At 40.8% G+C, this 123807-nt stretch overlaps 3 protein-coding genes across 3 annotated transcripts; 1 reads left to right on the forward strand and 2 right to left on the reverse strand.

Moving 5' to 3' along the window:
* Nucleotides 1-7000: 7000 nt before the first annotated feature.
* Nucleotides 7001-47898, forward strand: LOC139475853 (uncharacterized). The gene is made up of 6 exons (XM_071259056.1): nt 7001-7385; nt 21988-22067; nt 43777-43833; nt 44022-44122; nt 46050-46179; nt 47158-47898. Exons 1-6 carry the CDS (start codon nt 7001-7003, stop codon nt 47383-47385), a joined length of 981 nt encoding a protein of 326 aa, XP_071115157.1. The 3' UTR covers nt 47386-47898.
* Nucleotides 47899-54817: 6919 nt separating this feature from the next.
* On the reverse strand, nt 54818-82218 carry LOC139473557 (uncharacterized). Its single transcript, XM_071256208.1, is given in 5 exon segments — nt 54818-54842; nt 65338-75983; nt 76669-76749; nt 80437-80605; nt 82136-82218. Coding segments are annotated over 3 exon segments (8934 nt in total). The 5' UTR covers nt 80543-80605; nt 82136-82218; the 3' UTR covers nt 54818-54842; nt 65338-67236.
* A 10411-nt stretch (nt 82219-92629) lies between these two features.
* On the reverse strand, nt 92630-115213 carry LOC139474981 (5'-nucleotidase domain-containing protein 1-like). The gene is made up of 12 exons (XM_071258185.1): nt 114859-115213; nt 112496-112587; nt 110692-110763; nt 109656-109768; nt 107703-107785; nt 104494-104593; nt 103584-103758; nt 101658-101746; nt 100964-101082; nt 95105-95278; nt 93008-93179; nt 92630-92789 (listed from the first exon to the last, which is right to left on the reverse strand). Exons 1-12 carry the CDS (start codon nt 115132-115134, stop codon nt 92698-92700), a joined length of 1557 nt encoding a protein of 518 aa, XP_071114286.1. The 5' UTR covers nt 115135-115213; the 3' UTR covers nt 92630-92697.
* Nucleotides 115214-123807: the final 8594 nt, after the last annotated feature.

Raw genomic sequence — 123807 nt, forward strand, 5'->3', positions numbered from 1 at the left:
ACCCTGTTAAGTGGTATTCCGGATGCCACGGTGCATTACGCCGCATGCAGAACCCTGTTAAGTGGTATTTCGGATGCCGCAGTGCATTACGCCGCATGCAGAACCCTGTTAAGTGGTATTCCGGTTGCCACGGTGCATTACGCTTGATGCAGAACCCCGTTAAGTGGTAGTCCGGATGCCGTAGTGCAGTACGCCGGATGCAGAAAGTGTTAAGTGGTTAAATTTGGGTACCAGGACAAATTCAGTGGCATGCGAGATGCCTAGAGGAGTGGGTTGGCACCCTCATAATACGAGGATACTCGGACACCAAGAACGTTGACTGGACTTTGCTGATTGTGGAGACGTTGACCCCAGATGTTCGTTGTGACGAGCCATTATTCCACTTAACGCCATGGGCAATTTCGACAGTTTGCCCGACGGACTGATCATTGGCCGATGACGGCAGTCAGAGGATTACTCGTTCCGTCAGCATTAAGGCTGCTACTACTTCACTACCTGTTAATCCTTTGTGTTGGGATTGGCGGAGAAACCGGTTTGGGAATGCTTGATGTCCCCATGCGTTAGGAAATAAGTTCCAAATATTTGCTGTATGTCATCCTGAATATAATAATCATGGAAAATGTCTCAACCACGCACCTTCCTTGATATTGTTGTCCAGTTCATAAAGATCCATGTTAACACCGGTAGCTTCTCGACGCCGTTTCAGCATAAAAGACACAAGGGATGTCTTCGTGACAGTTTAATGTGAGGGAGTTGGGTTTAACGCCGCTTTTAACAGTATTCCAGTTATATCGCGGCGCGTCAGCTTAATGTGGGAGGAAAGCCCGAAGTGATGCAGGTATCAGACGTTTATCATTTCGGTGAAACCCACGAGCACGGGTATCGTGCTGACAAACCTAGAAACATAATCGTGGCGAACCGGGATTCGAATCCAAATTTATAGGTTTCAGGCGTGCCAAGGGATGCAACTCTGCACAGCGAATCGCGGCGCCTTAGACGACTGAGCCACCCGTGCCATCCTGATAGTTTATAACAACGAGGGGTGATTGGTATGTTCTGAACCTAACATTAAAGGACGAGACCGAAGACACTGATATAGACAGATTTTTCAACATAAGCCACTTCCACATTACACTTTCGCCACATTTTATCCCAGATTCGTAGGGTTCTTTCTCATGGCTGTTCAGAAAGTTGTCCACTGCCCAGACGGGTCCCAGTTAGAGTTATTTTCATGTTTGGGAACACGTGGAAGACTGGCGGAGCCAGGGCAGGATAATAAGATGGGTGCTGAAGGAGTTCATACCCCCACACGTAGATTTTAACCATGGCAATGACTGATTTCTAACAGAGCTAGAATGTCACGAGACATGTGCCAGATGTTAGAAGCTTTGGACTCAATTAGGTGATACTTTCACCATTGCCAAAGTTTTTGTGATAATGTGGAAACTGTTTTAACCGACTACGTCCAATTGCACCCAATATGCATACTTAGGGTTGTTATCAAATACCCAATGAGACACAAAGTCCATCCTTTAGCCTGGAACAATGGCTCAGTAATCATGTATTTTCACAAAAGTTTAAAATCAAATGAACGAGCCCCCGTCTGTGCATACATCAGTCCGATTTGGGAGTCTTAAAGTGACATAAAGAGGAAAATCAGATTTTATTGGAGTGACGTATGTCACCTTTTACCGATTCCCACTCAGGATTCGTGAAGATCCGGGGTAGAATAGGTCTTCAGCAACCCATGCTTGCCGTGAAGATCCGGGGTAGAATAGGTCTTCAGCTACCCATGCTTGCCGTGAAGATCCGGGATAGAATAGTTCTTCAGCAACCCATGCTTGCCGTGAAGATCCGGGGTAGAATAGGTCTTCAGCAACCCATGCTTGCCGTGAAGATCCGGGGTAGAGTAGTTCTTCAGCAACACATGCTTGCCGTAAAGATCCGGGGTAGAATGGTTCTTCAGCAACCCATGCTTGCCGTAAAAGGCGACTAACGGGATCGGGTGGTCAGACTCGCGGACTTGGTTGATGCATGTCATCGTATCCCCATTTCGTGGATCGAAGCTCATGATGTCAATCACTGGATTGTCTGGTCCAGACTCGATTATTTACAGACCGCCGTCATATAGCAGGAATATTGCTGAGTGCGGCGTTAAACAACCAACCCACTTGTCAGGGAAAATGTTACGATGTGTGACCTCACTTCCTCTAAGGGAAAGGGTCATGTGATGACATATCTATTAATAACAGTTTTACAAGGTGACCTAGTGTGCTCCGGTCTGACTCTCCTACCCAGAGTTCCATGCGACCAGCATAGTACCTCTGCCACAGGCCAGCGTCATGTGACATTCGTTACATCTTACACAGTCCTTTCAAGATATTGCATGGTTTTTTTATCTGTTTCATTTTTTACGAGTCTACATATGTCATAGAATGATGAACTTTCATTGAGAAAATATCCTAAATCGTGAAAAACTATTTCCATTTGCGTAGTTATCCTATGTTTACATTGGTTGACCGCTCCACGTGCTGTCATCGAAGCCCAACGATACGCTAGCGATACGATCACTTTGATGTGTAAATATATATTCTCATGCACCTCACTGTCGCAGTTGTAGTAGCATATCTATATAATTATGCAAAACAATATGTAAAGCGTGCCCAAATATTTGTATTAGTCCGTTCTGTTATGATTTCTGAAAAAGAGCCTTTGTTTACAAACAAGAGAAAAGTCCGGTCACGTGATATGCAAATTAGCCTATGGCAGTCACCTGTGCGCCGGACTGTGCCCCGGTTTCGCATATTGGTAAATACATTTCATATTCAGAAAGAAGCATGTAACGAAAAAGGCCAAAATAACCGTTAAATAAACTCGGAAACAAGACTACTGAAACGGAGTTAAACCACAGGACCATGTAACTAATAATAATAATAAACAAACTCGCAAAAGACTTCGGCCTCGTCTGCAAGTTTGTTTGTTGTTATTATTAGTTGCATGGTCCTGTGGTTAAACGGACAGATTACTTTTGCCTTCATCGCTCGTGTAGGTTTTATTATGCTAGTCTTCCATGCAAAACAAATAACAATTATACACAATAGGCTATAATAGTATACATTTCAAATTGAATCACGCCAAACAGTTATATCCATATGTGTTTCCCCATGTGCTAACATGTATTGTGAGGGTTGTGGGTGTTTCACAGGATCCTCTATTCGTTTACTATTATAGGCTACGCAAAGACATGATCGTATTGTGTTAAACACGGAGAACGTCAAGCTCCTCACAGCGATAGAACGTTCCCGGAGCTCTCTATACTATGTTACAGAGAGTGTAACGAAGGTGTCACGCGCTGGGATGGAGCTTGGGAGAACGTTGTACAAGGGGGCGTAACTCTGATAATGCAACTAGAGTTAATTCCCTTCCATAATACTCAAGCTCCTTCCCAGCGCGTGACACCTTCGTTACACTCTCAATAACTTCGCTGCCACCAGTGTGGGCGCGGCCATTTCAAGAATCTTGAAAGTTGCCCTCCAACTGCATATGTAGTATCGTTTATACTTTTGTTTATGTCTTTGGGAATGCCATCATATTTTTCAATTTGAAAAGGTTTACGACTGACCATGTTTTCCAGATGAATTTACTTTGTTGTTTTAATAATCAGATTGGTTCGAGATTGCAGACTAACGGAAAATCAACCAACTTCTCCCTAACATTCTTACTATATCAATAACATGATAGTTTTAATGAAACAGAAATTCAAATTGACAAACGAAGAAAGTAATTTAGCAGCGATAAGTGTATTCGGCGTCACGACAGTCGTCCCTTGTTTGTAAACATAACGGTCATTCGGTTGCGAGTTCAACTCCAAACATGGTTGTGGCCACCTATTCACAGTGGGGAGTTCTGACTGGTGGCAGCGATAGTATTAGAGAGCTCCGGGAAAGTACTATCGCTGTGAGGAGCTTGATATATTCTTAGACGTATCTTAATATGTTTCAATGTATCTTTGGAAGTTTTCTTGTAAAATTCAAACGTATACTGCGATTTTGTAAAGATTATGAAGCTTATTTTGACTGCTCTGTTGAAAGATAGTCAACTTCATAACAGTAGACATTCGAATGTGTTTAGTTGTGAGTTTTCTGGGGAAAACGTTATTTTCACGGAAAGCAGGTGACAGACATTGTGTTTGGATAATCTTGTCAAATACCAGTAATATGATGCAGTGGTAAAGCATATACATACATCTGACTAAAAATGAAAAATGTATGTTAAAATTTTGGCGATTAGGGCAACGAAAAAAGCATTCTCGCCCTCAAATATCGCCAAAATGAAAAAATAAATTAATCATATAAATTTATTCATAACTGACAATTAATGATAACAGACGGATTTTATGAATTGATCAGTCTAACTATTTACACAAGAAGAAACTACCCGTGAAGATTCGGGGTAGAAAAGGTCTTCAGCAACCCTTGCTTGCCGTAAAAGGTGACTATGCTTGTCGTAAGAGGCGACTAACGGGAATACTCCTGAGTGCTGCATTAAACAACAAACAAACAAACAAACAAAGAAGAAACTTGTTAAGACAGGCCAGGGTAGCTTGCTGCCGTTAACTTGTAATGGACTAAAACAAAACACAAAGTTACACTTATTCTGTACGACATTCAAAAACTGAAGGAAAGAACACAATAAATCCAAGCAGAAACTGAACGTGAATTTTGGAATACCATATGAGATTCATCTTCTCATCTTACACCAGGGCACTTCGAGGTTTCCAACTGAAACACCACAATATCATAAATAACGACATGATCACAGATGTTACTCTACCTCCGTGAAATCAGAAATCAGCCATTTAAAATTTACTTATCAGTAAATTCCTTTTCTGTGTCGTACTGTTATATTTGTTATCAGAAAAGCAATATTATAGTTCACTTACGCAAGGCAGTCGGGCTACTTACAGTTTAGATTCACTCGCCAAAAAGTAACCACGGGCTACCGGACACAATATTAAGAACGCTATTACAGTTAATATTTAGGTCTGGTTAATATAGAAGTCAACATGTGGCATAGATATTGCCGATGCGACGTTAAGTATATACTCATTCAATAAATGTTATATTTGGGATAACGCTTTCTCGGTAAAGTACAATTTCTAGTATTTTTTTTGCGGGGTTGAGCCCCATCCAGGTTACGCGAGCTGTTTCTTTTACAGAAATAAAGAGTTGACAAGTTTAAAGACGAGTATGAAAATATGAATCGTTTTTGGTCAACATACGACTGCCGATAAACGGTAAAAGAAACCCGAAACAGAACGCTTAATCATATGAGTCGTACATTGCGTCAAATACATAGCGCTGATACACCTCAGATAGGTAAATTTATGAATATTACGCCTGCCTAGGACAATAGCTCCGTGATATAAGGTCATCATTGTGTCGCCTGTAGCCGGCAGTCATGTACTGTATTCGAACCTTGCGTAATGTTGGTAGTAGCAGGTATAGGTCACTTATGTAACTGTGTCCGTGAGAGCGTCTGAACGCTGAACAGAGCTGGACAGGGGTCAGTCATGTCATCGATATCCCCATACGGTGTCCCCTCTATCACTGGGATCACCCATCAAGATTACCTTTAAGTATTTTCACCTGCCATAAATATCGGCACCAGTAGAACAGTTTTGAGCGACTATAGTCTGTTTCAGTTTTAATGAATGCGAGTACAGAGCCCGAGGATTAGTCTGTCTTACAGACCCTGATACAAATATATATCAAATACAGTCCATGCAAGTCTATAATGTTTGGCAAGTCTAGATCTTATTAAGATAACTGAACAACTGTTTTTTATGTAAGATGTGTTCATTTCAGAGACTAGTTGTTAGTCTACCCGAGGGGATGTGTGTGTGTGTGTGTGTGCGTGTGTGCGCGCGAGCGTGCGTTCGTGTGTGTGTGTGTGTGTGTGTGTCTGTGTGCGTGCGTGCGTGTGGTGTGTGTGCGTGCGTGCGTGCGTGCGTGTGTATAGTGTGTGTGTTAATGTGTAAAAAATATGTTACTATTACTAGTTGAAACACATTTCTTCTGCTACTACCACTACAACTACTACAAGTTATGATGATGATGATGATGATGATGGTGATGATGATGATGATGGTGATGATGAGAAAAGGAAGAGTGGTTGAGACATACAGAAGCAATGGGTTACAGCTGTACAACGTACATGTAATGATACGCAGTTTAAAAACATTTCCTTTCAACGTCCGTAGTACCTCATAAAATATTGAGATGCGGCTGGCTACCAAGCGTGTATACCTTGGTGAGTGTATTTCAGCCGGTGTGATTACCACCAAAGACAATAAATAGATCTTAATTGCGCACGCACACACACACACACACACACACACACACACACACACACACACACACACCTTTTCAAAAAAGCTGTATTCGCCCATGTATATATACTACTCAGAAGAAGTTAAAGAACACCCGGTGTATTCATGTGAATATAGTTCATCTGTCATGTCATTCTTTAACTTCCCTTGAGTGGTATAGCTGCAATGTTGCTGTAGGGCATGAACCACATACAATCTGCCACTTATTTCTCAAACATCACTATCCTGTATTTTGATTTAAGCATAAGGTCATCAGAAAGTTTCGATGCCGTTTGTAAGGTAGATTTTTCATCTGTAAGTATGAAGTGGAGATATAGGGTTTTTCACCAAATCGTCTTTCACATCAACCTGTTATGCTCTTATCTCATTTAATTGAATATACAGTTGTTTACACTAAACAAACACATACAGTATCCCGTACAGTCTTCACCGCTATGAAACCGGCACTCAAGAAGTTCTAACCTATATTTATTTCTACAGAAACACGACAATCGATTTCCTAGTGAAACGCTTCACAAGGGCTCCGTACCACCAGGGACAAGTGACGGACGAGAGAAATCCGATTATATTTGGGATAAACGAAAAACAATCAATTACGGCGACCACAAAATGTCAGGGGGAACGTTTGCGATGTGGGGAAAGTCTGGCACAGTGCAAGAACAGAACGTTTGGCGCGTGAAGTACAGCAAACTCGCCGAAAGTGAGACTTGGGAAAGTGAAACGAACCATAGCGAGGCTCTCGGCGAAAACCGGATCTCGGCCGAACGCTGGGCTAGATATAAACCGAGCGAGCTTGAGTTTGGCAGTGAGTGTTGTGCGCGGGACAAGCCAAAGACAGTGACCCTAAACTATACCAAGATGGATTCGCAGAAGAGCAAGAAACAGAACGATGAAGAGATCCGAAACCAGGTGCTTGCCGACGACGCTACGAAGGATATTGGGGTGTACTTAAGCGTGACCATTGCAACTGTAGCTACTATTACGGCCCTTCTTGGTAAGACATTTTTTATATGATTAATGATGAGTTTTTTAAAGGATTTTTTTCAAGCAATATTTAGATAGATCTCGGCACGATTCGTTATTCTGAAATTGTTAAAACGCGATTTATGTTGAAGCTCAATTGTATAGGTTTTAGGATTTCTGTAAAATATCATTATGACCGAAAACGACAATTCTTGTAAAAGGTCTTTTTCGCGATGAAGTATTTTGAATAGAAAATGAAGAGTTAGAAAACGTAGACTTTCACATGATATTAACAATCATACTGCTTGGATTTAACAATGTTCTCAACTTTTCGTAATGAATCCAAGGCATGTATCTCTGATAATAGAAAATTGCAAATATTAATAAATCAACACTTGTACACATTAGCCCAGACAGAATGATGTTAGACGAGAGTGGGGAATTTCACCAAGTGTTACCACGCCCTACACCTGTCAGAAGCCGGCGTGTGTCGCTTCAGTTACCCCTGTGCTCCTAGTTGCTGAGGCACTGTGTACCATACAGTTACATCTCTGACATGAGATATTTTGGTATTTTATGGACTTATTTTTAGCCCTTTATAACTCAAAACGAGCTATTTTAGTACACTAATGACAACTCCCATGAGACCTGTTTTTAATGTCAAAATAAACGCTGACAAGACAAAGATATTTGCATTTCATAAAACATTGTTTATGTGATTTTTCTATTATAATTATACGTACGATATCCTTAAGTTAACATTCAACAAATACCTTTTACCTTTTTACCTGAGCGATATCATTGAAAACACCACTGTACTTCGCGCATTTTGTGTTAGAGATTCACCAATAAAACGAAATATCATATAAAACTAGAGAAAAACAGTTTTACAATCGAAACAATTTGATAGAGAGCAATGTGTTGGATATTGTTCAATTTTTTAAACATAGCTATTTTTGCATTTATCAAAAAAAGAAATTATATTGGGAGTGGTCAGCTCTTCCCGCCAATATGGTGGACTGATTTAGTCCTGCCTGACGGACTATTATGTAAACATGGCATAGAGTGAAATCCTGCACTCCTCATCAAATATATGTGATGAACTTGGCACGCCCCTCGGCTGTCGGAACACGTGAAGTTACGTCTTCACGCGCCCCATGTCACGTGATGCTCCTTGTTCTTGACAACAAATGTCTTGCACCAGAATGTCTTTGTCATTGGTGTATGTCCTCTTAGCATAGTGCGAATTGCAGTCTGCTTTCGAGCTTTCACTGTGAACTTGATATTCTAGTTTGTTGTCTTATTTGATAAACTGACAAAAAACATGCCATGAACAATTCAAATGTGTTTCCCCATCGCGAACCATCGTCTTTTAGGACATGCTGCGAGAGCGATGTTTCTTCGGAGATCAGTAATTCTTGTATCTATTGTGTGTATTTGCTCTGTAACACTCAGATCCACTCGGTATATTCCGCTAACCACATATTACCTACTTAGTCGAACCGAGTGAGCTACATGACCTTAGGGTTGTCCAGAATGTAACGGAAGTTATCTCCCCTTGTTCAAACTCCTCAACCATGCGTTCTATTGAAAATTTTCTTTTTGACCCGATTATTTTGAAAACTAGGTTGTCAGTGCCATATTCATGCAAAAGCCAAAGGACATCTTCCCCATGCCGGCGCATTTGAAATATGACCTCTACGAAAGTCAGCCGTCAGACAGTGATTGACATTTATTATCCTCGTTGTTGTCATTATCACATATAGACAATACATCACCTCACCTGGTGGACTCAAGATCTCAAACTGACACCTCGTCGTACAATTAGTCAATCTCTCATGTTAAGTGTTAGGCATGACACAGGACATACATTCATAGTGATCACGCTCGATCGGGGCCTTGTTACGATGTACGTGGGCCCTTGTCGTGAAACAGGTTATGGAAGTCGGTCAAACTGTACTTTTGATGTAAAGGTGATATTTGTGAGCTGTCCGATGATGCTCCGAGCCAAATGTATTAGTCCATGATACTCCAGTCTCTGTCCTGAGCAAAGTGTTCCCTGTAATCACGCCCCGCACAGCAATACGCCATGGCTCTCACTTAAAAACACGAACCTCATTATTGTGTCGTAATGTTAATTCCCCTAAAAGGTGAGGGGTATTGTTAAAATATTATGCATCATGTGATACCAACATGCCATTTGGTAGAATAAGTGTGCAATCTATTAGGGCTGAGACGAGTCCAAATTTACTACCCGGGTACCCGACCCCCTATTACCCGACCCTACCCGGGTACCCACTGCAAGTCTCAAGAGTAGGGGACAAAATGTCTTTTTGGTAATTGTTTTACCGCAGCCCTGGCTAAAACTATTTAGATACATGTATCAAACAATCAGATCATGCGTTCACTGAAGTTGACTGAAGCTTTATCTTTACTCAAACATTTACAAGTCAAAAGGAATGTGCGCATCGTCATAAAGAAATGTGGACATTAGCGACTTGTAGTGTAACCACTGAGCTATAGTGAGTTTTTGTCATACATCACGTGACTAACCAAGAGTCCGCGTAGTCCTGTGGGTACCCGGGTCCTACTCAGGACCCTCCCGACCCGAGTACCCGAGTTTCCCGTCCCAGCCCTACAATCTATAAGAAGGATATATCTTTATACCTACCAAAACTAAATGGCCCCGGTGGTCACGTGACCTACAAATACAATATGGCCGCCATCGCTTACACAATATGTTTGTTTTGCTTGACGATAGCTCAGACATTTATTTTAAAGCTTTGGTTTACGGATCCAAATTCACGAATCTTAAATTTATTGGTTGGTAACGTTTTTTAGTAATTAAATAATACTTCTTCAAAATAGGTCAGTACGGGAGTCAGTGAGGCTGATTTTACCCCGTTTTTAGCAATACATGTATTCCAGCAATATCACGGCAGGTGACACCAGACATGGCTTCACACAATTTACTCATAAAATCCCATAAAGAAGTTATTTCAGGAACACTGAACAAAATTTATATTTGACTCTCGTTAATAAGCAATTCAGGAGACCGACCGTTACTTATGTACTCAGCCAACAAAGGACGTACAAGTATTGACATTTTTTGAAAATGTCGATATTTCGGCATCACCAATGGTCTTGGTTGATATTTTCTGTAAATACTAGGTAAGTATTATTTTTAGTCAGTCTGCAGTATTCAAGTCATATCACGACGAGCTGTAAACAATTGATTCTTGATCCGACAGACCAGTAGTTGAAATGAGCAAATTTCCACACGGTTAATAGGGGTAGGAGACAGGCAATCATCCAAGTCGCACACTGTAACCATCCGAGCCCAATCAGCCAGGTCGTGTGCTACGGGGGACCTGTTCTACCCAGAATGCCCAGGGGCGGAACATGTTAGAGATCAGCTGACTTTTATGACAGAAGCATATTCCAGTTGAAATAATTGTTACGAAATTAAATGGGATTTCAATCCCCAAGCCCACTGAAGAGAAATTTAGTTTTTTTCCGCTTTATCGATCTTTTAACAGGGTCCCAACAGACGCTGCTTATTAAGAGTCAATTTGAGTAAGTGGGAGGGATGCGGGGAGGTACAGCTGCGACTCAGTGTTAGGTGCTTGCAATGAGTCCAGCATTACCGACCGTTCCACCTTATCAAGGTGTGAGTGAGTGAGTGAGTATGGTTTTACGATATGTTCAGCAATATCCGCTTGGGGCACCAGAAAATGTGGGGGTGGGGGTCATTATAACGTAATGTTGTTAGTTGTAAAATGCCGCACTCAACAATATTCCGGCCATATGACGGCGGTCTGTTTATAATCGAGTCTGGACCAGACAATCCAGTTATTGATATCATGAGTGTCGATCCAGGCAATTGGGGTCGGTGTCTCTATTAACTGAGTCAGCGAGCCTGACCACCCGATCCCGTTAGTCTCCTCTTACGACAAGCATAGTCGCCTGTGACGGCAAGCATGGGTTGCTGAAGACCTATTCTACCCCGGATCGTCACGGGTAGTTCTGTATGATGATGTTAGTAATGATGATTATCAAGAAGATGATAATGATGGTTACATTCTGCTGTCTATAAATACATCAATGTTCTTTAATGGAACGCTATATTTTCACCTTCACGTGTGATTCTGTAAATCAGAGTTGCAGTTAATAGCCGAACCATACAAACCTCGTGACCTTCATTTGACTTTGAATATATTGTGCATTATCGCGATACATATAGGTTAATTAATGCCAGTGCTATAAAAATCAACTGTTTTACTCTGTTTATGTGGTGTTAAAAGCTACCTTATTAAAAACAGCATAACTTTAACTTGATTATTTCTCGATTTAGTTTTGACCTTATTAATGTTGCCGGTTTGATCGATAATAGGAGTGCTTGTGTTAGACGGTGATTTTACAGGTCATTGACCCAGTATGTTAAATATTTCTACAAAACATCGTGCGTCTGTAAGTAATTCAATGACAGCTTAACATGTTTAAACCTTATTCACCTTTCTGTTTATTTCTGGGGTACTCAAAAAAATGTTTATGACACAATAACACTTATATATACGAGTTGCCTAGAGGGTTGCAGGCACGTGACGTTCTGAGGGGGGATCATAAGTGAAGGGTTGATATAGGAGGACGCGGTGCTGGGCTGTTGTCTATCGCGTCATACAGTGTGCGAGTGAGTGAGTTTGTTTAAACGGCGCTTTGAACAGTATATTCTTTATATCACGACGTCTCCGCTTACTGTAGGTAGGGGCGGTGGGGTAGCCTAGTGGTTAAAGTGTGCGCCCGTCACGCCCAAGGCACGGGTTCGATTTCCCACATGGTGTCATCCGCCATGATATTGTTGGAATATTTTTCAAAACGGCGTAAAACTATACCCCCTCTCTTACTACTGTTGGAGGAAAGCCCGGAACGATGCACGTCTCAGACGTTTACCACTTTAGCGAAACCCACGAGCACAGGTATGGTGCTGACTGACCTAGAAACAAAATCGGGGCGAACCGGGATTCGATCCCACGATCATAGGTTTCTGGCGTGCTCAAGGGACGTAACTGTGCACAACTAATTGCGGCGCCTTTGGCGACTGTCCCCGAATGAGGGGGTATTGTTTTATGCTACCTTTGGCAATATTAGCAATATCATGACTAGGGACACCGGGAATGGGTTTAAGACCACTGGGGTCGGATGAATCACTTGGCTTCCCAACCATTCCTTGTCTTGTTTCCCGGCACCAAAGTAACAATATGGGGAACCAAGTAACATTATGGGGCACCAAGTAACATTATTGGGAACCAAGTATCATTATTGGGAACCAAGTAACATTATTGGGAACCAAGTAACATTATTGGGAACCAAGTAACATTCTGGGGCTGCAAGTAACATTATTGGGAACCAAGTAACATTATTGGGAACCAAGTAACATTATCGGGAACCAAGTAACATTATGGGGAACCAAGTAACATTATGGGGCACAAAGTAACATTATGGGGAACCAAGTAACATTATGGGGAACCAAGTAACATTATGGGGCACCAAGTAACATTATGGGGCACCAAGTAACATTCTGGGGCACCAAGTAACATTATGGGGCACCAAGTAACATTATGGGGCACCAAGTAACATTATGGGGCACCAAGTAGCATTATTGGGCACCAAGTAACATTATTGGGAACCAAGTAACATTATGGGGAACCAAGTAACATTATTGGGAACCAAGTAACATTTTGGGGAACCAAGTAACATTTTGGGGCACCAAGTAACATTATGGGGAACCAAGTAACATTATGGGGCACCAAGTAACATTATGGGGCACCAAGTAACATTATTGGGAACCAAGTAACATGATGGGGAACCAAGTAACATTATTGGGCACCAAGTAACATTATGGGGCACCAAGTAACATTATTGGGAACCAAGTAACATTATGGGGAACCAAGTAACATTATGGGGAACCAAGTAACATTATGGGGCACCAAGTAACATTATGGGGCACCAAGTAACATTATTGGGCACCAAGTAACATTATTGGGAACCAAGTAACATAATTGGGCACCAAGTAACATTATGGGGCACCAAGTAACATTATTGGGCACCAAGTAACATTATGGGGAACCAAGTAACATTATGGGGAACCAAGTAACATTATTGGGCACCAAGTAACATTATGGGGAACCAAGTAACATTATGGGGAACCAAGTAACATTATTGGGAACCAAGTAACATTTTGGGGCACCAAGTAACATTATGGGGCTCCAAGTAACATTATTGGGCACCGAGTATCATTATGGGGCACCAAGTAACATTATGGGGAACCAAGTAACATTATTGGGCACCAAGTAACATTATGGGGAACCAAGTAACATTATTGGGCACCAAGTAACATTATGGGGAACCAAGTAACATTATTGGGAACCAAGTAACATTTTGGGGCACCAAGTAACATTATGGAGCTCCAAGTAACATTATTGGGCACCAAGTATCATTATGGGGCACCAAGTAACATTATGGGGAACCAAGTAACATTATTGGGCACCAAGTAACATTATAGGGAACCAAGTAACATTATTGGGCACCAAGTAACATTATGGGGCACCAAGTAACATTATGGGGAACCAAGTAACATTTTGGGGCACCAAGTAACATTATGGAGCTCCAAGTAACATTATTGGGCACCAAGTATCATTATGGGGCACCAAGTAACATTATGGGGAACCATGTAACATTATTGGGCACCAAGTAACATTATAGGGAACCAAGTAACATTATTGGGCACCAAGTAACATTATGGGGCACCAAGTAACATTATGGGGAACCAAGTAACATTATGGGGAACCAAGTATCATTATGGGGCTCCAAGTAACATTATGGGGAACCAAGTAACACGATGGGGCACCAAGTAACATTATGGGGCACCAAGTAACATTATTGGGCACCAAGTAACATTATGGGGCACCAAGTAACATTATTGGGCACCAAGTAACATTATGGGGCACCAAGTAACACGATGGGGCACCAAGTAACATTATTGGGCACAAGGTAACATGTTGGGGCACCAAGTAACATTATGGGGCTCCAAGTAACATTCTGGGGCTGCAAGTAACATTATGGGGAACCAAGTAACATTATGGGGAACCAAGTAACATTATGGGGCACCTTCGTACCTTTTGGGGAAATGAACCCGTGGCAAACCAACGCGATAACTACTAGGCTATTTTGCAACCAGCTGGCGGGTAAATCAATAGTGAGTGAGTATGGTTTTACGCCGCTTTTAGCAATATGCCGGCCAAGCCGGGTCTTCGGCGAGACGGCGAGACGAGCGAACGCTTTAGTTTAACCACTATGTTAACGTAACGCGCCCAGTAAATCAACATGTTGAACGTGTTAGCATGTCCCACCGTCGGGGTATAACGGCACACCACGACAGCTAGGCTTTGGCTGGGATATTAATTGAATGATTTTCGAGACTTTTAGGAAAATAAGGTCCGCTTGCATGTTCGCCAGTTGGTTTTGGGGAAGAATGTAGAATAATGTGTCACTTTGTGGCATCATTAGAATATGAACGTTTGTAGAGAAATATAAGATAGCTGTACGATAAATCACAAGGAACAATGAAGTACGAGGTGTGGTTTATTTCACGATGAAATATTGCTCTATCACTGCAGTGTTTTATTGTACGATAAACAACCCCCACCCGTCCTTTATTTCGTAATTAAGTAGCATATATGAATCTTAGACTGGTTTACCAGCCCTAGAGCGCTTGCTAGCTGAGCGGGCCGTAGGGAAGTGAGACAGTCTAATATGACTCTAAACGTCCTCACGTCGTCATAATATATCCCTTCGCTCAGATGCACCTAAACACACTTTTTGATAAGTTTCAAAACCATTTACAAGTAAAGCATACAGATTCCCATCTACACCGGGTTTGACAAGCATGTTACATATAGACCCTCCCGGCCACCAGAGGGCGCTACTGCAGCGTTAGATGTGACTGGTTTATGGCAGCGGTGTACGCAACACATGACGGACTGTCGTGTGGGTTGTGTCACTACAAGGACCCCTATTGTTATAGAACTCAAAAAGCAAAGAATATGAGAAACGTTTTAAAAAGTTGGTCATTAATTTTCAGCTAGACAGGTGCGTAGCAGTCATTCAATGGGGAATTTAAACTGTGTCGTATTCTTTCAACCCGCTTCTTACATCCCTGCATTAGGTTGCCTGTATATAACGGGCGGCGCGGGTTCCTTTGATTAAAAATGTAAATTTGTTTATTTCTTTTTGCTTATCAATTAGATCTCTGATAATAACAAAACCAATTTATTTTGAAATCGGATCTTGAAGCCTTAACGTCCATGTGTTGGTATTTTCGAAAATGAATACACATTTCACGGTAAAATTAAATGGACGCAATTGAAATCTCGGTGAATGTTGAACACTCATTGAAACCAATTAACATTCGCCAACGCATATACGCTTTAAACAAAAAAAAAGGTTGCGCATGTTTGCGCATAATCCATGCTTGCTGTGCATAGATGTCAAATATATTCACCTCGGAGTGGACTTAGAGCTTATCTTGAAAAAGATTAAAGAGTTATAGAATTAAAATATAGTCCGATTGGCGCCATAGACGTTACTATAACGTACATTTTGCCCGCAGGTGTACTTATATTAATTCATCCTCACAAATCACATACAACGTAAATCTGCAAAACTTTGCAGTGGAAACGACCTTGAGATTTCCTTGACACATGTGTTTGTGGTTGGATTTATTGGACGAATTCTCGGCTTCGCCTTACGCAACAGCGAAGAACAAAGCCATTGTAAGATGGCGTCGATGGGAGATCTCCATGACACAATAAGACCTTAAGGCGTTACTGTCCATCTTCCTTTGCCTGGCAATTTCCCTTTGGATGTAGACAGATATTTATGTGATAACATTCCGATTAGGGGTTTGTTTGCTTGTTTTTTCAAGTTGATTGACATTTATTTGTAGTTTTGTAAGCTGTTTTGATAAGATATAGATCCTGCAAGCTGTGGATCATGTCCCAACATGGCCGCCCTAGGCCGCCCTGTAATGATACATCAATTAGGAACGCTGTCGTTCAAGAGTTCATTTTTTTGTAAGTCACGTTTTTACCGTATGTTGTTCTTTCAATAAATTGCTCTTCTTGTCAAGATCGAAAAAACAACACTTCGTTATTGAACTTGTTTCGATCTATCACCTTTCTTTAACGATTATTTTGTGAAAAACATAGTTTGTTTTGAGTTCGTAAAGGTAAATAAGTAAAATATTAAAGTCATTAACAAAATAGGCCTATAACTCCCTTTCCTTCTAAATATGATAGATGCGCGGGTAACCTTTTTATAATTTCTTTTGGACCAGTGTCGTTTGGTGTGTTCCGATCTAGGCCATCATTGAGAACGCCCTAAAGCCCCGTGGACGAGGTTCTCTCGATCTCTGTCTTGACATTTTCTGTCAAGATATTGATATTGTGGGCCCGTTCCACAGAGGGATCTTGTCGCTGTGATCGTCGTAAGTGTATCTTAGAGTATGGGAGTTACGACCGTCTTAGCCCAAAGATCGCTTTGAGGAACAGAAGCCCTGGATTTATAGTAAATAGAGTTCCATCCACTCTGATACTATCCTATCGACACGACTTCTTGCCCTGTAGGCTAAACGATAAGGACAGGCATAGACGCAATTGTTGTAACCATACTATCTCTTTTTTTACGTCACACTAGTTTGCACTGGCGCAAGAATTTATATGGTGAGATCATTGGGTATGGACTTGTATCTGGGTCACGCAATCTATTCTGATCAAGTCATATTGATGGTCAACCGATAAATTTGATAACGCTAAGCATCATGGTCGTGTTTCGTTATTGAGCTGCAATGTCGCAGATGATGGACTCTGAGCAATGATGGATGGCAACTGAGTGATGTGATGGACTCTTCATGTTGGCCAGACTAGTTCCTCATGTCGGCGCATGATATCCGCGTTGATGAAGGCAATGGCTACAGCGTATCAGGAACTTCAATAGATATAGAAAAGAAACCTATCTAAATTGTCGGGCAAAAGAAGGTATACACTTGAAAATTAGATTTGAGAAAAAATTACAAACATTACTTACAACGTTACTTGTCTGAAAACAGTCGCCGAACCACTTTAAACTTGTGTGATATCCGTATGACATCGCCATCAAATAATAATTTCTTGCTACTTTTTTAATTTGTTTTATTTTTCATGGATGTATGCCTACTTTCATTTGCCGGGCAGTTTATGTAGGAAGAGTCTATGTGTTTTCTGACCCAAGACATAAGTAGAGGAAATTTGTATTTTCCTAGTCAAATAACATTTTTACCTCACCCCGTGATGTTATTTGACCAGAAAAGACGAATGTTCCAGTTAGAATGTTTTTCTCACCTCAAACATTAAACTGACAGGCCGTGATATACTGTTCAAAGCCTATGTTTGTATTCAATAACAGAAAACAATATCGGAGCGATTTTTTTATCATTTAGTTAGAGACTATGGCCAATAAAAGCCTTCGGGGTACCTCTCAAACTACCACCATCAATAAATGTACCTACACCTGTGATATACTGTCTGTGTGGAGGCGTCCAATATCACGTGACCACGTGTTTTACATACATGTAATAAATCTTTCCCCGAACAATGACCCGCTAGGAAGGTCATTATGTCAGGCAAGGTCAAACAGGACATGTCGCCATTGTGCTCCTCACAGCGATATGTACTGATACGTTTCATGCCTCGGGGTTCGGCCATGCTCCAGAGCTTTAGCAATGACATTGTGGGCGTCTGGAAACGCCCTGATCGAGTGTAGAAATGCGCTGCTGTTTTACTCCAGGATTGATGGTTGTTGTTTTTGACTGTTTGAAATGAAAAGTATATTCTCAGACTGAAACAGAAATTATTAGGTCAGTTTAAATACACTTGTTGTTTGACATGGAGTCTGTAAGTTCGAGGGAAGAGAGGATTGTATTTATCACACAAGTACAAGTATGTCGATTGTACTAACAGTCCAATACCTGCAGGTGTATCTTTTGACAATTCCCGTATGTCATTGGTCAGTGAATCCTATATGACGTCACATTGCTGCATTGTTTTCGAATACGATGACGTCATCCATTGATGAAGTCACATATTTAAACTAGGTTACTTATAATAACCTTCTCGGGATTGCTGATAATCTGCTGGTGTGTTGACCATTCATACATTCGAGGCAGATACTCCGCACTTTACAGAAGCGTGTTGGTTATTTTCTAATTTGTGCTCAAACAGATGATTTATAACAATATATAATTTATCGAAGGATTGAGATTTTGAAAAAAAATATATCGTGCTGTTACAGAACGATATCCCTTCAACGATACTCGCCGATGTATCTTTGTTCGCCTGTAAACTTGATACATTGTACAAAGTTTACCATTCATGTCATATATCACAAAGAAAATTAAACAATTTGAAAAAAATGAAATCTGATCCTACTATCCCTATATTCGTACAAAACAAAAACAAAAACAAACAAATAATTGAAGAGATACATTTCAGGGTTTTTTCGACCACCGACCAAAAAGACCAAACCTTTTGAGAGAGAAAACCTTAAATCTAATACAAAAAAGGCCTAAGAGTACAATTTAAACAGTGTTGCTTTCGACAGAACGTTGTGTATGTGCAGAACACGTGTACGGCGAGACTTACGTCCACATCCAATGGGGCTACCTCGGTTCCCCAACACATGGTGTTTATCTTCATCTCAGGATGCTGGGCCCCCATTGTACCCACCTGATTCCAGGACAGACAATTGGTAGATGAAGACAGATAGGTGGAAAGAAAACACTGATCTGTTTTGTGTTTGAGCGTGTCGAAGGCGGGGACTAAATAGTTCCTGTCTGGAGAAGACTGCACGCTCGGAGCAGTGGTGATGGTGCTGGATAAGTACGTATCGGCATGTGAAGTGTATTTGGTTGACTTTTACCTGGCTTGTGATGGCTTGGGGGAGTACAACATTCAGATAATGCTGTTTACAGACAGACAGATAGATACTTATTTCGTATGGTAGGCCAATAGTACAATGGCATTTTGATGTAGGAAAATTCGTCGTGGAGCACCACTTGTATACTAAATAGATTGTAGCTGAATAGATGTACATGTATTCAATGTATTATCCTAGTTTCAAATAGCTTATAAACAAAAACTGCAAGAAGAATGTGGCTATTTTGGTGTTCATTAACTGTACAAATTTAATTTGTGGTTGATACGTATAATAGTTAGGCAATATTTGAGTCTTATATCTAAATATACTTGACATATTAATAAAACAAACAAAATTCATTTATTCAAAAAAGAATTGTCTAAAGGCAATCAATAGGATTGAAAAAAAGGGTTGCTTGATCCTTTTCTTTATGAAAGTAGAATCAGGCGGATAGCTCACGACATGCAATTGTTTATTTAGAACAAACAGAATTGAAAACAAACCATGAACATGTTGAATTTTTTAAGCAACAGAATATATTTATGTTCAACTTTAAGAAGGAATTCATTGACACTGTCATTTGAGTTTGGGTAGGCTTATAAAATAAGAGATAACCTTTGATAATAATTTAGGCTTTTAATCGTCTACGGCTACCAATTATCAGCAGCCGTAAAGATCCGGGTTAGAATAAAAGCTGTAAAAGGCGATTATGCTTGCCGTGAGAAGTGACTAACGGGATCGGGTGGTCAGGCTCGCTGACGTGGTTGATGCCTGTCATCGTATCCCAATTGCGTGGATCGATTCTCATGATGTCAATCACTGGATAATCTGGTCTCGATTATTTACAGACCGCCGTCATATAGCTGGAATATTGCTGAGTTAACGTTTAACAACAAACAAACAAACACACACATTGACATACATCATCTGAGCTTGAGGCCAGGTGAGGTGAAATGGGGTTTAACGTCGCGTCCAAGATTATTGCACTTATATAGTGACGTGCATGTACGTGTGTGTTGCTGCTTGTTCTCGTCCGGACTGATGCCGATTTATAGTGCTAGACACAGTATACTGACTCCGAGTCGACCAGTCCTTGATTTAGGCCCTTAGTGCCGAGCGCCAGACAGGGTAACAACAAGTACCATCTTTTAACGTCTTTTGGTATGACGTGACCGGGGATCGAACCCCGGACCTTCCGCTCTCCGGGCGGACGCTCTACCACTAGACCACGGAGGCGGTCTCATCTGAGTTTGGGTCGCGTCATAGACCAAGAGATAACGGTTGATGAGGATATACGTTTATAATCTCCATGGGTACCAGTTGTCGGTCAGGGTTGGTTTAACATATTTGAAAACAACATATGCATATCTGAAGTTGACACGTGACATTTTCACCATCTTGTGTGAGGGAAAGCCGTGAAATACAATAATGGATTTAAATATTTAGACTGATAAACAAAAATAGGTAATAAAAATAACAGACAATAGCACGGACGGCAAAACGATACCTGACACATAAAGTTGTAAAAATGTGTGTGGAGAAGAACTCAATATGCTACATGTGCGGATAAGACAAAGAAAACAAAAAAGTATCTCGGCAATGTTTTACATGAATAATTGGGCATGCACCGAGAAGTATTTTTTGTGTTATTGTAGTAGACATGTTGCTGAGTGTGCACTACTCCGCATGTTGCACAGTTTCCATTCATCATCTGATGATGCCAGTCAGCAGGGATGGTTACCATTACCTAGGCAACGTTCCTGATACGGTTATATTCAACACTGTGCCCGCGCTCCTATACCCCAGGGGTTGGGTTTGGGGAGAGCGTTTGACGATGTTCCTCAATGATATATTGGTTATGAGGTTTAGATTAAATTATTGTTTTTATTTATTGATTCTTCTATTGTTTGGAGGGGGATTGAATTACGGCATGTAGTGAGTGTAGCACTCGGTGGCTGGTGTGTGGCTGTGTTTTAGTAGGCTTCACCGAGCTGGTGCATGTTACACTCTGGACATCTCCGGGGGATTGGTTGGTGGTGGTTGGCGTAGGAATACTGACTTTTTGTAGACGTTGTATCAGTGTATATATATGATATGATATAATTAATACTTTTGGTCAGATGTATAACAAACGTATAAATACGTCTTATATAGCTCGTCATTAAGAAACTATCAGTGTAAATTGAACATTCACTGTGCTGGTGTTATAACGAGGTTGTATACGAAAAGGGGTTCAGGACAGGTGGTTCGGGTGATGAGATTATTTTGAGATATATTATTCACGGATAATACATCATCATCATCATCATCATCATCATCATCATCAATCAGAAGCAGCAGCAGCACCATCATATGAGATTGCAGAAATTGTCCACGAATATGACTGATTGGCGTCCTGTAAATTATAGAGCTTGAGCCAAGCAACCCTTGTGGTGAATCGAACCAGGGTCTACGTCGTGGCGAGCAAGCACTTTAAAAACTAAACTACCCCACCACCCTACATAACTAAAGAAACAAATATTAAGCCAATAGATTTTCATTAATATTCTCATATACTTGTGATACCACCACCAGTGTGTTTCGGATATACTGTAGTTTTGAGGTTTGGTTAACCCTTGTTTCAGGTACGGGGTCGGTGATTGTCCTTCGCTCGCTACTTCGATTCCGCCCGGAGATCGGAGGTTACTGGATGTCATGTATACCGGTGAGTACCTCGCTATAACACATAAACCTCGGTATAACGTAACATGTCTACCCGATGATGAGAATAACATTAAGTCTTTTAATTTCGGACCTATATCGTTGTTAATCTGAAAGAACACGAACACAATAATTTGGCGTCTGTTTCACGTCTGTACACAACGAGTGAGTATTTCATCGATACCATGGTGTGTCGGCATAACATGGCAGCCAGATGTGACGAAGTTCCCAGAATTGAACACTTTCGTAAAAGTACAACCAGGAGCTGATAGACCAATGATCATAAGCCGGGTAAATCTGAAACTTTAACCTACGATCAGCCAATCCTGGTACGGTTGTGATGACAAACAAAGATCCATAATCGGGGCGAATCTTGGATTCGAACCCAAGGCAGCTAGTGAATGAGTTTGTTTTAATATACACTCCAGCAATATCACGGCGGGTGTCACCAGAAATGGGCTTCACACATTGTACCAATGTAGGGAACGAACCCGGTCCTTCGGCGTGACGAGCGAACGCTTTAACCAAAGAGCTAACCAACACCCTAGTCTGTCTTACAGACCCTGATACAAATATATATCAAATACAGCCCATGCAAGTCAATAATGTATGGCAAGTCTAGATCACTGCAGTAACAGTATCTGAAAATGAAGAGAGTCACTTGACTCCTTTTTATTATATATTTTATTAACTAAACAACTGGTTTTTTTCTGTACGATATGTTCATTTCGGAGACTAGATGTTAGTCTACCACCACCCCTCCATGTTACAAGACAACACAGTGACCACTGTGGCCGCGTTGACCAGGAGCCACCTGTGCCTCATTAGGGACTACCTAGTATAAAATTAATAAAGCTTTTACGACTTTGCTGCTTCCAGACACACATAGACACAGTTGCAGACCTGTTTAAAACACTCGTATTCACGTTGTGTACATGTATATTGATTACAGTAAATCAGTATTCCCGGGTTGTACATGAGTATTAGGTATGTCCATCCAAGCATCTTTCGACCTGTCATCTGATATTTGTTTTAATCGTCTTTGATGACAGCATGCATGCTGGGTCCGTTTTCCTCATGGTGCCAGGCGAGTCGAAGGGCCATGCATATCTACATACAATTGTGATTAAATTCACCGGACGGCCTTACGTGGGTTGGGCATTATCAACTACTGATTGTGTGAGACTCGAGGGCTACACACGGGGGTGAACTCACTCGTGGAGAAAGTGTAGCATGCCCACAGTGCACTGACGAGTTACAAATGAGATGAAACTTCATTGATTTATCTTTATTCGGTCTTACGAGGGCTGGCTGAAAAGTTCCAAGCCTAAGTGGGATATCTCAATCGGATTGAAACAAACTTTTGCCACCAACAAGTACAATCATTTAATGAAACATAGACATAAGAACTGAAACTGTAGTGTTATCATTGTCTTTGTACCAGACCATCTTGTGAACATACCCATTGAAATCACCAGAAATGGACAAAACTGGGTATAGGGCAGTGATCAAGTACCTGCAACTGAAAGGGCTAACTCCAACACAGATACATGCTGACATGGTCTCCACTTTAGGGGATGATGCCCCTTCCTTTTCCACTGTAAAGAAGTGGGATGCGAAATTCAAACGTGGCAGAGAGAGGCTTGACGATGACCCGCGTCCAGGAAGGCCTTCAACAGCAACCACTCCGGAAAACATTACCCGGGTGCATGACATGGTGATGGCTGATCGACGATTGACCACTCGACATATTGTCAGTGCTGTGGGCATCTCCCATGAGAGGGTTGAGCACATTATCACCAACTAGTTGGGAATGACAAAATGTTTCTGCAAGATGGGTGCCAAAGCTCTTGACAGCGGATCAGAAAGGTGACTCTTCAGCCAGCCCTCGTAGATGAAAAGTTTGCCTCTACCATATAATAATAATCTCATTAATTTTCAAATACTGGGAGGACGACTAGTCCGGTCTTATGCAGATTTTATGGTGCTAGCCCACTGAGATACCATGCCTCGGTTTAACGTGGATACGCATCTCTATGGTGGCCTAGAAGGGACATCGCTTTCTCGCCTTCAATTACGGCCGCGATAACACGAGATGAGAAAGCGATAGCACGAGACGAGAAAGCGATAACACGAGACGAGAAAGCGATATTCATAAATTATACCTCATATCGCTTTTTCGTCTCGCATTATCGCTTTCTCGTTTCGGGTTATCGCTTTCTCGTCTCACGATATCCCTTTCTCGTCTCGCGATATCGCTTTCTCGTCTCGTGTTATCGCTTTCTCGTCTCGCGAGAAAGCGATGTCCCCTCTCGGCCACAATACATCTCAAACACAGTGCACTGCCTCCGAGCTGACCAGTCCTTGTTTTGTACCCTCAATGCCGAGCGCCGGGCAGGGTATGACGCGAGACCAAACCACCTACCTTCCGCTCTCCGGGCAGATGCTCTATCAGTTACACCACGGAGGCGGTCTTATTGTCCATACCTCATACTGCACCTGTCGCGAACACGTTGTGTGTGTGTTGAAAATCGTGCCACTATTCTGACAGGACTAACACGAGGAGAAGCATTTAGTCAGGTGCTGCCTGTTTTCTAATCCATATAATGTACAACTGTACATATATATGGGGATAAATGTTTATAAAAGCACGACGTCAACAATGATACGCTGTGACGTCATTAGCATTACGTCAATCTGTCTGTTACGTCAACAATGGTCTTTGCCTCTATAAACCACAATATAGAAAAGAAAATATATATAAATAAAAAAATAAAAATATATACCTATATGTAACAGGTAATTAAATAATTTGTTTTAAAACAGGCGATAAGTTAATCACTTTGGTACATTGTTAATCTCATTGTATACCATCAAAATGGATATTACACTGAATGTAGTTTTGGAAAGCCAAGTCATGGCTCAAATGAAAGAATGTCACAGTCAAGGGAGCCGTTAACTCAATGTAAACAAACGCACGTGTGCACTGGAATCTATCAACCAACATGGCCCTACAAGTAACAGCATCAATTGATATAACACAATTCTGTTCTCCGCATACACTGCTGTGTGGAACCGAAATCTACATTTTATAAACAAAAGCGTATTCCCAAAATTGTTCAAAAACTCGGGATTATATTGATCGAAGCACCCATATCCTGAAGCGCTTTCTGATTAGCTTGCGCCGTTTGGGCGCATTGCGGCCTTCAAGAGGGGAACGAGCCTTGTAGGTTACGGAAACATGCGAGTGGTGACGAATGCACCCATCACGTCACAGGTGACTGGAGGCAGTTAGCCCGGGGCACGCTCTGCTCCTAAGTCCGGGCTTTGTCATATTCCCGTTTTGCATACAATTGTGCACTTTGGACAGCCCGCTTTGCGGATCAGAAACTATGGTTAACAGTGCTAAAGGTTTAGAAGCGTCATTTCAATATATTTTTTTTCAATTTCCTGTATCGGGTGAAATGGGATAGACATTAGACAATGGACATTTAAAAGCATAGCAAGTCACAACTCTGGTAGATATCAGAGGAATCTCTATTATACCAACGCAAATGCCGATGTGTGACGAGACCTGTTGTCTGTGTGCTTGTCACGTCAGACAACCAGGAAGTGTCACAGCGCACATGACAGCGTGACGAGGGACAACTTGTACAGCCATGTAAGCAGTGTCCATCTGTCATGTTAGCTGCTGTAGAAAGCACCGTTGTCCATAAGCCCCAGTTCCTCATGCCGTCGTTGTTTAATAGCAGGGCATTACCCCACACGTCACCCCAACCACCCATCTGTCCACCTGTCAGATGTGACAGCGAGCACTGACCGTTGACCAGGCGGCAGAGAAAACTCTCCAGTCCGTATTGTCTTATATTAGTCGGGCATTAACCCTATCTCCGCTATGACCAGAGTGAGTGAGTGAGTGGTTTTATCATGGTTTTACGCCGCTTTTAGCAATATTCCAGCAATATCACGGCGGGGGACACCGGAAATGGGCTTCACACATTGTACTCGCTATGACCAGAGGCTGGGTTCTCTGACTCGGAAGTCAATTACCCACATGTCTTATGGCAATATTTTTAGGGTGCCCCAGTGTTAAAATCGGGATATGCGCGTGCATCGTTGAACCTTTGTTCATCTGAAAATCAACAGAGCGTTATGAATTTATCGAGTAAAAAATAATTATTAAGCCATTTGATGGACAGGTTACGACTTGCATGCAATCACTGCCATCTTGAGGGCTTACGGGACCCGCTCCAACGACACTGGTCCTACCCAGGCTCGTTAACAGCCATGTTCATTATCCCCTCTGAGATAATGGCAGAAAGCTGATTAGTTGAACTGTTGTAGTTCCCCTCTTGAAAACATCCGACTTCCTTAGGTTGTGGCTGAGCTTGAGGCCATCCCCGCTGCTACAAGTAGGCTTAGGCCGAGGCGGGTATTGTCTTTTGTGGCTGCTCTACGGAATCCAGTAAACGCTACCTAAAGGCTGGAAGACCTAAAGTTGCACGTGACCTAAATACGTCACAATGGAGTTGCCTTTCTTGCCGTAACATCTAGTCTCTGAAAAGAACATATTTAACAGAATGGTTTTTTTAAAGATCTTGATAAGATATGATAAAGACGGACCCCAAAGACTCACTTCATTTTAAGACATTAAACAAATATACAGAGTTTTAATTGCTGAAACTGCAGTAATCTAGGTGTACTGAATATATTTGGTTCAGGGTATTTGTTGACAAATTATTATTTCCATGGCACCAGCGTTACAACTACCATTCATCTGTACACGTGTAGAAAAAAAACGTGCGGGAAACTATAAGCCTCGTTCTGGAAGTAAGCATTACTTCGAATTAGCGTTCGATGACTATCTTTATTAGTAGATAATAAGTAAGAAGTATCCATCCTCAAATCCTCATTTGATGACGTCACAAGTGCACCTAGTAACCCCACGTGACTGATGACGTCACATAACCTTGACCTTGAGGATGGGGGTGGGGGGTTGGGTGTTGTCAACGTCATTGCCTCATTAATATGCAGAATAACTCATTAATATGCAAATATATGCATGACGTCACAGGTCAGTTAGGTTAATAAAGGGTCAACTGACCAGATGCAATCATGCAATTAATGACTTGACCATTCGTTAACCGTATAACACGGGATAGTAATGAATGTCCCTATGTGGACATATTACTACGACCAGGGGTTGGGTTGGGTCTTGACTCACGCGGAATGGAATGTCATTGTGAGACCATTTTGGCGCGAGAACATGTGGTGAACATTTGAACCTTTTGCTTTGAAGACATTTCTCTGTGCACATTCGGTGGCGGGCTGGATTGTGTAGTAGGATTTTAAAAAAATGCCCAGGAACAGGTGCATGTAGAAAGATCTCCCGATATTCAATTACATTCATTAAGGGTCAACTGACCGGATGCAATCATGCAATTAATTACTTGACCATTCGTTAAACGTAGAACAACACGTGTCTAAAAACAAGATGGCGGACGTTGCCATGAACGCTCACGGGCTGTCACGTGTCCTCGGTTTGAATCTCGCGCCTGACCTACAAGTCAGTTCTATGAGGCACCATTCCATATCTCAGGCTACGTTGATCCATAAGTGCAATAACTCATTCATTGTGAAATATAATCATGACGTCACAGGTCAGAAAGAGTAATGAGAGGTCTGTTGTTCCAATGCAAGAAGGAAATGTGTTAATGAGTCCTTCATTAAGTGAGAACAAAGCATAGTAATGAGTGTCTCTATATGGAAGTGGCTACTACGAGGTTCAAATGTGATTCACGGGGAAAGGAATGTCATTGTTAGACATATTCCATTGATGCATGTATTTCGTGTAGTTATGACTGTCACATGTGGCAAAGAGGGGTGTGAGTTGAATTTCCATAGAAACCACATGTCCAGTTCTTAACTCTTCTAGTGTTACCTCTTATAAGTTCCTTTTAACATTCAGTTGCCATGACAACTAAATAAAAAAATAAGGGTTAACAGTCTTGACTCCAAGAGGTCAGCTCGGAGAAATATAGAGTCGGTATCGCGAAACCTGTGTGTTGAAGACTGCAAAGTATGCCAGTCTGGTCTGAGACGTTTTAATACTGTAAAATTACATTCTTTTTCTAAAAGATGTTTGGAGTTCAAAATGTCGATTCAGTTTCCTTTTTTCAATGGAAAAATACTCGTTTAACCCATACCCAGAATCATTTTCATGAGAAAAAATAGAGTGAAATAACGTAGTTTAGTGGATAACTTCTAAGAGATAAGATTACTTGAGCATTCATTAACAATGAACAATGGATAGTAATGAATATCCTTATATGGAAACTTAGGTCACCAATCCCTCATTAATATGCAAGATAACTCATTAATGTGTAAATGTATAAGTGATGTATCAGGTGAATTAGATGAATACAGGGTCAACTGACCAGATGCAATTTACTTACATTAACAAAGAACACTCGATAGTAAAGAATATCATCATATGGAAAACTTGACATCGCACGGGAAATGGAATGTTATTGCGACTGAATTTTGCCGCCTTTTTGCACCTTTTCTCCATGCTCATTCTGGGGGCTGCGCCTGCTGAGATTATCAGCCCAGGAATAAGAGTGTGATCTATGTCCATATGTGTTATAAAACTCAACGGTCGTGTTGAGTGACTGACATTTACACTCTAACCTTGCTGACAGATAAGACGTCCGTTTTCAAAATGAAGAGAGTTTCAGAGGATATATTTGGACCTACAGTCATTTTCACAAAGCATAGCAAACCCAAGTCGAGAAAAACATGTCGGAGAAAATCAATGGCATCAAAGGGGTCGCCGAAGAGACTGGTTGCATCTAAAAAGAAAAAGATGACAACCAAGAAAGCGAAAATGACTATACTGAAAATGCAACCCGTGTCGAAAGTAAAGGCTGTTGTGAAACGAATCCGACCTGCCTTGAAGCGTCGCATTGCTGAAGGAAATAAAAGAATGCTTCAGACCCTCTCATCTGGCACTTGTATTTGATCACTATGGAGGTTACCACCTGTCCAGACTGAGACAAGAGTTCTATGCAAAAAGATAATCTACAGAGACATCAGAAGCAGGTGCACAGGTCAACTCAAGACTCGCCTTCTCTTCTTCCTCCTCTGGATAAACACCCTCCTCCTCCTCCTCTGGATAAACACCCTCCTCCTCCTCCTCCTCCTCTGGATAAACACCCTCCTCCTCCTCCCCCTCCTCTGGATAAACACCCTCCTCCTCCTCCTCCTCCTCTGGATAAACACCTTCCTTCCCTCCTCCTCTGGATAAACACCCTCCTCCTCCTTCTCCTCCTCCTCCTCCTCCTCTGGATAAACACCCTCCTCCTCCTCCTCCTCCTCTGGATAAACACCTTCCTTCCCTCCTCCTCTGGATAAACACCCTCCTCCTCCTTCTCCTCCTCCTCCTCTGGATAAACACCCTCCTCCTCTGGATAAACACCCTCCTCCTCCTCTTCCTCTGGATAAACACCCTCCTCCTCCTCCTCCTCCTCTGGATAAACACCCTCCTCCTCCTCCTCTGGATAAACACCCTCCTCCTCCTCCTCCTCCTCTGGATAAACACCCTCCTCCTCCTCCTCCTCTGGATAAACACCCTCCTCCTCCTCCTCCTCCTCTGGATAAACACCCTCCTCCTCTGGATAAACACCCTCCTCCTCCTCCTCCTCCTCTGGATAAACACCCTCCTCCTCCTCCTCTGGATAAACACCCTCCTCCTCCTCCTCTGAATAAACACCCTCCTCCTCCTCCTCCTCTGGATAAACACCCTCCTCCTCCTCCTCCTCCTCTGGATAAACACCCTCCTCCTCCTCCTCCTCCTCCTCTGGATAAACACCCTCCTCCTCCTCCTCCTCCTCCTCCTCTGGAAAAACACCCTCCTCCTCCTCCTCCTCCTCCTCTGGATAAACACCCTCCTCCTCCTCCTCCTCCTCCTCTGGATAAACACCCTCCTCCTCCTCCTCCTCCTCCTCCTCTGGATAAACACCCTCCTCCTCCTCTGGATAAACACCCTCCACCACAACCAACACCTCCTCTTCCTCCTCCTCCTCCTCCTCCTCCTACTCCTCAGGAAACCTGTGTCGAAAATAAAAAGCTGCTGTGAAATGAACCCAAGCTGTCTTTAAGCATTGCATGGGTGAAGGGTATTAAAGAATGGTTCAGACCCTCTTATCGCGCACTTGTATTTGTTCACTATGGAGGTTACCAACTGTCCAGACTGTGGCAAGAGTTTTGCGCGAAAAGATAATCTACAGAGACATCAGAAGCAGGTGCATAGATCAACTCAAGACTCGTCTTCTCTTCTTCCTCCTCTAGATAAACACCTTACTCTTCCTACTCCTCCTCTTCCCGATAAACACCCTCCTCCTCCTCATCAGGAAATATCTCCACGTTTGCTTTCATCTCGGGAACACCAGCGACACGGACGATTCAAGTTCCTTATACCCTCCAATAGCATCGTTGTTGGACCCAGTGGATGCGGAAAGTCGGTGTTTGTCTTCAACCTATTACGTCGTGAATTCGTTCAACCCCTGCCCGACTGTATTGTCTGGTGTTATACTGTGTGGCAACCGCTTTACGATAGCATTCTTCAAACTTTACCTCAAGTACGGTTTGTGAAAGGAATACCTTACAATCTCGAAGATGAAAACTTCTTCGATGCCCGTAATCAGAACATGATGGTGTTGGATGACTTTTTGTCTGAAGCAAAGAATGACAATCGGATTTCCCGTCTGTTTACCCAAACCTCCCACCACAAAAATGTCATTATATTTTTGCTATTGCAAAACCTCTTCCCGAGAGGTAAGGAATCTAGGGACATTGCTCTAAATTCTCATTATGTCACACTTTTCAATTCGCCAGTGGACAGACAGCAGGTGAAGTTATTCGCCAGAAGAATATTTCCTGAAGACATTGGTAAATTTATGACTCTTTATGAAAGGGCTGTTGAAACCCCTTATGGACACCTTACAGTGGATCTCAAACCCGGTACAAGTGAGAAGAATAGATTACATGTCAACGTATTGACAACCAGCGACAATCAACCTGATCACAGTGCTTCACAACAACAACAACAACAACGGGTAAAAGATGTCTCTCTAGCATTAGACGTGCAGACAGCTCCTGACATTCGTGCTGATCACACTTCGAAAGAAAGGTCTCTAAGCTCTGACGACGACGACGTTGAAACAGCATCCATCTCGAGTGACGACACAGGACCTTTTACCATGGCCACTGCGTGTACTGACTGCGGCGTATTGATAGACAATATGCACGATCTACAGCGACATATTAGATCATGGTGTCCAGCAAACAACAACTTGAAATGCAAAAGAAAATGTCTCAGATACGAGAGTGACGACAACGGTGACGACGATGAGGAACGACTTCCTGAACAGAAAGGTGGAGGTCTCGCTGTCAAACGTCGTCGCTGGAAGCCGCCAAACACCGACGTGGATGCGGAGGAGTGGCAAAATGTTGGTTTACAACACATCTGGAATCGTGTGTACAACATCAAGCACGACGCAATGAAACTCAAGAGGAAAAAGTACAGACAACAGGGTCGAACAGAAGAATGGATTGACAGAAAAATGAAACAGATGTGGGAAAGCGAATTGACCGACAGTCTCAAAAGTGTCATAGAGTTCTCCCAATATTTTAGACAGGCGCCTCTATTTCAACCCATCCTAGACAGCCTGAGCGATATGGATCCTGGCACTGATCAATCTATTATCAAAAACAAGATCGCTCGTTTCACGAAAACTGTGATGAAAGACATTCTGACTCGTGTAGACATACCTGAAGCAGATAGTGACACTGAATCTATCTCAGCCGCCGATGATGGCGATGACGAGCAGAGCGAGCAAGAATAAAAACCTTGTTCTCGTGTTACAACCCTTCAGTTGGGATTTTGTGTTACCCAAAGCAATGACACGGAAGAATCGGTCACCGAGTCGAGGTAAAGGAAGAAGATTTGGACTTATCCATGTTTTGAAAACAGGACCTGTCATTAAGTCAAAACAGATTTCTCTAAATGACAGCTCCCTGGCATCAAAGAAACGCCTGGTCGTATACATCAGGAGACCGGTCAAGTTGGGACCTCCGGGACGCAAACATCTATAAATGTCACAAAGATGGTCGTCTCCATCAGGTGCATCTGAGTGGTGTATTTCATGTCGAGATTAAACACTTAAAACTTTTCTAAAATCATTGAACCGTCAAGGTTTTTAATCATTTTGTAAATCGTTGAAATCACTCGAACTCTACACTTGTAAAGTCAACACCATGTGCTGTTAATAAAAGCTTCATTACAGTTTACATTTTGTTGTTGTTTTAATTCATATTTCTATGATGTCATACATATGGTCAATATGCCTCTGGAAAGCAATTATCTCTACAAGCCAATCACACGACAGTTCGCTTGTGGTTTTTTTTGGTTATTTTTTTTTTAGTGTCATACAGTTACTAACACGAACTTGTTCATAGTAAAACCACACTGTTAACACTTCAATTCAACGAGAACTGTGAACCTATAGTGAGTGAGTGAGTATGGTTTTAAGCCGCTTTTAGCAATATTCCATCAATATCATGGCAGGGGACACCAGAAATGGGCTTCACACATTGTACCCATGTCGGGAATCGAACCCGGGTCTTCGGCGTGACGAGCGAACGCTTCAACCAATCAGCTATCCGACCGCCCCTTCGTACAGATTCACATCATAGATCTATCCAACTTCATTCGAGGTGCTCTGACGTCAGCACTTACATAAAAGCTCCTTTCAACAAATTGTCACAGGATAGGTTTTCAATAGCCTATTTAGGCTGAAATTTGATTGTTAAAACGAACAAATGTCCAGTTTGGCACTCAAGGGGTTAAACTTTTGGAACTATATTTAAATGAGAATCTTGCGTGCCCAGAGACGTTAGAAAATTGGAATCTTTGTAAAACAGTTTAGTGTTAAATATTATTGTTTAATCACGTTTGTATACACGCAACGAATAAATATTATTGATGTGAGTGTATTGTCATTTTGTTTGTTTTTAACATATACCCAACCTGATACAAAACAGTCAATTAACCTTGTGATATTCGCTGCAAGAGGTTTTGAGTTAAAGGTAATGAACGCTGTGATGTGACATGGTGAAATAATAGAAAAAAATATACAATAATTGGTAACAATAAACTTAAGAAATTTTGATTTGGTAAAATACAATGTATAACACTTAGCATGGATTTTTAAAATTGTCCGACTCGCAGACGAACTCGCATTAGTCTTTTCGTTCAAAATCGAAATGGATATATTTATTAAATCCAAAAAGTATGTACGGATGTACAAGTGCTATTCGATAACTAAACTAGGGAAAGATGCACATGAAAATCATGCACATGTTGCTGAGATGATCTCCTGACTTCTACATACTCTTTGGAAGATATTAGACATAAACACAATTAACGAAAATTATTCTTATCACTGCAAGTTAACATGAATATACACTCATACTGTAAGTAGGTCAAGGGTCAGATGCATTCGGGCAGTGTTTGAAGTAAAATGCTCGAATTTCAACTCGTGAAATAGTCGTTCGTTGGTTTCTCCTGTAATTACAAATACTCTGAATCAGGCATAATAGACACATTCTTTGGAAGACATCCTCTCTCCGACTTTAATTTCTCGTGCTAAACACAGTATTCTCCCACCGAATATCATGTTTCCCACTTGATTTTGTTATAACACACAGAGGTGAAGTTTCCAGCTAACACCCCATGCTCTCAATTAATTTCCAATAATTATCAAATTGACTTCCAAGTTATCAGGCAACGACCATTCCGTTGGCTAGCTATCGCGGTATTACAATAATGTATCTAGCAAACAATGGTTACATGGTCAGTTTGAAGTTAAAACTATCATGAAATATTTCACACAGGCGAATTGGTGTTTTTTCATATGATTAGTGTTGTTCTTTTACAAAATTAGATCTTGATATTCTCAGTATTCATCATGCCTTTATTGAATAGCATGTGTATAGTAACTCATACCATATCTGAACTTTCTACAACGGAGTGGAGCTGTGGTTAACCAACCCCCTCCATTCATAAGCAGGCTCACGATAAATGGCATGTGGTGACCTCAATTTCAGGAGGCACTCTAGTCAGTATTTCACGAAACAGCGACACGGACAAAACGAGGTGTTATGTGTATAACATATACCAACTCATTCGGAGTGTTGTAAAATAAACCTCACTTGTTACCATAGAAGCAATATGATCTACTGTTAGATGCGTCGTCAACTGTGTACATAGTACACTAACTAAATATGGAAATAGTACTATGCCCATTGAGTGCTGTAAAGAAGGTGATCACGTGACTCCCCAGCGAATATGTACTTGGTGAAGCTTGCGTTGAATTGATCATCGGGTTATCTTCCTGACCACTGACAGAGGACTCAATACACCAAACGATTAATCTTAAGGTTTTAAAAAACTAAACATGCTAAATTCAGAATATTCTAACTTTATCTCAAGTCATAGAAATGTATCATGACAAGGGTTAACTAACACGATGCTAAGATCACCTTTTTAAAACCTTAAGATTAATCGTAACTGTTTTGTAAAAAGAGATAAAAAACAAACAATATAAGAATACATTGATCGATGTCTGACTTTATTAAGCAGCACATAGGTAAAGGTAACTACATCACTATGTCTCTTCATTACGATGGTTCTTCAATGGGACGCCATTTGTGGTGCACACATCCTAGAACAAAGGGAACATTGAATTTGTACATGTACTTTTTTTTCCCTAAAGATAATAAACTCAATCATGGTGTTTTTTTCATACAAATGCATACATCATGCAGAAACAGACTATAACATCTACAGCCAAGAATCACAATGCTAGTACCCAAAAGTTGTGCGCCGCTCGCACAACAAAGTATAGTCTGTATTAGAAATCACTTTGTTACATTTCATAAAAAGTGAATTTTCATAAAATCACTATGAGTATTCTATTTCTTGCTTTGTAAAATGTTTAACGAGTGATTTTTTATCAACAACAACAACAACAACAAAAACAACAAAAAGAAGAAGAATTATATCTGATTTCTGTTGGGTATCAAACTCTACAAATGGATTCGTTAAATAAGAATCTGTTTTAAGTTTAAGTGTTAAATAATCTGAATTATTTTGCCAAAAGCATGGTGTACAAATGCATACATAACATTACAAAAATGCTTTACACAAATATGCATTAGAGGTAGACAGATGAGAAAGAAAGAAAACAGATTTCAATGTAACTAATTACATATCGGTAAATAATTTGTAAAAATATTTTGATTAAAATTATTACTCACCTAAGACGACTCTGACACAGCAGCACGTGACCTCCATTCTCCTCATTCGTTCCGTCTTCAATACTGTCAGCAAGGTTAAAGTGTAAATGTCAGTCACTCAACACGACCGTTGAGTTTTATAACACATATGGACATAGATCACACTCTTATTCCTGGGCTGATAATCTCAGCAGGCGCAGCCCCCAGAATGAGCATGGAGAAAAGGTACAAAAAGGCGGCAAAATTCAGTCGCAATAACATTCCATTTCCCGTGCGATGTCAAGTTTTCCATATGATGATATTCTTTACTATCGAGTGTTCTTTGTTAATGTAAGTAAATTGCATCTGGTCAGTTGACCCTGTATTCATCTAATTCACCTGATACATCACTTATACATTTACACATTAATGAGTTATCTTGCATATTAATGAGGGATTGGTGACCTAAGTTTCCATATAAGGATATTCATTACTATCCATTGTTCATTGTTAATGAATGCTCAAGTAATCTTATCTCTTAGAAGTTATCCACTAAACTACGTTATTTCACTCTATTTTTTCTCATGAAAATGATTCTGGGTATGGGTTAAACGAGTATTTTTCCATTGAAAAAAGGAAACTGAATCGACATTTTGAACTCCAAACATCTTTTAGAAAAAGAATGTAATTTTACAGTATTAAAACGTCTCAGACCAGACTGGCAAACTTTGCAGTCTTCAACACACGGGTTTCGCGATACCGACTCTATATTTCTCCGAGCTGACCTCTTGGAGTCAAGACTGTTAACCCTTATTTTTTTATTTAGTTGTCATGGCAACTGAATGTTAAAAAGAACTTATAAGAGGTAACACTAGAAGAGTTAAGAACTGGACATGTGGTTTCTATGGAAATTCAACTCACACCCCTCTTTGCCACATGTGACAGTCATAACTACACGAAATACATGCATCAATGGAATATGTCTAACAATGACATTCCTTTCCCCGTGAATCACATTTGAACCTCGTAGTAGCCACTTCCAAATAGGGACACTCATTACTATGCTTTGTTCTCACTTAATGAAGGACTCATTAACACATTTCCTTCTTGCATTGGAACAACAGACCTCTCATTACTCTTTCTGACCTGTGACGTCATGATTATATTTCACAATGAATGAGTTATTGCACTTATGGATCAACGTAGCCTGAGATATGGAATGGTGCCTCATAGAACTGACTTGTAGGTCAGGCGCGAGATTCAAACCGAGGACACGTGACAGCCCGTGAGCGTTCATGGCAACGTCCGCCATCTTGTTTTTAGACACGTGTTGTTCTACGTTTAACGAATGGTCAAGTAATTAATTGCATGATTGCATCCGGTCAGTTGACCCTTAATGAATGTAATTGAATATCGGGAGATCTTTCTACATGCACCTGTTCCTGGGCATTTTTTTTAATCCTACCACACATAGCCCGCCACCGAATGTGCACAGAGAAATGTCTTCAAAGCAAAAGGTTCAAATGTTCACCACATGTTCTCGCGCCAAAATGGTCTCACAATGACATTCCATTCCGCGTGAGTCAAGACCCAACCCAACCCCTGGTCGTAGTAATATGTCCACATAGGGACATTCATTACTATCCCGTGTTATACGGTTAACGAATGGTCAAGTCATTAATTGCATGATTGCATCTGGTCAGTTGACCCTTTATTAACCTAACTGACCTGTGACGTCATGCATATATTTGCATATTAATGAGTTATTCTGCATATTAATGAGGCAATGACGTTGACAACACCCAACCCCCCACCCCCATCCTCAAGGTCAAGGTTATGTGACGTCATCAGTCACGTGGGGTTACTAGGTGCACTTGTGACGTCATCAAATGAGGATTTGAGGATGGATACTTCTTACTTATTATCTACTTTTATTAGCTCGGTGAGCAGGACTGACGTTTCTTTTTGATTTCATAAATGTTAACCTGGCATCTGTGGAAAGATTTCCACATTGAATGTATCCCTCGGTTGAACCTCCTTCTTCAGGCCGGTATCGTTACCATGTCATATCCCTTTGTACGTGTTCACCAAAGCCCATCGTTTCCCTTCCGTTATCATCACTGCCACGAGTGTACAAGCAGTCACTACAAGCATTGTGTTTGCACCCTACATGTAGTGACATATATATTTTTGGCCCTTTTGGAATGCCATCACAGTGCAGTTTTGTGAACCTGAGGAGGATTGTGTTTCTGTTTTTTTATTTCTTTTGTAGGTTACAAACCTGTAGAAGCAACCATGATTCATATGTAGCACGTGACCTCTTTTAGCCACGCCCCATGCATTTCGAGGTGCAAAAAGTAGGATCCCTGTGCAAAACTGAAATCAAACTTTATTAAATTATGTCATGACAGTGCTTGCTAATTTGAACATAAGGGCGGGATAATTTTAGGGTTTGGAGGGTCGTGAGAAACAAGAAGTTCTTTATTTATTTGAGGGAGCGTGTTTTTACGCCTTTTTCAGCAATGTCCTGGCAACAGTTAGAAGGTGTTTCTTACATTGTTCCCACGTGTCCGGCCTACTGGCCGTCCTGTCCACGCCATGGAATCTATCTATCACTTTCCAATTCCCTCTCTCCTGCTAACGCACTGCAGTCGGGCGAAACCTCCGATTCACGTCACCGACCTGCGATTGCGGACTGACGCTTAATATGTCAAAGTCGACTGTATGGTAGCGCGGCGACCTCTGATAGTACACTGGTATTGCCGGGGGGCACCGTCAGACTGTCAACCCCCATCACAGGTGTAACGCTATTACTCATCCCAACATCACATGGTAACCCAAGGTGACACTAAGGAGGACGGCACATAATAGTAATATCTCTCTATATATATATATCATATAAACTTATCTATAATATATATTAAGTCAATTTTTAACAATGAGTGCAAATTAGATCAACAGTACAGTCGCCGACCAACTCGTGTTTTAACGGGAAAGGCCGAAAGGGATTTTTTTGTTACGGAAAGTATTTGTGACCAGCTCGTGTTATTCCGGGACAAGTCGAATAGCGACTCGTGCTTCTTTCGTGGCCTTTTTGCGACTGGGTTCCGTCTAAGCGCAAACGGGCATCGCTAAAAGAATTGTCAACTCGTTGGGTAATGATTCACGAATATTTCCCCCATATATCATATATATTCCTGATGCTACTGAAAACACATTGGGACTTACATTATTATACAATATAGTTGAACACATTTTGATGTATCTTGGGTATATTTATAAATACAAGACATATGTAAAATCAAAAAATATTTCTGAGGGATTCTTTGGCCGAAGTAATTGAACCGAATAGATGCGAATGGTGACAAATGCCATTAGGGAGCATCCATTTTATTAATGTTGGGGAGAGATGATTTAATGAAAGGTTTGCTCAGAAAAATGAATAGTTTGTTAGCAGTGGTGTAGTAAATTATTTCTTTTCTTGTTTGTGGAAAATCCCTTAACGTCAAAATTGTTGTGTTAATTAATGGAAATGAATATGTTGTTTGATGGTGCTCAATAAATAAACAGCTAGTCAAAAAACAGGATTGTTCTCGAAAAACACCCCCTCCTGACAAATCAAATGGATGCTCCCTTAGATCTGTTTAGAGTTATCCGCCCTTGTCCTCCGCCTGTTAAATTACATTAATGGGCGTAAAAGAGAAAGAAAATACCTAATGTCTTTACTTTACGACTTTACGAGTTATTCTATATAGGCGTGTGTTCTCATAATATTCACAGAGGTATTCTTTGCAGGGTACTTACTATCCCTTGCGAAACTCTCCCTGAGTGCGTGCCCCGATACCCCATCAGATGCCCTTGCCAAGTGGCAATGTCCAATGCAAGACAGGGATACTTTACAGGGCATGCGGGAGAAAATTAGCTTGCACAAAAGCCAACAGAACTGGCCAAATGGAGGCCCACCAGAGCTGTTCATTTTTTTTCCAAACATCAAATATAACAGGTTAAAAACACACATTTAATGTATATATATAGGCATCAATAACCAATATTAAGAGACACTCGTGTGGATGACGCTGAAGCCTAAACAATACATTTGATATTGCTTTGCCTTTTAGTTGTATTGATTGCTGATTAAACATGACGCAAGGTCAAGGTCACGTCTCCGCAATGGTTGTGTCACATTCCAGAGTTATATTGCTACAGATTTTATAAAGGGATTCCAAGATATATGTATTGGTTGAATACTTGAGAAAGTGCAACACTTTGCCGAGGACAGTATAAGATCTATGTTGGGAGACTTTAAGTCTACAGGAAAGCCAGATTGTTTTGCAAGGCTTAAGTTTTCATAAACGATACATGTTAAATCGACACAGAGTGTTTGCTTTATTGACATTTCTTTGATTTATATGCGTCCTACGTGAATATGGATATGCGGTATATGGTCGTCCTTGTCGTAAAATGACCACGTTAGTTGGGCCGGGCTGTAACTTCATAAACTGACATGTGAGCGGGGTGTACATTTTTACAGCCATACGACAAGATATACGACCAGTTTGAACATTCTTGCTGTGTCTTGCTTCCAGTAACACCCCCAAAGTCCCCAATCCCAACCCCTCACCCCAAACATACTAGTTGTGCAAAAATATAATGCAGTGATATCTGAAATTTTAAGGTATGATTCGTAACTTGTGAGTTTGATTGGACTTAAGTGTGTACAGACAATAACCGGTGACATGAAACGAGTGAGTGAGTGAGTATGATTTTACGCCGCTTTCAGCAATATTCCAGCAATATCACGGCCGGAGACACCAGAAATGGACTTCACACATTGTACCTATGTGGGGAATCGAACCGGGCCTTCGGCGTGACGAGTGAACGCTTTAACCACTAGACTACCCCACTGCACCGAAACGGAATTGAATAATGGACATGATGAATGATTATTCTGTTTCGCCACAGTCAGCAATAATCCAGTTAAATAATTGTGGCCTGTAAGAATTCGAATCTGGACCAGATAAACCAGTGGTTGTTATTATGAGCAGCCCTCTAGGAGGTTGTCCCACACACACATACATGCGTGCACCCGCATCTGTGTCTATGAGTATGATCCAACACACGGTCGTGATGCGTGCAAAGGAATGAGTAAATAAACGTACAGAATATATCATGACGGCATATAAAAACACCGAGGCTTGAAAACCAGTGGTCGATAGCATGAGCACCACCGTGGAATGATTGTGACCGGCATCTCACGCAGTCAAACATCGCACTTATCTTATAGCTTGAATAGTTGGTTTGTTGTTTAACGCCGCACTCAGCAATACTAGTACTCCAGCTATATGATATGATATGACTTAGCAATATTTCAGCTATATTATGGCGGTCTGTAAATAATCGAGTCTGGACCAGACAATCCAGTGATTGACATCATGAGCATCGATCCACGCAATTGGGATACGATGACATGCATCAACCAAGTCAGCGAGCCTGACCACCCGATCCCGTTAGTCGCCTTTAATGACAAGCATAGTCGCATTTTACGGCAAGCATGGGTTGCTGAAGACCAATTCTACTCCGGATCTTCACGGGTCTATAGCTTGAATAGGGGCGATAGGGTAGCCTTGTGGGTTACGCGTTAGCTCGTCATGCCGAAGGCCCGAGTTCAGTTCCCCACATGATACGACATGGGTACAATGTGTAAAGCCCCGTCGTGATTTCTGGATAATTGCTAAAAGCGGCATACGCGCTCGCTCACTCTATCATTCACTCACCCACTCACTTTACCTTGACAAACTTTACTCACAAAACGAAAAACTTGAAACTGGTTTGATATATTATCTAGCCAGTCTGTACAAAGTCCGATCCCTTTGGTGTCGCATTATGACAGTCACGGTGACGGCGGCGTCAGGTTATGCCGCTGCGTGATGAATGCTTTATATCGTCCTATGTACGTGACCGGGCCGATACAGTTATCAACATCACACAGGGAGGAATTAGGCTGTCCGGGAAAGATGACGAGTCCCATGACTCGCTGAAGACAAAACGTGACGGTACTACAGAGTTAAATCCCGTGGTTTTTTTCCGAGCCAGACATAAATTAAGGAGTGCGTTGTACACTGCGAAGCATACTTATTTCTCATTATATACTTTGGTGTGTATGTGCTATATTCGCATGCAATTCATATCACCCACCACACGTGGAACACAGTGACCCAAGTAGTCTCTCTAACAGTCCCTAAACCGTATTGTTTTCCCTTCTGCGTATTTTCCGTAGCAACTGTAATGCTGCAGCCCTAAATGGAGCAAGTCTAGACTGGCCACACGTTCCGGCCCCATCTCACTGGGGCTCCATTTCAATTTAAATGTATGAACACACAATGCCATTTAGAAAGTTGTCAAATGTAACAAATGTCATATTTGAGATTACCATTTCTTTGTAAAATACAGGTTCTCGTAACTTTTGGTTGAGTTGAAATGTGCGAGAATCTGCACTTTACAAAGAAAGTGTTATCCCAAATATAACATTTGTTAAATTTAAATGTAGTTGATTGTTTCTATCCAAAATATATTTTTTCAGAGACGAAGCGTAAGTCTAAGCCGTGCGTTATATTCCGCTCACTCACTCTTTGATAAGAGTTGTTTAAGAATTGACATCAATATGTTTTAGCTTTTATGGAGGTATAAATATTAAAACTGGTATGCGCACTGCGCAGCTGATTTACGCACTTGCCTCCTTATCTGCACATTTGAAGTTTATGCCTCCATTAACACATATTAATTGTTATGACTAAAAACTTTCACAATAACAACTTCATAGATTGGTTATTCAATCCTTAACACAAAAACACGGTAGACAACAGTAGGAAGTCAGAAACATTGTTCAGCAGAATAGTGCAACATAGGCCCCGCTCAACCTGTTATCAGGCAGTCACGAAACAGTGGTCAGTTTGTGTACGTGGCTATATTTCTTTCCGTTTTGTGGAGAGTTTGTTTTGGTTTTGCTTGTTGTTTAACGCAATAACTCAGCAATATTTTAGCTATATGACGGCTTTCTGTAAATAATCGAGTCTGGACCAGACAATCCAGTCAATGACATCATGAGCATTGATCCACGCAATTGGGATCGATGACATGTATCAACCAAGTCAGCAAGCCTGACCACCCGATCCCGTTAGTCGCCTTTTACGACAAGCATAGTCGCCTTTTACAGCAAGTATGGGTTGCTGAAGAGCTATTCTACCCCGGAATCTTCACGGGTCCTGGTGGTGAAATGAGTGACCAAGACTACCAATAGGAGAAAAACATTTCTTTAATTGTTGGACGTTGTTAGTCTTTATTAGTTGTGACTGACACACTGTTCGCTCAAACTTTTGTGACAACACATGCCATCAACCAACTTTAAAACATATTAGTTTTAAAACATCAACAAAGTCTGCGAGCCTGGCCACCCGATCCCGTTGGTCGCCTTTTACGGCTAGCATGGGTTACTGAAGACCTATTCTACCCCGGATCTTCACGGGTTTTGTGGATAGATAACAAATAAACTGATTGGTTAGTCAATAAAATGCCACGATGTTTACAAATTATTAATAGTTTTGTAAATTGACATGGGGCAGAACAGCCGATTGAAGAATAGGTGTCAATTAGCTGCATTATATTTCTTGGTGAAAAATTACTGAAAGAAACTCCTATCCCCTTTGAATAATAGTTACTAATATCAACGAAAGGATATTGCCTTATTACGACAGCATAACGAAACACGACCTTGTGTGTTGGGTATTTTATATATACATTGGTCTCCAGTGAGACCCATGCTGTTCTCAGTGTCTCCAGTGAGACCCTATGCTATTCTCAGATGTCTCCAGTGAGATCCATGCTATTCTCAGTGTCTCCAGTGAGACCCATGCTATTCTCAGGTGTCTCCACTGTCACAAGGGGCGGTCGGGTAGCCTAGTGGTTAAAGCGTTCTCTCGTCACGCCGAAGACCCGGGTTCGATTCCCAACATGGGTACAATGTGTGAAGCCCATTTCTGGTGTCCCCCGCCGTGATATTGCTGGGATATTGCTAAAAGCGGCGTAAAACCATACTCACTCACTCACTCCACTGGCACCCCTGCTGTGGTCAATGGTCTCTATTCGATTCTGGAGTCTACACGTCAAGGGATGCTTACCTAATGATCTCTGCTCATATATAGCAGTGCGGATGTTTGCTAAAGGGTCTAATCTGCAATACGAGTATACCTCTAAAGGAACTCTTAACTACCACTTTGGACATATGTGCAGAGAAAACCGAAGACGCTGAAAATAGGACGATAAGCGCTCGATGTCTGCCTTTAAATCTACTTTTAGCGTGTAATCCTTTGTCATTTCAGTTCATATTCCCAGGCATTTCGGGGACGGCAGTTGCGTTCAAGCGCCACAGAACATCAGTGAGTTGATAAAAACGTGTTTGAGCCAATGCGGCGTGAAAATGTCTTCAAGGGGTAGAAAATGTTCAGACAAAAGTAAAACTAGGGAAGGGGAGGGTGTAGGTGGTTGATGGATACATATCTTGGATATCCCCAGTACCCACCGAACCTTAACAATCAACCCTCACGTATTTGTCACGTGTTTTCAGGTCTCTGTCCACGTCGGCATCATGTTCGCGGCGTTGCTGGCGGGAGGCAGTTGCTATGGTTACTCTATTGAACCGGTGTATTTCAATAACTCAAACTGCACGTAAGTATCAGTAAATATTCGGACGGCTTTACTACCAAAACCACAGGATGATGAATCACTGATTCTGACAATCTCTTATGATCTTATGGCAAGGGGCACATGTGTGACATGCCCGGCTTCACGCATAGCACATGTAAAAGGAATGGGTGCATAGTCGTACACTTATTTCTAAATGCTGGAACAGTTTTGATTGTTGATGTTACACTTTTAATATTTGTTGGAACATTTGAAAAATGGTTGTCGGGACAATAGTAGTTGGTACAGTTTTAATAGTGTTAGCAGCACAGTTTTATTAGTTGGTAGTTTTAGTAGCGTTATTGGTACAGTTTTAATAGTTGTTGGTACAGTTTTGAAAGTTGTTGATAAAGTTTTAATAGTTGTTGGTACACTTTAATAGTTGTTGGTACACTTTTAATAGTTGTTGGTGGTACAAATTTAATAGTTGTTCACGCAGGTTTAATAGTGATTGGAACAGTTTTAATAGTTGTTGGTACAGTTTTGAAAGTTGTTGATAAAGTTTTAATAGTTGTTGGTACAATTTTAATAGTTGTTGGTGGTACAAATTTAATAGTTGTTTATGCATGTTTAATAGTTGTTTATACAGTTTTAATAGTTGTTGGTGGTACAAATTTAATAGTTGTTCATGCAAGTTTAATAGTGGTTGGAACAGTTTTAATAGTTATTGGTACAGTTTTGAAAGTTGTTGATAAAGTTTTAATAGTTGTTGGTACAATTTTAATAGTTGTTGGTGGTACAAATTTAATAGTTGTTTATGCATGTTTAATAGTTGTTTATACAGTTTTAATAGTTGTTGGTGGTACAATTTTAATAGTTGTTCATGCAGGTTTAATAGTGGTTGGAACAGTTTTAATAGTTATTGGTACAGTTTTGAAAGTTGTTGATAAAGTTTTAATAGTTGTTGGTACACTTTTAATAGTTGTTGGTGGTACAAATTTAATAGTTGTTCATGCAGGTTCAATAGTGGTTGGAACAGTTTTAATAGTTATTGGCGCAGTTTTGATAGTTGTTGGTACAGTTTTGAAAGTTGTTGATAAAGTTTTAATAGTTGTTGGTACAATTTTAATAGTTGTTGGCGGTACAAATTTAATAGTTGTTTATGCATGTTTAATAGTTGTTTATACAGTTTTAATAGTTGTTTATACAGTTTTAATAGTTGTTGGTACAGTTTTAATAGTTGTTGGTACACTTTAAAAGTTGTTGGTACACTTTTAATAGTTGTAGGTGGTACAAATTTAATAGTTGTTTATGCAGATTTAATAGTGGTTGGAACAGTTTTAATGGTTACTAGTACAGTTTTAATAGTTGATACGGTTTTAATGGTGCTCTTGGTACAGTTTTAATATTTGTTGGTACAATTTTAATTGTTGTTTATACAACTTAATAGTTGTTGATACAGTTTTAATAATGGCTGTTGGTAGTTTTAATAGTAGTTGGTACAGTTCTAACAGTGTTGTTGGAACAGTTTAAATAGTTGTTTGTACAGTATAAATTGTTGTCAGTACAGTCTTAATAGTTGTGCGTACAGTTTTAACCCACCTGGTGATAGTGAATAGCAGAATGTAATGATTTTGGGGTTGTTGATACATGTTCAGTAAACTACGGTTATAACGAACACGCTTATAACGAACTTACGGATATAACGAACTTACTTTTTTGGTCCCGACTATTTGCTGTAGTTATGCTGTATATATGCTTATAACGAACTAAAACTAGTAGTCCCTTTGAGTTCGTTATAACCGTACTTTACTGTATATAATGGCGCATATTTGTTGTTGCTGACATTATCATAATATACTTATACACGACATGAGAGTTAAGTAGCCAACATTTACAAACAATGTATACCAAGACGATGTATAGTTAACATGTATTTTGTATTTCATCTCTTATCTTTGCGTCGTTGCAGCGACATATACCGCATTGGTACATGTGACCGCCCCGCCCTGCTCATGATGCATCTGGCGTCGGGAGGGGCGGCCACCGCCTTCTGCCTCCTCGGGCTTCTGCTGTCCTTCTGTGCCTGTAGCAGCGTCAGCGTAAGTCAGATGCAACACACTTTAACACAAGGGGACGGGCCATTTGATATTCCGTGAAGGGGGGCGGGGGGGGGGGGGGGGGGATGAGAGAATGAATATGTTTTCAGTCGCGTATACTATGATCGATATGTTTTGTTTGTTTGGTGTTTAACGCCGCACGGCGGTCTGTAAATAATCAGGGCCAGACAATTCAGTGATTGATATCATGGACATCGACCTACAATTCGGATATGATGACATGCCTCAACGAAAACAGCGAGCCTGACCACCCGATCCCGTTAGTCGCCTCTTACAACAACCATGAGAAGCTGAAAATCAATTCTAACCCGGATCTTCACGGGTCCATGATGGGTGTTATTTAACTTCTTTAAAAAAGTGTACTTTCGTTATTACTTAATACAACAATCGTTTTTGAACTGGGTTTTAGGTTAAACCTTTTGGGAACATTCGGAAAGGTATAAATATCAATAGTCAATTTTTCAACAGTTGTGACTGACACTGAAGGTGAGGTGAAATGGGGTTTAACGTCGCGTCGAAGATTATTGCACTTATATAGCGACGTGCATGCACGTGTGTGGCTGCTTGTACTAGTCCGGACTGATGGCGATTTATAGTGCTAGCTCACTGAGATACCATGCCGCAGTTTAACATGAATACCCCACTCAAACACAGTATACTGACTCCGAGCCAACTTGTCCTTGTTTTAGCCCCTTAATGCCGAGCGTCAGACAGGGTAACAAGTACCATCTTTTAACGTCTTTTGGTATGACGCGATCGGGGATCGAACCCAGGACCTTCCGCTCTCCGGGCGGACGCTCTACCACTGGACCACGGAGGCGGTCGACTGACACTGCAACACATGTAGTTGACCTGAACTGTGGATACAACACAGCGTGTGCTATTTAAATACTCATGGTCACGTACATGCTGATTATGCAATTCATCCGACACTGATGTAAATATATCTACTTTTTTCAGAAAACCTACGCCCAAAGGGCGCATGACCGTGAATTAGAATCATACGAAGAGGCTGAGAAACAACGTCAGGCGAAAATTAACGCTAAAAAACAAGCGTTCACTTATCAACCTGCTATCACAACTATCTCGGAGAAAACCCCAATCGGAAATGACGTCATTACGCCTGCATCCAATGGCGTGAGCGTAGTAGAAACCAAACAACCAGTGGACGATGTCACGAGGCTCTGAACACCAAGTGTGATCGCTGATAAAGTAGAGATGTGTATATTGAGCCTGGAAAGTCCAGCAAGCCCAGTCTTCATGGGCGTCTCCTATGAACACATATTTAGTCCAGATTTGACATTTTAATTCTAATGGTAATCGACATAATTGTTTCAGAAAGTGCAAGCGTGGAAGTCCTGGTGGCTTAGAATCCTGTTTTTCAAACGACAATGTCTGTAAACATTTTAATTATTTAGATCATTCTCGCAGTAACTGATTACCGCGATGTCTGACACTGTAAAACAGGCCACTTCTAAATTTCACCCAGATCAAGATTATGGAGATATTAAAATTCACCAAACCGTGGAATGTTGACGACTTTACGGATACTTGGTTCGAGGTAGTGGCCAGTCCATCCATACAAGATTATTCAGATCATTCAAACTCCATGTTGTTGCCCTGCTCAAACCTATCACACCGATCAAATCATTCCAAAGCTAATGATGACCATTTTTACATCATCATCTACGCCGTCTTCAAATTAGCACCACCTACGTTATGCAACTCATTACAGAAAGTTCAAAGATAAAACGACCCGGGTACTTAACTGGCAAAAAGCTGTAGACTTACCTAAAGGAAGCCATTGAGAGATTATCAGTGCCTTGAAGTTCTAAAGTAACACGTGACCTGACACGTCACAATGGAATGCCCTTCTGCACACGACACCAGCCTTATACAACCAATAAGAAATACATTATAACCAATTGTTGTGACGCTAAAAATAGAACGATAATGTAAGCCTCTTTTTGGATTAAAAAGCGCTCTAAATGTCTTGATGTCTACCCTTAACATTTTTTATTTCACAGTCACCATATCATTAAGTTCAGCGAGTGCATTTGACTGGCTACCTCGGATATGATCACGACCAGTTTACCCTATAACCTTGAGAACAACGGGTAAAACACATACCACACTAGCAACAGTGCAGCTGAGTATGTATATACCAGCGATATGACTATCAACGTGCAAGTCCATCACCCCAGATAAAATATAAAGTGTATGTAATAAAGTATTTTTTTTCCACATAGAAAATACATAAATAAATAATAAGTTTGGATTGAGAAAATAGTTGTATGAGAATGTTCTTAAATGCTCTCCCAAAACCGGCTTTTGACAAGTTTAAGTTGATCCATTGGTCATTCTTGACGAAAATAGTTGTATTAGAATGTTCTTAAATGCTCTCCCAGAACCGGCTTTTGACAAGTTTAAGTTGATCAATTGGTCACTCTTGACACGATGTTGTTATTCCAAAACTCAAACGTATTATTTCGTTTTAAAAAGAATACCATTCAGCGATTGTCAGAACATATTTATTAAATGCCCCAAATTAAACAAGTATTACTTCTTGTAGGCGAACATATCCCTTTTTATATATTGTACTTATATATCATCGATATTTGTTATTAATAATGCAGTTTATAAACCATGTCTTTGTTTGTTTCTAGTTACAGATTTTTAAATGTTTTAATGACGATTATTCTCATTGATAACCATTCTCGTTGCATTTCCTTATTGGATATTGCAACCCAGAACCACAGACCCCAGACAATAAAGACGGAACAAACAAAATAGATTGAACTTATTGCCTATATTAGTAGAAAAGGAAATCTATACTTAAACTATAGAACATGACTCCGATACATCATTCAATGGAATATATATATAAATGAATTCCAAAAATATAACCAGACGTTACTAAATAAATATTGTTAGATACTGTCATTTTCTCTTTTATGTCATTTATCGTAATGTACATATCACTTGAGGCTACAAGAGTTTGTTTTACGAAATCAGGGCCTTAGCATTATCCCTTTCTGGCCCCGAATCGGGACTTTACTTCACTAAGATCTGATTGCATGTCAGTCTCAAGCTGTTTTTGTTATTAATATATATAATACCATACACAAGAGTAGTTTTTTTAAATGTTCACGTGACGAATCCGACCTCAACCGGATGTTGCCGATGATCTGCCGAATGACCAGCATCGTCAAACATTCGGAACGTCTCGAGCTTTTCATGACGCCGCCCTATTGATCTGTACATGCATTTTCATTTAAACTGTGAGCCACATTGATCTTGCTTCCAAATGAATCTTCGTGGTGTAAAGACAATATAAGCACATTTCCTTATCTATTTTGTGTGAATGCAGGGTCGAGGAGTTAATGATGACGAGTATACAAGAATAGATATCGGACTTTCAGAACACACCATGTTGGTCTTTATGGCTCTCGGTTTTCAACATACCTATAGTCTAGTTCAGGAATGTAGATATTGGTAGAAGTATTCGCATGGGTGAAAATGCGTTACATCTAGCGATGTTTATTTTCGATCTTTCATATTGAAAATGTTTAAGCATTGTACTGTTTTGGTAATAAATTTGTAAATACAATCCACAGTGTAGCATTGTCCATGGCATAATAGGCTGCCGAGTGTCAACTGTACATTTTTCTCAACATGGAAATGTGTGCACATCCGGATTAAAATCTTATCTGTATAGTGCACCTAAGATGGTACTTATGACAATGGGCACGGGTGACCTGAGGTCTAAGGCGCCGCAATTCGCTGTGCAGAGTGGCGTCCCTTAGACACGTCACAAACGTTTTGATTGTGGGTTCGAATCCCCGTTCGTACCGATTTGTTTCTAGGTTTGGCATCACCATGCCTGTGCTCCTGGGTTTCACCAAAGGGTTGAGCGTCTGAGACCTGCATCACTTCGGGCTTTCCTCACACAGTAAGCTGACAAGCCGTGATATAACTGGAAAACTGTTTAAGGCGGCGTTAAACCCAACTTACTCACTCATTTATCAAGAAGGAAGGTCGCGATACAATACACAACTTGGTTAACGTTCACCAGCGATTAAAAGGCGCAATCTCTGTGTAGTCTCTGTGTAGAATTACGTCCCTTGAGAGTGTCAGTATCCGCTGATCGTGGGCTTGGAATACCAGATTCCACACCAAGTTGACCACTGTTCAAAGCAGCGTAAAACCAAACACACTCACTGAGCAACTGTACACCTAAGCCAAGGAATAAGACACATTGAAGTGTAACACTTATTTAACAGGTCAAAGCGTTCTAATCACCAATTGTTCGAGATTGAACACATATCTTCGCTCGTCTGCGCATAATTTAAACGCCTAGGGTTCAACTGTTAGAAGGGGGCACGCGTGGCCCAGTCGTCTAAGGCGCCGCGATTCGCTGTGCAGAGTTGCGTCCCTTGGGCACACCAGAAACCTATGATTGTGGGTTCGAATCCCGGTTCGCCCCGATTATGTTTCTCGGTTTGTCAGCACCATACCCGTGCTCGTGGGTTTCACCGAAGTGGTAAACGTCTGAGACCTGCATCACTTCGGGCTTTCCTCCCACATTAAGCTGACGCGCCGTGATATAACTGGAATAATGTTAAAAGCGGCGTTAAACCCAACTCACTCACTCACTCCGCTGTTAAAAGAGTGAGTAAAACGATTTGCAAAATTACACCTATATTTAGGAAGAGCCCGATATTATGTAAAAATGAGATCTTTAAAAGAAAAGAAGAATTTTATTTCCAAGTTATATTCCAATTAGTCCGTTATTATGGAGGAAGAGCCCGATTTTATGTAAAAATGAGATCTTCAAAAGAAAAGAAGAATTTTATTTCCAAGTCATATTCCAATTAGTCCGTTATTATGGACGTTTAGCAAGTCTAGCAGATCAATCCTTGCACTTCAACACGACACTGAAGATCAATCATATTAAGTGATCCGGGTCTGTATTAGGCTATGGCGGGAAACGTGCCTTACTCAAATGTGTCTTGTCCGTTTCAGAGTGTGTGTTTGTGTGCGAGTCATAGAGCTCGTTGACATGGGGATTACGAGCCATGGAGCCCGTTAACACGGGGATGCTTGCACAGCGATGCAGGAACACTTACGGTGATTTGAAAAGCATCTTTCGTGGACCAGGGGATCACGGAGGTGATCGGTAGGGCTTGTTTAACACGTTTATCTGTATGTTTTGTAGAATGAAGATATCATGTCAGAAGCAGGAATACAGAAATGTAGAACATGTTCTCAAATATACACTTAGAAAAAGGCTTCACGTCCTCTTTATTTTTACATATTTCGATCTTGCATGTAACTTTTAAAAAATCTCTGTGATGTCTTCTTTTCATTTTTTAAATATTTTTTTTAAATGTGAGCAGGGGATGTGGGGTAGATTAGTGGTTAAAGTATTCGCTGACACGCCGAAGAACAGGATTCTATTCCCCACATTGGTACAATGGGTGAAGCCAATTTCTGGGGTCCACCGCCGTGAAATTGCTGGAAAATTGCAAAAGCAATTAAAACCATCCTCACTCACACACTCACTTACTCTCTCACTAACGGACGCAAGGCAAATTCATCCCCGGAGTTCATCGGCGTAACGAGACAAGGCTTAAACAACTAGGCTACTCCGCCGCCTGTAAAACATATTATCATATTTGACCGCGATAAATCGTGGCTGGCTCGACAGATTGATGCATACTCAATAAATCTTGTATATTGCCTTCAGCACCACGTTCAGCAAGTGAATGTTGTTTAACGCCGCAGTCAGCAATGTTGGTGTCTGAGTGCGACAAGCCAATGTTTGATACACAGGAATTCGTTATTGGTCAGTAAATAAAAATCTATATAAATGTATATTTATTGACCAATAACGAGTTCCTGTGGTTTGATATGTTGAGCAACAATCCACACCGTGGAATCCAGATGACACGTAGGCTCTCGCAAGCATGGCGTACCCGGGATCTTGAATGATCCGGAATCCTCGTATGACATGGGAACATGACACAAGGAATAGAGGATATTAACGTATTAACGTGGGAGGTGATCTTTGTAAGACTGGCGTCCCGGGTATTCTTCCAAGGGAGGTAACTTCAGTGTTCTGCAGTGTTTCCTATGCCTAGAAGTTTCATATATTTAAGATTCCTAATGACATTATTCTTACAAAGGTATTATCTTTCCATATGCTATGTTTCAATCAAGTCACCGATTCTAAACATCCGATCCATTTAGTCTCGTCTTACGGCTAACATAGGATGCTGGGGACATTATCGACTTTTGAAACATAAATCTTTATATAGTGAGTATAGTATTTACATGTGGGAGTTCAGTCTACCTAAAGCTTATCGCAGTGAGAATTTTCTTTCTTCTTCACCACACTCAACAGTGATTATTAAAGCAGCTCTTTTTTCATTAAAATTTATTGCATTGAAACAAAAGAGTTACGAATAGAAACAATTTAACGTACAACTGATGAAAAACATATAAAAAACCAATAACGACAAATCAAAATCAAATTCACAACGGTAACAGAAGTTTGTTTTTCCACTTTTGTTTGTCATGACACCTGAATCAGTTGAGTGAACGGATATCACCCGCATCCTCATCAGGACTTGCTTGATGTCTGTGTTACATCTGTATTCAACAGTCCCCGTAGGCGGGACCACTTTGTGTCTCTCCTTTTGGGCCTTCGGCGTGGCAGTTACTCGTATCCCAGCAGGCTGTCAATGTTCAATCTGTGCTCCATTAAAATCTCGTTAACAAGTAAGCCTGTTCTCCATCAACTCGTGTGCCTGTTCCTCCCTTTAGGAGAAATGCTGGTTGTAGCCTTCAGGCTGTAAGTGTCTCTTAGCAGACCGTGCATGCTGTTACTACCACACGTGTCCAGTCTGTGTTCAAAGAGACAGCATCAAGTGCTGGCCTTGCATGCTGTCACTACTACAACAGTGTGCATATCGTGCTCAATCATTCATAATCAAGCCATGTTCTTCCCTTGCTCTGAAGGAGGACAAATGCACCTCAATGTAGCCACCAGAGATCGTGTCCTTTTTCATTCTCACACAGGGACAGATGCACCTCAAGGTGGCGGTCAAACCGAACGCTGGGGAGGGTACTACCAGGGAGGTTACCCCCCTTCTGACATCGGCTCGACCTTGAACCCTGTCAGTGAATACTGAGTGGGTCTTACCGCCATGCAACTGTAATAAGCCACCACTTGACTCAGGGAAGGAAACCTCAGAAGGCTCGACTTCCCATCAACGTCAGTGGCACCTAAAACATCCTTGGCATGGCTGTCGACAACCATCCAGCCACCAGCAGGGTTCTGCAGCAAGGCCGAGCTTCTGCCATTAAAGGTTATAATGGCTCCCTGGCAGTCCTGGGCCTTAAACACCCTCCCCACAGCATCCCCAAACTCCCTGAGGGGCTGGCCTGGCATCCAATCCCAGGTCAACTGACTTGTTAGGGAGTTCGAGTCCATGCTGCCAGGGTACAGAAGTCCCTGCATCTCGCAGACTCGGCCGCACCGGACAGGCCATCTCGACTGGGAGTCCTCAGGCTCCTCCATCATCTCGTCTGCTGCCAGATGTTTGCTGGGAGGAGCCCAGCTTCCCATGGTGTCGAGGATGGCGTCATGAAGACGGTCCCCCATGACGAGGACCCCGTCCAGTGTAGCTGGAGTCCACAGACCAGCAGGAACAACTGCACTGGCAACAATGGCGGCGAATGCCACCGAGGTGCACTGGGTTCCTGGATGTCGAGATCTGAAAGAAAAGAAACAAGAACTTTTACTCACAGAAGTAACTTTTAAAAAGTGGAATTTCGAAGTTGTTCTCAAATACAAAAAGTATTGTTTAAATTCCTTCATCAAAATATGCCTAAAGGGTTGACTGCAATGTTTGAGTAGTACATAATTCTCCAAAATTACAAATATTTAGTTTATACACTTCACTTACGGGCTCCACACTTCTGGAATGTGGCCTTGGTGGAAGTGCCCGAGGATGGAGTGTCTGCATTCAGGCTGACCGGACACTTCCACCGTGTCCTTGACCTCTGTAGCTGACTGGCTGGACGTGGGTGGGAGTTCCCTGGCGGTCTGGGCGGTGTGCGCAGATCTTGATGGGAGGAGAGGGTGTTCCCCGGCCGGGGTACCACACCCACAAACAATAGCCGGGTGTGAGCTGTAATCCCCTGGGGTAGGGGTGAGGAAGCTCCTTAAGTCCAGTATAGGCTTCTGGGACCTTCAATGTGAAGAGAGAGACATTTAGTTTAAGTGATGGAGTATCGTATCATTATGACGTATGAAACTACATTGTTACGAGAATACTGTATCGATTTAAAAAAAACAAAAGTTTATATTACTGTTTTAGTTCTGACGGCTAAAATAAACATCCGAATGCGGGGGGGTGGGGGGTGGGGGGGTGGGGGGTGGGGGGGGGGGGGGGGATGGAAATGGGCACCATAGCGCTATTGTAAAACATATACGATGCCCTAACCTTCATCTCTCGAGAAAAGACAGCAGTTTATAATTGGGTCAGTTTCGTATAAGGGAGTGCGACTTACCCATTCAGGGAGTTTGTAGGAAGTTCTTTGATCTGTGTCTCTTTGTAATAATCGTCCCCGTCATCCTTCAAGACAATTATCATAGTATCAGATATCTGTTACTGCTACTTTACTGCATGCTCGGCTAATATCAGAAATGGTGTAAAGACTTCGTTCTTATTGTTGAATGGTTCTTTGCTGTTCCAACAGCGACCTTTGAGCGTTATCGCAGTATTGTTTATGTTATCATTATAAAGTATTAGTTAGTTTCAGTTGTCAAGACTGACGACTACAACATATTATACCACTACACGACAACTACAAATAACAACTGGTAAAGCATCGAATCCTTCAAACAAATCGGTTCCCGCTCTTAAAACGGTATTTGACGACGATTAGGCCTAATAATGTTGTAGGTTTGGGTTTGGTTTGTTATTTAACGCCGCACTCAGCAATATTCCAGCTATATGACGGCGGTCTGTAAATAATCGAGTCTGGACCAGACAATCCAGTGATTGACAACAACATCGATCCACGCAATTGGGATCGATGACATGCATCAACCAAGTCAGCGAGTCTGACCACCCGATCCCGTTAGTCGCCGCTTACGGCAAGCATGGGTTTTTGAAGACCTATATTCTACCCCGGAATCTTCACGAAATGATATTGTTGAACACGGAATGAACAGTTTCTTCAGGACCTGGACAAGTTGACACCTTCACCTGTGACTGTGCCACGAGGACACATTTCAGCTTTAACTTGTAAAGTGGATACAAATAAATATATTTCAGCGTGTTACTGAGGGCATCGGGCGTTCGGTCGACGTGGATGTTGAGAGACAAGGTTACGAAAAAGATCATATGAGACATGAAAACGTTATGGTTCGAACACGAAAAAAATTGAAATACTTTCACTCACTAAAATCGACAGCGTCGATAGTGAAAAGTTAATAAAAGGCGTCACACTAACACGTATTGCAACTATAGTCAACAATTACGACACTTTGCCACCTCGTGACTAACGAAAATCACAAATTTGTGCTGTGACCGACCACGTCAGTCTTACCATCACTCAAAGCACATGGCGCACTGCCGCTCGATCGCACTGCGCAATCTCATGGGAACCGGAAGCATTAGTGACGTAGCAGAATCGTGTGTGCAAATACTGTTACATAACGACTATAGAGAATACTACACTCATTCTCGTTAGATACCATTTTTACGAAACGAGTGGACTTTCTATGGTATCTGACCGAGCGAAAGCGAGGTCAGATACCATAGAAAGTTCACGAGTTTCGTAAAAATGGTATCTAACGAGAATGAGTGTGGTATTTTATTTATTACCCACGTTAAATATATATTTAAGTGTAAATACATAACAACTTTCGTTCGTTGACACACCAAACTGAAACCGGTTGCAAAATGTGGTTGCGCATGAATATTGATATATGACCAAATATGGGCATTGTTGACATGTTTATGCATACGCATTAATTAACAACATGCGCCTGCTGTTCTGTTTGCAAACAAACCAGCACCGACGCTCAAGATCCTTTTGGAAGAAAGTCTTCAACTTATGGTAATTCAAGCGCCATGTTGTTAGTACGCAGGACACCGATAAGAAAATTTGAAATGTCACACTAGCGCCGCGCTTTGAATATCGGACCAACAGTCGGTCACACTGCCGGGGTCCTGTCTGTGCAATCAAAATGGTTCGGTTTCCTTGATCTATCAGCTGAATTTATATCATGTCCGTACCATTTTGGAAGAGGGAAATCAGACTGTTCGCCAAAGACATTCATGTTAACTGTACCACCCTTTACTGAAGACGTGAAAATCAACAAACTCAAGTCTGCTTGCATGTCAGTGACAGCTTCGAACGATCGAAGGGCAAGGTCGCCACCGGAATAAGAAAAGACAACCACGATCCACTCACAGCGTTTTACGCTAGAGATAGGGAATGTTACTGTTCACATTTGGGATGTTTGGGGCCACAAAATCAGAAGTCAGGCACACTTCCACGGAGTTTTCGAATGATTTTTATCGGAACTGTGAACTTTAAGTATCTGGTCGTGCTGTCGTGTTCGTTCATTCATGAACAACAACACCTACCGAAACAGCGCCACAAAATACGCTTCAAAGGGGACACCGATGGCACAACCGGATCATCCCAAGTAAGTCTAGATATCTGTCCAGATAGTTTAAACAGGCTTCATTTCACCACGCTTATCCGTTTACGTTAAATCAAATTGAAAGTTGCGAAAATGGTCGGGTGCGTCACGCTCAAGGGACGCGCTCGATCGGCAGTCGTACATTGTAAATCGATTTATAGATCTAGCTCGATTATACGTCTGTAGGAGCTCTATGCATAACTTATATTGAATGCAAACCGAATTTGATGCGTGTTACTTTCTTGTTTGGTTTAATAAAGTGTTTGTAAATATCTCTCGTTCTCATGAATTTCTTCAGTTCTGCCTTGTAATCGCAAAATGAATGACGTCTCGCGATTTTTTATGAATGAAAAAAGTAGTCCCGGTGTGACAGAGGTCACGGTTATCCAATCAAAACGAATAAAACAAGGTCAACCTTGTACGACACACGTGTGACGTACGGATTTAGTATCTTACCACCTGTATCTTCACCACGTGGGTAATAAACACTGCGATGACACGGAAAAACATTATGAAACCTACCGCTACTCGAGATGTGCAGCGGAATCTCCGGACCTGTCGAGAACACCACTTCCTGAGTCTTCGAAAGTACGACTGGGGAATGTGTATCTTACTCGCCATTGTGTCCAGGACAGATGTACCAGTGTTTCAGAGACGTGAGGAATTCATAAAAGATAGCATTTCACGTACAAATATGCCAGTGTCACGGCGAATCAAGAGTTGATGTGAAGTCAAACGCTCCTCCCTTGCAACTCAGGCGACAATCGTGTGACGTCATGAGAAACAACCAATCACAGTGCGTCACTAAGTGGCTCCATACAGCGACATTTCAAAACACCATTTGGAGGAGCTGGTAAGTGACTCAAAGTCCAAAATCAATAATCTACATTCGGTATTTGAATTAACTGTGTGTCCTTTTTATCACGTCTTTAATCTTCCACAAGGTTAATACGGTTTAGAATCTAATTATGAAAAAACGATCATGAAAATACGTGTAAGAGAACAAAACAATTACCCTTGAAACATGCATTTAATATTATATCATGCACATACAGTATTACACACTACGTGACGTTCTCCACTGCAAATACACAGAAACTATAGGGGACTAGAAATGGGCAAGTTGCAACCTATTCATTGACTCAAAATCCACTTGTTTGATAAATTAAAACTGATCACGTACATCAATCTAACAACAAATGATGACGACAAATTCCCTATCTCAGTTTCACAAGCGCTTATTACAACGTCCAGATCTGAAGTTAAAAATTAAAATTAAAAATTAATGACAACCAGCTGGGGCTAGCCTGATAGTGTTAATTTGCATCCGTGAAAAGACAACTTATGGCGGTCAACATTTATCCCGTGTGCCCCGTGTGTGTGCATTTTGCTCAACTCCAGGTCTATCTGTCATTCACTTACTTATTCACTCAAATTTTCACAGACAGATTAGTATATTTTTTAATAAACAGTGTAATCAACAACGTCGATAATAGAGGGGATCGGTTTCAGTTTTGTTTTTTTCTATAAGATACAATAATTTCATGACAGAGTTGCCTCCCATTATCCGGCAGTCCTCATAGTTATGGTTTGCAAAACATAGCGTACCGGCATCCGAAGAAAATCGAGTTTGTCAGTATCTCATAGCTGGTCGTGATCGTGAGGGCAAGTTAGTGCAAAGTGATGTGCGCCCTATCGCATAAATTGCAGTGTCGATCTAAGTTTTGACAACGGGAGATCACCGGCCAGCGAGCGACCACATGATTATCTATTATCTAAAAAACACTGACAGCGATATTTGTAACTGATCATTAACCTCGCGTATGTTTATTAAAAATGAAAAGCTAACTTAAGTGAAAAAGTCAACTTCGCCTCTGACAACGGGCAAAATGAAAAACTTTGTGCGAACTGAATTCAAAACGAGGCTTACTGAAACTTTAAGCATTCCGTGTACATGATGTATCAATAGCATGCAGACTCCTACTGATCGATGTACTGCTTTCGGCAACATAGCGAGTTCAGTTTTCAATCACCAAACAGTGGACTCAGGATTGAGCATAAAGCTTATTTGTTTATTATGTTTAGCAATTATTAACCATAGCGGGGAGTTACTGTTCATTCTAAATCTATGTATCAATTAAATTGGGCACGAATTGGTCATGAAATCATGTCCGGTTGTGAATAAACATTTACAGAGCTGTTTCGACTTTGTTTTATTTTATCTAAGAAATATATTGCATTATGTTAATTTTCCTAGCATTAATATCAGTTGTTAGAATATCCTGACGTATTATTGTAAAAAATATCAATATTATTTTGTTTAAATATTAAACAAGCAGAGATTCTTATCAGCCCCCATCCCACCCCCCACCCCTTACACACACACACACACACACACACACAAAATACCCCCCCCCCCCCCCCCCCCACACACACACAAAAAAAAAAACAACCAAAAAAAACAACAACAAAAACAACAACAACAAAAAACAAGAATTTATCACTTTTATTCGTAGGTCAGTTTATAATTCATATTCAACATCCATGCTTCCTCTTGATAACGGCGTAAGAATCTACACTGAAACGTCACTGAATGCAATATACCAGAAGTTGTTATCCATAAACTATTAAAGTTGTAAGGAAGATAATTTATGGATGTCAACTTCTTTATTATGAGGAACACATCGTTTCGGGGTATATGCTTACTCCTTCATCAGGTGAATTTCACAATAAAGAAGTTGACATCCATAAATTCTCTACCTTATGTGTATTGCTTCTAAAAGCCTTTCAAAGACTTATTAAAGTTGTTTTCTTATGTAAAGTTAATGCTTTAGAATAATTAGAGTTGAAATCCTTTGCTGTGATAAAACTATTTGCCAATAATGACACCTGTGACATCATACTGTCAGTAAATGGGATTTATTTGTTTTGGTTTATTTGAGAATGTAATACTTTGTGGTTTCTGTGTTTCTTGCAGGTGATTTCTTTCAGTTTTGTGGTAGTATTTACTTGAAGTTCAGCACTGGCAGGAGTGGATGTCCAAGCATAGAAGAAAGGTATGCATGGTGCATTAACAATACAAACATCTTCAAGAATAAAAATATAGAAATATATTCTGTTTTAATTCAGTTCAATGTTTTTCTCTCCTATAAGCCAGTGGTATTATGGTATTATTGTCAGTCCCTCCTTCCAAATTTTAGCTGTTTGACCATTTAATATTGAGGGGGAGGGGTGCTAAGATTTTAGTTAAAGACATACAAAAAATGCGGACATCAAATTATATCTTTCCCAAAGAAGAAGGCAACCACTTTATGCTTACATCAAAAATAAGTCCCTTATCCCAAGTTATCAGATTATATGTGTGTCGTAGTTTTATTCAGTGGCTAAGGCACAAGGTTATGGATACAGTGGAAGGTCATCCAGTGATAAGTTCTGACTCTTCATTTGAGGACTGGAAGGGCTGACTGAAAGTTCTGACTTGTCACTGAACAAAGAAATAAAGGTCACCTCAACCAGAATTATCTATTGTCATTATGTTGCTATCATAATCATATTTTTCATGGATATCAAGGAAATGGATTATGAGGTATCAGATGCATAGCCTTTTTCGCTGGAATCATGCTAGCCCTCATTGCTGAATGTATTGGATAAGACCAAGAAAAATTCAAATGTTTGACATCATCAAGAGGGCTTTGTGCAGGGCTTATTGTCTGGTGTTTTTTAATTTGCAAGTACTTTTGAAAATCAAATAGCTTTTAATAGTATTGAAAGATTTGTGAACAATTTGCACACAGACATATATATAACCTAATTAAAAAAGTAATAAAAACATTTTAATTGTTTTTCTTTGCCCTACATCAAATAACCCAGAGGTACGCTGCAAAGAGAGAGTGCATTTGGCTGACTTGTTGTTTAAAGGAAAGAGTTCAAAGTGAATTCAACAACATTTCAGTTGGGCAAACGTTTGTAACACAAGAAACGTTGGCCCTACGATATTTAGCCAACGTTCGCCCAACCTTGGGCCGACGGTCACAATAACGCTGGCCCAACGTCAGACTGCTATCTGGGTAGCTACTCTACGCTCGATGAGATTGGCCTAAGGGCTGTGTCATATTTTGCTGACCCCCATCCTCACCCCTCGCCTTTATATAACACTATTTCACAGAAACCATGACCATCCCTTCCCCCCACTCCCCACCAAAAACACACTCTATAATAAATGTTCAAATTTTCAATAATTGTTTCAGTGATAACAAGACCAATATAGACGAAGAGGTTTAAATGCTTAATTTTATATTATTGCATTGAATGCTATCTCAAAAGTTAATAGATAAAATAATCTGAAAAAAATGAGAAATTATATAAATCCCAATTTTGAACAAAATAAGGACGTTTTTCCCAATTTTCCTGGAGCACTTTTAAAGTTTACATTCCAAGGTAAATCCCAGGGATATCTTTTGCGTTGTGATCGGACTGGGGGCTAGTCTAAGGGGGGTAACTCTGGTCTGTTTAGCTCGGAAAACGAAGTACTCATTTGTCATATACATTTCGGCGCTGTGATTACCGGCGCATATGATACCACTGTCACAGGCTCTTTAAATTTGCGTATCACGTGAACAGTCTCTTCTCCAGTAAACAAACGCGCTTATTCTGAAATCATGGTCGCGTTCCACAAAGCGGTCGTAACTACAATCAATCTTAACTTAAGTCGGATTCTTAAGTCATGAAGATACGAAACATTCCTTTAGAGTGGCAGATGACGCTTTATCGGAAAATGGCCAAATCGCAGACCTCTGTCGGCGTCAAACGCGTTCGTTGCACCAACTTCACAGCAAGCGAGATCGCTGTCCTGGTTCATGGGATGGCTGTTCACCACACGACGTTGCATTTATGGGACGGGCGTAAACTTGAGCTAAGACGATTGTAAAATCTGAGTCACTGAGATTGATTGTAGTTACGATCGCTTTGTGAAACTGGACACTAATTTTAATATATATTGAGGACGTTGTACAATGTTTGTTTGTTGTTTAACGCCACACTCAGCAATATTCCAGCTATATGACGGCGGTCTGTATATAAGTATTCGAGTCTGGACCAGACAATCCAGTGATTGACAACAACATCGATCCACGCAATTGGGATCGATGACATGCATCAACCAAGTCAGCGAGCCTGACCACCCGATCCCGTTAGTCGCCTCTTACGACAAGCATAGTCGCCTTTTACGGCAAGCATGTGTTGCTGAAGACCAATTCTACCCCGGATCTTCACGGGCCGGAACGTTGTACAAAGTCGATCATCATGGAACCCGTCAACAGAAAGCACCTCTAATAAGGGTGGATAAACCGACTTCGAATTCACATTCATATTCAATAATATTATGGCTGAGCGTGAGAAATTGTGTTTTGTTGATTGTTGTATCGGTTTCATTACATACATAGTTTAAGCTATAAAAAATCCATAGCTGGATTGAATGAATATTATTTTACGCCGTAATTGCAACTCTGCAACTTTTCACGGCCACACTAAGGGGGGACCAGAGAGATCATGACGCTTTGTTGGAACTGAAATAATTCACAAACGGTTGAGTATATTTGAACAGAGGCTTTATTCCATATGAACTGGTCTTACCATTTAAGGCACAGGTTAGCCATTTTGGGCGGGTACGAATCTTAATAAGTACTATTGAATTCATAACCTGCACATCAAAGCCTATCAAGCAAGTTCAACATAACAAATTACAAGTCAGAAAAACTCAAAACTGACTATATTTGATGTAAAAGTAAGATTATATATTTCTCTCATTCGTTACAGTGACCAGCAGTGATAAACTTATAATTGATCGCGGCACAACATTTGTCGTAAATATGCAACAGCTCTCATTTTTATCATTGACAAAATATTCTGTCGTCCTCATGTCCTCGCATTGAAATAGTTTAGCGAGTCTGGCCGTTCTGTCGACGTGATACAAAGTGTGCATGGCCACCCGATAGCGATAGCTCACCTTACGGTAGTAGGTGGACACTGACTAAAGAGTAATGCACACGAGTAACATTCAATACAATATTAAACCTCCACTAGTTCTAATGAGATTATGTTATTTTTCAGTCTTGACAGATTAAATACAATGAGGTGTATTTTGTAGCTTTATTGAATTATTACTTAGAGATTGTGGACAATTTTCGAAACAATAATTTACCAAAAAGATATTTACTTTTCTGTACCAAAAAAAGTAATGTCATGAAATGAACACAACCCCAACTAAGTAATAGCCAATAAATGTTCAGTCTAAATGTGAATCCACATTATCAATATATTTCAAATTAAAAAAAAACAGACATGAGACATGTGAGACTGAGATCACGGTTTAATGCGACGGACAAATGTGCGTGATGTACATGCAGAGAATGGACGCACAGTATTCATTGTCTCTACATGGGTGTCTGTTATTTCATCCATCAATCATAACCACAGTCCACACGATCCATGATTCATTCCAGGATCAATATGTACAGTATACTACAACGAAGTTGGCGGGGGATTTATAAATGGGCCCCGTCCGTCCGTCCGTCCGTCCGTGCGTGCGTGCGTGCGCGTCCCGAAATCGTTTCCGGAGCATAACTCGGAAACCGTTAAATATTTTTCTACGAAACTTTGCATGTCTATCATACTCATGCTTAACTGGTGCCTTTTGCTATTTAGGAATTTTAGAAATTTGTATTTTTTACGTTTCGTTGGCAACAAGTTGAACTTGGGTTCTATAGGGTAGAGTTCGTTTCCGGAGCGTAACTCAAAAACCGTTAAATACTTTCTTACAAAACTTTGCATGCTTACCAGGCACATAGTGAACCGGTGCCTTTTGCTATTTAGCACTTTAAGAAATTTTTATTTTTTACGTTTCCATGGCAACAAGTAGGGTAGGGTTTTTAATTCCGGATGAAAGTTTCCAAATCTATCAACCAAATGCTGAATTGTTGCCTTTTGCTATTTATGAATTTCATGCAATTGCACACGTCATCGCTTGGGTGGTTACGGTGCTATTCGGGAAGAACTAAATGTGTGATTGACAGTGAAGAGGACGTCTGTCGAAAATCATAAAATTTTAGTTAGTGTGACTGAAACCAAAATACAGGATTGATGGCAAAGATGTAATAGGGGTAGAAGATTCGCAAGAATTATACGCTACAGCGGTCATGCGTCCGTCAAACCAGCCGTTTCAATCAGAAGGGGTTTACTGTGATTAAATAGCCTCTGATTAACCAATCAGAATCGAGCAATTTCCAAATTCATGGTAGAATGTGTGATACAATTCTGAATATTTCTGTTTATGATTTTGCATACACATCTGGCATCTGCTTGATTGGTGCCTTTTGCGAGACAGTTTTTTTTATAAATCTTTCAAGGTAACAAGTTGGACCTCGGTTCAAAGGGCGTGTAGGGTTCAGACATATATCAGGCATACATCGTACAACCCTGTGGGGATACCAGGTTAGAACTGGTTCTCAGCAACCATTGGTTTTTATGCCATTATACGAATATAAAATCATTACTTGTTCCAGAAAAATATGTATCTGTACTTCAGGATAGAACTTTGAGAAGATCTTTGTGTAAATTACGTATATCATTACCTAATTTTAATGTTAATAATCTGTTGCTAATGCTAATGAACAACTGATTTGTTGAACTCCCGCAATTCTCATACAATATCATCTCTGTCAACATTCCTGAAGAAGATTTTTGAAATTAGGCGTTAATATTTTATGTAAACTTATCATTACCCACACGTGACTGTACAATGTTGATACAAAAAAAAACACTTCTGTATTATAGGTCAGTATGGCTGGATCGTTTGCAGGCAGAGGTGACGTTGATGAGATTATTTGCATATTCATACAAGCACGACACTGTCAATTAGCTGGAATATTGCTGAGTGCGGCGTCAAACAACACACTAACAAAACATGCAAGAGGTCGGTGTATGGTTCTTAGTAAGAAGTGATAACAAGGAGTAGATGGCTTGCAGTATAAACAAGTTTGCTTTATACAGGTAGATTTATATAAGAAGTATTGTGGGGGCAGCACCTAGTTGTAGTGGTTGTTGTATTGGTGACCCAGAGCACCTACCTGTCCCTCTTGGGACTCATGCGTGTGAGTGGGGTACACATATCTATTATGAGTTTTAGTATTGAAAAAAAATCTGTTTTTGTATTGATATGATTTTATGTTACATTTTTAGTAATTGGTAGAATTTTCTTTGCTGTGCTGTTTATATACGTTCGAGGAGCTGAGCATATCGTTGCTTTAGGAGATCTACGACAGATAGACTGCATTTCTTGTTTTAACCGAGCTCAGACTGGGGCATGGTCTCGACATTCCAGTAACAAATGAGTGATGTATTCAAGATGGGCATACCGTATCATAATGCTTTTTGTGACCGAGTCTCAGGAGTGGCTACTTTCCTTTCATTGGAGTATGAGTATGGGTTTTTGTCGTCTTGGGACCATGTCTTAGCCAAGGTCATCTGAAACGGATTAAGATATAAACAGCACTCATAATAAGTGAGTGAGTGAGTGAGTATGGTTTTATGCCGCTTTTAGCAATATTCCAGCAATATCACGGCGGGGGGCACCAGAAATAGGCTTCACACATTGTACCCATGTCGGGAATCGAACCCGGGTCTTCGGCGAACGCTTTTAACCACAAGGCTACCCGACCGCCCCACAAATAATGAGAAGTGACCTAGCTGCACATCTCGTTCTTGATGGCTGTCAGTCAATGTACATTGCAATGGAAATTGAAAATTGGGATGCGCATCTTACAAGTAATGGCAATTAAGTGATTGTAGACACATACATGTCATGGCTACAGGGTAATTAGCTTTTGTAATTAGATGTTCATTCAGACAAAGGATGTCCCAAATTGGTCGCTATGAGACCTCAATAAACCGAAACAAAAATACACAGTCAATCCTTATAATATAATTTGACAATGAAAACATGTGTTATCAAAAAAAAGTTATATACATCAAAGCAGACAAATATGACGAGATTGATTAACATTCCAGGCGTAGAAATACATAATGTGGCATGACATGAATCAGGTGATTGTTTAATTTATGCACAGAGCTTAACACGTCCACAAAGTCAGAAGCCAATTAACATCGATATCAAACACAGTTCACAGGACCTTTCAATCAAGGCAAGAAGAACTGCAGCTATTATGATTGGAGAATTTAAGGCGGCTGACCTAATCAATGGCCGTCAGATCAACACATTTATTCCCTGAGAACTGGAAGACACAGTTGGAAAAAAATTGAGTAAGAAATGAAATGAAACTTGAAGACAGGAAATTTGTTGAACTGAGATTGTGCGATGTCTGACTTTGTGCAGTGAGTGTGAAAGATGGCGGTATTGGTGGTATGTTTGATAATGAAAAACCGCACTGAACGGTTACTAGGTCTGATAACTTCATGATAATACATGTGAGCAGATAGGGAATTCCCCCGATAATCCGTAGTGAGGTAAGTAGTCCGCTTTTACATTCATTGGGAAATGAATTCAATTAACATGTGCCCAATTTACCTATAGAGAATGTAGGAATTACAATGCAGACAGCGGAAATTCAATTAGTAAGTATTGATGGAATACAATGTACAGGTATAAACCTAGACTAATATCGAGTCTCTGAAATGAACATATCGTACAGAAAAACAACAGGTAAGTTATCTTGATAAAAATATAATAAAAAGGATCCAAGTGATTCTCTTCATTTCCTCATACTGCTGTAATCTAGAATTTTAGAAACATTATAGACTTGCATGGGCTGTATTTGATAAATTTGTATCTGGGTCTGTAAGACAGACTAGTATGAACCATATTTTCTTGAGACTTGTTTGTTCTATAAGGTAAAAATGTTTAACAAATAGATATGTGTCTAGGTAACTGATATATGTGCAACAAACTGTTATGGGCCATTTGTATCTGAGGCTGGTGCAGACATCTGATAATGTCAGTAGCGTGTTCCGGAGATTCCAAGGTCAAGGTCAATGTGACAAACTAAATATTTTGACTTGACCATCAACCAACGAATATGGGGGAGGTAATCCTGAATTGACCCTAAAACTCTAAAAGCACATTTTAAAGATTTTCAGCTTTCTAAATGAGTTCAGAGATGTGAGAGGTATCTTGAACAATTCATGTTCAAAATGTTTGCCAGACAAGTTGAAAGGAAACATACACAGTATAACAACTTTTTCTCTGTGGGCTGTAACTTCCAGGTTTAACACTGTTAGCAGGTGACACAGTTAATGTACTAAAGTCGTAGCAACCGAATGACAGGCAAAACTATGAAAACTATTACGATGGCAATCCAATGTATCAGGTCAGCATTTTTCGATAAGAGGAGGTCAAACACACTTTGGTGTCCATTGGCAGCTGCTATCATTATGGGTGTCCATCCATCCGATCCTCTAATGTTGATATTAGAAGGTGACACAAGATGCTGTACTATAGCTATGTCACCACCCTCACAGGCAAGATGAAGTAAACTATCACCATTGTTGTTCACCAGTGACAGGTCAGCTTGCTTTGCTACCAGGAGGTCAAACACACTTTGGTGTCCATTGGCAGCTGCTATCATTATGGGTGTACATCCATTCGGGCCACTAGTGTTGATATTAGAAGGTGACACAAGATGTTGTACTATAGCTTTGTCACCACTCTCACAGGCAAGATGAAGTAAACTATTACCATTGTTGTTCACCAATAACAGGTCAGCTTGCTTTGCTACTAGGAGGTCAAACACACTTTGGTGTCCTTTGACAGCTGCTATCATTATGGGTGTACATCCATTCGGTCCTCTAGTGTTGATATTAGAAGGTGACACAAGATGTTGTACTATAGCTTTGTTACCACCCCAACAGGCATGATGAAGTAAACTATTACCATTGTTGTCCACCAGCGACAGGTCAGCTTGCTTTGCTACAAGGAGGTCAAACACACTTTGGTGTCCATTGGCAGCTGCTATCATTATGGGTGTCCATCCATTCGGTCCTCTAATGTTGATATTAGAAGGTGAAACAAGATGAGATACTATAGCCTTGTTACCACCATGGCAGGCAAGATAAAGTAAACTATCACCATTGTTGTCCACCAGTGACAGGTCAGCTTGCTTTGATACTAGGAGGTCAAACACACTATGGCGTCCTTTGACAGCTGCCATCATTATGGGTGTACATCCCTTCTGTCCTCTAGTGTTGATATTAGAAGGTGACACAAGATGCTGTACTATAGCTTTGTTACCACCCTGACAGGCATAATGAAGTAAACTATCACCATTGTTGTTCACCAGGGACAGGTCAGCTTGCTTTGCTACCAGGAGGTCAAACACACTTTGGTGTCCATTGGCAGCTGCTATCATTATGGGTGTCCATCCATTCGGTCCTCTAATGTTGATATTAGAAGGTGAAACAAGATGAGATACTATAGCCTTGTTACCACCATGGCAGGCAAGATGAAGTAAACTATTACAATTGTTGTTCACCAGGGACAGGTCAGCTTGCTTTGCTACTAGGAGGTCAAACACACTTTGGTGTCCATTGGCAGCTGCTGTCATTATGGGTGTCCATCCAATCTGTCCTCTAGTATTGATATTAGAAGGTGACACAACATGTTGTACTATAGCTTTGTCACCACCCTCACAGGCATAATGAAGTAAACTATCACCATTGTTGCTCACCAGTGACAGATCAGCTTGCTTTGCTACCAGGTGGTCAAACACACTTTGGTGTCCACTAGCAGCTGCTATCATTATTGGTGTCAATCCAATCTGTCCTCTAGTGTTGATATTAGAAGGTAACACAAGCTGTTGTACTATAGCTTTGTTACCACCATGGCAGGCAAGATGAAGTAAACCATTACCATTATTGTTCACCAGTGACAGGTCAGCTTGCTTTGATACTAGGATGTCAAACACACTTTGGTGTCCTTTGACAGCTGCTATCATTATGGGTGTACATCCATTCAGTCCTCTAATGTTGATATTAGAAGATGACACAAGATGAGATACTATAGACTTGTTACCACCCTCACAGGCAAGATGAAGTAAACTATCACCATTGTTGTTCACCAGTGACAGGTCAGCTTGCTTTGCTACCAGGAGGTCAAACACACTTCGGTGTCCACTGGCAGCTGCTATCATTATGGGTGTCCATCCATCCCGTCCTCTAGTGTTGATATTAGAAGGTGACACAAGATGTTGTACTACAGCCTTGTTACCACCATGGCAGGCAAGATGAAGTAAACTATAACCATTGTTGTTCACCAGCGACAGGTCAACTTGCTTTGCTACCAGGAGGTCAAACACACTTTGGTGTCCTTTGTCAGCTGCTATCATTATGGGTGTCCATCCATCCCGTCCTCTAGTGTTAATGTTAGAAGGTGAAACAAGATGTTGTACTATAGACTTGTTACCACCCTCACAGGCAAGATGAAGTAAACTATCACCATTGTTGTTCACCAGTGACAGGTCAGCTTGCTTTGCTACTAGGAGGTCAAACACACTTTGGTGTCCACTGGCAGCTGCTATCATTATTGGTGTCCATCCAATCTGTCCTCTAGTGTTGATATTAGAAGGTGACACAAGATGTTGTACTATAGCCTTGTTACCACCATGGCAGGCAAGATGAAGTAAACTATAACCATTGTTGTCCACCAGTGACAGATCAGCTTGCTTTGCTACCAGGAGGTCAAACACACTTTGGTGTCCTTTGACAGCTGCTATCATTATGGGTGTACATCTATCCCGTCCTCTTGTGTTGATATTAGAAGGTGACACAAGATGTTGTACTATAGCTTTGTTACCACTCTCACATGCAGCATGAAGTAAACTATCACCATTGTTGTCCACCAGCGACAGGTCAGCTTGCTTTGATACTAGGAGGTCAAACACACTTTGGTGTCCTTTGACAGCTGCTATCATTATGGGTGTCCATCCATCCCGTCCTCTAATGTTGATATTAGAAGGTGACACAAGATGAGATACCATAGCCTTGTTACCACCATGGCAGGCAAGATGAAGTAAACTATCACCATTGTTGTTCACCAGTGACAGGTCAGCTTGCTTTGCTACTAGGAGGTCAAACACACTTTGGCGTCCTTTGACAGCTGCTATCATTATGGGTGTCCATCCATCCCGTCCTCTAATGTTGATATTAGAAGGTGACACAAGATGAGATACTATAGCCTTGTTACCACCATGGCAGGCAAGATGAAGTAAACTATCACCATTGTTGTTCACCAGTAACAGGTCAGCTTGCTTTGCTACTAGGAGGTCAAACACACTTTGGTGTCCTTTGACGGCTGCTATCATTATGGGTGTACATCCATCCTGTCCTCTAGTGTTGATATTAGAAGGTGACACAAGATGTTGTACTATAGCTTTGTTACCACCATGGCAGGCAAGATGAAGTAAACTATCACCATTGTTGTTCACCAGCGACAGGTCAGCTTGCTTTGCTACCAGGAGGTCAAACACACTTTGGTGTCCATTGGCAGCTGCTATCATTATGGGTGTCCATCCATCCCGTCCTCTAGTGTTGATATTAGAAGGTGAAACAAGATGCTGTACTATAGCTTTGTCACCACCCTCACAGGCAAGATGAAGTAAACTATCACCATTGTTGTCCACCAGTGACAGGTCAGCTTGCTTTGCTACCAGGAGGTCAAACACACTTCGGTGTCCATTGACGGCTGCTATCAATATGGGTGTACATCCCTTCTGTCCTCTAGTGTTGATATTAGAAGGTGACACAAGATGTTGTACTATAGCTTTGTCACCACCCTCACAGGCAAGATGAAGTAAACTATCACCATTGATGTCCACCAGTGACAGGTCAGCTTGCTTTGCTACTAGGAGGTCAAACACACTTTGGCGTCCATTGTCAGCTGCTATCATTATGGGTGTACATCCTTTTGGTCCTCTAGTGTTAATATTAGAAGGTGAAACAAGATGAGATACTATAGCTTTGTTACCACCCTCACAGGCAAGATGAAGTAAACTATCACCATTGTTGTCCACCAGTGACAGGTCAGCTTGCTTTGCTACCAGGAAGTCAAACACACTTCGGTGTCCATTGGCAGCTGCTATCATTATGGGTGTCCATCCATCCCGTCCTCTAGTGTTGATATTAGAAGGTGAAACAAGATGCTGTACTATAGCTTTGTCACCACCCTCACAGGCAAGATGAAGTAAACTATCACCATTGATGTCCACCAGCGACAGGTCAGCTTGCTTTGATACTAGGAGGTCAAACACACTTTGGTGTCCATTGGCAGCTGCTATCATTATGGGTGTACATCCATTCGGTCCTCTAGTGTTAATATTAGAAGGTGAAACAAGATGAGATACTATAGCTTTGTTACCACCCTCAGATGCAAGATGAAGTAAACTATCACCATTGTTGTCCACCAGTGACAGGTCAGCTTGCTTTGCTACCAGGAGGTCAAACACACTTCGGTGTCCATTGACGGCTGCTATTAATATGGGTGTACATCCCTTCTGTCCTCTAGTGTTGATATTAGAAGGTGACACAAGATGTTGTACTATAGCTTTGTCACCACCCTCACAGGCAAGATGAAGTAAACTATCACCATTGTTGTCCACCAGTGACAGGTCAGCTTGCTTTGCTACTAGGAGGTCAAACACACTTTGGCGTCCATTGTCAGCTGCTATCATTATGGGTGTACATCCTTTTGGTCCTCTAGTGTTAATATTAGAAGGTGAAACAAGATGAGATACTATAGCTTTGTTACCACCCTCACAGGCAAGATGAAGTAAACTATCACCATTGTTGTCCACCAGTGACAGGTCAGCTTGCTTTGCTACCAGGACGTCAAACACACATAGGTATCCTTTGACTGCTGCTATCATTATGGGTGTCCATCCATCCCGTCCTCTAGTGTTGATATTAGAAGGTGACACAAGATGAAATACTATAGCTTTGTTACCACCCCTACAGGCAAGATGAAGTAAACTATCACCATTGTTTTTCACCTGTGACAGGTCAGCTTGCTTTGCTACCAGGAGGTCAAACACACTTTGGTGTCCTTTGACGGCTGCTATCAATATGGGTGTACATCCCTTCTGTCCTCTAGTGTTGATATTAGAAGGTGACACAAGATATTGTACTATAGCTTTGTCACCACTCTCTCAGGCAAGATGAAGTAAACTATCACCATTGTTGTCCACCAGTGACAGGTCAGCTTGCTTTGATACTAGGAGGTCAAACACACTTTGATGTCCTTTGACGGCTGCTATCATTATGGGTGTACATCCATTCTGTCCTCTAGTGTTGATATTAGAAGGTGACACAAGATGTTGTACTATAGCTTTGTCACCACCCTCACAGGCAAGATGAAGTAAACTATCACCATTGTTGTCCACCAGTGACAGGTCAGCTTGCTTTGCTACTAGGAGGTCAAACACACTTTGGCGTCCATTGGCAGCTGCTATCATTATGGGTGTACATCCTTTTGGTCCTCTAGTGTTAATATTAGAAGGTGAAACAAGATGAGATACTATAGCTTTGTTACCACCCTCACAGGCAAGATGAAGTAAACTATCACCATTGTTGTCCACCAGTGACAGGTCAGCTTGCTTTGCTACCAGGAAGTCAAACACACTTCGGCGTCCATTGGCAGCTGCTATCATTATGGGTGTCCATCCATCCCGTCCTCTAGTGTTGATATTAGAAGGTGAAACAAGATGCTGTACTATAGCTTTGTCACCACCCTCACAGGCAAGATGAAGTAAACTATCACCATTGATGTCCACCAGCGACAGGTCAGCTTGCTTTGATACTAGGAGGTCAAACACACTTTGGTGTCCATTGGCAGCTGCTATCATTATGGGTGTACATCCATTCGGTCCTCTAGTGTTAATATTAGAAGGTGAAACAAGATGAGATACTATAGCTTTGTTACCACCCTCAAAGGCAAGATGAAGTAAACTATCACCATTGTTGTCCACCAGTGACAGGTCAGCTTGCTTTGCTACAAGGAGGTCAAACACACTTCGGTGTCCATTGACGGCTGCTATTAATATGGGTGTACATCCCTTCTGTCCTCTAGTGTTGATATTAGAAGGTGACACAAGATGTTGTACTATAGCTTTGTCACCACCCTCACAGGCAAGATGAAGTAAACTATCACCATTGTTGTCCACCAGTGACAGGTCAGCTTGCTTTGCTACCAGGACGTCAAACACACATAGGTATCCTTTGACTGCTGCTATCATTATGGGTGTCCATCCATCCCGTCCTCTAGTGTTGATATTAGAAGGTGACACAAGATGAGATACTATAGCTTTGTTACCACCCCTACAGGCAAGATGAAGTAAACTATCACCATTGTTTTTCACCTGTGACAGGTCAGCTTGCTTTGATACTAGGAGGTCAAACACACTTTGGTGTCCTTTGACGGCTGCTATCAATATGGGTGTACATCCCTTCTGTCCTCTAGTGTTGATATTAGAAGGTGACACAAGATGTTGTACTATAGCTTTGTCACCACTCTCACAGGCAAGATGAAGTAAACTATCACCATTGTTGTCCACCAGTGACAGGTCAGCTTGCTTTGATACTAGGAGGTCAAACACACTTTGATGTCCTTTGACGGCTGCTATCATTATGGGTGTACATCCATTCTGTCCTCTAGTGTTGATATTAGAAGGTGACACAAGATGTTGTACTACAGCCTTGTTACCACCCTCACAGGCAAGATGAAGTAAACTATCACCATTGTTGTTCACCAGCGACAGGTCAGCTTGCTTTGCTACCAGGAGGTCAAACACATTTTGGTGTCCACGGACAGCTGCTATCATTATGGGTGTCCATCCATTCTGTCCTCTAGTGTTGATATTAGAAGGTGACACAAGATGTTGTACCATAGCCTTGTTACCACCACGGCAGGCAAGATGAAGTAAACTATTACCATTGTTGTCTACCAGTGTCAGGTCAGCTTGCTTTGCCACCAGGAGGTCAAACACACTTTGGTATCCAAACCAAGCTGGAATCATTATGGGTGTCCATCCATTCTGTCCTCTAGTATTGATATTAGAAGATGACACAAGATGAGATACTATAAAAGTGTCACCACCCTGACAGGCAAGATGAATTATTTCATTTCCCCTTTTGTCTCTGTTTTGTGTGTGTGATATTGATTGCAATACCTTATAACACTCATGCGATCCATTGTAAGCAGTAACCATGAGTGGAGTCATCCCTTCGTCATCAAAAGAATTCATTACAACTTGCTTCACTTCATCATGATAGAGTTTGCTCTTGTGTTCTTTCAGAACCTTTAGTGTGTTCTTATGTCCAAACATGCTTGCTATGTGTATAATGTTTCTCTTGTTCTCATCAGTAGTAAGCACATCAGCACCATGTTCTATCAGATACACAAGTGTTTCAGAACTCCCAAATGTAGCAGCCAGCAAAAGCCATCTGTTCATGGTTAGAATAATGTCTGGATTTTCACTCCTGGGTATAAGCCACTTCAATACTGTCACGTTGTTGTTCACCACACAACCTTCCATGGATTCATTGATCTCTGTTTGAGTAAATTCTCCTCCAGTTATATTTTCTATTTCTAGGACAATCTTTGTACAGTGTCCAAAACCAGCCCAATTCAAAAAGCAATGCCCCATATCTCTTTTGTGAAACCAACAGTCATCCAGGGATCCAACACGCAGTTTATCAAGCAGTTGAAGAGCCACCTTTTCTTGTCGGAGGATCGGGTGTGTCACTGATTTAGAAAACTGCCCCTTCTTGATTGATTCTGCAAATCTAGTTGTCAGGATATCATAATACTGTTCGGAGACAAATATTAGGTGGAGATGATCATCGATTTTGCTTTCCTCCACTGGTTGTGCTTGCACTCGCTCATATATGAAGTTGTCACTGCATTGAGTCAGCACAAATGTTGGACTGATGTCATACAATGAACAAGCACAAGCATCATATATGGAAGAATGGGCAAATCCAACAGCATCACCACGTGTAAAGAATGTTCCTCTAAGACACTTTGCTGCTTCATACATCCCTAAGCGTGACGCTGATGGCATCAACTTTAAAACCTTTCTGACCATGTTGTCCAGTTTCTTGTCCTTGCCGTCTGCTTCCAACATGGCCAAATCTAACTTATCATCACATAATAGCATCAGAACTAATATGGCGGATCGATTAGTTTTTGACCTCAGGAAGCTGTTTAGTTCTAGCCTAAGATAAGACAGTGGTGTCTCGAAAAGGTTCTTTTTATTTTGGAAAATAGACGAAAATTCAAAATATAGTTTACAGGTAAGAGGATATCCAAATATGTTTGAATCTGAATCCCACGGTTTGAAGTCGGGTCTATCATCAGAAGGGTCTCTATGCAGATTCCAATAGTGCTCAAATATTGCCTTTTTCTCTGCTTGAGTATATCTGTGTTTCTTTTGAGTTGTTAAATCCACCAGTGTGTGTCCTTTGAACAGTGAGAATCTCTCATATTGTAGCTGGCCAAGTCCATCATGGAAGTTGTATGTCTTGGATGTGAAGACAACACGAACATCCTTTGTTGGCTGTGCTTTTCGGTCAGGATCTCTACTTGCTATATTTTGACCTCTTTTCTCAGCTTCCTGTTTCCTCGGGGATTCACGCTTCTCTGCTGACTTTTTGCAGTGTTTTAAGTGGCGATCAAGCTTATTGAGAAATGTTTTTAGCTGTGAAACATCGATGGATAATCCAACAGTACCAAACATGTCATCTATGACCAGAAATACTCTAGGTGATGAGCTCAAGAAGCTGTCCAAGTCAAACTGTTCAGTCCTGTCCACAAAGGCAAACTTGTACCCTCTTCTCCTATACTGTGAACCCAAGATGAGAGCTGCTGTTGTTTTGCCTTCTCCTGAAGCACCACAGATGGTGACATGGCCAAACTCCTTCAGTTTTTGTTTTACAGTCCTGAAACTCTCCGTTTCAACAAAGATTTCTTCAGCATCACTTATTTGAATGTCAAGGGTAGCTACAAATAAAAGCAATCATTATTATACGGTTTAATTATGAAATGATTTGACAGTGGTAATGCTCAGTGGTTTTGAAACCTATTCGACTAAAGCTCCACTATCAGATCCCTATTTCCAGCATAGTTGGTTCTTAAATTTCTTCTCTGAATGTGTTTGTTTGTTTGGTTGCTGTTTAACACCACACTCGGCAATATTCCAGATATATGATGGCAGTCTGTAAATTATCGAGTCTGGACCAGGCAATCCAGTGATTGACATCATGAACATCAATCCATGCAATTGGGTTCGATGACGTGCATCAACGACCAGCGAGCCTGACCACCTGATCCCGTTAGTCGCCTCTGACAACAAGCATAGTCGCCTTTTACTGCAAGCATGGGTTGCTGAAGACCTATTCTACCCCGGATATTCATGGGTCTCTCTAAAAGGGCCACACGGAGGAAGCTGAACTTTGGCATGTTTGTTTCCTCTGATGATGACATCATATTGTGTGTACATTTAGTGTCAGTTATCAGTCATCATTATTTATCATGTTTATGCAGACGATATAAGATTATCAATGCTGACAGACCAACACTTGAGATTTCTTTAAACCTGTTGGGGTGTTTTATGTTTCTTTTTCTGTTTTGCTTTGGGTTTTTTGTTTTTTCCTTTTGGGGTGTTGACATGGCTTATGTTACTTACCATCACCAACAGTCCCTGCAGCGGTTGGTCCAGTAAATATGTTCTGCGTCTGGACGAGGGTGATGGCTTTAGGGGCATCGCCTATCAACAACATTTCAAGGACACAAATGGATAACACTGATTAATATTTAACAAACTATCTACAAAATATCACATGGCAAAACCCCATGTAGCTCACCTTCTTGCATATAGCTTAATATACTGACCGTTGCCCTTCATTGTCATGATGCCAATTTCTAGTGCTAGCCCACTGAGATACCATGCTGCAGTTTAACATGAATACCGACCAGTCCTTGTTTTATCCCCTTAATGCTGAGCGCCAGGCAGGGTATACACAAGTTCCATATTTAACGTATGACGCGGCCAGGGATCAAATCAGCTCTCCGGGTGGACGCTCCGCCACTAGACCACGGAGGCGGTCGTATCAAATTCAAACTTTAATGAAACCAGTATAAGGTGTACAGCAAATGTTTCCTTCTCATGCAAAGTGTTCAGTTTTCAGGTATTGCAACTTCACTAGCCCAGTGGAGATTCCAGGTTGCAATTGGCCCTAAGCAATCAATGCTGGTCATAAGAGGCGAATGAATGGATTGGGTAGTCAGGCTTAGGACTTTAGTTGATAGAGTGCCATCATACCCTGACAATTTCGATTGTTGCTCATAATATCAATCACTGGTTTGTCTGAGGTCCAGACTGGAATATTATGTTAAGCAACAAACAAATCTAAACAATTACTGCCATTTAACTGTCGATACATATGTGTCATATCGAAATAAAGTGTATCGTAAAGCCCTAACAATTTTATGAATAAGTTCCTGTTTCCTAATATACCAATAATGTAAGGCTTTACTTGATGTGGCGAGATCATCGATGCATGTAGTAGTAATTTGTTTGTATCTAATTGCATACACCTTCTTTAAATACACATCAGTACTTGTCACTCCCCAGACAAGAATGTTTCCGAATATCCTAAAATACATCTTACTTCAAAAGAGTAAATATGCCCTCATAAGCCTTGTTAAATAATGAACGTTACAAAAATCGTAGTACTGAGATTATAATGATGATGTAACTTGCAGTAACATTATTTTATTGAATGGTTTATTTCTCTTTCTACACAATATACATGTGCAAGGTTCAGGTAAATCTATTTTACCATTTTTCTGTCCTTGACATTGGTGCCCAAGTTTAATTAGTTTAAGAACGGATGATATTTAGTTTCCCATTACAAATAAATACAATCACTTAATGATTACGTTTTCAACAGTGGCTAGTCTTTGGTATTGAGCTTCATAAATCAGTTATGATTCTACCTTGACATTTTTATCCAGATGTTTCAAATCTACATAGACCATGGTCTTGCTGATTACTTCTGGGCAAAATGCCATATCATCTACACTGCATAGAAGGGCCATGTAGAGCACCAATGCCTGTCAGCCTACATTAGACAACATGGTTTAATTTTATGCTGATGGTCAGCACAGAGAAAGAGGATCAATGAGTTGGGTTTGAATAGAAAGAAGAGAAGAGAAAGAATGGTAGTTATAGGATATGTTCACAATGTGAACGACACATATGAAAAGTTAAAATGTCTATTTACATTACAATCATAATATTTACATATATGTTCTATTCTGCATTAAGTGCTTTCAAAATATGTTTTCATGTCAATGGCATATCTTTTAATAAGGTCACAAATGTAACCTTTTCTAAATGTGGACGCTGGCATTCCAACAGTCACATATGTGTTGAAAATGCTTCTTCCAGCTAAAATATACAAATTTTCATAAACAATTTTATGTTAACGTCCAGCCTACAAAATAGTTCTGAATGTGACGCACTCGTTGGCGCTCTCTCTGATATTTTACAAACCGTCAACAAATCATCAACAAAGCCTTGCAAAAATATCAAATGTACCAAAATGAATAATGGTATGATGTTGAATGTTAAGGGGCAAAACGTAATATGGACGAAAAATATTATGGTTTTGATAAGAAAACAATGTATCAAATAAAAATAGGGGTCTGTTTTTTTGCAACACAAAAGTTAACTCAGCTGGAACAACTGGAAACCTTCTTTTTTTATCAAAACAGGAAACAATTCTGGAAACTATTAAATAATATTAGAATTTATTTATCCTGATCCTGAGAAGCTAACATAACACTTCAGGAATATTTACAACACTAAAACAGAGATATGCATATGTGACAGTCTTAAAAAACAAATAACAACTAATGAAATTGTCTCTTTTATGAAACAATTTAAAACAAACAAAAGTCCAGGCGAAGATAACAAGGAATTAACTTTTAAAATCAATATATTGTACATTGATGACCAGTTGGTTAAACTGTTTAATGTCTTAAATAGTAGTCACTTCCCACAGAGTTTAGTCATGAACCATGACTGTAGAATATATATAATTAATGAAAAAAGAACAACAATCTAGATATATATACAAGAGAAATGTATTTGAGAAAAAAACACAATATTATAAGCAATTCAGATTTCCTATCACCAGCATTCAAAGAGACAATAAAGTTTTAATTAGACTCTCTCTTCAAGGAAACTCTTCAGATGCTGATACAACCAAAGGCACAGTAAACAACCTTAGGACGTAGAGGGTAGTTAAAAATGAAACAATATTAGAACCTTACTCCGGTCTCTGTAAAATAAGGAAATATCGAGTGCAGTTTTGTAAACTAAGATTAAGTAACCATAAATTAACTACAGAAGTTGGAAGACATAAAAACCACCCACCCCACTACATCAGAGACTGTGCTCTACATGTTCAACCAACCATGTGGGTTAAACAATGGGGATCTTGTTTGTTCATAGCAGTAACTTGATACATTGTATGGCTAGTTCCATACTGAGAGGAATTTGTGTAGGGTGGGAGGTGTCATACAAGTTACTGGATAACACTTTTACTGCTTCTGTGAGATCCTAAAGGATAGGCACTTTTCTTGCATTTGGCCTAGGACTATGATGACAACATTCCGGCAAAAGAAAATATTTATTCAGATCTTTCATCTTTAATGTTGACAAATAACATGTTGCGCTTCCTAAATTATTTACAGCAATGTATTGAAATATACTTAGAGAATGTACTGTACAATTCAGTGCCATCAACACGGTCTTACTATCTGCGTCACAATACTTAGACTTCCCATCTGTAGAACCTTATGACATCATAATATTGATGTGTACTTACGAACAAAAAGGTGATTTTCTCAAGGGATGTTAGAGTAATGCTTACAGGATATCTGCCTATGAGCTTTGTTATCTCACGTTGAAGTAGTTCAAGTAGTATGAGGCAAATTTAGGTTTGGGTACAAAAGGCTAGCACATGTAGATAAAAATTGATCTTCAATGGTCCTTGAATTTGCTCTTTCAACCTACTGAAAATATTAGGCTCAACCAATGCCACGTCACTAATCTTTCCCACTATAACCAAATATTTCGCAATTGCTTTGTCATTGTGATGTGGCACAGTGGAGTACTGTTTTCAATATTGAGGTTTCAAACTTCGATTCGATACCTGTAAATCCTTTCAATTCAAAACTTCACGCTTTCTGTTCCAAATGAAACACAATGGAGTCAGACAGCTCCGCATTATAAGCAGTGCCTCGATGTGGGTAATAATTATCACTTAATTCCCAGCTTCAGGTCTTTGGTGGGTCATGTTATGTTTACAAATTAGTTTTGGATTGAACCAGTTATGAAACTCGGTTCATTTACTTATGCTTTGTAAGAGAGCTGTAAACATACCTGAGTTGGCGCTCATCGTATTATCTTCTGAGGTGATGACCTCAATCATCTGGTCATCCTCCTCCTGTGGCAATGACACACGTGTGACATCACTAGAACTGGCCATCTCAGTCTTAGTTCTTTACACAGCTTCGTCATGCAGGGATGAAGTTGTCATTTTCTGGTCCATCTGAACAAAAAAGCAATTTTAATGTAACACATTAATGCAACTGTTTATGCACTTGGGATGGTCTGGTCTTCCAGGGACTTTTCTAAACCTGCCCAGAGATCGATTTTGGACAAAAGTCTGCAGAAAAATTCAGAAAATAGTCTCAAACTGGAATTATAAATTTCCCATTCATAACTCAAGTTACTATGTAGTGTTTCACTTGTATCATGACCAATAAAGCGGAACATATACAAGTGATCTGACAGGTCAGTCATGTCAATATGACCTCACAAGAACACATGCATCTCCTTGGTTATTGCGTAATCACTGACATGTAAACAACATACGATTTAAGAGGACATCATTCCAACGTGTATCAACAAGATTGAACAAGATGGTTCCAAACCTCTTCTTCTCTACGCATCAGGTCTTACTAGAAACCAGTAAAACCCCATGCCCGACATTGATATAACCGTTTATTAAAAGGCTATTACGAGTACCTTCCAAAACAATGGTCAATATCCGTGATAGGTTAAAGTATAAGACTGAAGTTAAAACTAACCGACCCGTCAAGATCCGGGGTAGAATAAGACCCATGCTTGTCGTACAAGGCGACTATGCTTGTCTTAAGAGGCGACTAAAGGGATCGGGTGGCCAGGCTCGCGGACTTGGTTGATGCATGTCATCGATCCCAATTGCGTGGATCGATGCTCATGGTGTAAATCACTGAATGGTCTGGTCCAGACTCGATTATTTACAGACCGCCGTCATATAGCGAGGAATTATGCTGAGTGCGGCTTTAAACAACAAACAGACAAATAATACTGACCAAGAAAGGTTTATACGTGTACGGGAAAAGTGCCTTGTTCTCTGTATGTACGAGATTCAAGACTATTTATTTCAAGGGAATAGGGGAAAAAATGTTGATGCGAACAACATTTTAAGTTCCAATTGCATACAAATGTTACATTCATCAAGAGCGGAGCCAGCAATTTTTAAAAGGAGGGGTCCAAAATTTCAAAATCCTCTCTCAGATAATTTAACTGCCTACAACATACTACACATGGTTTTCGAAGCAGGGGTGGGTCCCGACTCCCTGGTGGCAAGGAATCCCAACACAATGTTTGTTCTGAAACCAGCATCTCAAATCTGCATGTTGCTCCCAATGTAAACTGAATATTTTCCTCTGATATAAAACAAAAACAAACCAGTCCTTTTTTGAGAGAGCTGGGCGACTCTGCGGCCATCTTTCTGAGCATAATGTTTATCCTGAACAGCCATCGTATCAGTCCGACACAGGACACTGCATGGTGACCAAACATACCCCAGTTTTAACTTCATATACTTTCTTGTGTCCGAGATGTAGAAAATGTAATTGCGACTGTATCTACATTCCATGACCTCGACTTATAATCTTTCAGTCAGTGAAAATAATTGTTTTATTCACATAAGAAAAAGAACATTTGCTCATTAATATAAAATCCAAACTGACATTTAAACATACAACGTATTATATCATACTAATAGTGTAGCAAGAACATCTATACTCACTGTGCATTTGCAGCGGACTACGCCCAGTCCCAGCTTGTGATGATTGGAATGTGGCCAGGCAAGTTTCATACAGGTGCAATGCGATGTGACCACCAGCTTGTCTGGAAAGAAACAGATACTGGGATTTTCACAAGGCTGAATCGGTGCAGCTATCCGGTTACTATGAAATGCAGCCAAACAGGATATATCACCAGCGGCTTTAACGAAACGCACATAGGCAGTGCAGCCATCCGTTACTATTACATGCAGCAAACCAGGTCACACATCGTAAGCACCCCATCTTCAAGTGGCCTACTAGGGACAAAGTATACCCTAAAAATCGCCATGATATCATATTTAAAAATCCTTTGGAACTAGAAATGATTATAATATACATGTCAGGGAACATTCACCAAAAAATATTTGAATCAAATTTCACTATCATTCGTACATGTCAGAATGATGAGATGTGATTGGTTCACGTGATCCTGATAAAGTACCGTGTGTGCCTTGGATGGGAATATTTTTTTCAACGAGCGAATTAGTCCCTTACACCCACCACGAACAAGAGGATGTATGCGTCCCTCGTTAGGTTTTATGCCACTGGTCTACCCGGACCCTTGGTAAATCACGTGATGTATTGTTTAATTACAGTAACAACATGAGTAGCTTATGTTTGCATTTCGTTCTGACTTTTATACGTTTGAGTAAAGATAAAACATCAGTCAGCTTCGTTTTATACGTGTATCCAAATAGCATTTGCCATTACTCTCGTAACACGATTCCCAATTAGACATTTTGCATCCAACTCTTGAGACTCCAACTCCGTGTACCCATACTCATTGAACATGCTTTCTGCACAAGATGAAATACTACTTTTCGGGAACCAGTAGTCCAGAAGCTGATACATCTGAACACTCATCAGATTTAATGATTTAATTTGGCAGGCTTCGGTTAGGGAGCATCCATTTGATTTTAGGGTAGGGTTTAGAACGAGCTTTTTCAAACAAACTATTTATTTACTGAGCACCATTAAACAATGTATTCATGTTTACTATAAACACAATTGTTTTACGTTTGTGTATTTTTTCACAAAACGAACTATTCATTTTTTTCCACTACTGCCAACATGCTATTCATTTTGGGCATATTTCTGTACAAACTATTCATTTAAATAATCTTTCCACCCACCCAATAGAAATCAAAAGCATGCTCATTTTTCGCACTCTGAATTCCATGAAGGTTAATTACTTTTTGCATTTTCCTCCTCCAAGAAGAAACCCAGGACAATCTCCCCATATCACTTTCGATCAAAGACAATCTCCGACAAATGATGGTCTTTGATCGAAAGTGATATGGGGAGATTGTCCTGGCTTTCTTCTTGGAGGAGGAAAATGCAAAAAGTAATGTTGTTTGCTTTTGAAAAATCTATGATCAGCGACTAAATATAATTTCAAATAATGTCAAAGCAGCAGATAATTCTAATGAAAACCCCAACCTTTGCGTCAGTCTCTTCAGCTCAGATGCCATTGGACATATTGTTTTCAAATGCATAAGTTCAAACCATTTGACAACTTAAAATATTTTTTTAATGTGAGGTTTACATGATATACGGCTTTCCCATTGGACGAGAGGTCGGTCACATGACCGCGAAACTGAAGTTCATTAGTGTATGAAGGACACATTTTGACGTTCATACGTTCTTCACGAGATTTTGAAAAAATAAATTCTTTAAATGCTGAAACCCTAGCACGAATAAATACAGAAGCGTGGTTTCTCATCGTCATCGAGACAAAGACAGGAATGTATCCATTCACTATTTGATCATCACCGTCGACTGCCAGGAAATATATATATTTTGTTTTTGCTTACAAAATACAGACGTACCTTTCCATTTTGGATGGACAAAACCAAAACCAATACCATCGATCATTTTCACACGAATAAATGATTAAAAATAGTATAGTTTTATAAAAACTTTTTAAAAAAAATATCCTTGCTTTATTCACACCGTGATATATTTCGTTGTAAAAAGTCTTAATTTAATCTTAATCTTAATTTCCAACTCTGAAAAATCTCTTTCGCTCATATCGTACCCTATCTAAACCCTGAACCCGACCATACACGTCCTTCTTAAATCATATCTAGTTCACATGACATATTATTCATCGAAAATATGACAAATGAAAGTATGTATGTTTTAAAAGCGTGGTTGAAATGAAATATTAAAATACTGATTATTTTAAGCTCAAGTTTTCCTTAAAGATACATGAACAGTTTCAGAATATTGTTTCATACACTTCATGAAGGTTAACCATTAAAATAGTTTTCAATGAAAACATAAATGATTCAAGTAGTTGGCAAACATTATATGAAGTCATAATCTCACTGATAGTGTTTTCCAAATGCTGTTGAAATTCACGAAATGTATCCCTTATTCAACACGATCTTCAGAACTTTTACCCACCTCAACCCTATACGCTGATATACCACCGTAAATGGTCTTATAGAAATAACCGTCCCCCTTACGGTAACCCATGTTTAAGTTACAGTTCCCTGTTTAGATATAATACGTTAGTGTGTAATCTGAAAATAATGTGGGCCCACATCCGGCTGTATGAATAGTGGGACACTCGTTGTACTGACTGTCCTAGATGGGAACAATACCTCACGTACTCCTTATCCTGAATATTGGCTGCTGCTTTGGGAGACTTGTTCACGATTTGGGTCATCTGTGTTGAAAAATGTTTTATCATTTTGAAAATTGTTTCGATGTAAACTATTCACTTAGCTTGAATGAATTGGAATGTCGACCTGACTAGTTTTTCCAAAATTCCAAGTTTTCTCTTTATGTTGAACGGCCGAGGGAGTTGAATTTCTCTCTGAATAGTTTATCTGAAACACATTCTATCCAGACTGAAGTGGTGACCCGCCAAGCACGCAGACTTGTCTCGTTGGGGGTCAGCCGTTTTGAAAAAAATGTTTCACCATTTTATAAATTTTCGTTTCTAAATAGCCCTGCGGCATACTATTTCACACATTTACAAATCTCTATATTTTTTAATATAACATGCGAATGGAAAGATATACATAACAAACAAACAAATGTGTGTTCCATGATAAAAGTAGTTTTATTCAAAGCACGTTTTAAAACTAATATGTTTTAAAGTTGGTTGATGACATGAGTTGTCACAAAAGTTTGAGCGAACAGTGTGTCAGTCACAACTAATAAAGACTAACAACGTCCAACAATTAAAGAAATGTTTTTCTCCTATTGGTAGTCTTGGTCACTCATTTCACCACCAGGACCCGTGAAGATTCCGGGGTAGAATAGGTCTTCAGCAACCCATACTTGCCGTAAAAGGCGACTATGCTTGTCGTAAAATGCGACTAACGGGATCGGGTGGTTAAGCTCGCTGACTTGGTTGATACATGTCATCGATCCCAATTGCGTGGATCGATGCTCATAATGTCCATCACTGGATTGTCTGGTCCAGACTCGATTATTTTACAGACCGCAGTCATATAGCTGGAATATTGCTGAGTGCGGCGTTAAACAACAAACAAACAAATAAACAAACATTTCATCACCAGCATTATCAGATTCAGAGTCACTTTCTTCCCCGTCATATCGACATGTCTTTCGTGACTGGCTTCATGAGAACTTGAATTTTGTCTTCGATCACTCTTTGATCTGTGGTAGGATCCATGTCACTCAATCTATCTGGTATAGAACGAAACAACGGTACCTCTGAGAAATAGGCAGTAAAATCGAAGATAGATTTCAACGTATTGACAAACGTGTCTTCCCATGCTATTTTCCGTTTCCTACCAGTCCTCACTTCTGATTTTCCTTGCTGTCGATACTTTTTCCGTTTAAGTTTCATGTCCTCTCGATATACATTATACACACGAGCCCACACGCGTTGCGGGCCGACGTTGCCATTCATTTCCAGTTGGGTTGTGTGCAGTTTGGTCTCTGCCTCCTTTCTGGATAGGTACGTCTTCATTGTCGTCGTCGCTGTCCTCGTCATACCTCGCACGTTTTCTTAACGACTTCCTTTTGTTCTCGGGGCACCACGTCCTGATATGATGCTGTAGGTCTTGCATGTTGCCTTTCAAGACTCCACAATCGGTACAAGCAGTAGCCATGACGTGGGAACTAGTGTCGTCGTCAGAAGAGTCGCTTGTTATGTCATCACTGTTGAAGTTCTGGCTTGTATGAACGTTTGCCTCACGTGTTGATGTAGTGGTGTGATGTTGGTGAGAGTTTCCCTACATCTGGGTGCTACTTGGTTGAATCAGCGCTTTTACAGCACTGTTGTTACGGGTCAAATCGGGATGTGTTGGTGGGTTTGTCTGCTTTTTGTTCAGATTCATTGTTAAAATATTAGGTTGTAGTCGTTCCTTTTCACTAGTGTAAGGTCTTAGGTCTACAGTTTGATTCCCATAAGCGCGTTGCACTGCTTCGTTATATACTGACATGAAATTTTCTAAATTTAGAGGGGGGCACGGGTGGCCCAGTCGTCTAAGGCGCCGCGATTCGCTGTGCAGAGTTGCGTCCCTTGGGCACGCCAGAAACCTATGATTGTGGGTTCGAATCCCGGTTCGCCCCAATTATGTTTCTAGGTTTATCAGCACCATACCCGTGCTCGTGGGTTTCAACGATGTGGTAAACGTTTGAGACCTGCATTACTTCGGGCTTTCCTCCAACATTAAGCTGACACCCCGCGATATAACTGGAATACTGTTAAAAGCGGCGTTAAAACCCAACTCAATCACTCACTCTGAAGTTTGAGGATAAAGGAGTCTGGCAAATAAGTTCACCTGTTGTCTATCGACTTGAGAATTGAATAGAGTCACATCATGAGAGTTCAGAGCAATGTCACGTGACTCTTTACCTCTAGGAAACAGGTTTCGCAATAACAGAACATTAATCACATTTTTGTGATGGGAGGTACTTGTAAACAGTTGAGATATGGGTTTATCATCTTTTGTCTCAGACATCAAGTCATCTAAAACAATGATGTTGATCCGGGCATTAAACAAATGTTCATCCCGAGATTGGAAGGAATGCCTTTGATAAAAGTCACATATGGTATAGTTTTACTAATAGTATTATAAAGAGGTTGCCACTCAGTGTAACACCATATGATGTTGTTGGGTATTGGTTTGATGAGTCCTCGTTTCAGTATCTGACAAACAAACACAGTCTTTCCACAACCACGTGGCCAGACCAAGACCACATTAGACGAATAGAAAAATGAATGGTGTAGCAGTATTATGTATCTGTTGAAGAGATGGGGGGAGGAGGAGTGTGTAGGGCCTGATGCATCTGTCTTCTGTGTCTCATCCTATTATCCTATCTTGAAAAGTGTTACCTACATTCTGGACAAGATGTTGACTCCATGGTGACTACTGTGACACTGGGGCTCAGTATGACGTGTCTGCTATTTAGGGTGGTGCTGGTTGTGGTAGTGGCAGATGAACAGTTGTCTTATGTCGGAGCATGGCATCTCCAAATTAACTTCTACATGCAGAGCATGGTACCTCCTACTCTATGATGCCCACAGATGCTTTTCCCCAATACCATTACGTCTTTTCATCGGATCCTTGATCCTCTTAAAGACAGATTGCATCGTAGATTTTACTTGAAATATAGCTTTCCTGGGGTTGAATTCACTTTTCTTTGTTTTGTCTTCTACATGGTATTTCTATTCTTCTAACTTTTTAATTTGCTCGTCATTTTAGTTTGGCTGTACACTAGTTGCAAAATATCTCGGGACAGATAGCTGGACTTTTACCCACGTCCATCTTAAGGCGTCCCCTCACAACTTCTTCAGCTGAAAATGGTTTGAATAAATGTGTTTTCCATGTTTTATAGTCCGTCGTCATTAGAAAACACGAGTATGTGTATGCTGATTGAATAGTTTATACCTCAATACATTACAGAAACACAGAACTCTTTAATAACAGTTTATTGAATACAATGGGCATTTGAAATAAGGTGGCATCTCGAATACACCCGAACTCATGGTTAAGCTTCCTTAGTCTTTCTCGGTCAGTACAGACATTATGGATCAACAAATATATAAGCAATAATCACAAAACAATGAGACAGTGATAAGAAGAGTATTTTATACATGTAAACACTCTTTATAATTGCAGCATTTTTACAACACATGTCTTTAACTCGTCAATCCATTTAGCTGTCTTAAATTGTGCATAACGATAATCTGTACATTGATATTGACATATGGTGGATGTCGACACGTATGTAAAAGAGGGGTTGTCTCGAACCAGTTAAATCCACTTTTCAATCACGTGATTATCATTTACCTCAGGCATGCCCATGTTCAAGAACTGATAGACTTTGTCTTGTTCAGACAAATCACAAGTGTGAACTTGTTCTCCTTCTCCGTCAAACATACAACCAAAGCAGAATTCAGTACACAAACGCTTGATGATGATACTGGGTTCCAAACTGTAACACAATGGCATCAAGGATTCAGTATACTGGATCACACAAACAGCTTCCACCTCATCCGCTACAACTTTCTCGGGACGTGTTTTCTTGACGATGACACGCTTTGTTGCTTCCACGTCGTCATGGAACTTGGTCTTCGCATCTAGCACACATTGGTCTCTGTCTTGCAACCATTGAGGGGATTGCACAACTATTTCGTTGAGGTGATCGGCTGCTCGCAACACATATTTCCACATGTAAAGGTGGCCTTTTCAGTGTTCTTCAGTACAACGCAAAAATATTTTCTGACATGATAATGTCTCTGACTTCCATTAATATTTTGCCTAATAAATTATCTCCACTCCATTTCGATTGAAATACAATGTTCGAGTCATGTCGAGATAGTCCAATACCCCCTCGCCTATCATAAGGACTAGCCTCTGCGAGAATTCCAGGATAAGAGTTGATCAGAATGTCTTTTAAGTAAGCAGACTGACGATATTTTGCAAGAGATGCTTTTCGCACTACATCACAGCTAACACTGTCCCACTTCCATTGGTTAAACTGTCTAACATGTTTACCCAGTCCTCTGCAGGTGATGAACATTTTAAAATCTCCTCGGCCTCGTCCCAATCTTTAAATGTCACTGATTTGCTGTGCATGTAATATTGTTCAGCACAGTTACATTCTTTATCATCGATACGAATGACAGTAGCTTAGTGTTGACTGAATGGAGAGAACTTGGAATAAAAGAATACGTACCTATCTGCTATCACTGTTGTCATGTTGAGACGTTCACACACACAAACACACACACGCACGCACGCACGCATGCACGCACGCACACACACGCGCGCGCGTTTTCTCAACTCGACTCGGCAGTTGAAAATGGAAAGACAAACGAATGTACGGATGCATTATATCTAGAAATAAGTTTTAAATTCATTGGTTGTTGAAAGGGAAAAGTGAGTTGATTCGTTAGATAAACTTTTGGCATCATGTCTATAATTAACATAATCGGGGCAATCTGGGATTCGAACCCACAATCATAGGTTTCTGGCGTGCCCAAGGGACACAACTCTGCACAGCGAATCCTGACGACTTAGACGACTGTGCCGCCTGTGCACCGCCTGTGCAATATACTGTGGGTAAAACAACAGACCTGTGAAGATCCGAGTCAGAAAATAGGTCTTCAGCAACCCATGCTTGTCATTAGAGGACCTGGTGTCAGGATCACTGTACTTGGTTGATGCATGTCATGGATCCTTATTGTTCGGATCGATGCTCATGATATCAAGATATCAATCACTGGATTGTCTGGTCCGTACATAAGGCTGGAATGTTGCTGAGTGACGGATTAAACAATTAACAAAACAATTATAAAAATGACATGCAAAAATGTTTCATTGTTGGTCTAAAACCGATTTATTTTATATAAATGCATTCACATCAGCTCATTTAAACAATGAAATATCTGATTCATTATCAGTATTGTTGAGGTAATTGCCAAAATGCCCAACCAACTTTCGCTATTTGTATTTCACGTCAAATCCTTTCACACAACATGGCTAAAACATTAAACAAAGATGGTGAAGGAGCAAGACGAGATGTAATGATACACTATTACAGACTTTATGTGAGGTCAACACCTGTCTTTATCGACCAGAAAAAAAGCAATATGGACAACTTCTGGGTAAATCCCATTCTATTTTTAGTAACACACGTCAATACCACAAATGATCTTACCTGACTTCACATGTGACCACTTCTCGGCCAATGAGTGTGGCAGGAATATTTGTATTATATAAAAATACATCTTCTTGTTGCACCATTCATACCTCAAGAGTATTGTCGTGGCAACATACACAAAAACTCAACACGAGACTTGTTGAGAGCCATTTGCATTGGAAATGAAGAACAGCCCGATAAAAACATACATTGGTTGATTTGAGTCAATTAAATGAAACAATGGATAGAGCCCTCTTATACAGACAAACAGAATAACAATAAGCCATCATATAATTTACCTTCATACCATTTTAAAAGTCGCCCATATATAATATATAACCCTGTATCACTGTTGAATACTTGTATCGTTTTGTATCAATCCATGACCTACGGATACAAATACTCGTATCGTGGCACCGAAGGTTAGGTGAATTGTTACACAGCCAGGCAGTTTGGTGTAGCAAGCACACATACTATTCAACTTTTCATAGGGATAATCATTTATGGCTGATATATTTAAGTATACAGTTGAGTGAGTGAGTGAGTGAGTGAGTGAGTTGGGTTAAACGCAGCTTTTAACATTATTCCAGTTATATCACAGCATGTCAGCTTAATGTGGGAGGAAAGCCCTAGGTGATGCAGGTTTCAGACGTTTACCACTTCAGTGAAACCCACGAGCACGGGTATGGTGCTGACAGACCTAGAAACAATCAGGGAGAACCAGGATTCGAACCCACAATCATAGGTTTCTGGCATGTCCAAGGGACGCAACTCTGCACAGCGAATCGAGGCACCTTAGACAACTGGGCCACCTGTGCCCCCAGTATACAGTTAAGAATCAGCTTTGTGTATCAAGGAAAGACAAATATCCCTATCTAAAGAGGAGCAGTATATAAAAGCCCAGTTCCCCAGTAAATCACATAGAATGTGTATAAAATACCTGATACTAAAGTAGGTAGCATACTGCAGTATTTACTGCTACCAATATGATATGATGACAAAATCACGGTATGCTGTTGAGGTAAACAGTTTCACAAGTCTCACATTGGCTCCTGCAATACTAAATACTCTCAAACCTCGAAGTGTCAGCATAAACTCAAGGACACCTTAAACATGCTTCATTTCTGTATTGTATCATAGTCGGGGATTTCAAGCACTGTTGATCAGTTTGTTCACCTTTGCAGTACAGAGCGTTAACAATATGGACATCCTTTGGAGGACAATAGCAATACATTTTGCAGCATTGTTAGGCTTAAGCTTAAAAAAATACAAGAATAGGTTCTCAAACAATGACTTTTGAAAATATAGTGCTGGTGGGTGGTGGTGTTTTTATTTCGCTTGTTAAAACTAGTATGTAAACAAAATAAACCTGGGAAAAGGCCTCCCAACATAAACAAGCATACAAACTCCTATTGACCATAACACAAGATGTGCATTAAAGCAGTGCGATTGTAAGGTAACTGCATGCTAGGCTATATTGGACTACAATGTTTTCAAGTTTCAGGATATTTTTTTTAATGGAGAAAACAAACATGCAGCAGACTTTACGATGATGCAGGCGTGCCTGAGAACCAAGAATAATTCTTTAGCCTTAAAACCATACCATCATGATCATGGGGAAGAACAAAAGACCCAAACAAAACATTTATATTGATTCAATAAAACTAACAATGGGTTGAGTCTGTTTCACATGTTCTTCAAACACAGTTTGTTTGAGAGGCCAGGGAGCTCAACTTCTATATTGATGGAAGCTTTTATTCCCGTCAATCAGACAACCTTCTCTGCCATACTTGCTTGGTTTGAGTAAACTGAGCAAACTGAGAGAGATGAGGTGTATCTTCAGGGTTACAATCATGTCATGTGAAGATCCGGGGTAGAATAGGTCTTCAGCAAGCCATGCTTGCCGTTACAGGTGACTATGCTTGTTGTAAAAGGCGACTAATGGGATCGGCTGGTCAGGCTCGCTGACTTGGTTAATACATGTCATCGATCCAGATTGTGTGGATTGATGCTCATGATATGAATCACTGGATTGTCTGATCCAGACTCGATTATTTACAGACTGCCGTTATATAGCTGGAATATTGCCGAGTGCAGCGTTAAACAACAAACAAATAAATCATGTGATCATGAGTGGTCATTGCTGGGTGGAGAATGATCATATGGACCTGGTATTCCAAGGTGCAATGTGGAGACTTGGTATTGAAGTATTCATGGAAATGGTTCAATGTAACATGTACCAGTAGCTGTGAATTCAGGATGGATATGGGTCCATATACATGGTATTTGAGGATGCAGGTTGGACAGTGGTATTTGATGATTCAGTATATGGGTATTTGAAGATGTAGGTAGTTTGATATATCCTGAGTATCAAACGGCATTCAGTTGATCAGAGCAAGGATGCAGGTTTGCCAGGATGGAAGCCCCCCGTGGCGTCACTCTTGGCACCAAAAGATTCAAATTTGTGGTCCAGTGGCACACCTGAGAATAAAATCATTCAAAGTTGTAAGTAAGTTCGGTCTAACGCCCCTTTAAACAGTATTTCAGTTACATCACAGCATGTCAGCTTAATGTGGGAGGAAAGCCCAAAGTGATGCAGGTCTCCGACGTTTACCACTTAGCTGAAACCTACATGGATAAATTCAGAATCCCGCTTTAAAAATCATGGAACTGAAAATGGCAGAGACAACTTAACGTACCCGCCAGGTACTCCAGACTGGGGACCGTGATGTCGCTGTACTGGCTGATGACGCTCCCCCACAACGTGTTCATCACCTTGTCTGAGGCCCCCTCTGGCCCGTGATACAGGAAGGGCCCCCATACATCCGAGATCAAGTACTCCATTTCCTCATGGGTCACCAGAGAACTGTGCTGGAAAAGTAAGCAAACTCCGTCAGTTGTTTCATCCTGTCTTATGTCAAAATGCTGCGAGCAGAGAAAATTGAAAACAGACACAAATAATTAACAAGTACTTCCCATGAGATCCAGAAAATTTGCCCCACCAGGATTCTGGGTTTGAATTGTCCCTATAATTCTCACAATCGATCTGGGCACATGCCAACATCAGGTTGGAAATTCCATGTATTACAGTGCCAAAGACACAGTTACAACTGGAATGCTGTCAAAATATGTTCCTTGTGCCTGGAGGGCACACTTTGGAATCATAGTTGTTAGCCAATATGGAAAACAAAGCCAGTGATGAATGTACTTCCACAAACGTAAACTGGAGCACCAGGTGGAACGTGAACCTAAAAACATACCTCATGGACAGCTGGACTCAAAAAACAACAAGAAAACAACATTACCACTATCCCCAGCCAGGGGGCACATGAGAATTTTTTTTGTTCATATAATAATGAACAAAAACTTTAAAAAAAGAGTCCTATAAAGCCTTAAAAAGAGCCAGACCCTTGGCTCGCCTTATATCATCAGAAAAAAATATTTAGCGTGAAATAAATACACATTAAGGACGACCCTTTTCTGGAAAAAATAACTCTCAGCTAACTTCAGTAGTTTCTGAGAAAACTTGTCCCCATTGCAGACACCATGCACTAAGTAAAATAACATGGATCAAGGGATGTAACTCTGTAATTATATAATTTACAAGACAAATTTTTCGAACTCAGTCTTCACAAGTGTTTCTTAGATAAGCTAACTTCAGTAGTTTCTGAGAAAACTTGTCCCCATTGCACACACTATGCACAAAGTAAAAATAACATGGATCAAGGGATGTAACTCTGTAAAAATAATTTACAGGACCAATTGAGAAAATTGGTCCCCATTTCATGCAGTATGCACTATGCAAGGGCCATAAGTTCCAAACTCATTTTAAATCATGACCAATTACATCAGCATGTAAAAGTTCCTTTCTTTGACTTGAATAGTTTTTCGAAAATTGTCCCCTTTGAGAAGCGAACGGACAGACGGACTAACTCCGTGGTGGGGGATAATAATCAGTATTCTGACACTGACATGACTCAGAGGGTTTTAGTAATTTTATTGAATGGGAAGAGCCAAGCCCGCTCACGGTGACAACACGACATTTGCCGACTTCAAAGATCTATCAAAATTATTGTTCAAGGTGGCACCCTTGAGTTCCTAACAAGGTCATTAAAATCAGATATTGGTTCTTGCTACTGCTAAACTATGACCTGAGGACATCCCATTACAGGTCATGTCAGAATGAGCTTCCATCCGATCAATCACAGCTTCTCAGAGCCACATCAGGAAAGTGACAGTCAGAATGTGTTTTCTAATCATGAACCTCGATAAGGCCAACAAGGGGGTATTCCGAACGACAGTTACAGGCTCATTCCATCGAAATCATCATCTATTTCTCGCTTGAACGGGATAAAAATTTGAACCGGAGAGATTTTCCATAGGCCATGGGAAGTACTACCATACAATCTCGGCCATCTATTACACATTCCAGAATTTCATTTGTTCAATTTTAAAGTTTTGAATCAATATTTTTCAACCGTAGTCTGAAGTAGGAAGTCGGCAGTTTGAAACTAGTGCTGTAAAGCTCGAGAAAACTACTTTCTGACTGGTTAAAGTTTACTTCTTTTTAGTAATTTTATTGGTTGGTCAAAGTTCGCGAAATGTCCTTCTGATGTGACCTGTAGAGGGATGTCCTCAGATCTTTGTTTCGTGGAAGTAAGCAGTAAGATCTGAGTTTAATGAGACGGATTCCCAAGGGCACATCTGAACATCATTACCAGTGGCCTGTGGCACACCTGAAAAACAACTAAACGTCTATCCCTGAATATACAGAAAAATACAGGATCTATATTCACCTCTATTCCTCGTCGCCGTTTCTTTTGTGACGGCTCATCCTCCTGTTGTACAGTCCCATCCTCACATGCATATCCTTCCGCGTCCATCTCCTCCAGCAGCAGTACCGTGTCCCAGTCCGCGTACATCTTAGACGGGAAACAATCGGCGCAGATGTTGTCTCCAAAATAAACAATCTGAAACAAAAAAAAATATTTAAAAAAATGCATGAAAGTCTTCAAAACAAATAAGATACATAAATGAGAGACTTAAATATTACTGTCAGATTGTATCTGTGAATGGTTACCATGGTTATGGAGTTGCACGTAGGCCCCAAAAAAGTGGCTGGCCTCTTGGTATGGCTTAAAATGATGTGATGTGACGATGCGGCTTCCTGCATGATTCACCAACACTGATCTGAACAGCACAATCCTCTATTCTGGAGGAAAATGTAGTTGTCTGCTTGTCACTTTGATTAATGAAAGTTCAGTAGAGTGATGAATAAACAACACTTTTTGACGAGGCCCAAAAGTCCTCACCCTCACTGCATCCTCTCATAGCACACACACAACCAGCACACACACAACCAGCACACACACAACACGCACATACACAACCAGCACATACACAACCAGCACATACACAACCAGCACATACACAACCAGCACATACACAACCAGCACACACACAACCAGCACGCACAACCAGCACATACACAACCAGCACGCACACAACCAGCACACACACAACACGCACACACACAACCAGCACACACACAACCAGCACACACACAACCAGCACACACACAACCAGCACACACACAACCAGCACATACACAACCAGCACGCACACAACCAGCACACACACAACACGCACACACACAACCAGCACACACACAACCAGCACACACACAACCAGCACACACACAACCAGCACACACACAACCAGCACACACACAACCAGCACACACACAACCAGCACATACACAACCAGCACACACACAACACGCACACACACAACCAGCACACACACAACCAGCACACACACAACCAGCACACACACAACCAGCACACACACAACCAGCACACACACAACCAGCACACACACAACCAGCACATACACAACCAGCACACACACAACCAGCACATACACAACACGCACATACACAACCAGCACGCACACAACCAGCACACACACAACACGCACACACACAACCAGCACACACACAACCAGCACACACACAACCAGCACACACACAACCAGCACACACACAACCAGCACACACACAACCAGCACACACACAACCAGCACATACACAACCAGCACGCACACAACCAGCACACACACAACCAGCACACACACAACCAGCACACACACAACCAGCACACACACAACCAGCACACACACAACCAGCACATACACAACCAGCACACACACAACCAGCACATACACAACACGCACATACACAACCAGCACACACACAACCAGCACACACACAACCAGCACACACACAACCAGCACATACACAACACGCACATACACAACCAGCACACACACAACCAGCACATACACAACCAGCACGCACACAACCAGCACACACACAACCAGCACACACACAACCAGCACACACACAACCAGCACACACACAACCAGCACACACACAACCAGCACATACACAACCAGCACATACACAACCAGCACACACACAACCAGCACATACACAACACGCACATACACAACCAGCACACACACAACCAGCACACACACAACCAGCACACACACAACCAGCACATACACAACCAGCACACACAACCAGCACACACACAACCAGCACACACACAACCAGCACACACACAACCAGCACACACACAACCAGCACATACACAACCAGCACACACACAACACGCACATACACAACCAGCACACACACAACCAGCACACACACAACCAGCACACACACAACCAGCACACACACAACCAGCACATACACAACCAGCACATACACAACCAGCACATACACAACACGCACATACACAACCAGCACACACACAACCAGCACACACACAACCAGCACACACACAACCAGCACACACACAACCAGCACATACACAACCAGCACACACACAACCAGCACACACACAACCAGCACGCACACAACCAGCACATACACAACCAGCACATACACAACCAGCACACACACAACCAGCACGCACACAACCAGCACATACACAACCAGCACACACACAACCAGCACACACACAACCAGCACACACACAACCAGCACACACACAACCAGCACATACACAACCAGCACACACACAACACGCACATACACAACCAGCACACACACAACCAGCACATACACAACCAGCACGCACACAACCAGCACATACACAACCAGCACACACACACAGCACACACACAACCAGCACATACACAACCAGCACGCACACACAGCACACACACAACCAGCACATACACAACCAGCACACACACAACCAGCACACACACAACCAGCACATACACACAACCAGCACATACACAACCAGCACACACAGCACACACACAACCAGCACACACACAACCAGCACACACACAACACGCACACACACAACCAGCACGCACACAACCAGCACATACACAACCAGCACGCACACAACCAGCACGCACACAACCAGCACATACACAACCAGCACATACACACAACCAGCACACACACAACCAGCACACACACAACCAGCACACACACAACCAGCACATACACAACCAGCACACACAGCACACACACAACCAGCACATACACAACCAGCACATACACAACCAGCACACACACAACCAGCACACACACAACCAGCACACACACAACCAGCACATACACAACCAGCACATACACAACCAGCACATACACAACCAGCACACACACAACCAGCACATACACAACCAGCACACACAGCACACACACAACCAGCACATACACAACCAGCACATACACAACCAGCACACACACAACCAGCACACACACAACCAGCACACACACAACCAGCACATACACAACCAGCACACACACAACCAGCACACACACAACCAGCACACACACAACCAGCACATACACAACCAGCACACACAGCACACACACAACCAGCACATACACAACCAGCACATACACAACCAGCACACACACAACCAGCACACACACAACCAGCACATACACAACCAGCACATACACAACCAGCACACACAGCACACACACAACCAGCACACACACAACCAGCACACACACAACCAGCACACACACAACCAGCACACACACAACCAGCACACACACAACCAGCACGCACACAACCAGCACGCACACAACCAGCACGCACACAACCAGCACGCACACAACCAGCACGCACACAACCAGCACGCACACAACCAGCACATACACAACCAGCACATACACAACCAGCACGCACACAACCAGCACACACACAACCAGCACACACACAACCAGCACACACACAGCCAGCACACACACAACCAGCACACACACAACCAGCACACACACAACCAGCACACACACAACCAGCACACACACAACCAGCACACACACAACCAGCACGCACACAACCAGCACGCACACAACCAGCACGCACACAACCAGCACGCACACAACCAGCACACACACAACCAGCACACACACACAACACGCACACACACAACCAGCACACACACAACACGCACACACACAACCAGCACACACACAACCAGCACACACACACAACCAGCACACACACACAACCAGCACACACACAACCAGCACGCACACAACCAGCACGCACACAACCAGCACGCACACAACCAGCACGCACACAACCAGCACGCACACAACCAGCACGCACACAACCAGCACGCACACAACCAGCACATACACAACCAGCACATACACAACCAGCACACACAGCACACACACAGCCAGCACACACACAACCAGCACACACACAACCAGCACACACACAACCAGCACACACACAACCAGCACACACACAACCAGCACACACACAACCAGCACGCACACAACCAGCACGCACACAACCAGCACGCACACAACCAGCACGCACACAACCAGCACGCACACAACCAGCACGCACACAACCAGCACACACACAACCAGCACACACACACAACACGCACACACACAACCAGCACACACACAACACGCACACACACAACCAGCACACACACAACCAGCACACACACACAACCAGCACACACACACAACCAGCACACACACAACCAGCACGCACACAACCAGCACGCACACAACCAGCACGCACACAACCAGCACGCACACAACCAGCACGCACACAACCAGCACGCACACAACCAGCACACACACAACCAGCACATACACAACCAGCACATACACAACCAGCACGCACACAACCAGCACACACACAACCAGCACACACACAACCAGCACACACACAGCCAGCACACACACAACCAGCACACACACAACCAGCACACACACAACCAGCACACACACAACACGCACACACACAACCAGCACACACACAACCAGCACGCACACAACCAGCACGCACACAACCAGCACACACACAACCAGCACATATACAACCAGCACGCACACAACCAGCACGCACACAACCAGCACGCACACAACCAGCACACACACAACCAGCACATACACAACCAGCACGCACACAACCAGCACACACACAACCAGCACACACACAACCAGCACACACACAACCAGCACATACACAACACGCACATGACACAATTAAACTTGAATATTTAAGGAGTCAAATATAATCATCAAACCCCAATCATAAAACACCACCTCAAACATATTGTCAAGTAACGGCTTCAAGTTATATATGTAGTTTCATGCGATATTAAATATTACAATCCTACATAGCTATGGAAATTTATTGCTGAAAACACTGAAAAAAATGCCAACCAAAATTGAGCGCAACAAATTTCATAAATATTGTCCATATTTTACGCTATATGTATACACACACCTCAGTTCATTACACAGCAGACAGGAAATAAAATAGTAATACAGCTTGATAACAAATCTCAATGCACTCGCTATGTGAACGCATTACTTATCATGAGACATGCATGCACTGGTCCAGTATGTAAAACAGACAGTCCAAGGGAGGTAACTCTCCTTACATCGAGGTCTGGCACATTGAACAGTCTTGCAATATGGTTCAAATGAGTCCCTACTCCCTATCTAAAACAGTACAAGCTTTAGAAAATTATACGCATGCAACCTTACATGATAAAGCAGTGCCTTGAGAAGTATACATCTGGCAGAAAGTTAAACATCACCGGAAAATCTTAATCACTGTCGCGAGACTGCAAATCCAACTGGCAAAATAATTTTGGTAAAGACACAAACAGCTATGCATTACTAAGATGTGCATGTTTGCTAGTGCTTCTGACGTGCAAAGCATGTGCACAATGCACTTGCAACATGCCACTCGCGACTTGTTAAAAACACAACTTGTCAAAAACAGGAGCTGCAGTTCTAATCATTATTCAACATCTGACAGTAGATGCATAAATGTCCTACAAAGGTGTTGGTCGTCAACAAGGGTCATTCTCAGCAATGACGTACCACCCACAGCTATCCAGGGCACCCTAGACAGTTGTGGCTGTTCCATATTTAAGGCACTTGCCAATTTTCTCAATAATACACAATGAAATGCCCATTAATATTATAAATACCACTTCCTAAAATGTTGACATTCTGATTATCGATCTTTTTAGCGATTTTTTGTCGACAAAGAATTGCTCTTTCAGGAAATGATACATATTATGGTAGTGCTTCCATTTTTCCAAGTATTTTATTAACAGCAAACCTTTGGATTCTCTTTTCCAGTCAGAGTGGCTATAAACTTTGTCAGCTCTCTTTCGTTGCCACGGTAATAGAAACCACCTTTCACCAGATTCGTTGTTGGTTCCTTTACACTGTGTTTTTCTGTAAAATATCAAACATATATTTATTTATAGAGTAAAAATATCATTAAACATATCCTGACTCATACTGATTGCTAATCTCTATTTGGGAAAGGTAGTGGAAAGTTTCTGAACTGTGAACAGTGAGAGCATTAAAACAGCTCACCCGAACACACCCCTGGCCTTCGCATGTACACCGGAAACACATGACCAAGCCAGTGTACTCGTCACTCTCATTTTCACCCCCACTGGTTGGGGAAAATTTCCTGTGCTTTTGAAATCCAAGCCATCCTATAAAATTTTATATAATAGATATATGGTCTCTTATGAAACGATCAAATCATGCGTACACTGAAGTTTTGTCTTTACTCAAACATATACAAGTCTTTATTTACTATTCTTATTTCCACATCTTCTCCAGAATGCTGGGGAAGGTCGGGTAGCCTAGTGGTTAAAGCGTTCGCTCATCACGCAGAAGACCCGGGTTCGATTCCCGACATGGATACAAGACAATGTTACACTTAATTTGGATACTTAGGTTCCGAAATTTGACATAACCAGGTTTGACACGAAGTTCGACTGTACAGCATTTCTTACCTATTCGTTGAAAAGCATGCCTGTCAGTGAAGAAAGATGGTTTTCTTGCATAAAATATGTTGATGTCAAAATACGATTCCCAGTCATCGCTGCAACACAGTAGACAGGAACATGAGTAAAAATAAAACAATGTGCAGTGTTGGTTGACAACATTACCCATATAATGAACAATCCAAATTTTTAACCTGGAAGCTGAAAGTCAAGGTTTTGCTAGCAGGCAAGCTATTATGTGTTAAATGTATTTCATTTAAAACATGAAACCTACTGCAACTGTATTCTAAAATTGCAAAGAAAGGGAAACTTGACTTGTTCATGTCCACTGAGTGATAACGTTTAACCAATTACATTTTCAGTTGACATACCTTGGTGTAGCTACAGGTAAATATTTGGGGAGGTAGGGGTATGATAATTTCAACAGTATCTTTCATTGGGCACTTTCAAGGACATCGCAAAGGAGGTTTTACCCTAGAATAGTCTCCAGTAGAAAACAGTTCGTACCCTAGAATAGTTTCCCATAGTCAGCAGTTCTTACCCTAGAATAGTTTCCGGTGGCCAGCAGTTCTTACCCTAGAATAGTTTCCAGTAGTCATCAGTTCGTACCCTAGAATAGTCTCCAGTAGTCAGCAGTTCTTACCCTAGAATAGTTTCCAGTAGATGGCAGTTCTTACCCTAGAATAGTTTCCAGTAGTCATCAGTTCTTACCCTAGAATAGTCTCCAGTAGATAGCAGTTCGTACCCTAGAATAGTCTCCAGTAGTCAGCAGTTCTTACCCTAGAATAGTTTCCAGTAGATAGCAGTTCGTACCCTAGAATAGTTTCCAATAGTCAGCAGTTCTTACCCTAGAATAGTTTCCCATAGTCAGCAGTTCTTACCCTAGAAAAGTCTCCAGTAGATAGCAGTCCTTACCCTAGAATAGTTTCCAGTAGATAGCAGTTCTTACCCTAGAATAGTTTCCAGTAGATAGCAGTTCTTACCCTAGAATAGTTTCCAGTAGCCAGCAGTTCGTACCCTAGATTAGTCTCCAATTGATATCAGTTCGTACCCTAGAATAGTTTCCAGTAGAAAGCAGTTCGTACCCTAGAATAGTTTCCAGTAGAAAGCAGCTCTAACCCTTGAATAGTTTCAAGTAGAAAGCAAGTCTTACCCTAGAATGGTTTCCAGTAGAAAGCAAGTCTTACCCTAGAATAGTTTCCAGTAGAAAGCAGTTCTTACCCTAGAATAGTTTCCAGTAGCCAGCCGTTTGTACCCTAGAAAAGTTTCCAGTAGATATCAGTTTGTACCCTAGGATAGTTTCCAGTAGTCAGCAGTTCGCACCCTAGAATAGTCTCCAGTAGATAGCAGTTCGTACCCTAGAATAATTTACGGTACCCAGCAGTTTGTACCCTAGAATAGTTTCCAGTAGCCAGCTGTTCGTACCCTAGAATAGTTTCCAGTACAAAGCAAGTTTTACCCTAGAATAGTTTCCAGTAGCCAGCAGTTCGTACCCTAGATTAGTCTCCAATTGATATCAGTTCGTACCCTAGAATAGTTTCCAGTAGAAAGCAGTTCGTACCCTAGAATAGTTTCCAGTAGAAAGCACGTCTAACCCTTGAATAGTTTCAAGTAGAAAGCAAGTCTTACCCTAGAATGGTTTCCAGTAGAAAGCAAGTCTTACCCTAGAATAGTTTCGAGTAGAAAGCAGTTCTTACCCTAGAATAGTTTCCAGTAGAAAGCAAGTCTTACCCTAGAATAGTTTCCAGTAGAAAGCATGTCTAACCCTTGAATAGTTTCAAGTAGAAAGCAAGTCTTACCCTAGAATGGTTTCCAGTAGAAAGCAAGTCTTACCCTAGAATAGTTTCGAGTAGAAAGCAGTTCTTACCCTAGAATAGTTTCCATTAGAAAGCAAGTCTTACCCTAGAATAGTTTCCAGTAGAAAGCAAGTCTTACCCTAGAATAGTCTCCAGTAGACAGGAGCCGAAGTCGGAGAAGGAGCTTGTGAGGAGGAAGACACAACGTCCGTCCTGTTTCAGAGACCGCAGCCACTTCTTTATGTCATCGCTACATTTCTCAACATACTTGTTCGGATTTTTCTTTAGAGTTGGGAAAAATCCCCCCGTTTCCACTGGAGAATTGATGAAATGGAGAAATAAGAAATTATGCATTTAAGGCCACAATAACTTAATCGTATTTTTGATTTTCATCTAAGTCTTTCTAGGTTATCAGGGACCAACGATTTAATATTCACGGGAAATAATTACTTGGGTTTTCTTTACCCCATTACAATGCAAGTCATCCAGTATGTCCAGTCAGAAAAGTATTTTGTTTAGTAAAACCTGATGACAACTTCTTTTCTCCAGCATTTTCAGGAACAAATCATGGTTTTTATGAAATTCCAAGGCTCCCTGAGAAAAGTGAATGCTGATCCAATTTAGTTCTTGAACTTCCTGCCAGTATGGTTATGCAATTCAATAAATAGGAAAATTGAGACTGGCCTCAGTTATATATATAAGTCATTCACAACTCATTCATTTCAAATATGAAAACCAAAAAATAATGTGGGTAAATATGGATCAGGTGTTATCTCCCTTTGACAACAAGACGCTACAACCACAAGGTAAATACTGATCCCCACAAGCTGTTTTCTTCATCATTAATAAGTGTGTACAGAATCTCCTTCCATGTATTTGTTGTGACCAAGATATAAAAAACTCACTTTGCCAGCTTACTCTTAAGGAAAGTATGATTGTTCACGTTCTTTGGGGCAAGTAAATGTTTCTGTGTTCCAATCCACACATTGCAACTGCAGGTTTTGAGACAATTACTAATGTATTATACATGGTAAAAGGGAAATACTCACATGCAAAGTTGTGATATGTATATATATGCACAAGGGAATCTAATACATCCCCCCAGATTAGTGTGTAGTCTATCCTCTTAGTGGATTTGGAGTCCTTTATCTGAAAGATAATAAATAATAGTGAGCTACAAATTTTAGAAGTGAGTGAGTTCAATCTCATTAAAATCAGATCTTAGTTCTCGCTATTGCAAAACAACGATCTAAAAACATCCCATTAAGGGTCACTCAGAACGACCTTACATCCAACCAATCAGAGCTTCGCTTACCAGATCATGAAAGTGACAGCCGGAATGTATTTTCTAATCATGCAAGCTCGAAATATTTAACAGAGGGTATTCCGAACGACAGTTACGGGTTATATGATCATATCCATACAATCTAGGCCATCTATAAGAAATTACAGAATGTTCTTCTTATCAGTTTTATTTTTTTAAATTGAGAATACGTCAAAATTTGTTTTTAAGCGTCGTCACCAGTTTGAAACGAGTGTTGTAAAGCTTGAGAAAGCTGCCTTCTGATTGGCTACTGTCGATTTCTTGTCAGTCATTTCAATGGTTGGTCAAAATTCGCAAAAGGTCCTGACGTGACCCGTAATGGGATATCCTCAGATCTTTGTTTAGTGGTAGCGAAAACTAAGATCTGATTTTAATGAGATTGGAGAGAGTTATGCTTTGAACAGTATTCCAGTTATATCGTGGCTTGTCAGCTTAATGTTTGAGGAAAGCCCCAAGAGATGCAAGTCACAGACGTTAACCACTTTGGTGAAACCCAGGAGCACGGGTATGGTGCTGACAAACTTAGAAATACAAGCAGGGCGAACTAGGATTCAAAACCATGATCATTGGTTTGCACAGGGCCATTGGTTTGCACTGGGCCACCTGTACCCCTAGTATTAGTAGTTTTTCAGAATGTGGCAGTCAGAATGGGACAGTCAGAATGTGGCAGTCAGAATGTGGCAGTCAGAATGGGAAAGTCAGAATGTGGGAGTCAGAATGGGAAAGTCAGAATGGGACAGTCAGAATGGGACAGTCAGAGTGGGACAGTCAGAATGTTGCAGTCAGAATGGGACAGTCAGAATGTTGCAGTCAGAATGGGACAGTCAGAATGGGACAGTCAGAATGGGTTTTCTGATCATGCAACCTCACAAAGGTTCAACACGGGGTATTCTGATTGACAGTTTAGTACGGACTGTACAACTGATTCCCTCAAAACAATGGTCCATATATCTCTTCAGTGGGATAAACATTTGAGAAGAGACAGCCATACAAGTGCTGCCATACAATCTTGGCCATTTATTAGACATTCAAGAATGTTCTTTTGTTCAGTTTTCAAAGTTGGAATTGAGAACCTTGTAAAAAACATTTCCAAGCGTAAAAATGGAAGTCACCAGGTTGAAACCAGTGCTGAATTGGTTGAGAAAGCTGAATCCTGATTGGCTAATGTTGACTTCTTGTTAGTCATTTCATTGGTCATAAACATTTGCAAACGTTGTTCTTACGCGACCTGTAATGGGATGCTATCAGATCTTTGTTCAGCAAGAACTAAGACTTGATGTTAATGAGATTGATTCCACTGCATTCATAAATAACTCAATTAACCAACAAAATGAGTGATGGAGGAAGTGGTTTTACACAAATTTCGTGCATTTCAAGCATTTCAAGCATCTCATAGCATGTGAAAGAGCATGGTTTTACGCCACTTTTAGCAATATTTCAACAATATCACGGCAGGGGACACCATAAATGGGCTTCAAACATTGTACCCATGTGGGGAATCAAACATGGGTTTTCGGCATGGCAAGTGAACGCGAGGAAGCAAGAAGTGATGCAAGTCTTAGATTTTTGCAAGTTTGGCAGAATCCACGAGCACCACCAGTATGATGCTGGCACACCAATGATTATATTCAGCGTGAATCTCGGATTGAAAGCCACTGTTATAGGAATAGCCATTCTGGATTCTTTTTGTTAAGGAGGCCTAAGTTTGAGGTCATTTCGAGGAATATTTACTTGCTCCACACACATAGCTCCTACTGTTGGAAGATATATATACTATAGCCAAGTGTATGTGAGTCATATAATAACATTATATAGAAACTTAATCTCATTAAAATAAAATCTAAGTTCTCGCTGCCGCTAAACAAAGATCTGAGGACATTCCATTAGGGGTCACGTCAGAGCGACTTTTGCGAACTTTGACCTGACCACTGAAACGACTAACAAGAAGTCAACATCAGCCAGTCATTCCATTTCAGACTACGCTTGACATATATGTTGACGTATGTTGACACAGTTCTCAATTAAAAAACTGAATGAACGAACATTCCAGAATGTCTAATATATGGTTGTGATTGTATGGCAGTGCTCCCCACGTACTGTGCGTCCTTTCCTCCGTTCACATGTTTATCCCAGGGGAGCGAGAGATAGACGATAATTTTGACGGAATACCACGTGTTAACGTTTTCGACGTTGCATGATTATAAAACGCATTCCGACTGTCACTTTCATGATCTGGTAAGCGACGCTTTTATTTGTCGGATGAAAGGTCGTTCTGGAGTGACCCATAATGGGATGTCCTCAGATCTTTGTTTAGCGATAGTGAGAACTAAGATCTGATTTTAATGAGATTGTATAGAAACTAGGTTTGGGAGTCCAAATTTACTACCTGGGTACCTGAACCCCTATTACCCAAACCTCAACGACTCATCTACATTTTACACTGGTGATACGATCCGGCGACTAATGGGATCAGGTGGTCAGACTCGCTGACTTGGTTGATGCATGTCATCAGTCCCAATTGCGTGTATCAATGCTCATGATGTCAAACACTGGATTGTCTGGTCCAAACTTGATTATTTACAGACCACCATCATATAGCTGGAATATTGCTAGGTGTGGCGTTCAACAACAAACAAACAAACAAACACTGGTGACAATAAAAATATCAAACATAAACACAGCCATTGGTTATATCCACAGATTACGGTCAGACTTGATCAGTGATTATCATGATAAGATACGACTCAAAACAAGATAAAGAACACCTGATTTTTTTCATATGACAAATGCTGTCACTATATATCTGTCATGGCCAGATTAACTATAGCTACATGAAGAATTGGTGTTCTATATTTTCTTCAGAGTAGTATATGTTACAAACTTTTCACAAACTAAACCAGGTGAAGTTAAAGGAACACAAAATTATGGTCTTACCTTTTTCTCCTCAATGTCAATAATTCTCGCCATGGCAACAAGGCCTGGAGTATCAAAGTAGTTCTCAAAGAAACGGAAAGTTGCTGAAAATACAACAGAAACCCAAATGACTTTGAGCCAAAACTTCCTGTCCCTTCCACCACTGAAGTTAAAGAATAATAATTCTATGCTCAAGTCTGCTAAACTTTTCATCTAAATGGGAGTATGTGTGACAGTCTCATGCAAATTACCAGCCTCGGTGTTGACATTGATAGTAGTGCCTTGTGTGTAACTGAGACATTGACTCTGTTTAATACACATATTCAATAGCAACTTGATCGATATACAAGATGAAGTGAGTGAGTGAGTGAATGAGAGAGGGAGAGAGAGTGAGTGAGGCTTTACGCTGCTTTTACCAATATTCCAGCAATGTTAGGTGGTGGACACTAGAAATGGGCTTCACACATTGTACATATTAGGAATCCAACCTAGGCCTTCAGCATGATGACTGAACACTTCAACCACTAGGCTAATCATCAGCCCTCAGAAAATAGGAGCTAGCAGACAAGCAAGGTGCTATTTGAACGACTTGAATCAAACTTGCTCCTGAGACTGGTGTCCTTCAACTGGCAGCAGGATTGTAAAGAAAACTTTCCAATTGTTTTTTGGACATTGTATTTAGTGAGCTTTGGTTTATTCCTGTTTATTTATATCTCCAAAGTTTCCAAAACTTATAAAATGCCTCAGTTATGTCACAGTTAGACACTGATTTTCAGTATATTTGACAGTTCTTTTGATAATGATAGCAATATCCCTTCAGTTTATCTAGATTCCCAATGATTAATTCTGACTCGATCGCCGAATAACTAGGGCGACGCCACGTTTGTTTATAAACACTGAAAGTAGTCCCAACTTGACCTTTGATATTTGCATCTCTATCCGCATATGACCCCAATGGATATTGTTTTTATCCGTTGGCTTTATCCTGCCGAGGAACCTACCCATCATATGGTAAAACGTTTTACGTTGATTGAATTAAGTCAAATAAGATGCCACGTAAGCAACAAACATAATACTAACATGAAGTTGTGATTGCATGAACAAGGATCATGTCAAGGTGAGGTGAGGTGAAATTGGGTTTAACATCATGTCCAAGATTATTGCACTTATATAGCGACGTGCATGTACGTGTGTGTGTGTTTGTGTGGCTGCTTGTACTAGTACGGACTGATGCCGATTTATAGTGCTAGCTCACTGAGATACCATGCCGCTGTTTAACATAAATACCCCACTCAGACACAGAATACTGACTCCGAGCCAACCAGTCCTTGTTTTAGCCCCTTAATACAGAGCGCCAGACAGGGTAACAACAAGTACCATCTTTTAACGTCTTTTGGTATGACCGGTCGAGGATCGAACCCCGGACCTTCCGCTCTCCGGGCGGACGCTCTACCACTAGACCACAGGAGGCGGTGATCATGTCAAGTCTCACAAATGTTCAAGTGAGTGGGGGGCACGGGTGACGTCCCTGGGACACGCCAGAAACCTATGATTGTGGGTTCGAATCCCGGTTTGCCCCGATTATGTTTCTAGGTTTGTCAGCACCATACCCGTGCTCGTGGGTTTCACCGGAGTGGTAAACGTCTGAGACCTGCATCACTTCGGGCTTTCCTCCCACATTAAGCTGACACGACACGATATAACTGGAATACTGTTAAAAGCAGCGTTAAACCCAACTCACTCACTCACTCAAGTCAGTGAGCCTGTTTCAATGGCATGAGCTTCATGTGGAAGGAAACACCGAAGGGATGCAGGATGTAGATGTCCCTTTGGTGAAACTCACAAGCAGGAAGATAGTCAGACCCTGGATCATAACCCGTGCAATATGTGGATCCTGGTACTCTAAAGGGACATAACTATGTAAGGCATGTGGACTCCAATGATTTATGATTTTTATAACAACAATCAACCCACTGTTAGAGTTTTTAACTGTTTTCTTGACAGTTTCTGCATGTTTCCAAATCTGATCCTCTCCATAGGCTGCCTGTACCTCGGCCGTCTCCAGAGCCCTTGTTCCATGAGTGGCTCTGAAACAATACGCTTCCATTACAACACTCAATCAGATAACCAAAATAAGACTCTCCTGACTCCACAGGAACATCGAACAAACGGGAACATCAGACTTTTATGACAAGGTTTTAATGTTGATACAATAAAGTGAAGAAATGGTCTGCAGCAATCTGATTGGTTGGAAAATGTTGCTAAATAGGCCTACAAAAACAACGGGGGATATAGAAACATGCTCCATCCATCACGCTTTGTTTTGCATAACTCATTCATCATTCAATATTTCTTCTTGAAACCTTGTGCTCTCAACTTGTGCCTTTTGCTATTCAGGAATTATTTTAAATTTAGATATTTTTTGGTGTCAACTTTGGTTCAAATGAGTGTGAAGACTTAGAGATGATCTGTCACAAGTGAATGAATATCAACAAGTCTGGAGTGTTGCCACTTTCCAAACGATATCCCGCGGGACAAATAATCTGTAATTCAGGGTTGTGAGGAGGTTGTTCTATGTTTTCTGATAAAATGAAGTGGGTCTCCCAATCACAAGTGGAGATATCAGCCCAGACAATAATTGCAGGAACACAATCATCTGGCTGACTGCTTTCTACTCAGACCTGGCGACCCTTCACAATAACAGTTTCCGCCACATCTGTGGATTATCAAGGTGATGATAATGCAAACTAGAACATTTACAAACACTCTAAAACCATAACGTTTCAAGACAGAAAGTAGGTGAATTTCACTGAAGCAAAAATAACTTATCAATGAATTACACTCTGGAAGTCGTCCGTCAAAATCTGACCTCAGGTCATCACCATGGAGTAGCCATTCATGACCTGGGATTTCATCCTACACATGTTTGATTCCAGTTATTTCAAATGGGTTTCCTACCCACACATGTGTAAGAAAAGCTGAATCCACACATTTGTTTTACAACAACTACCTTAGGATCTTGCCATCATCTGCAATCTTGAGAATATGTCCCTTCTCCATGTCCAGGAAGAGGCCCTTACAGCTGAAACAGAGAGAGGAGAACATGAGATGAACATAAGGAGGGAATGATAAGGTGGCCACGAGGAGATGAGCACAAAGAGTGGATGATAAGGGGGTCATGAGGAGATGAACAAAAGGAGGGAATGAGGAGATGAACATAAGGAGGGGATCATAAGGAGGGAATGGTAAGGCCATGAGGAGATGAGCATAAGGAGGGGATGAGGAGACCATGAGATGAACATAAGGAGGGAATGAGGAGACCATGAGGAGATGAACATAAGGCGGCCACAAGGAGATGAGCATAAGGAGTGGACGATAAGAGGGTCATGAGGAGATGAGCATAAGGAGGGGATGAGGAGACCATGAGATGAACATAAGGAGGCAATGAGGAGATGAACATAAAGGTGGGGTTATAACGGGGTCATGAGGAGATGAACATAAGGAGGGAATGAGGAGACCATGAGATGAACATAAGGAGGCAATGAGGAGATGAACATAAAGGGGGGGTTATAACGGGGTCATGAGGAGATGAACATAAGGAGGGATGATAAGAACATGAGAACATAAGAGATAACATGGAGAACTTATAAGAAATATAATTTTTTGTTGTTGTTTAATGCCGCACTCAACAACAGCTATATGAAGGTGGTCTGTATATAATCAAGTCTGAGCATCAATCCACTCAATTGGGATAGGATGAGAAGCATCAACCAAGTCAGCGAGCCTGACCACCCGATCCCGTTAGTCGCCTCTTGCGACAAGCATAGTTGCCTCTTATGGCAAGCATGGGTTGCTGAGGACCTATTCTAGCCAGGATCTTCACGAGTCAGAAGAGATATAAGGAGTGAAGGAGAACCTGTGGAGCTAAGGAGATGACCATAGTAGACCAGAAAGCTCTGACGACAAGACAGAAGAGTCGGATACTAGGGGCCTATTCAGCTCTCAGTCCTCATCATGTTCACGGGCAGAAACCATGGTTACCTTGGTAAAACAGTATCATATTTCTTTCATTTCTTAGCATGCTTTGAATACCATTTCCGATAAAAAGAGTCAGTGACAATTTATCACAGCATTGGCAAAATATTTGCCACTTAGTAATTTTCTGACAAAGAGGCTACATGAGAAACAGGCACTACACTGCCCATGTCCACCATCTTCCCGAGCCAAGGGTGATAACTGACTATATCAGTCCAGTTTCCAGAAGGCTGGAATTCTGGAGTTACATTTTGGCTGGACTAACATGTCTATGCATACTCTTATCAATTTCGTAACAAAATAGACACCTGGGTCGTAAACAACGCGGATTTCAACGTGCAGATTCGGTCGGACTGCAGGATTTGCAATGCATGTGCACAGCCAACTGGGCATCAACAGATATTTTGCAAATCTTTTCAGGTTTATAATCAAGGTGCTCAATTCATTTGATGTACTTTGCAGGGTAACACCCGTTTTATTACAAAACAGACATTGATTATCAATCAGATTGTCTTGACTGGGCGCTGCCATTTTGTTTGAAGCAAATGAAAGTGATATGAGGGATGAAATCTGATTGGTCAGTAGGAGGGACATAGAAGGGACATAACTCTGAATAGCAACTGGTGCTGCTTGGGCTGAGCCTGGAAATTTTCAGCCTTGTTCAGTAAGGGGGTGGAGACTGGACTTTTATAGTCAGTTAACACCCTTGTCTTGGGAAGATGTATGTCCACTAGAACACAGGATGCTGTGACATACTGAGGGGTGACTTTGATACTCACATAAACTCCTTGTACTTGAACAGGTCAGACTTGATGGAGGCATCGTAGCCTTTCTTATCCACCAAGAAATCTGTTATACACGTGTATGTCAGCTGGAAAAGGATACAAAACTTGTTTAGATGCATTGGGCTGACAAAAGGTACATATTTCTCAACAAGTGAGGATGGCCAGTAGGAGATGGCGGTAGGAATTTTATATTGAAAACAAAAGTGACGCAGCAGGAACATTTTTTATGTTTTTCTCACCACATATACCATTAAACACCACTTGGCACACACTCAACCCAGACGTTTAATACCATGTCAGTTGTCAAGCACCTTATTCTATACACAACAGAGAACTGCTTCATATAAACTGGAAAATTTGAAAAATATCTTTAAAAATCCATTTTATTGACACACAGAATTTAAAAGTGATCCGCCAATGCCCAATAAACAATTCTTTTCTTAGCCGTAAGTAATTTATACCAGTGTTGATTATATTCAAACCTGGGCCATCTATCAATCAACAGATAACAGCAAAATATGTTGGAATATTATTTTGGTGAAAAAAACAGTTGAAAGATTCTACATTTCGTGGTTATACTGACAGCCTGAAATGTTTATATACGACAGATATATTTTTCCAGAATTTAATTGCCCATAATAAAGGGTGCATATAACACACGAGTGCGTATTATACGGGAATAAATAAGTCTTGTGTACATTGATCAATCGGAAGGGGTTGTAATTAGGATTGTTCACTAGCCAATATGTTAGCAAACATCTTTGTGGGTGCTTATTAGAGCGGGGCGCTAATTACATTGAATACGGTATGTAACATGTCTCTGAGGACCAAGGAAATGAATCGTGTCAACGGTTTTTTAGCATATACATGCAATCAATTTAGAAAACAAAACAAAATCTGCCAATAGAAATCTGAGAAACAGAAAATCGGACAAACTTTAAAAGTGACATTTTTGTTACTTGACCAGCGTGTATTCTTTCACTTCCAAAAGCGGTTTCATAGTTTTCAAGAATATTCTTTCTTAAATTTGATATTAAGTCTTTGAATGGCATTTAGAAGTGATACACATAAGGAAGAGAATTTATGGATGTCAACTTCTTATTATGAAGTTCACCTGATTAAGGAATAAGGAGTAAGCCTATGCTCCGAAACGTTGTGTTTCCTCATCATGCTCATAATAAAGGAGTTGACATCTATAAATTATCTTCCTTAAAGTTGATATTGTATATAATCATCTTTATATGTATAATACAGAATTTTTATGACCCTAAATATTTTTGGTTACTTTTGTTTAGATTTTTTAAGATTTTCAAACACGAAACTACTTTTTTAGTCACAAATACAAGCGGTGGTGAACCGTCCCGTGTGTTAGGAAGGGAGAATTTACGTTTCAAGGTTTTACATTTGTAATGAAATAATTTAATTTTCCTGTAGACAACTACACAAAAAGTATATAATGAATAGGATATTCCATGTGTCGAGTGAAATATCATGTTTTCTCTCACCTCGTGACAGGGTAAAAGGAGATACGCCAATCGTGAAAATATCTCTTTTCACCCCGTCACTTGATGTGAGAAACATATTTCACTCGACACATGAAATATCCTCCCTCTCTCTCGCTCAAAATATGAAAACAGAAAATCTGACAAACTTTAAAAAGACACTCAAAGCCTTTGACAAGATCAATCATGGTCTAAGCTCATTTGAGCAGTTGTTAATTGGAAAATGTGCTTTACAAATTATTTATTTAATTTAATACACACACACACACACACACACATTATTGACAATGATTCTACAACCTGATTCATAAAAAATAGGCTTGGTATTACATGTAACCAAACAAGGTATCACTTTTTCTTTAGCATGTTTAGTACTAGAAGAGTATGTACGCTATATTATCTTTATCACATAGAATAAACGTTTATAACGAACATGCTTATAACGAACTGACCGATATAACAAACTTATTTTTTAGTCCCGACCATTTGTTGTATAAATGCTGTATACATGCTTATAACGAACTACAGTCATTACGAACTAAAATTTGTGGTACCTTCGAGTTCGTTATAATCATAGTTTACTGCAGATACACACATAAATCTAGACATTACATAGATCTAGTGTAAACCACCCCAAACTGATCATTATATTTATATTATCATTGTGAAATATTCATAATTGTTCTCAAACTTAGTAAAATAAATACAATATATTGGTCACAATTAATATTATAGCAGTCACGCGTTAAAATAGCAAATCCATGATAACCGGCTGATTGTTAGATAACTCATCAAAGCATCACCAGCTAATCAATTGCAAAGCATCACAAGCAGATCACACATCTCGGTTCTCACATTAAACACTTCCACTAGTTTATACTTGGCCAGGGTGTGGTCCAGATCGAAACCGTAGGCATCGTAATCCGCCAGACAAATAGTACTTGGATGGCCCGAGCTCATGGTGCGTCTCTGTGCTGCCAGCGTCAATATCCGTGCTGCGCTGTGCACGTGTTTTGTATTGTTGTTGATCTGACCTTGTCGCTGACGTGTCGTCACTGATTCATTTGTCCCAAAGGAAAGGCAACAGGTTTTTTTTATCCTACATCTGGATAGACATCGTATAATAAACATTCAAGATTCGCCTTGTTACTGGAACATTTATTTTGTTATTCGAAGTTATATTATACAACAGAACTTCGATCAATATTTGGAAGACAAGATCGTTTTTACCGCAATGTAAGGGAGATAAGTACGCTCTATATAGATGGAGTTAGCCTCTAAAAACATCGACGGCGTTTCCTTTCATTCATTACGTGTGGCTTAAACCGTCAATGTAGTTACATTATCTAAGATAACATTTTATGCCATTGGTATGTTATTTGAAATTTCAAAAGAGGTTTTACAATTTAGATACAAAAAGAAAAATGATGCTTTGGAGAAGGGTAAATTTACGTGGATTGTCACCGCTTCATGCATTGGCCGCCAAATTCATTTGACCATGCTTAAAACAATTGACAATATATAAATGCCGATATCATTTTGCAAGTAAAGAAATCTATATAAACACAAACATACTGTTCCTAAACTTAAGTGCTGTAATATATAGATAATAAATTTTATTGAACTAGAAATACTACAATGCCTAACAGTATAACTTATGAAAATGTTAATTTATTTATAAGAATATCATTCAAATCAAGTATCAGTATCTTCAAATATCTTTTAGGCATGGGGCTACGTTAGTGTCTCACCTTGGTCTGTGACTGTCTGTGAAGGATACATCACGCACGAAGCTTTTCAAAGACATTCATTTTTAAAATTAAACTCCTTGTAAAGTCTTATTTCTCAACGCCACAAATGTGGCGTGAGGTGAAATGGGATTTAGCGTCGTGTCCAAGATTATTGCACTTATGTAGCGACGTGCATGCACGTGTATGTGTGTGGCTGCTTGTGCTATTCCGGACTGATGCCGATTTTATAGTGCTAGCTCACTGAGATACTATGCCGCAGTTTAACATGAATACCCCACTCAGACACAGTATACTGACTCCGAGCCGACCAGACCTTGTTTTAGCCCCTTAATGCCGAGCGCCAGACAGGGTAACAACAAGTACCATTTTTAACGTCTTTTGGTATGACACTCTTCGGGCGGACGCTCTACCACTAGACCACGGAGTCGGTCTGCCACAAATGTGTTAACCTAATGTTTATATACAATCATATATATATATATATATATATACTCACCGTTAAAAGAAATTCGAATACCATACATGTTGTTTAATATATGAAGACTTACTCATATCCAAGATATGTTAGATTGGTTCGATGCACAAACGAACATACTGGTATGTTGTGTGAACCGATGCTCATGAACACAACACATGTGACGTCATAGACCCATGTCTCGTAATGCACCATTCGTCTCGTGCGGGATTAGCGCTCGAAGTTTGAAAAACACGTGCAGTATATCCTGATAATAAAAAAGACACTCTATGGTAACACTTGACTGATTGTTAGTTTTGTCATTAATTGTTACGCATTGGAAACATATCTTTGTAAAGTGCATACTTCTCTATAAATTTCTATGGTTCGTGTTTCTTTTGGCGGTGAGTAAATCAAACCAAAAAAGGTTTTGTGATGAGAACTTTCGTATATATAAACCGGTGCCCGTTGACTGTTGCGTTAAAGACAGTCACCCAGCTTACCACAGTCTGCGTAGCGAGTGGTCAGGGACAAAACCAGTTCGACTCTCACATCTCGTCTCCATTCATTACTTGTGGCACAGTAGGCAGATCTCAGTAGGTGGTGAGGTGAAGTTGGGTTTAACGTCACGTCCAAGATTATTGCACTTATATAGCGACGTGCATGCACGTGTGTGTGGCTGCTTGTACTAGTCCGGAGTGATGCCGATTTATAGTGCTAGCCCACTGAGATACCATGCGCAGTTGAACATGAATACCCCACTCAGATTAAGTATACTGACTCCGAGCCGACCAGTCTTTGTTTTAGCCCCTTAATGCCGAGCTCCAGACAGGGAAACAACAAGTACCATCTTTTAACGTCCTTTGGTATGACTCGACCGGGGATCGAACCCCGGACCTTCCGCTCTCCGGGCGGACGTGCGGACCACTAGATCACGGAGGCGGTCCCGGATCTCAGTAATTCTGTGCGTGTCACTCAGCCATGCAGGAATCCACTGCACACAGGTTTGTCTCTTATAGAGTTGCTCTGAATGGTTTGTCGGCTACTATGCCGAAATATCCAGGTGACAACCGTACTCGACTGACTGACTATTGGCTTTCAAACGTGATGCACACGCCGCGCTGTAACTTATTGAACCTTGTTCAAAGCGGCGTTACACACTTCTCACTCAACTATCCTTCATATTGAACCTGATAATTTATTTTAAAAACAACAACATACTTTTCGGACGTTATTGTCTGAAAGTACTGTAATGGGCGACTTTTTTCAGGAAATTGCGAATGAATCGTACAATCTCATTAAAATCAGATCTGAGTTCTCGCTGCCGCTAAACAATGATCTGAGGACATCCCATTACGGGTCACGTCAGAGCGACCTTTCGCGAACTTTAACCGACCACTGAAACGACTATCAAGAAGTCGACATCAGCCAGTTAGAAAGCAGCTTTCTCGAGCTTTACGGCACTCGTTTCAACCTGTCGACCCCCATTTTAGACTACGCTTGAAAAATATGTTGACACAGTTCTCGATTGAAATTTTGAAAACTGAACAAACGAACATTCCGGAATGTCTAATAGATAAGATAAGATAATAAGATAATATTTATTGCATAAACGTTCCATTACGGGACAGATGCAATTTTAAAAGACAAGACATTATGATTCATATATACATATTGAACATACATAATTTACATTCCTGTAGACACATACAAAAACAAAACAATCAATATTACATATTTGATGATATTTTTATACATAAAATGTCAACGGTTGATTATGAAGGGGTATTTATTGTTTGAAATTATAGATATGGAAACAAATGCAGTTGATATTGACTGCTTCATTATTTGACAGGATGTAGTGAAATAATTTGTCTTCATGACTGTGGACATTTACATTTACATTTTGTCTGGATAATTTTCAAAGAGTATATTTCTTTCTTGAGTGTGTTTAATGCAGTGAGGTAAGTAGTGTTTTTCGTCATCAATGGTTGAACATGTAGAGCATAGCCTCTGATGTAGTGGGGTGGGTGGCTTTGTATGTCTTCCAAGTTCAATATTTAATTTATGGTTACTTAATCTTAGTTTAGATAAGTGCACTCGATATTTTTTTACTTTACAGTGACTGAGATAGGGTTCTAATTTTATTTCATTTTTAACTATCCTATATGTCCTAAGTTGGTTTCCTGTGCCTTTACATCTTGAAGAGATTCCTTGAAGAAGGAGTTGAATTTAGATTAGATTGTCTCTTTAAATATTGGTGATAGGAAAGCTGAAGTACTCAAATTGTGTTTTCCCAAGAATAGATTGAGCAGGTAAAGCCATCCTAATCGTTTTTTCACCAAATATGTTCTTTCTGTAAAAACGTTCTGAAGTATTATGTTTTTGGAAGAACATACACGGTGATAAAAATTTGCTATTTTGATTAATACTGTGTAGATAAGAGGGTAGAGTTCTAGTTCTGCTCGGCTTGCCCAGTTGTGTGTTGTTTTGTTGACACCTAATATGGATTTACAAAATTTGAGCTGCAGTTTCTCGGGGATAAATAAATCAAAGTTGTTTATATTGATTCTACACCCCAGATTTCACTATTACATAAAATTACTGGCTCGATTAATGTTTTAAATAGTTTACAAGCAAGAGCTATGGGTATGTCTTGGTTAAAAATGGTGGACTGAAGCTTGTGGTAGGCCCCTAGACCTTTTTTCAAGAGAGGTTTAGCACTGTTTTTAAGTTTACCATTTGCTTCGAAGCGTATTCCTAAATAATTATAACTATCTGTAACTAGTATTTTTGTATCACCCATGATCCAAGTATTCTTTTTTCTGTTTTAATTGATTTTCCAAACACTACAACATTTGTTTTGTCACTATTAAACTTTAGGTTATTTGTGGCACAAAATACCCTTAGTCCAATAATATGGTTGAGATTGTATGGCAGTGCTTCCCACATACTGTTCGACGCCTCCTCCGTTCAAATGTTTATCCCACACAAGTGAGTGAGTGAGTGAGTGAGGTTTTACGCCGCTTTTAGCAATATTCCAGCAATATCACGGCGGGGGACACCAGAAATGGGATTCACACATTGTACCCATGTCGGGAATCGAACCCGGGTCTTCGGCGTGACGAGCGAACGCTTTAACCACTAGGCTACCCGACCGCCCCTAAAGTGAGAGATAGACGATAATTTTGACGGAATCAGTTGTACGGGTCGTAACTGTCGTTCGGAATAGCACGTGTTGACGTTTTCGACGTTGCATGATTAGAAAACACATTCCGACTGTCACTTTCATGATCTGGAAAGCGACGTTCTGAATGTTCGGATGAAAGGTCGTTCTGACGTGACCCGTAATGGGATGTCCTCTGATCTTTGTCTAGCAATAGCGGGAACTCAGATCGTATTTTAATGAGATTGATGAATCGTACCAATTACATGCATTTAGGGGTACAAATCATTGTTGCCGAGTTTCTTTAAACTGTCCACTTGTTGGGCAGTGCGTATAGGGTAGCCTTGTAGTTAGACGCGCTGAAGACAAAAACAAGATTCCAAAACAACAACTGACAACAAACAAGTTATTTTAAATTTGGATGGGATTATAGAAAGGAAGAGTTTTTGCTAGATAATATTTTATCCGACATATTTTCATGTATGATATAAATTGTATCTGATTATTAGGTACACACATTGACGAGAGCATATGAATATTACTTGTGCTGTGAAAAAAATGAACAGGGGAAATAAACACGCAATGGTTCAGCTGGAAATATGTGTGAGTTATTAAAAAAAGCTCTGTGTGGTTGTCTAAATACCTTCATGTTACATAAAGATGAACAGTCTCTACCAGGTTAGGTCTTCAGCAACCCATGCTTGCCGTAAAAGGTGACTATGCTAACAGGATCGGGTGGTCAGGCCCGTCGTCTTGGTCGATGCATGTCATCGTATCTCAATTGAGTGGATTGATGCTCATGATATTAATCACTAGATTGTCTGGTATGTGCTCGATTATTTACAGACCGCCTTCATATAGCTGGAACATAGCTGAGTGCAGCGTTAAACAACAAACCAACCAACCAACCACACACCTCGTGATTCGATGTTGATACTGCCTCATGCAATACCAGGTACAGAAGCCTATTGACTCGGCCCTCTGCTGTCTGTAGGTTGAATTCCCCGCTGCGGATGTTCAGTTGCATTGATTTGTTTATGTTTGATCAAATCACGTGGCGAGCTATAAATAGCACAGCCTCAGAAAGACAACAGAGCAACACACGCACAGACTGCGACATCACAGATAGCTTGCCATTTTGACGTGAAAACAGTAAAAAAACTGTGCTACTAAGGCTTGAAATGTTGTTACCTCCAGAGGTAGACGTATCTGTTTTGGAAGGAGACGTCCCATTAACCAGCTTTGACGTTTTGGACTTCGTCGACTCACAGCAGGTAAAAACACGAAGAAAAGTTTCATAAAGAAAATAACAACCAAAGCTATTTAATCAAGATGTTAACAGCATGTACTTGGTGTTGAACTAGTTGCCTTGTGTTTCTAGTGTTATTATTTGTTGCGCAACATATAAACCATTGCACGAACCTCTTCGTTTTTAGTCTGGACGTATCGACACATTTCGAATCACGAGTGAATCGCCGCCTACAAGCTAGTGATTAACCCATTCACATTTGTTGGTGCCAAGCTGTCTTCGTTTCACGTGTCTGTCAAAATGTCTGTTCAGTCAAAATTCTTTCAGGTTATAAGACATATATGCACGTGATATAGACGGCAGATGATATTTGAATGCATGCCTAGTATTTTGATTATTTTGATTGTGCATCTTCTCTTTTCGGTGGGGTTTGGTCAATACAGGCTACATATGAAGGAACGAATTTAATTTCCTTATATGATCAGACGACCTCCCTCAGCCCCAGTAGTTTTCCTGAAAAATTTCCAGGAAATGATCAATCCTGGTGGGATTTTCCCAAGAAGCTAAAAATATCCCTGACGTTGCCGTGAACATTCGTGGCTGCTGGTATTATTCCGAAGCAGCCCTCCATGTTCACGGAAAGTTGCGAGTGGTTTAGACGAGTTGACTGGGCTGTTGTACATCGATCGGCTGAACGCGAATATAGCTGAGCGTACTAGCAACGAATCAGTAGATCCAGTGTATTGGCTGAGCAGCGTCTGTCCAGATTTGTTAAAGTCTCGATGATTCGTTAATGTTTTGTTGACTCTCCGTTTCTATATTCTAAAGAAAGAGTGTAATTTCACCTTGGGCTTAATTGTTTTACCCCATTAACCACTCGGGTAATCTCGGCATATTCCGCCACCCACTAGCTGTTGAGCGCTTTTGTGGAAGTTTGTCAAATGACGCGTCGTTGTCACGTGATGTCAACATTTACAGCCTTAACATACGTAATATTATTTGAATCCATTAAGGGGTTATTGAGTTTGTCTCTAATACGGATGTCTATCAAATTGGTGATATGGATGACGATGAGTTATTTCCTATTTAATTTCAATATATATTTGATTTTTTAAATAAACATCGTCCCAATTTAAACGATCCCTCATGTTTGTTGCAGGTTTGTTAATACAGGTTGCACACAAACCAGTTCAAGAAATAAGCGTCAAATGATACCGAAGTTTGTTTCCTACTGGCATATCTCTGGAAGCGGTAGCGAGCACTAAAATAAGATTTAAATGAGATTGCATTGTTACACTGTTAACATTTTTTTTCATTTTTTTTTTTTTTTACAAATATACTATGTTATATTTGTTGGTGGGATTATTGTAAGAGACTGAATATGTTTTCATTATAATATATAAGAGAACAGAGCTACACTATTGGGATACGACGACATGCATCCACCAAGTCAGCGAGCATGACCACCCGATCTCATAGTCGCCTTTTGGGCAAGCATGGGTTTTTGAAGACCTATTCTAGACGGATCTATTCACAGTTTAGAAATTTTAAGGCATACACAAATAACAAATGCTAATATCCCAAATAAGATGCGACAGTAAAATCGGTGAAACGTAGCTTCAGATTTGGCGGTATGGTTGCCGGGAGTTAAACAGAATATAATCTGATATTAATTTGGCTTTAAATTTAGAATCCGTGACAAGCAAGCATAATGGATGACATAGGTACATGTATCTGATTCCTTCGCTCTTTTATCTTGAAGTCATTATAATTAGTTTCACCTGTCAAAATTGACTAAAACTATATACATTTGAACACTGTTGTACCGAACTCAAGATGAAAATCGCCACAGGAAGTGGAACTGAAAATATGTGAACTTACCGTGAATCACCATCGGTGTCAAAAGAAAAGTCCACTTTGTCCTCATGGCGATAACAGGGATTCACGACCATCTAATCAGAATGAGTGGCTGTTGTTTTACGCCACCGTCAACAATATTACAGCTACATCTAATATGCAATATGTTGGTTTGTTGTTTAACGCCGCACTCAGCAATATTTCAGCAGCTGTATGACGGCGGTCTGTAAATAATCGAGTCTGGACCAGACAATCCAGTGATTGATATCATGAGCATCGATCCACGCAATTGGGATCGATGACATGCATCAACCAAGTCAGTGAGCCTGGCCACCCGCTCCCGTTAGTCGCCTCTTACGACAACAAGGCCGTAGTTAACTTTTTTTGACAGGGGGGGGGGGGGGGGGGGGCAAATAAGATTATTGTTCTACAATAAATCCAGGCTGGCTACGGCACTGGACAAGCATAGTAAGAATGCGTTGCAATATTGCATGGGTTTCGGTACATTCGTGACCAACTCGTGTTATTCCGGGACAAGCCGAATAGCGACTCCAGTCTTCTTGCAGGTTACGGAAAGGGGTGAGCGTTGACGAATGGCCGGCGGTAGACAGCATCATAACCTGCCTTCGCCCGAGTAACCGCCTGGAACCCTTAGAACCGTATGAGGATTATTATTTAATAAGGGGCGTATAATCACTATTGAGAATAGTTATATATATATATATATATATATATATATATATATATATATATATATATATATATAGTTATATATATATAGTTATATATATATAGTTATATATAGTTATATATATATATATATATATATAGTTATATATATATACACATTTAAGGATTATTTATTTATTTATTTATTTATTTATTTAATCACTATTACTTCCAGCTGTCTCCTTGTTCAAGCACTTCCTTCCAAGCGGTCCTAAGAGATCTCATCCAACAAGGAGTGCCGCCGCCAGCAGTCATCAGCAACAAGGAAGAGTCTGAGACGCAGGAAGAAGTACCTACACAACAAACCAATGGGAGAGTGCCACGTCATAGAAAAAATTCCCACATCAAAGCTGAGAAAAAAAGACGGAAAAAAATCCACGTGAGCAATAATTATCAAAGTAGACACGTTTTATGTTATCCATAAATTGTGTCATCTTTGTCATCCGTCAACTTCTAAGTAATGCCTGTCAAACAACAAATAATTATTAATATAAGATACATTTAAAAGAACGTGTTCATTTAAATCCGATAATGTAGCAACAAAATGGTCGTGCACAGATATTATGTCACTGTAACAGAAAGTGTGTTGTACACCAAA

This window comes from Haliotis cracherodii, unplaced genomic scaffold (assembly GCF_022045235.1).
Source record: "Haliotis cracherodii isolate W230 unplaced genomic scaffold, xgHalCrac1.p SCAF_3, whole genome shotgun sequence".
Taxonomy (NCBI): domain Eukaryota; kingdom Metazoa; phylum Mollusca; class Gastropoda; order Lepetellida; family Haliotidae; genus Haliotis; species Haliotis cracherodii.

Bases quoted from the DNA above. Each gene is read 5' to 3' on its own strand.
- LOC139474981 (XM_071258185.1), bottom strand. From the start codon at position 115,134: ATGTTTATTATACGATGTCTATCCAGATGTAGGATAAAAAAAACCTGT. The intron at 101,747-103,583 runs GTAAGACTTGCT...ACTGTGTTGCAG, and splicing joins CTACTGGAGACTATTCTAGG to CGATGACTGGGAATCGTATT. The intron at 101,083-101,657 runs GTAAGAAATGCT...GATATTTTACAG, and splicing joins GCATGCTTTTCAACGAATAG to AAAAACACAGTGTAAAGGAA.
- LOC139475853 (XM_071259056.1), top strand. From the start codon at position 7,001: ATGTCAGGGGGAACGTTTGCGATGTGGGGAAAGTCTGGCACAGTGCAA. The intron at 7,386-21,987 runs GTAAGACATTTT...CCCTTGTTTCAG, and splicing joins TACTATTACGGCCCTTCTTG to GTACGGGGTCGGTGATTGTC. The intron at 44,123-46,049 runs GTAAGTATCAGT...GCGTCGTTGCAG, and splicing joins TTCAATAACTCAAACTGCAC to CGACATATACCGCATTGGTA.